The sequence below is a fragment of the Lissotriton helveticus genome, chromosome 9 (genome assembly GCF_964261635.1).
Source record: "Lissotriton helveticus chromosome 9, aLisHel1.1, whole genome shotgun sequence".
Lineage (NCBI taxonomy): Eukaryota > Metazoa > Chordata > Amphibia > Caudata > Salamandridae > Lissotriton > Lissotriton helveticus.
Window position 1 is genome coordinate 78586566 of NC_136070.1, and position 144179 is coordinate 78730744.

General features: G+C 46.4%; 2 protein-coding genes across 2 annotated transcripts; both read left to right on the top strand.

Moving 5' to 3' along the window:
* The first annotated feature begins 17303 nt into the window (after nucleotides 1-17303).
* On the top strand, nucleotides 17304-81911 carry LOC144783134 (uncharacterized). Its single transcript, XM_078662270.1, has 7 exons — nucleotides 17304-17458; nucleotides 23653-24090; nucleotides 24442-24657; nucleotides 26334-26522; nucleotides 77479-77538; nucleotides 77996-78165; nucleotides 81869-81911. Exons 2-7 carry the CDS (start codon nucleotides 23653-23655, stop codon nucleotides 81909-81911), a joined length of 1116 nt encoding a protein of 371 aa, XP_078518396.1. The 5' UTR covers nucleotides 17304-17458.
* A 51685-nt stretch (nucleotides 81912-133596) lies between these two features.
* On the top strand, nucleotides 133597-135819 carry SPAG16 (sperm associated antigen 16). The gene has a single exon (XM_078661989.1). The coding sequence runs from the start codon at nucleotides 133661-133663 to the stop codon at nucleotides 135488-135490; it is 1830 nt and encodes a 609-aa protein (XP_078518115.1). The 5' UTR covers nucleotides 133597-133660; the 3' UTR covers nucleotides 135491-135819.
* The last annotated feature ends 8360 nt before the right edge of the window (nucleotides 135820-144179 follow it).

Sequence of the window (144179 nt, forward strand, 5' to 3'; positions counted from 1 at the left end):
AATTAGTCTGTCCCTGGCCCAGTGCATCATGGGAACAGGGCAGACCAGACTACAAAAGCCAATTCTTACACTGGGAAGGAAACAAGCTTCCGGGGACCGGTTTCTGGCATTTCAGCCGTCTTCGGCCCGGCTTGCTTGAATCCTGATGGTGCAATGAGCAAGTGACTCACATCTGAGTATACCCTTTCACGCCTAGGGTGGACAAAATTATTTACAACAAGGGGTGGTGATGGACAGAGTCTCTGAATTAAGCAGAGTACTCTCACCCAGTCAAGAGATCAGGGCTAGATCCAACACCGTTTTTTAGCTCATTGCACCATCCCAGTTTCAGAACCTGGCTGTATGCAAATTAGTCTGTCCCTGGCCCAGTGCATCATGGGAACAGGGCAGACCAGACTACAAAAGCCAATTCTTACACTGGGAAGGAAACAAGCTTCCGGGGACCGGTTTCTGGCATTTCAGCCGTCTTCGGCCCGGCTTGCTTGAATCCTGATGGTGCAATGAGCAAGGGACTCACATCTGAGTATACCCTTCCACGCCTAGGGTGGACAAAATTATTTACAACAAGGGGTGGTGATGGACAGAGTCTCTGAATTAAGCAGAGTACTCTCACCCAGTCAAGAGATCAGGGCTAGATCCAACACCGTTTTTTAGCTCATTGCACCATCCCAGTTTCAGAACCTGGCTGTATGTAAATTAGTCTGTCCCTGACCCAGTGCATCATGGGAACAGGGCAGACCAGACTACAAAAGCCAATTCTTACACTGGGAAGGAAACAAGCTTCCGGGGACCGGCTTCTGGCATTTCAGCCGTCTTTGGCCCGGCTTGCTTGAATCCTGATGGTGCAATGAGCAAGGGACTCACATCTGAGTATACCCTTCCACGCCTAGGGTGGACAAAATTATTTACAACAAGGGGTGGTGATGGACAGAGTCTCTGAATTAAGCAGAGTACTCTCACCCAGTCAAGAGATCAGGGCTAGATCCAACACCGTTTTTTAGCTCATTGCACCATCCCAGTTTCAGAACCTGGCTGTATGCAAATTAGTCTGTCCCTGGCCCAGTGCATCATGGGAACAGGGCAGACCAGACTACAAAAGCCAATTCTTACACTGGGAAGGAAACAAGCTTCCGGGGACCGGTTTCTGGCATTTCAGCCGTCTTCGGCCCGGCTTGCTTGAATCCTGATGGTGCAATGAGCAAGGGACTCACATCTGAGTATACCCTTCCACGCCTAGGGTGGACAAAATTATTTACAACAAGGGGTGGTGAGGGACAGAGTCTCTGAATTAAGCAGAGTACTCTCACCCAGTCAAGAGATCAGGGCTAGATCCAACACCGTTTTTTAGCTCATTGCACCATCCCAGTTTCAGAACCTGGCTGTATGCAAATTAGTCTGTCCCTGGCCCAGTGCATCATGGGAACAGGGCAGACCAGACTACAAAAGCCAATTCTTACACTGGGAAGAAAACAAGCTTCCGGGGACCGGTTTCTGGCATTTCAGCCGTCTTCGGCCCAGCTTGCTTGAATCCTGATGGTGCAATGAGCAAGGGACTCACATCTGAGTATACCCTTCCACGCCTAGGGTGGACAAAATGATTTACAACAAGGGGTGGTGATGGACAGAGTCTCGGAATTAAGCAGAGTACTCTCACCCAGTCAAGAGATCAGGGCTAGATCCAACACCGTTTTTTAGCTCATTGCACCATCCCAGTTTCAGAACCTGGCTGTATGCAAATTAGTCTGTCCCTGGCCCAGTGCATCATGGGAACAGGGCAGACCAGACTACGAAAGCCAATTCTTACACTGGGAAGGAAACAAGCTTCCGGGGACCGGTTTCTGGCATTTCAGCCGTCTTCGGCCCGGCTTGCTTGAATCCTGATGGTGCAATGAGCAAGGGACTCACATCTGAGTATACCCTTCCACGCCTAGGGTGGACAAAATTATTTACAACAAGGGGTGGTGATGGACAGAGTCTCTGAATTAAGCAGAGTACTCTCACCCAGTCAAGAGATCAGGGCTAGATCCAACACCGTTTTTTTAGCTCATTGCACCATCCCAGTTTCAGAACCTGGCTGTATGCAAATTAGTCTGTCCCTGGCCCAGTGCATCATGGGAACAGGATTCAAGCAAGCCGGGCCGAAGACGGCTGTAATGCCAGAAACCGGTCCCCGGAAGCTTGTTTCCTTCCCAGTGAAGAATTGGCTTTTGTAGTCTGGTCTGCCCTGTTCCCATGATGCACTGGGCCAGGGACAGACTAATTTGCATATAGCCAGGTTCTGAACTGGGATGGTGCAGTGAGCTAAAAAACGGTGATGGATCAAGCCCTGATCTGTTGACTGGGTAGGAGTGTTCTGATTAACTCAGATACTCTGTCCATCACCACCCCCTTTTTGTAATTATTTTGGCCACCATGAGTGTGGAAGGGTATGCTCAGACATGAGTCCCTTGCTCATTGCACCATCAGGATTCAAGCAAGCCGGGCCGAAGACGGCTGTAATGCCAGAAACCGGTCCCCGGAAGCTTGTTTCCTTTCCAGTGAAGAATTGGCTTGGTAGTTTGGTCTGCCCTGTTCCCATGATGCACTGGGCCAGGGACAGACTAATTTGCATATAGCCAGGTTCTGAACTGGGACGGCGCAGTGAGCTAAAAAACGTTGATGGATCAAGCCCTGATCTGTTGACTGGGTAGGAGTGTTCTGATTAACTCAGATACTCTGTCCATCACCACCCCCTTTTTAGGTCTCGCCTGTCGATGCGCATGCGCATCGAGCTTGCGAGCCTATTGCGGCTTAAACAAGCTTTAACTAGGAAGCAAGGAATCCTGGCGATTCCTTGCAGTGCCCGTGACTTTTAAGCTCAATGCGCATGTGCATTGAGCTTAAAAGCTCGTGCACATCAGTTCCCTCAGCCGCAATCGCCGTCTGTTCCCTCTGCCGCATTCCTCCGACACCTTTTGAAGTGAAGCTTAGCTCTACCAAAGGCCCGGCTTCTTCACACCCACATGCCGCTCTCCCCGCTCCGCCCCCTCCCCTGCCCGCCATGTGCATTTCTCCTACACCCCCTCCCCAGAGCAATGCCCTCCGTCTGTTTTACAATTTGAAGAGGTGCCTCCTCACATTTCACTTCACTGCCTTCCAACCTCATGGTTGAAACTTTAGTCACCATCTCCTGTTTGTCGTACACAAATCTCGCAGATACCCCAAGCAGCGGTGCACGCACTACAAATCCTTCTGTTATGCCACATCTCGCAGCTTAGATACATTCCCTCTTTCTTTTAACTCTCCACGTTTCTGCCTGTTTCACTCTCTCTTCCAACTCTCACCCCCCTCTCCATTTACTTACACAAATCTCGCAGATACCCCAAGCAGCGGTGCACGCACTACCAATCCTTCTGTTATGCCACATCTCGCAGCTTAGATTCATTCCCTCTTTCTTTTAACTCTCCACGTTTCTGCCTGGTTCACTCTCTCTTCCAACTCTCACCCCCCTCTCCATTTACTTACACAAATCTCGCAGATACCCCAAGCAGCGGTGCACGCACTACCAATCCTTCTGTTATGCCACATCTCGCAGCTTAGATTCATTCCCTCTTTCTTTTAACTCTCCACGTTTCTGCCTGTTTCACTCTCTCTTCCAACTCTCACCCCCTCTCCATTTACTTACACAAATCTTGCAGATACCCCAAGCAGCGTTGCACGCACTACCAATCCTTCTGTTATGCCACATCTCGCAGCTTAGATTCATTCCCTCTTTCTTTTAACTCTCCACGTTTCTGCCTTCCAACCTCATTGTTGAAACTTTAGTCACCATCTCCTGTTTGTCGTACCCCAAGCAGCGGTGCACGCACTACAAATCCTTCTGTTATGCCACATCTCGCAGCTTAGATTCATTCCCTCTTTCTTTTAACTCTCCACGTTTCTGCCTGGTTCACTCTCTCTTCCAACTTTAGTCACCATCTCCTGTTTGTCGTACCCCAAGCAGCGGTGCACGCACTACCAATCCTTCTGTTATGCCACATCTCGCAGCTTAGATTCATTCCCTCTTTCTTTTAACTCTCCACGTTTCTGCCTGGTTCACTCTCTCTTCCAACTCTCACCCCCCTCTCCATTTACTTACACAAATCTTGCAGATACCCCAAGCAGCGGTGCACGCACTACCAATCCTTCTGTTATGCCACATCTCGCAGCTTAGATTCATTCCCTCTTTCTTTTAACTCTCCACGTTTCTGCCTGTTTCACTCTCTCTTCCAACTCTCACCCCCTCTCCATTTACTTACACAAATCTTGCAGATACCCCAAGCAGCGTTGCACGCACTACCAATCCTTCTGTTATGCCACATCTCGCAGCTTAGATTCATTCCCTCTTTCTTTTAACTCTCCACGTTTCTGCCTTCCAACCTCATTGTTGAAACTTTAGTCACCATCTCCTGTTTGTCGTACCCCAAGCAGCGGTGCACGCACTACAAATCCTTCTGTTATGCCACATCTCGCAGCTTAGATTCATTCCCTCTTTCTTTTAACTCTCCACGTTTCTGCCTGGTTCACTCTCTCTTCCAACTTTAGTCACCATCTCCTGTTTGTCGTACCCCAAGCAGCGGTGCACGCACTACAAATCCTTCTGTTATGCCACATCTCGCAGCTTAGATTCATTCCCTCTTTCTTTTAACTCTCCACGTTTCTGCCTGGTTCACTCTCTCTTCCAACTCTCACCCCCCTCTCCATTTACTTACACAAATCTCGCAGATACCCCAAGCAGCGGTGCACGCACTACCAATCCTTCTGTTATGCCACATCTCGCAGCTTAGATTCATTCCCTCTTTCTTTTAACTCTCCACGTTTCTGCCTGGTTCACTCTCTCTTCCAACTCTCACCCCCCTCTCCATTTACTTACACAAATCTTGCAGATACCCCAAGCAGCGTTGCACGCACTACCAATCCTTCTGTTATGCCACATCTCGCAGCTTAGATTAATTCCCTCTTTCTTTTAACTCTCCACTTTTCTGCCTTCCAACCTCATTGTTGAAACTTTAGTCACCATCTCCTGTTTGTCGTACCCCAAGCAGCGGTGCACGCACTACAAATCCTTCTGTTATGCCACATCTCGCAGCTTAGATACATTCCCTCTTTCTTTTAACTCTCCACGTTTCTGCCTGTTTCACTCTCTCTTCCAACTCTCACCCCCCTCTCCATTTACTTACACAAATCTTGCAGATACCCCAAGCAGCGGTGCACGCACTACCAATCCTTCTGTTATGCCACATCTCGCAGCTTAGATTAATTCCCTCTTTCTTTTAACTCTCCACGTTTCACATAGATCAGGTACAGCACAGGCGGCAGCAGTGCAAGCTTCCATCACACACGGAGCAGGTACAGCACAGGCAACGGCAATGCAAGCTTCACTCAAACACGGAGCAGGTACAGCACAGCCAACACCAGTGCAAGCTTCCCTTACACATGGAACAGGTACATCACCGACAGCAGCAGTGCAAGCTTCCCTCACACATAGATCAGGTACAGCACAGGTGGCAGCAGTGCAAGCTTCCCTCACACACGGAGCAGGTACAGCACAGGCAACGGCAATGCAAGCTTCACTCAAACACGGAACAGGTACAGCACAGCCAACAGCAGTGCAATCTTCCCTCACACATAGATCAGGTACAGCACAGGCGGCAGCAGTGCAAGCTTCCCTTACACATGGAACAGGTACACCACCGACAGCAGCAGTGCAAGCTTCCCTCACACACCGTCACACACCCTCAGCTTCACACACCCTCACTCACCCTCACACACACACACACACACACATACAACAACAAAAAGAAGACTAGAAATAAACTATCCTAATCCACACTCTAACTCCTAGATTTAAATCCTGAGTCCTAATTCACCATAATAAACTAACAGCCTAATTCACCCTACAAATACACCCTCAAGATACGCAACAGAAAGACATCCTAGAAAATAACAACCTAAGTAAAAATACGCGCAATGATGTTTTTCAAGCTTCAGGTCACCAAACTAACAATTATTAGGACAACTGAACACCAACAAAAGAACGAAGAAATCTCGGTCAGGATGCGAGGACGAGGATGTACAAACCCAAAAGTAAAACAGCCTATTTTTAACTTGGGTAATAAACAAGCACTATTCATCCGGTAAATGGGACGGATTAAACACAATTGTCACGAGTTACACACAAAGCCGTAGGCATATAACAATAGCAGTTCATCACACGGATTTACATCAAATATAGAAAACATATTACGCAAGTTGGATTCAGCGCTAACATCCCTCAGCCGCACTCCTCCCACACCCCCGCTACGCCCCCTCCCCTGCCTGCCGTGTCGAGTGGCTTCAGGTATCTTAGCCCCATTCCAGGCCCCTGCTGCTTTCACACCCTCATGCCGCTCTCCCAGCTCACCCCCTCCCCTGCCCGCCGTCTCAGTTATCTTAGCCCCACTCCAGGCCCCTGCTGCTTTCACACCCTCATGCCGCTCTCCCCGCTCACCCCCTCCCCTGCCCGCCGTCTCAGTTATCTTAGCCCCACTCCAGGCCCCTGCTGCTTTCACACCTTCATGCCGCTCTCCCCGCTCACCCCCTCCCCTGCCCGCCGGGTCACATTCATCCCCCCTCCCCTTCTCTGCCTTCCCTCGATTCACCCCAGCGCCACTTCTCCTCCCCCCTAATTACATGCCTTTCACGGCAGCTCTCTCGCACATCAAAGGCTGCCCCCCACTCCTCGCAACAGACTGCAACAGACTTCGTTGGCCCCGAGGCAACCAGTTCTGACACACACCAACTTACAGCTTGACTTGTACTGACCCTGCACCCCAGCAGACATGCAATCATCAGACATCCATTATCATCAGACATATATATTCACCCACTCTGCTTCAGTCACCCACTTACACAAATCGCGCCGATACCCCGAGCAGCAGTGCCCGCACTAGCGAGCGTTCTGTTATGCCACATCTCTCAGGTTACAGATCCCTTCTCTCTTTCTATTCCTCAACACGTTTCTGCCTCTTTCACTCTCTCTTCCAACTCTCTCCCCCCTCTCCATTTACTTAGACAAATCTTGGTGAGGCACAGGCAGCAACAGTCCAAGCTTCCCTCACACACAGAGCAGGTACAGCACAGGCAGCAACAGTGCAAGCTTCCATCACACACGGAGCAGGTACAGCACAGGCAACAGCAATGCAAGCTTCCCTCAAACACGGAGCAGGTACAGCACAGGCAGCAACAGTGCAAGCTTCCCTCACACACAGAGCAGGTACAGCACAGGCAGCAACAGTGCAACCTTCCCTCACACATAGATCAGGTACAGCACAGGCCGCAGCAGTGCAAGCTTCCCTCACACATACATCTGGTACAGCACATGCGGCAGCAGTGCAAGCTTCCCTTACACATGGAACAGGTACAGCACAGGCAGCAACAGTGCAACCTTCCCTCACACACAGAGCAGGTACAGCACAGGCAGCAACAGTGCAAGCTTCCATCACACACGGAGCAGGTACAGCACAGGCAACAGCAATGCAAGCTTCCCTCAAACACGGAGCAGGTACAGCACAGGCAACAGCAGTGCAAGCTTCCCTTACACATGGAACAGGTACAGCACCCACAGCAGCAGTGCAACCTTCCCTCACACATAGAGCAGGTACAGCACAGGCGGCAGCAGTGCAAGCTTCCATCACACACGGAACATGTACAGCACAGGCAACAGCAATGCAAGCTTCTCTCAAACACGGAGCAGGTACAGCACAGGCAACTGCAGTGCAAGCTTCCCTTACACATGGAGCCGGTACATCACAGGCAGCAGCATTGCAAGCTTCCCTCACACACGGAACAGGTACAGCACAGGCAGCAACAGTGCAACCTTCCCTCACACACAGAGCAGGTACAGCACAGGCAGCAACAGTGCAAGCTCCCATCACACACGGAGCAGGTACAGCACAGGCAACAGCAATGCAAGCTTCCCTCAAACACGGAGCAGGTACAGCACAGGCAACAGCAGTGCAAGCTTCCCTTACACATGGAACAGGTACAGCATCCACAGCAGCAGTGCAACCTTCCCTCACACATAGAGCAGGTACAGCACAGGCGGCAGCAGTGCAAGATTCCATCACACACGGAACATGTACAGCACAGGCAACAGCAATGCAAGCTTCTCTCAAACACGGAGCAGGTACAGCACAGGCAACAGCAGTGCAAGCTTCCCTTACACATGGAGCAGGTACAGCACAGGCAGCAGCATTGCAACCTTCCCTTACACACGGAACAGGTACAGCACAGGCAGCAACAGTGCAAGCTTCCATTACACACAGAGCAGGTACAGCACAGGCAACAACATTGCAAGCTTCCATCAAACACGGAGCAGGTACAGCACAGGCAACAGCAGTGCAAGCTTCCCTTACACATGGAACAGGAACAGCACCGACAGCAGCAGTGCAACCTTCCCTCACACATAGAGCAGGTACAGCACAGGCGGCAGCAGTGCAAGCTTCCATCACACACGGAACATGTACAGCACAGGCAACAGCAATGCAAGCTTCTCTCAAACATGCAGCAGGTACAGCACAGGCAACAGCAGTGCAAGCTTCCCTTACACATGGAACAGGTACAGCACCGACAGCAGCAGTGCGAACTTCCCTCACACATAGATCAGGTACAGCACAGGTGGCAGCAGTGCAATCTTCACTTACACATGGAACAGGTACAGCACCGACAGCAGCAGTGCAAGCTTCCCTCACACATAGATCAGGTACAGCACAGGCAGCAGCAGTGCAAGCTTCCCTCACACATAGATCAGGTACAGCACAGGTGGCAGCAGTGCAAGCTTCCCTCACACATAGATCAGGTACAGCACAGGTGGCAGCAGTGCAAGCTTCCCTCACACATACATCAGGTACAGCACAGGTGGCAGCAGTGCAAGCTTCCCTCACACATAGATCAGGTACAGCACAGGTGGCAGCAGTGCAAGCTTCCCTCACACATACATCAGGTACAGCACAGGCGGCAGCAGTGCAAGCTTCCCTTACACATGCAACAGGTACAGCACAGGCAACAGCAATGCAAGCTTCTCTCAAACACGGAGCAGTTACAGCACAGGCAGCAGCATTGCAAGCTTCCCTCACACACGGAACAGGTACAGCACAGGCAGCAACAGTGCAAGCTTCCCTTACACACAGACCAGGTACAGCACAGGCAAAAGCAGTGCAAGCTTCCCTTACACATGGAACAGGTACAGCACCGACAGAAGCAGTGCAAGCTTCCCTCACACATAGATCAGGTACAGCACAGGCGGCAGCAGTGCAAGCTTCCTTTACACATGCAACAGGTACAGCACAGGCAACAGCAATGCAAGCTTCCCTCAAACACGGAGCAGGTACAGCACAGGCAGCAGCATTGCAAGCTTTCCCTCACACACGGAACAGGTACAGCACAGGCAGCAACAGTGCAAGCTTCCCTTACACACACAGCACGTACAGCACAGGCAACAGCAGTGCAAGCTTCCATCACACACGGAGCAGGTACAGCACAGGCAACAGCAGTGCAAGCTTCCCTTACACATGGAACAGGTACAGCACCGACAGCAGCAGTGCAAGCTTCCCTCACACATAGATCAGGTACAGCACAGGCGGCAGCAGTGCAAGCTTCTCTTACACATGCAACAGGTACAGCACAGGCAACAGCAATGCAAGCTTCCCTAAAACACGGAGCAGGTACAGCACAGGCAGCAGCATTGCAAGCTTCCCTCACACACGGAACAGGTACAGCACAGGCAGCAACAGTGCAAGCTTTCCTTACACACAGAGCAGGTACAGCACAGGCAACAGCAGTGCAAGCTTCCCTTACACATGTAACAGGTACAGCACCGACAGAAGCAGTGCAAGCTTCCCTCACACATAGATCAGGTACAGCACAGGCGGCAGCAGTGCAAGCTTCCCTTACACATGCAACAGGTACAGCACAGGCAACAGCAATGCAAGCTTCCCTCAAACACGGAGCAGGTACAGCACAGGCAGCAACAGTGCAAGCTTCCATCACACACGGAGCAGGTACAGCACAGGCAACAGCATTGCAAGCTTCCCTTACACATGGAACATGTACATCACCGACAGCAGCAGTCCAAGCTTCACGCACACACGGAGCAGGTACAGCACAGGCAGCTCTGAACAATGTGCCTGACCTTATTGCAAGGTGAACTATCCCTTTCTTTCTATAAATTGAGATAAGCCTAGTAGTGGATTTGTTAGCTCCTAGTACTAGTTTCAGTGTCTATTGTCACATTTCATTTGAACTATACATTCCTAAAGCCATATGTGTGTGTTCCCATTAATCCCTGGTGCTGTACTTCACCGTCCCTCAACCCTTTTCTAGTGAAAAAAGGGGGAGGGGGATTGGCAACGCCTCACGGGAGCAACCACCATGGAGGATGTGTCAAACTGGTACTCGCTTGACTCCCCACTGTATCATCATCAGCAGTTGCCAACCGTAAAAGTAAAGGGGATCAAAACATTGTGCTAAAGAAAACAAAACTCCGTGTCGTGATGTGAATGACCCAACTACGTTATAGGGGCTACCCTCCCGCAGATACCCCGAGCAACAGTGCCCGCACTAGCGAGCGTTCTGTTATGCCACATCTCTCAGCTTACAGATCCCTTCTCTCTTTCTATTCCTCTACACATTTCTGCCTCTTTCACTCTCTCTTCCAACTCTCTCCCCCCTCTCCATTTACTTAGACAAATCTTGGTGAGGCACAGGCAGCAACAGTCCAAGCTTCCCTCACACACAGAGCAGGTACAGCACAGGCAGCAACAGTGCAAGCTTCCATCACACACGGAGCAGGTACAGCACAGGCGGCAGCAGTGCAAGCTTCCCTTACACATGCAACAGGTACAGCACAGGCAACAGCAATGCAAGCTTCCCTCAAACACGGAGCAGGTACAGCACAGGCAGCAACAGTGCAAGCTTCCATCACACACGGAGCAGGTACAGCACAGGCAACAGCATTGCAAGCTTCCCTTACACATGGAACATGTACATCACCGACAGCAGCAGTGCAAGCTTCACTCACACACGGAGCAGGTACAGCACAGGCAGCTCTGAACAATGTGCCTGACCTTATTGCAAGGTGAACTATCCCTTTCTTTCTATAAATTGAGATAAGCCTAGCAGTGGATTTGTTAGCTCCTAGTACTAGTTTCAGTGTCTATTGTCACATTTCATTTGAACTATACATTCCTAAAGCCATATGTGTGTGTTCCCATTAATCCCTGGTGCTGTACTTCACCGTCCCTCAACCCTTTTCTAGTGAAAAAAGGGGGAGGGGGATTGGCAACGCCTCACGGGAGCAACCACCATGGAGGATGTGTCAAACTGGTACTCGCTTGACTCCCCACTGTATCATCATCAGCAGTTGCCAACCGTAAAAGTAAAGGGGATCAAAACATTGTTCTAAAGAAAACAAAACTCCGTGTCGTGATGTGAATGACCCAACTACGTGATAGGGGCTACCCTCCCGCAGATACCCCGAGCAACAGTGCCCGCACTAGCGAGCGTTCTGTTATGCCACATCTCTCAGCTTACAGATCCCTTCTCTCTTTCTATTCCTCTACACATTTCTGCCTCTTTCACTCTCTCTTCCAACTCTCTCCCTCCCTCTCCAATTACTTACACAAATCTCGCAGATACCCCAAGCAGCAGTGCCCCCACTAACAAGCCTTCTGTTCTGCCACATCTCTCAGCTTACAGATTCCTTCTCTCTTTCTTTTACTCTCCACGTTTCTGCCTCTTTCACTCTCTCTTACAACTCTCTACCTCCATCTCCATTTACTTACACAAATCTTGGTGATGCACATGCAGCAACAGTCCAAGATTCCCTCACACACAGAGCAGGCACAGCACAGGCAGCAACAGTGCAAGCTTCCACCACACACGTAGCAGGTACAGCACAGGCAAATAGGCGTGCAAGCTTCCCTTACACATGGAACAGGTACATCACTGACAGCAGCAGTGCAAGCTTCCCTCAGTAACACGTACACACAGCAGCATTACCTATGCACTTCCTTAACAATCCGCAGCATGACATCTATCTTCCAATAAACAAATATAACACATCCAGTTTATGAACATTTTTACACACGCCACACACAACTGCAGCTCTTACTGCATGCCTCAACAACGCACATGCAAAGAACTGTTAATGCATACTTACAACACGTACACATACATCAACAACAACGATTCCAGTATTTAAAAGTAGCCACACACACATTAAGTTCCGCATCCGCTGCAATGTTCTCTATTTTCATAATAAAGTTAACCTCACAACTTTGAGGCAGAATATTACAAGAGTTTTAAGTTACAAAGGCCAACTTTGTATACTTTGGAACGCTTTATATATACCATTTGTACGGTTAACTTGCACCACACAGTTCAAGTCGAATTAGAGTAAGGGAAAAAAAAGGCTTTTGCTTTGTCAGTTGAGAGCGAACTCTTATGAGCCATTAAGGGAGTTGCCCAGGGAAGTCTACTGTCGCGCCAATGTCGAAACTCCATCTGCATACACATTCAAACATTCACACTTCCAAGTCGCACACATCATCTAGTGTGACTTTTCCTTGGGGCAAGGGAAGGACTAAAACCTTTGATCCTTTCTTAAAGTAAAAACCAAAAAAAAGGTTTTTTCAACGTTAGCCCCTATTTAAGCTGGGGGACGGATCACTTTGAATCAGACTCTATTTTTACCTGCGAGAACAGAACTCGGACTTACAGAAGGACGCTGTACTTCCTGATAACGACCAACAGCCACTGAAAAAATCTGCCATTCAATCTTCCAAAGTAAGTGCATGGAACTTTTATTTCAATACCCCTAAGGGACAGCATTGATACATTAACTTCAGTTTATTATAGCGTTTACTATCTCCACATTGCACCTGTGTCAAATTATTCTCCAACATGTTATTTTGGAACACTAAATGTTCGCTGTTAATATTTATCAAAGTAATACGTCATTTATCAAGCAGGTCATAGCTTTTGTTTGAACATACCGATACATATGGTTTTTTTTAATCGTTCTATCTTGTAGGTTATTCAGAAACATTCGACTTTTCATTGAAAGGGTAAAAGAAACGGCGCCCAAACATATATCATGTAAGTACATCCAACTGTTCACTCTGCTAACCGTTTTTGATTTCGTTCATAACACTTCAACTCACCACACAGAACATTTCTACCACTAATTAAATGCACAACATGACTTTCACACATCTCTCAGCTTACAGATTCCTTCGCTCTTTCTTTTCCTCTCAACGTTTCAGCCTCTTTCACTCTCTCTTCCAACTCTCTCCCTCCATCTCCATTTACTTACACAAAGCGCGCAGATACCCCGAGCAGCAGTGCCCGTACTAGCGAGCGTTCTGTTATGCCACATCTCGCAGCTTAGATTCCTTTTCTCTTTCTTTTCTTTTCCTATCAACGTTTCTGCCTCTTTCACTCTCTCTTCCAACTCTCTCCCCCCTCTCCATTTACTTACACAAATCTCGCATATACCCCAAGCAGCGGTGCACGCACTACCAATCCTTCTGTTATGCCACATCTCGCTGCTTAGATTCATTCCCTCTTTCTTTTAACTCTCCACCTTTCTGCCTGTTTCACTTTCTCTTCCAACTCTCACCCCCCTCTCCATTCACTTACACAAATATCGCATATACCCCAAGCAGCTGTGCCCGCACGACCAATCCTTCTGTTATGCCACATCTCGCAGCTTAGATTCCTTCGCTCTTTCTTTTACTCTCCACGTTTCTGCCTCTTTCACTCGCTCTTCCAACTCTATCCCCCCTCTCCATTTACTTAGACAAATCTCGCAGATACCCCGAGCAGCTGTGCACGCACTACCAATCCTTCTGTTATGCCACATCTCGCAGCTTAGATTCCTTCGCTCTTTCTTTTACTCTCCACGTTTTTGCCTCTTTCACTCTCTCTTCCAACTCTCTCCCCCCTCTCCATTTACTTAGACAAATCTCTCAGATACCCCGAGCAGCTGTGCACGCACTACCAATCCTTCTGTTATGCCACATCTAGCAGCTTACATTCCTTTGCTCTTTCTTTTACTCTCCATGTTTTTGCCTCTTTCACTCTCTTTCCAACTCTCTCCCCCCTCTCCATTTACTTACACAAATCTCGCAGATACCCCAAGCAGCGGTGCACGCACTAACAATCCTTCTGTTATGCCACATCTCCACCGCTGTTAATAAATACACAACACAGGTTCAAGGTCCACCGTGAGAGACCAAGGAGGTCTATATGTGGGTCTTCTTTAGACCACCAATGTCACATTACAGGACTATATGTAGTTGTGTCACCCAGTTGTTGTATGTTTGTGGACAGCCCTGTGCGTTTTTCCCCTGCGAGTTTAAAAACCATATGCCCCAATGGAAATGCCCCCGTTATATTGTATTTCTGTCCGTATCAGAATTAGGCTGTAAAGTTAAAGGGCACCCATAATGAACGTCATTTTGAGTTAGAGTTACAAATGCCCTCTTAACCAAGGCAAAGTGGTGACTGAGACCTTTGGCTGCGTGATTTCAGCCAGGGCCCTACGTTTTTTAGGTGTACCCCTTTAAAAAGACTGATGACTTACCACCTGTAAGCGGGTTGTGCAGTCACCATTGCTGCTGAGCTCCTTTGCCTTCTACATTGTAAATGGACTGGTGAGTGCTGCACACAATAGAGTGTATGCTGCACAAAATAGAGGGCTCCTTTTTGCTGCCTCTTTCACTCTCTCTTCCAACTCTCTCCCCCCTCTCTATTTACTTACACAAATCTCGCAGACACCCCGAGCAGCTGTGCCCGCACTACCAATCCTTCTGTTATGCCACATCTCGCAGCTTAGATTCCTTCGCTCTTTCTTTTAACTCTCCACCTTTCTGTCTGTTTCACTCTCTCTTCAAACTCTCTCCCCCCTCTCCATTTACTTACACAAATCTCGCAGATACCCCAAGCAGCGCTGCACGTACTACCAATCCTTCTGTTATGCCACATCTCGCAGCTTAGATTCCTTCGCTCTTTCTTTTACTCTCCACGTTTCTGCCTCTTTCACTCTCTCTTCCAACTCTCTCCCCCCTCTCCATTTACTTAGACAAATCTCGCAGATACCCCAAGCAGCTGTGCATGCACTACCAATCCTTCTGTTATGCCAAATCTCGCAGCTTACATTCCTTCGCTCTTTCTTTTACTCTCCACGTTTTTGCCTCTTTCACTCTCTTTCCAACTCTCTCCCCCCTCTCCATTTACTTACACAAATCTCGCAGATACCCCGAGCAGCTGTGCACGCACTACCAATCCTTCTGTTATGCCACATCTCGCCGCTTAGATTCCTTCGCTCTTTCTTTTACTCTCCACTTTTTTGCCTCTTTCACTCTCTCTTCCAACTCTCTCCCCCCTCTCCATTAACTCTGACAAATCTCGCAGATACCCCAAGCAGCTGTGCACGCACTACCAATCCTTCTGTTAGGCCAAATCTCGCAGCTTACATTCCTTCGCTCTTTCTTTTACTCTCCACGTTTTTGCCTCTTTCACTCTCTCTTCCAACTCTCTCCACCCTATCTATTTACTTACACAAATCTCGCAGATACCCCAAGCAGCGGTGCACGCACTAACAATCCTTCTGTTATGCCACATCTCCACCGCTGTTAATAAATACACAACACAGGTTCAAGGTCCACCGTGAGAGACCAAGGAGGTCTATATGTGGGTCTTCTTTAGACCACCAATGTCACATTACAGGACTATATGTAGTTGTGTCACCCAGTTGTTGTATGTTTGTGGACAGCCCTGTGCGTTTTTCCCCTGCGAGTTTAAAAACCATATGCCCCAATGGAAATGCCCCCGTTATATTGTATTTCTGTCCGTATCAGAATTAGGCTGTAAAGTTAAAGGGCACCCATAATGAACGTCATTTTCAGTTAGAGTTACAAATGCCCTCTTAACCAAGGCAAAGTGGTGACTGAGACCTTTGGCTGCGTGATTTCAGCCAGGGCCCTACGTTTTTTAGGTGTACCCCTTTAAAAAGACTGATGACTTACCACCTGTAAGCGGGTTGTGCAGTCACCATTGCTGCTGAGCTCCTTTGCCTTCTACATTGTAAATGGACTGGTGAGTGCTGCACACAATAGAGTGTATGCTGCACAAAATAGAGGGCTCCTTTTTGCTGCCTCTTTCACTCTCTCTTCCAACTCTCTCCCCCCTCTCCATTTACTTACACAAATCTCGCAGACACCCCGAGCAGCTGTGCCCGCACTACCAATCCTTCCGTTATGCCACATCTCGCAGCTTAGATTCCTTCGCTCTTTCTTTTACTCTCCACGTTTTTGCCTCTTTCACCTCTCTCTTCCAACTCTCTCCCCCCTCTCCATTTACTTAGACAAATCTCGCAGATACCCCGAGCAGCTGTGCACGCACTACCAATCCTTCTGTTATGCCACATCTCGCAGCTTAGATTCCTTCGCTCTTTCTTTTACTCTCCACGATTTTGCCTCTTTCACTCTCTCTTACAACTCTCTCCCCCCTCTCCTTTTACTTAGACAAATCTCGCAGATACCCCAAGCATCTGTGCACGCACTAACAATCCTTCGGTTAGGCCACATCTCGCAGCTTAGATTCCTTTGCTCTTTCTTTTACTCTCCACGTTTTTGCCTCTTTCACTCTCTTTTCCAAGTCTCTCCCCCCTCTCCATTTACTTACACAAATCTCGCAGATACCCCGAGCAGCTGTGCACGCTCTACTAATCCTTCTGTTATGCCACATCTCGCACCTCTGATTCCTTCGCTTTTTCTTTTACTCTCCACGTTTTTACCTCTTTCACTCTCTCTTCCAACTCTATCCCCCCTCTCCATTTACTTAGACAAATCTCGCATATACCCCAAGCAGCTGTGCACGCACTACCAATCCTTCTGTTATGCCACACCTCGCAGCTTACATTCCTTTGCTCTTTCTTTTCTTTTCCTATCAACGTTTCTGCCTCTTTCACTCACTCCTCCAACTCTCTCCCCCCCTCTCCATTTACTTACACAAATCTCGCATATACCCCAAGCAGCTGTGCCCGCACTACCAATCCTTCTGTTATGCCACATTTCTCAGCTTACAGATCCCTTCGCTCTTTCTTTTCCTCTCCACGTTTCTGCCTCTTACACTATCTCTTCCAACTCTCTCCCTCCCTCTCCATCTACTTACACAAATCTCACAGATACCCCGAGCAGCAGTGACAGCACTTCCAAGCGTTCTGTTATGCCACATCTCTCAGTTTACAGATTCCTTTGCTCTTTCTTTTAAAAGAATTGCATTAACAAAATGTTAAGTACTTCACGTGAAGACTTACAAAAGATATATTATAACCAACATTTCTTTCTTCTCCTTTCAGATTATTCAAACAACAACGAAAGAAACACAAGTTAAGGTAAATACTACTTTGCCAGTTAGGGCAAAGATTGTCAAAAGTTTATACCTTACAGTCCCCCCAATAAATTAGGTACTCGGAAAAGGTTTTTAATTTAAAATCGGTGCAAACATACTTTTATTATAACATCTAAGATGCATAGATGTTTGAAAGCAAGTTACCATCAAGGGAATAGAAAATTTAATAGCAAATCACAAGGTAAGCAATGCTTACCAAATAGTGTTTTTGCTGTCTTGCACAATTTATGCAAACCAGTAACTACTTGGAACTCTAATGATCTGCATTATATCATGGACCGTGGGGACGCTTTATATCTACAAATGCATTCTATTAACAAAGAAACACTTATGCATCCAGATGACTTGCCAAGGTATATAGACCACAATCAAGAGATATATTCACTCACGCTACGAAACGCTTACTACGGTGATGTCCTTAAACGTTTTGATAAAGCGTACCCAGATATTAGCACAGCATTAAATGTAACTCTTAATAAGCATTGTGGTGTTATACTTTGTATGGATGTATATGTTATAGCAATTTTCAAACATATGCAAACATACTTTGTATTTGATTCACATAGCAGGGACGATGAAGGCATGCCTCATTCTAATGGAACATGTGTTACAATTGCATTTCATTCTTTTGAAGGGCTGATTCAATATGTTGTGAAACTAGCATATCAGTTTACACATCAGGCTGATCAATGTGTCCAATTTGAATTAACACCAATAGATATAAAAATCATTCAGAGGAAATCTTTTACTAAAGCACTTACTGTGCACAATAAAAATAGGCACCTACCGCAAGAAAGAAACATTTGGGTACATACTACTGAATGTACTCCTAATCAGACTATAACATCAACTACAATGTCTTCATATAATGTACAGAATCAAAGTAAGCCAGGGAATAGCAATTTATCACAATTACCAGGAAATAGTAAATCTATACAGGGAACAAAGAAATGTTCTCCGAAAAGAAAAAGGGATTCAAGTACATGTCCACAAAAAGTGGTAAAAAGGAAAAAAAATTATGCAGCTGAAGAAGACAATTCCAACTGTCAACAAATTGGTATTGCTCAAAAAAGACCAAAATTAAAGAAGTGTCAAAGGCAGAAACGAGGTAAACAAATACATACAATTATTAGGAAATTCCACCGTGAAATATTGCATGGGCCAGAGTACATTTGTACTCTTTGCAATCAATTGTGGCATAAACCAACGGTGAGAAATACAGGCAGTGTTAGCCAATCCGAAATTTTCAGAAAGTGTAACATTAGTACGAAGAAAACAAATTTAATTTGTATCACTTGCTATTATTACATTCGCAAAGATAAAATACCACCATGTTCAATTCTAAATGGCATGGGCTTCCCAAATGTACCAGCTGAATTAGAATTATATGATTTAGAAGAACGATTACTTTCACCTAGGATACCATTCTTACAAATTCGGACTCTGCCACGCGGTTTTCAAAAATCGTTATCAGGTGCAGTAGTTAATGTACCTGCAGATGTTATGACAACTGTTACCATTTTACCAAGGCAAATTAATGACGCCATGACAATCCCAGTGAAATTAAAAAGGAAATTAGTCTATAAATCATATACACATTATGAAAATATTAGACCAAATACTGTAAAAAAGGCAGCTACATGGCTAGCTAAAAATAGTACAATGTTTAATGAATATGGTGTTACTATTAACCCTGACTGGGAGTATATACCTCCAGAAATAGAATATCACAATGAGACTTCGGAGACAAACAATTCATCTGATAGTTCAGACAACATAGAAGCTGGAAATTTGGATACTATGTTAACAAATGAAACTATTACTACAAATTCGGTGAATGTGTTAAGTTTAGCTCCAGCTGAACATAACACGCCAAGAGGTTTATATGAGGATAAAGATTCTGAGTTTTTGGCTTTCCCTACTATTTTTTGTGGTGAACGAAGGCCAAACAATAAGGAAAGGCACATACCGGTACATTATAGTACTATTTGCCAAACAGAGTTAAGAAGTTATGATAGAAGAGTCGCTAAATCTATTAGTAATGTCTTTTTTAAACTGAAGAAATTACATATTAAGCAGATCCACGGTAAAATCAACATTTCCATCAGGAAAAAATTTACAGATGGAAATAAAATAACTGCTAAAGACATAAAATATAATATAGAGAATGTTTTACAGTTTAATGAGGGTTACAAAGTATTAAAAACTATACGCAGTTCACCTCCATATTGGGAAAGTTGCAAAAAAGATATTTTTGCAATGATAAGGCAACTTGGCATACCTACTTTCTTTTTGACTTTATCTGCTGCCGAAACTAAATGGCACCATTTAATAAATATACTATTGAGAGTTAGAAACTTAAAGGAATGCACAGAGGAAGAATTTTTAAACATGTCTTGGGAAACTAAAAGTAAATTAATACAAGAAGATCCGATAACATGTGCAAGACAGTTTGACTATCAAGTTAGGAAATTCTTTAATTGTGTTTTGATGAATGGCACTAATCCTATTGGGGAAATAGTAGACTACTTTTACAGAGTTGAATTCCAACAAAGAGGTTCTCCACATATACATGCATTACTCTGGGTAAACAAAGCACCACTGTATGGTGTTTCACCAGTGGAAGAAGTCAATAGCTTCATTGACAAATATATCACTTGTCATAAGTCTGAGAACCCTACTTTACAACCGTTAATAAATTTACAAAGGCATGGTCATACCAAAAATTGCAGGCGTAAACATCAAAGGACATGCAAATATCAATATCCTAAATACCCAATGTCAACAACGCTTATATTAGAGCCATTAACACTTGAGGGGACAAATAAGCAATGGCAAGATAATATTAAAAGAATACATGAAGCTATGAATAGTACTACTTTTAATACACTTTCTTTTGCCGAATTTTTAGACTTCATTAAAATGGATGATAACGAATATATTACTTCAATACAAACTAGCTTACAAAAAACAACGATTTTTTTTAAACGAACACCAGCCGAATGCTTCATCAATAACTACAATAGTATTCTTTTAGAAGCTTGGCGAGCAAACATAGACTTGCAGTTTATACTGGACCCTTATGCTTGTGCTGTCTACATTATCTCATATATCAGTAAATCTCAAAGAGGAATTAGCAAACTTCTAGCGCAAGCTGCTAAAGAGGTACCAAGCAATAGTAATGTCAAAGATCAACTTAAACACATAGGAAACAAATTCCTCAACTGCACAGAAATTAGTGCTCAAGAAGCAGCATATCTCATTCTTCAAATACCATTAAGGAAAAGCTCACGATCATTTGTATTTATTAATACTATCCGTCCAGAAAAAAGAACTTATTTAATGCGTGATATGGAAACAATTAATAACTTGCCTGAAAATTCAACTGACATTCAATGTGAAAATATTATTATAAAGTACTGCAAACGCCCACAATCATTAGAGATGTGCACGTTAGCAGACTATGCAGCTAATTTTAACTATGTGAAGAAAAAAACACATGGCAGAGAAATCAATGATAGCGAAGATTTACTTGCAGAACAAAACTTTTACAGCTCAGATGAGGAAGAATTAGAAATAGCATGTAGTCACGGGAATAAAGAACAACAGAAACAGAATTATGATTATGCTTTAAATAAGCGCACACAAGGGAAAATTATACGCTTTTGCAGATTTAACAAAAATAATGAACCAGAAGAGTATTATAGAGAGATATTAATGTTGCACTATCCATGGAGGGAAGAACATAAAATCCAAATAAACAAGGCAACTTACTATGACAGGTATCTGGAAGTTAAAACATTTGTTGACGCACAACTAAAAATCTATAACAAACAGCATGGAGAAGTTACAAACATTCTTCATGAACAGTGTCTTGAAAATGTAATTTCAGCTCCTCTATCACCAACAGTAAATATACAGAGAGAAGACGAAAATAATGAAATAAATAATATATATGATTTGGCGCTAGATTTAGGAATTAGAACTACCACCAATGAACAAACTTCAACTAACTTTTTCTTACCCAATGAGAAATACCAACAACTTATGCAAAACTTAACGGAAGAACAACTACAATTTGTTTACCATCACTTGCATTGGTTTAAAACTACAAGCACTCCATGCTATACTTTTTGCACCGGAGGGGCAGGTGTTGGGAAAAGTTTTGTAATATCTGCACTATATCAAACTTTACTACGTTACTATAACACAAAGGCAGGTGAAAACCCAGACAATGTTTATATCTTACTTACTGCTCCAACTGGAAAGGCTGCCCATAATATTAATGGCAAAACACTGCATAGCACTTTCAAAATACCTGTGTCGCAAAGTTTGACTTATAAACAACTGAGTCATGAACATAGAACTGCTCTACAAATGGAAATGATGCATGTTAGAGTTGTTATTATAGATGAAATTTCAATGGTAGGGCACAATATGTTAAATTTTATACATAACAGGCTACAAGAAATAAAATCATCTAATGAACCATTTGGAGGCATTTCTATTTTAGCCATTGGTGACTTTTACCAATTAAAACCTGTATTTGACAGATACATTTTTCAGGATTCTACACAGTTGTATGGTCCTTTAAGTGCAAACTTATGGAAAGAACATTTTAAAATTTTTGAATTAACAAAAATTATGCGCCAAAAAGAAGATCTTCAATTTGCTCAACTACTAAACCGGTTGAGAGAAGGCAAGCATACTGAAGAAGATATTTCACAAATTAAGCTAAGGGAAATACAACCTGATGAGAGTCTATTAGAAACAATACCATATATCATGTCAACTAATAGAGAAGTTAATGATATTAACCAAAATGTTTTGGAAAAACATTGCAAACATTATCCAGTCTACATAACAGTAGCAAGCGATACCGTAAGTTCTGATTTGTCAGAAAATGTGAAAAAAACAATTCTGAAGCAACTGCCCAAAGATCCACAGAAAACAATGGGCCTTTCACATACATTACACATAGCCTTACAACTTCGTTATGATTTAAGTTGCAATGTGGATGTAAATGATGGTTTAACAAATGGCGCAACTGGTGTTGTACAATTAGTTGAATTGATTAACAATACACCTATTATTGTTTGGTTGTTATTTGAGAATCAGAGTATAGGACAAACAACCAGACAACAATATAAACACTTATATCATTCACAAATTCAAAACACATGGACACCAATACATGCTATATCTAGACATTTTCAATATACTAAGAAATTTATTACCATTATACGGAAGCAATTTCCTTTACGCCAAGCCTCAGCACGGACTATACATCGCACACAAGGTGCAACTATCGAACCACTTTATATACACTTTAATAACAGCAAAATTCATCATTTGCATTATGTTGCTATTAGCAGGGCAAAATCAATACAAAATGTATATGTACAGAATTTTGATGAACGTAAAATATTAGTACATCCACAAGTTAATGATGAAATGCACAGATTAAGGACAGAAATGCCACTTGAAATACATATCCCACAGTTACATACATACACTGCACATTTCAATATAATTGCACACAATATAAGATCACTACAGAAACATTTTACTTCTATGATAGCCGATAGTAATATATTGCAAGCAGACATTATATGCTTAACTGAGATCAACACTACAAGGAAGGCTACAGATAGTGATTTTACGATACAACAATACCAACACATTATATTTGATAAATTTCATACATACAACACTAACCATGGAATGATCATGTACTACAAATTTTTTTTATTTATATTGCCTATTTATGAGACACATGAAGGGATAGACATTTTACATTTTACTGTACATATTCAGAACACGGATTACCTTATTATTATTGTATACAAACCACCACAAAAAAGTATAACTTCTCTTTTGGATTTTATCAAAAATATTACTGATTTTTACCCCACACACAAATTTATCATTATAGGGGATTTTAATGTGGATCTATCTCAACAAAATTCATACACTAAGCAATTAATTGAATTCTTTGAAGCTAAATTACAATGTAATCAACTCATTTCCAGTTACACAACTAACTACCAATCCATTTTAGATCATATATATACAAATGGAAACCTGCACAACTATGGTACATTAGAATGCTATTACAGTGATCATAAAGCAATATGGGTTTGTATTTAACATCTTATAACGCTTTTTCTATTTCAGATGATGTCTATTGAAGAAATCATTAACATTAATACCAATGACAACAAACCATATCAGAAACCCATACGAGTTAATGTAATCAACTGCTCTGGAAAAACTACTTACAAAAATGCAAAACAAGAACAAAAAATTCTATTTCATTTGGCTCTAGCAGATAAAACTGGTACTATGAAATGTACTTGTTATCAAGAAGAATTATACGAGCAAACTCAAAGTAACTGTGGACTACTGATACGCAACTTCATCATCAAAAACAAAACAATTCTAATTACTAAGCAAACAAAAGTTACAAAATTTCCGGCAATGAAAATTGAGGAGGGCCTTATCCAACAAGCGAAGAACATTTTGCATCCGCCTGCACCATCTGCTTCTCCCATTAAGGATATAAAACGTGCAACTCTAAAAAGTCTTATGACCGTTTCTGGGACAATATGTGGCGTAAGTATCCACGCAAATATGTCATCATGTCACAACTAAAAATGCCTAGTTAGCTTACACACACATTACACCTTTGCTAACTTCACTAACAAGCTAAATACACATAGCATTATACAGTCTGTCACACTATGTAGAAAGCACGAACTTTAACGATAATATGCCAGAGTTTCTCTGTCTACTATAAATACAAGCACTCTCTACAAATCCATTTTTGGAAATAAACAATGCTACCTTTTCTAAAGGAGGTTCTGTTGGGTCCTTAAATATGACACCTTAGATTGCCATTCATACAACGCACTATTACTAAGTGTTTTTTCTTTCCGAATTTAATACAATGTTTCTTTGGTGTAGGAAGAGGACGTAAAGACTGTCTTTATCAATGGAGAAGATACTCCACTGAAATCGATTACTTTAAAAGATGCAACAGATGACATCAAAGTGACACTGTGGAGAGAAGCTACACTATTTAACATACATCTTGGAGATTATGTTACGCTAACTCATGTAACTGTCCATGAATTTAATGCACAGAAAATTTTGAATACAACGAGGCACAGCAAAATAGAGGTAAGCAGACAACTCTGGCTCTTTCAGACACTCTGGCTCTTTCAGACACTCTGGCTCTTTCAGACACTCTGGCTCTTTCAGACACTCTGGCTCTTTCAGACACTCTGGCTCTTTCAGACACTCTGGCTCTTTCAGACACTCTGGCTCTTTCAGACACTCTGGCTCTTTCAGACACTCTGGCTCTTTTCAGACACTCTGGCTCTTTTCAGACACTCTGGCTCTTTCAGACACTCTGGCTCTTTCAGACACTCTGGCTCTTTCAGACACTCTGGCTCTTTCAGACACTCTGGCTCTTTCAGACACTCTGGCTCTTTCAGACACTCTGGCTCTTTCAGACACTCTGGCTCTTTCAGACACACTGGCTCTTTCAGACACTCTGGCTCTTTCAGACACTCTGGCTCTTTCAGACACTCTGGCTCTTTCGGACACTCTGGCTCTTTGAGACACTCTGGCTCTTTGAGACACTCTGGCTCTTTCAGACACTCTGGCTCTTTCAGACACTCTGGCTCTTTCAGACACTCTGGCTCTTTCAGACACTCTGGCTCTTTTCAGACCTTTCGCACACTCTGTACCTTTCGCCCACTCTGTACCTTTCGCCCACTCTGTAACTTTTTCCCACTCTGTACCTTTCGCCCACTCTGTACCTTTCGACCACTCTGTACCTTTCGCCCACTCTGTACCTTTCGCCCACTCTGTACCTTTCGCCCACTCTGTACCTTTCGCCCACTCTGTACCTTTCGCCCACTCTGTACCTTTCGCCCACTCTGTACCTTTCGACCACTCTGTACCTTTCGCCCACTCTGTACCTTTCGCCCACCCTGTACCTTTCGCACACTCTGTACCTTTCGCCCACTCTGTACCTTTCGCCCACTCTGTACCTTTCGCCCACTCTGTACCTTTCGCCCACTCTGTACCTTTCGCCCACTCTGTACCTTTCGCACACTCTGTACCTTTCGCCCACTCTGTACCTTTCGCCCACTCTGTACCTTTCGCACACTCTGTACCTTTCGCACACTCTGTACCTTTCGCACACTCTGTACCTTTCGCACACTCTGTACCTTTCGCCCACTCTGTACCTTTCGCCCACTCTGTACCTTTCGCCCACTCTGTACCTTTCGCCCACTCTGTACCTTTCGCCCACTCTGTACCTTTCGCCCACTCTGTACGTTTCGCCCACTCTCTACCTTTCGCCCACTCTCTACCTTTCGCCCACTCTGAACCTTTCGCACACTCTGTACCTTTCGCCCACTCTGTACCTTTCGCCCACTCTGTACCTTTCGCCCACTCTGTACCTTTCGCCCACTCTGTACGTTTCGCCCACTCTCTACCTTTCGCCCACTCTCTACCTTTCGCCCACTCTGAACCTTTCGCACACTTTGAACCTTTCGCCCACTCTGTACCTTTCGCCCACTCTGAACCTTTCGCCCACTCTGAACCTTTCGCCCACTCTGAACCTTTCGCCCACTCTGTACCTTTCGCCCACTCTGTAGCTTTCGCCCACTCTGTACCTTTCACACACTCTGTACCTTTCGCCCACTCTGTACCTTTCATGCACTCTCTATCACACACACACACTCTTGCTCTCAAACTAAAAATCTCTCTTTCAGACTGGACTTACAAACAAATAAAGTATAAGAATCTAAGGACTAATTGTTGCATTTCTTTTGTCTCAACAGGTAACAGCCCCACCACAGGAAAATATTGACATTCAAATTTATGGCGTCGAAAGCACCAAAGATGAAACCAGTATGATAACTATTAGGGTGACAAACACAGACGTTTATCAATCGATGCCAATTCAAAATGACATACTAATTAAATGGTTTATGTTGGATGATGAGGTGGACAACATTGGAAATGCACTTGTACATTATTTGCCACAAACTTGTGAAGTGGTGTTTTGTAATGGGAAAATCATAAACATTCTAAAAGAGAAAGACGATGAATACATATGTTCAGAGTAAATATCTCATGTTGCCCTTATCTCTCATTTTTGTATAAAAATTCAAAGTAATTATTATTGTTTTTAATAAAAATTAAAAGGTGTGAAATAAAAACTTTGAACTTCTTTGATCTGGTTTTGGGAAAGGAAGGATACATACAACTACAACTACACTCAACTAATACAACATAGTCACACACATAGAACTATCATGCAATAACACACACACTCTGTACCTTGCGCGAACTCCGATGCTTTAAGCCACTCTGCATCCTTCCGCCACTCTGCGTCATTCAGCCACTCTGCATCATTCAGCCACTCTGCTTCATTCACCCACTCTGCTTCATTCACCCACTCTGCTTCATTCACCCACTCTTCTTCATTCACCCACTCTGCTTCATTCACCCACTCTGCTTCATTCAGCCACTCTGCTTCATTCTCCCACTCTGCTTCATTCACCCACTCTGCTTCAGTGAGCCACTCGGCTTCAGTCACCCAGTCTGCTTCAGTCACCCACTGTGCATCTTTCACCCACTCTGCATCTTTCACCCACTCTGCATCTTTCACCCACTCTGCATCTTGCACCCACACTCTGCATCTTGCACCCACACTCTGCATCTTGCACCCACACTCCGCATCTTGCACCCATTCTGGTACAGCACAGGCAACAGCAGTGCAAGCTTCCCTTACACATGGAACAGGTACATCACCGACAGCAGCAGTGCAAGCTTCCCTCACACACGGAGCAGGTACAGCACAGGCAGCTATGAACAATGTGCCTGACCTTAGTGCAAGGTGAACTATCCCTTTCTTTCTATAAATTGCGATAAGCCTAGTACTGGATGTGTTAACTCCTACTACTAGTTTCAGTGTCTATTGTCACATTTAGTTTGAACTATACATTCCTAAAGCCATATGTGTGTGTGCCCATTAATCCCTGGTGCTGTACTTCACCGTCCATCAAAACTTTTCGAGTGCACAAAAGGGGGAGGGGTATTGGCAACGCCTCACGGGAGCAACCAACATGGAGGATGTGTCAAACTGGTACTCGCTTTACTCCCCACTGTATCATCATCAGCAGTTGCCAACAGTAAAAGTAAAGGGGATCAAAACATTGTGCTAAAGAAAAAAAAACTCCGTGTAGTGATGTGAATGGCCCAACAACGTGATAGATCCCGCAGATACATCAAGCAGCATCTCGCAGCTTACATTCATTCGCTCTTTCTTTTACTCTCCACATTTTTACCTCTTTCACTCTCTCTTCCAAATCTCTCCTCCCTCTCCATTTACTTACACAAATCTCGCAGATACCCCAAGCAGCGTTGCAAGCACTACCAATCCTTCTGTTATGCCACATCTCGCAGCTTACATATTCCTTCGCTCTTTCTTTTACTCTCCACTTTTCTGCCTATTTCACTATCTCTTCAAACTCTCTCCCCCCTCTCCATTTACTTACACAAATATCGCAGATACCCCAAACATCTGTGCCCGCACTACCAATCCTTCTGTTATGCCACTTCTCGCAGCTTAGATTCCTTCGCTATTTCTTTTCTTTTCATATCAACGTTTCTGCCTCTTTCACTCTCTCTTCCAACTCTCTCCCCCCTCTCCATTTACTTACACAAATGTCGCAGATACCCCAAGCAGCAGTGCCCGCACTACCAATCCTTCTGTTATGCCACATCTCTCAGCTTACAGATTCCTTCGCTCTGTCTTTTACTCTCCACGTTTCAGCCTCATTCGCTCTCTCTTCCAAATCTCTCCCCCCTCTCCATTTACTTACACTAATCTCGCAGATACCCCAAGCAGCAGTGCCCGCACTACCGATCCTTTTGTTAAGCCACATCTTTCATCTTACATATTCCTTCGCTCTTTCTTTTACTCTCCACCTTTCGGCCTCTTTCACTCTCTCTTCCAACTCTCTCCCCCTCTCCATTTACTTACACAAATCGCGCTGAAACACTAAGCAGCAGTGCCCGCACTACCAATCCTTCTGTTATGCCACATCTCTCAGCTTACATATTCCTTCGCTCTTTCTTTTACTCTCCACCTTTCTGCCTCTTTCACTCTCTCTTCCAACTCTCTCCCTCCTCTCCAATTACTTACACAGAGCAGGTACACCACAGGCATCAACAGTGCAAGCTTACCTCACACACAGAGCAGGTACAGCACAGGCAGCAACAGTGCAAGCTTCCATCACACACGGAGCAGGTACAGCACAGGCAACAGCAATGTAAGATTCCCTCAAACACGGAGCAGGTACAGCACAGCCAACAGCAGTGCAAGCTTCCCTTACACATGGAACAGGTACAGCACCGACAGCAGCAGTGCAAGCTTCCCTCACACACAGACCAGGTACAGCACAGGCAGCAGCAGTGCAAGCTTCCCTCACACATAGATCAGGTACAGCACAGGTGGCAGCAGTGCAAGCTTCCCTCACACATACATCAGGTACAGCACAGGCGGCAGCAGTGCAAGCTTCCCTTACACATGGAACAGGTACAGCACCGACAGCAGCAGTGCAAGCTTCCCTCACACATAGATCAGGTACAGCACAGGCGGCAGCAGTGCAAGCTTCCCTCACACATAGATCAGGTACAGCACAGGCGGCAGCAGTGCAAGCTTCCCTCACACATACATCAGGTACAGCACAGGCGGCAGCAGTGCAAGCTTCCCTTACACATGGAACAGGTACAGCACCGACAGCAGCAGTGCAAGCTTCCCTCACACATAGATCAGGTACAGCACAGGCGGCAGCAGTGCAAGCTTCCCTCAAACATAGATCAGGTACAGCACAGGCGGCAGCAGTGCAAGCTTCCCTCACACATACATCAGGTACAGCACAGGCGGCAGCAGTGCAATCTTCACTTACACATGGAACAGGTACAGCACCGACAGCAGCAGTGCAAGCTTCCCTCAGACATAGATCAGGTACAGCACAGGCAGCAGCAGTGCAAGCTTCCCTCACACATAGATCAGGTACAGCATAGTCGGCAGCAGTGCAATCTTCCCTCACACATAGATCAGGTACAGCACAGGCGGCAGCTGTGTAAGCTTCCCTTACACATGGAACAGGTACAGCACCGACAGCAGCAGTGCAAGCTTCCCTCAGACATAGATCAGGTACAGCACAGGCGGCAGCAGTGCAAGCTTCCCTCAAACATAGATCACGTACAGCACAGGCGGCAGCAGTGCAAGCTTCCCTCACACATACATCAGGTACAGCACAGGCGGCAGCAGTGCAAGCTTCACTTACACATGGAACAGGTACAGCACCGACAGCAGCAGTGCAAGCTTCCCTCAGACATAGATCAGGTACAGCACAGGCAGCAGCAGTGCAAGCTTCCCTCACACATAGATCAGGTACAGCACAGGCGGGAGCAGTGCAAGCTTCCCTCACACATACATCAGGTACAGCACAGGCGGCAGCAGTGCAAGCTTCACTTACACATGGAACAGGTACAGCACCGACAGCAGCAGTGCAAGCTTCCCTCAGACATAGATCAGGTACAGCACAGGCAGCAGCAGTGCAAGCTTCCCTCACACATAGATCAGGTACAGCACAGGCGGCAGCAGTGCAAGCTTCCCTCACACATAGATCAGGTACAGCAAAGGCGGCAGCAGTGCTTGCTTCCCTCACACACGGAGCAGGTACAGCACAGGCAACAGCAGTGCAAGCTTCCCTTACACATGGAACAGGTACAGCACCGACAGCAGCAGTGCAAGCTTCCCTCACACACCGTCACACACCCTCAGCTTCACACACCCTCACTCACCCTCACACACACACACATACAACAACAAAAGGAATAATTGAAATAAACTATCCTAATCCACACTCTAACTCCAAGATAGAAATCCTGAGTCCTAATTCACCCTAATAAACTAACAGCCTAATTTACCCTACAAATACATACTCAAGATACGCAACAGAAAGACATCCTAGAAAATAACAACCAAAGTAAAAATACGCGCAATGATGTTTATCAAGCTTCAGGTCACCAAACCAACAATTATTAGGACAAAATAACACCAACAAAAGACCGAAGAATTATCAGTCAGGATGCGAGGACTAGGATGTACTAACACAAAAGTAAAACAGCCTATTTTTAACTTGGGTAATAAACAAGCACTATTCATCCCGTAAATCGGACGGATTAAACACAATTGTCATGAGTTACACAAAAAGCCGTAGGCATATAACAATAGCACTTCATCACACGGAATTACATCAAGTATTAAAAACATATTACGCAACTTGGATTCAGCGCAAAAAATAATCAATAAACATTACATATGTCTCTTAGCTTCACAAAAGAAATCGTTATACAATTAATACATTTTAAGTGTACAATATTCATGGCGAAAAGAGTACTTAGAAACTCAATGAACAGCTCTTGTACGTCAAATTACAAACAACTGCTAATAATACATTACATAACACTTTAAGAAAATTAATACATTACATATCGATTAATAAAAACAAGACTTTAATTACACCACATAATAATCATTTCGAAATATTACAAACAAAAAAATACAATGTCAACAGTATTAAAAATACACTCCTATTCATTCGTTAACTTAAATATACTATATGTAGTAAATAAAACACCTAATTGCATATAAATTACATAAATAACTAAAATAATTACAATCGCTAACAAAAAATGTCACTATTTATATAAATACACTCGTAATTATTAACTATTTTATGCATACTATCAATACTACTTTACATTATATTAAAAAAACACGTCGAGGGAATCTCGAGGGAATCTCTTACCTATCCTACGACGCACCAACAGCACACGTACAGGAACACGCCTTCCGCATCCGGCTATTCTCCATGTTCTGGAGAATTCCACCGATTACGTATGCTAATCGGAACGCGACGTCAAAAACGTCGCGCTCCGATTGGCTAAAATAAATGTCCATCAAAAAAAAAACGTAACGGTAGGGAAAAGAAAAAACTAGAACGCTAACCTGGTAAATGTAGGTAGCGTTCAGGTGGCGATTTCCGTCAGACATTTTATTAACAAAATGTTTTTACAACATCAACCCCTCACCCTCTATAACTCTCTATCACCCTCAACACATCACCATCACTCACCCTCACTCACCCTCAATCACCCTCACTCACCCTCACCCTCACTTACCCACACTCACCCTCACCCTCACTCACCCTCACTCACCCTCAATCACCCTCACCCTCACTCACCCTCAATCACCCTCACTCACCCTCACTCACCCTCATTCACACTCACTCACCCTCACTCACCCTCAAGCCCTCACCCTCACTCACCCTCACTCACTCTCACTCACCCTCAACACCTCACCCTCACTCACACTCAACCACTCACCCTCACCCTCACTCAGCCTCAAACCCTTACCCTCAATCACCCTCACCCTCACTCAGCCTCAACCCCCCACTCACCCTCAAATCCTCATCCTCAATCACTCTCAACCCTTCACCCTCACTCACCCTCAACCCCTCACCCTCACTCACCCTCACTCACCCTCACTCACCCTCACTCACCCTCACTCACCCTCACTCACCCTCACCCACCCTCACTCACCCTCACTCACCCTCACCCACACTCACCCTCACTCACCCTCAACGCCTCCCCCTCACTCACTCTCAACCCCTCACCCTCACTCACCCTCAACACTTCACCCTCACCCTCACTCACCCTCAACCGTTCACCCTCAACCCCTCACTCACCCTCACTCTCACTCACCCTCACTTACCCTCAACGCCTCACCCTCACTCACTCTCAACCCCTCACCCTCACTCACCCTCAACACTTCACCCTCACCCTCACTCACCCTCAACCGTTCACCCTCAACCCCTCACTCACCCTCACTCTCACTCACCCTCACTTACCCTCACCCCCTCTGCCTCACCATCACTCACCCTCACTTACCCTCAACCGCTCAGCCTCACCCTCACCCTCACTCACCCTCAACCCCTCACCCTCACTCACCCTCACCCTCACTCAGCCTCAACCCCCCACTCACCCTCAAATCTTCATCCTCAATCACCCTCAACCCCTCACCCTCACTCACCCTCACTCACCCTCACTCACCCTCACTCACCCTCACTCACCCTCACCCACCCTCACTCACCCTCACTCACCCTCACTCACCCTCACCCACACTCACCCTCACTCACCCTCAACGCCTCCCCCTCACTCACTCTCAACCCCTCACCCTCACTCACCCTCAACACTTCACCCTCACCCTCACTCACCCTCAACCGTTCACCCTCAACCCCTCACTCACCCTCACTCTCACTCACCCTCACTTACCCTCAACGCCTCACCCTCACTCACTCTCAACCCCTCACCCTCACTCACCCTCAACACTTCACCCTCACCCTCACTCACCCTCAACCGTTCACCCTCAACCCCTCACTCACCCTCACTCTCACTCACCCTCACTTACCCTCACCCCCTCTGCCTCACCATCACTCACCCTCACTTACCCTCAACCGCTCAGCCTCACCCTCACCCTCACTCACCCTCAACCCCTCACCCTCACTCACCCTCACCCTCACTCAGCCTCAACCCCCCACTCACCCTCAAATCCTCATCCTCAATCACTCTCAACCCTTCACCCTCACTCACCCTCAACCCCTCACCCTCACTCACCCTCACTCACCCTCACTCACCCTCATCCACCCTCACTCACCCTCACCCACACTCACCCTCACCCTCACTCACCCTCAACGCCTCACCCTCACTCACTCTCAACCCCTCACCCTCACTCACCCTCAACACTTCACCCTCACCCTCACTCACCCTCAACCGTTCACCCTCAACCCCTCACTCACCCTCACTCTCACTCACCCTCACTTACCCTCAACGCCTCACCCTCACTCACTCTCAACCCCTCACCCTCACTCACCCTCAACACTTCACCCTCACCCTCACTCACCCTCAACCGTTCACCCTCAACCCCTCACTCACCCTCACTCTCACTCACCCTCACTTACCCTCACCCCCTCTGTCTCACCATCACTCACCCTCACTTACCCTCAACCTCTCAGCCTCACCCTCACCCTCACTCACCCTCAACCCCTCACACTCACTCACCCTCACTCACACTCACACTCAACCCCTCACACTCACTAACCCTCACCCTCAACTCCTCACCCTCACTCACCCTCAACACCTCACCCTCACCCTCACTCACCCTCACCCTCCCTCAACACCTCACACTCAATCACTCTCACCCTCACTCACACTCAACTCCTCACCCTTACCCTCACTCACCCTCAACCCCTCACCCACCCACAACACCTCTCCCTCACTCACCCTCCCTCACACTCACTCACCCTCACTCACCCCCACTCAACACCTCACCCTCACTCACCCTAAACCCCTCACCCTCACCCCCTTACCCTCAATCACCCTCACCCCCTTACCCTCAAACACCCTCACCCTCACCAATAACTACAACTTTTCTAATGCTATACTTATTGCATTCCAACCCCACTCATCCACGCAACGCCACTCACACACGCAACGCCACTCACACACGCAACGCCACTCACACACGCAACGCCACTCACACACGCTACGCCACTCACACACGCTACGCCACTCACACACGCTACGCCACTCACACACGCAACGCCACTCACACACGCAACGCCACTCACACACGCCACTCATCCACGCAACGCCACTCATCCACGCAACGCCACTCATCCATGCAACGCCACTCATCCACGCAACGCCACTCATCCACGCAACGCCACTCTTCCATTTGCAAAAAGAAAAAAGTCTAACTATTCTATTGCCAGACCTATTGCATTTCCAATGCTTGTTGTAATTATTTTGGCCACCATGAGTGTGGAAGGGTATGCTCAGACATGAGTCCCTTGCTCATTGCACCATCAGGATTCAAGCAAGCCGGGCCAAAGACGGCTGTAATGCCAGAAACCGGTCCCCGGAAGCTTGTTTCCTTTCCAGTGAAGAATTGGCTTGGTAGTTTGGTCTGCCCTGTTCCCATGATGCACTGGGCCAGTGACAGACTAATTTGCATATAGCCAGGTTCTGAACTGGGATGGTGCAGTGAGCTAAAAAATGGTGATGGATCAAGCCCTGATCTGTTGACTGGGTAGGAGTGTTCTGATTAACTCAGATACTCTGTCCATCACCACCCCCTTTTTGTAATTATTTTGGCCACCATGAGTGTGGAAGGGTATGCTCAGACATGAGTCCCTTGCTCATTGCACCATCAGGATTCAAGCAAGCCGGGCCGAAGACGGCTGTAATGCCAGGAACCGGTCCCCGGAAGCTTGTTTCCTTTCCAGTGAAGAATTGGCTTGGTAGTTTGGTCTGCCCTGTTCCCATGATGCACTGGGCCAGGGACAGACTAATTTGCATATAGCCAGGTTCTGAACTGGGATGGTGCAGTGAGCTAAAAAACGGTGATGGATCAAGCCCTGATCTGTTGACTGGGTAGGAGTGTTCTGATTAACTCAGATATTCTGTCCATCACCACCCCCTTTTTGTAATTATTTTGGCCACCATGAGTGTGGAAGGGTATGCTCAGACATGAGTCCCTTGCTCATTGCACCATCAGGATTCAAGCAAGCCGGGCCGAAGACGGCTGTAATGCCAGAAACCGGTCCCCGGAAGCTTGTTTCCTTTCCAGTGAAGAATTGGCTAGGTAGTTTGGTCTGCCCTGTTCCCATGATGCACTGGGCCAGGGACAGACTAATTTGCATATAGCCTGGTTCTGAACTGGAATGGTGCAGTGAGCTAAAAAACGGTGATGGATCAAGCCCTGATCTGTTGACTGGGTAGGAGTGTTCTGATTAACTCAGATACTCTGTCCATCACCACCCCCTTTTTGTAATTATTTTGGCCACCATGAGTGTGGAAGGGTATGCTCAGACATGAGTCCCTTGCTCATTGCACCATCAGGATTCAAGCAAGCCGGGCCGAAGACGGCTGTAATGCCAGAAACCGGTCCCCGGAAGCTTGTTTCCTTTCCAGTGAAGAATTGGCTTGGTAGTTTGGTCTGCCCTGTTCCCATGATGCACTGGGCCAGGGACAGACTAATTTGCATATAGCCAGGTTCTGAACTGGGATGGTGCAGTGAGCTAAAAAACGGTGATGGATCAAGCCCTGATCTGTTGACTGGGTAGGAGTGTTCTGATTAACTCAGATACTCTGTCCATCACCACCCCCTTTTTGTAATTATTTTGGCCACCATGAGTGTGGAAGGGTATGCTCAGACATGAGTCCCTTGCTCATTGCACCATCAGGATTCAAGCAAGCCGGGCCGAAGACGGCTGTAATGCCAGAAACTGGTCCCCGGAAGCTTGTTTCCTTTCCAGTGAAGAATTGGCTTGGTAGTTTGGTCTGCCCTGTTCCCATGATGCACTGGGCCAGGGACAGACTAATTTGCATATAGCCAGGTTCTGAACTGGGATGGTGCAGTGAGCTAAAAAACGGTGATGGATCAAGCCCTGATCTGTTGACTGGGTAGGAGTGTTCTGATTAACTCAGATACTCTGTCCATCACCACCCCCTTTTTGTAATTATTTTGGCCACCATGAGTGTGGAAGGGTATGCTCAGACATGAGTCCCTTGCTCATTGCACCATCAGGATTCAAGCAAGCCGGGCCGAAGACGGCTGTAATGCCAGAAACCGGTCCCCGGAAGCTTGTTTCCTTTCCAGTGAAGAATTGGCTTGGTAGTTTGGTCTGCCCTGTTCCCATGATGCACTGGGCCAGGGACAGACTAATTTGCATATAGCCAGGTTCTGAACTGGGATGGTGCAGTGAGCTAAAAAACGGTGATGGATCTAGCCCTGATCTGTTGACTGGGTAGGAGTGTTCTGATTAACTCAGATACTCTGTCCATCACCACCCCCTTTTTGTAATCATTTTGGCCCTAGACTCAAGGGCAGAGAACAGCCATATTACCAGTGACATTACATTCTTCAGATGGGGTGCTGGTCTAGAAGAATACATATTACAGTACACAGACAATATCTTGATATTCCTTAATAGCAAGGGCATAGGAGATACTACATTTCTGGGGGACATGCACAGCCTTAGGGAGAACCAAGCCAAGGTTTTAGCTGTGCTCTAGGAGCCGAAGTATAAACTATGCAATCAAATTTGGCAACAATTGCTATGAAAATATGACAAAGTCTTTAAAATGAAAAACATTTTGATGTCTCAAGTAAGCACATACAATTATATCACTTGATTGAGTGATCTTTATTGAAAGTAATATTTTTTCAACATGAAAAATTCAGGAATACCTCCAGGGCTTGGCTTTGTTGCTACAATTTACCCGAAATGCAAAATATGTGCGCTTGTCATGTTCTTTGCATACATAGGAATGTACACACGAAAGGGGGACAAGGAGCTGACAATGATCCAGTACCCACGCTCCTAAGTCATAATAAATAAATCTGAAAGATACTGTTCTTATAGAGAGAGGGAAAACAAGTGAGGTTGGAAGCAAATAGTTAAGTAGAATCCTTATGATTATTATTTAGTGCCCTCACACCCCCAAATGGATATCATGCTTATCAAAGCAAACACAAGGAGATGATGGACGGAGCACTAAAACTTTTCAGACACTCACCCCCAGTCACAGATCTGTGTTTAATCCATCATTGTTCTTTAGCTCACTTCACCACCCCAATTCAGACCCAGCCATATGCAAAGCAGTCTTGACCCTGTGCCTCATGGGAACAGTCCAGCCCGAACTGCCAAGCCAGGTCTTCCCTGGACTTGAAACAAGCATCCTAGGACCGGTTTCGGGGCTTCACCCCTCATCAACCAGGCTAGCTTGTATCCAGTGGCAAAGTGATCAAGGGACCCACATCTCGGCATACCCTACCAACTTAGGGCAGACAGAGCAAACACAAGGAGATGATGGACGGCGCGCTGAAACTTTTCAGACACTCACCCCAGTCACAGATCTGGGTTGATTCCATCATCGTTCTTTGGCTCTCTTCGCCACCCCAGTTCATTCCCAGCCATGTGCAAATCAGTCTTTACCCTGTTCCTCATAGGAACAGTCCAGCCCGAACTGCCAGGCCAAGTCTTCCCTGGACCAGAAACAAACATCCTGGGACCAATTTCAGGGGTGGTGACTGCGGATGAAAGTTTGACAATGTTCAACATTTCATCCATCATCTTTTGTGTTGCATTTTAACCTTAAGTGGGAAGGGTGTGCCCAGACGTGATTCCTGTGCTCGTTACGCCACTGCTTTAAAGTTAGCCTGGCTGATGAGGGATGATGCCCTGAAACCTGCTCCAGGATGCTTATTTTCCAGGCCAGCGCGGACCTGCCCTGGCAGTTCAGGATGGACTGTTTCAATGAGGAACAGGTTTAAGGCTGATTTGCATGCGGCTGGGTCCAAACTGGAATGGCATGGAGAGCAAAATAACAATGGATTAAACCCAGATCTGTGACTGGGGGTGAATGTTTGACAATGTTTAACAATTCGTTTATCATCTTCTTGTGTTGATGCTTCATCAGGGGGCCTGCTCCTCGTTGGGCTGGTGCTGCACTGCCCTACGGCCCCCCGAGGTCTGAGATCTTTTTAGTTTTTCTGCCGTAATGATGAAGGTGTGTGAGAGGGTAGGATATGTGTAGGGAGGACTGAGTACAAACGGAGTGCCAAGTGAAATAAAACTGTCTAAAACTGTCTAAGGGATACCAAATAAGTTTTAATGTAGTGGTTCCATTGGCAGGGATAAAAACAATAGAATAGGTGCTATCATGAGAGCTCAATGAACCAGAATAGCCTTAATGTGCTTTATGTGCGGTCAACATGATTCACACCTATTAGTACTAAATAATAATTTTAAGGATTCCCCTTGACTATTTGCTTCCAACCTTGCTTTTCTTTGCATACATAGTCTATTTTGTTTTTTGATGTGAAGCAAGGTTATTTCATGTTGCCCATATACAAGTTAGGTTTTTGTAGAGTACATATCCTGTACTGAAGTACTACAATGTTCTTCATGGTTAAGGAAAATGAAAGACAGTGAAGTAAAGCAATCTACATTGAATCACACAATGTGGTCAAATGGGGAAGCCAGGATTTAAGCCCAGGAATCCTGATTGAGTATTCTGAAGTTCAGAGACTGCTCAGAGACTGTAGTGTTTTAAATACACTTACTGCACCTCAAATCAATTCAGGTGCCTGAGTTGAAAGCTTTCTGAATGACTTAGGAACATATTCCAGCCTGAGGGTGAACTGAGTTGAATCAGATTTCTTCCAGTGGTGGGATAAGCAGATGTAGTATAATGTACATCAAGATAACAGTTGCCAAAAGCAATGGATGGCTTCTTTTAGCCAGGGATATGGACAGGCGTGGGAGGGAGAGTTAGCACCAATATTAGAAAGGATGAGGAAAGATATTCTTCATTGGCGCTCACTGCCTCTGTATTGGGATGGAATGTACCCTGCATGGTAAACACGTGTGTACCCCTGCCCTGAGTACTGAACTGCTTGTGAAACTGGTATCCTAACCTTTTATTTTGGTTCTGGCATCATTCTGCATATACACAGAAGTCTAGCCCCGCCACTGATAATGTAAGGTCCAGGACCAGTTCTGTGACATGGAGGGGGCACCAAGTGGGCTTTAGATTACCGTGCCAGCCCTGGGTGCATCGCCAAAAGCAATGGCTGCAGTGTACTGGGTTTTGTAAATCTTTAGTATGACCAGACCTTTTTATCTGTGTCAGAGAGAGTGTAGTCCACTGACTACTGTAATGTGAAGCTCTGCTGTTAAAAGAACAGTGCGGCATATTATCAAGGACCGGTGTTAAAATTATTGCAGTTTTATCGCAGGAAACTGCAGATAAAACGGGGATAATGGGCTTGATAATACGCCCTTGTTAATTTCCATTGAAGCCCATGTTCTTGTGTTAATATGGGCTTCTATGGGAATTAACAAGGGCGTATTATCAACCCCATTATCGCCTATTTATCGACAGTTTCCTGCCAATAAAACAGCGATAATTTTAACACCGGTCCTTGATAATATGCCCCCCTGATCCTTGTGTTGACGTTCCGTGTGGTTGTTTAGTGTGTATACTTGTAGTAAGTGTATAGTAGCTTCATGGTAGTAGTGTGTGTCTGAGTTTCATTACTTGGTATCAGTTTTGGATGCTCCTAGCACGGAACACGATGTGAGATGAATGCAGCTTCCCCAGACAGTGGAAATGTATTGCCTGCATTCCTGTGGTTGGACGGTGGAGGCTCAGATGTTGACATGAAGGACGATGGAGGCAGAGATTCTCTGAGAAATGCAATGAGAAACTTTTTTTAAAATGGCTGCTGATTAGTTCTTCTTGAACACTGCAATTTAGTAGATGGTAGGGGTAAGAGATAGGACTGAATTTTCTGTTGGTCAAAGGCAGGGCATGTCCTTATGTCTGTTCCTGATTACTGCTGCAGAATGGCTGATGACAGCCAAGTGAGGAGACCTAACACTTCTTTGCATCCTTGTTTTGGAGACTCCTGTTTGGATTCAGAGCCATTGTTACCTGCAGTGACACATATATTTCATCCCACCTTGAGATAAAGTAGGAGTGCATCATATCTATGAGTAGCCAGCACTCAAATGTATTTTGGGTGAATCATGTACTAATAGGTAAAGCTGGAGTACTGCTTATATAAAGTGCTTCACGTATAACAGATGCAGCTTATAAATGTGTGTTTTGAGTATGACTAATAGTTCAATCTAATGTTCTAATATAATAATGATTAGGAGAAATCTATAGACATGAGATGATTTACAGTGAAACTAATGAAATGAAATGTGCATACTAATGTTTGGGAGATTTAGGTGTAACTTGTCATCATCTTCAATTGAGAGTATTTTATTAATAATTCTGCATAGCTTTTATATTATTCATGTGTTATAACATTTCATTTGTGAAGCATTTGCATTTTGTGCATGTATTTGTAACCTAGTGCACTTGCTAAAGTTAGCTATTAATTTGAGGCCTACCATGTATTTTAGTTTAACCTCATGTTCTATTTCATTCTAGCCTATTGTTATGTTGCAGTGCAAGCTCAGGTTGCAGCCTCGCGTTCTGATTATGTTTAATCTTCACTGTGGAATGTTTTGCTGTATTTTGTTCCCACTACAGGCGTGAGCAAAGCCTCATTAGTTAGCATAAAGGAGTTTTGTTTTAATAGATAGCAAGGTATGAGAAGATGGAGTTGGCAGAGATTATCATAGTAATGAGTGAGGCGAGGAGTTCCCATGGAGGAGGAAAACGGCCAAGGACAAACAAAGTTGTAACTTATTGATGTGGGAAAGCAGGTGATAGTGTCCAATTTGTGCCGCAGGATTGGGAAATGTCCTGGGAAAGGAATCCTGTGGGACGGTCTACCTTGAATGCAATTTATATTATGCTGTGCTTAGTAAGGGAGAGAATTCATTCTTTCTTTTTCTCCCCCTAGGAGAGACATCTTGAGACTTCTTAGGGCGCAGACCTATGCTCTGCATATGTGGCTTTATGCTACGTGGCCCAATGCTTGGAGTGTTTCTACTGAAGACTCCAGCAGCTGACACCGTTCTTTTTTTATTTACATTTGAATTGACCAAATCCTTATTAGAATAGTAGTGCCCCATTAGGGTAGTATAGGGAAAGACAAGACTGCAGCTTTCTTTTGAAAATCAATTGAGGCAATTTAATTCACAGTTCTTTTTCCTAATTTTCGTTTCACGATTATTGAACTGGTAGTATTCTTTCTTCGGTATTGGGTAAATCTCTTCAGGAGATTTGATCATGTTTTGTGTGTTCTGTACTTCTATAGTCTTATGCCGAGATTAGCCTATGTAAACTTATTTCTGCATTTACGAGTAAAATCTCACTAATCCCATTTTAAGTTGTGGTTTGAAATATTGTGTGACCCATTGATTGAACTGACCTGGAACTTTCTGATGACTGATAGTGTTCTCCCATTACCTCTCATGCTTTCAATAAAAGGTCATTGCGTCTGGGTGAGAGTGCAAATGGGCCGGAGCTCTCACAACTGGTAACAGAGCTCCAACAGTAGGTAGCAGTGGGCGAGATCCAACACCCGCGGTGAGAGCCATCAGATTTGCTCAAAGGCTGGGCATGAAAAATCACCTGAAAATGACATTTGAAAGGGAAACAATCCAAACCAAGTCTAAAACCTGACACATGGGATCCACATCCCCTGTCTGGAAAATATGTCTAAAAATGAGATACTAACCGCCTACTCTGATCTATTTCCAAGTTATTTTTGAGAGAGTAAGAGAGTGCTCTGCGGAGTCAACAAAGAGCTACTGTGAACCCAGGTCTGGTGTCTGAATGACAGACAGTTTCCAGAGGTGACGGGATATCACCAGAAGCCACCACAACGGGTTGGGGAAGCTGAAGGTTTGCTTTACACTTATAAGCTTGCCACCCTGCTCAGAGAGGGAGGAGAGGGAGGAGAGAGCCAGGACCTGCAGGAGGAGACATTGTCCTGTAGGAGGTCAGCCACATTCTCTGCATGAGGAACACCCAGAGCTGCTGACTGCCCAGTGCTTAATTGGAGCCGGTGGTTTCCAGCGTTTGGCACCAGCACTTATTTGTCAACACTGGTGCTTATGACAGTCTGCCACAAGGGGGGGTTGTTTGTCTGTTTCAGGGATTTATAAAAGGCTAATACCTGCCGCCCAAGTTATACTTATAGCTTTGGGTACTGGAATAGTCTGGACTGTCACACTTATAGGAGTGTTATTGTTAATATCTGTGTTGATACTTTCCTTGGCAGCGCTGGCAGGGGTAAAGTGCGGTGCAAGCTGCAGTGGCCTCTTAAGAAGGGCCCTGGCATTTTTTGTTTTACAAATTAAGCACTGTGACTGCCCTTGGTGAAGCTGAAACTGCGTGTATTGTGAGGGTTCCCCCAGTCTCCAATCGTGGGATCCACAGTGGACCATGTATCGAAATCAAGCTAAGAAGTCATCCTGTGCTGTCTGGCACCCCTGTAATGGCCAAATGCTTGGGGCTGCTGCTTTTGATAGCCCCAGCGAATCCAGAGGAGGAGCGGCCATCATTGGTGAAACAGAAGTCGATGCAGGCATGGTGGCCAGTAGCGGTCGGCAGTAGGTGTTACTGCAGGGCGGTGACGTGGGCATGGGGAGGGGCAGGGTGGGGGGTAGTAATGTATGGATTACGGAGTTTTACAGGTAAGTAAACATTTAAATAAATAAAACGAATTTCGTTGCGCGCACTGCATCACCAAATGTGATGCAGTGCGTGCAACGAAATTTGTTTTATTTATTTAAATGTTTACTTACCTGTAAAACTCTGTAATCCATACATTACTACCCCCCACCCTGCCCCTCCCCCTGCCCACGTCACTGCCCTGCAGTAACTCCTACTGCCGACCGCTACTGATGGTGGCTGCAACTGCCTGAAGAAGCTCCCTCTGTGGATGTGACGCGGGGCCATGTGAGGTCTCATTGAAGCGGTTCAGCTGTACAAAGAATTGGGGTGTCATGGCTTTGATGAATGACATCAGGGTGATGCTGACTTTTCGGTGGATGGAGATATAATTCCATACCCGGGGTGCCTATACTGAGAAGAGCAAGTCTCCCCTAGTGGCAGAGGCAGATTTGGGTACAACCAGGGGTGGTGGTTGGGTAAGTGCAGTGGACTTCACGAAGTGTATTGCCAGGTCCTACTGTGATGGTATAGGAAAGCTTTCCCCGTTATGAATGCATGCATAAAGTTTAATGTTTGTAGATTTATACAGCGCTGCTTATCACCCGTGAGGGTATCCATGTGCTGTCCATGGGCACAGGGAGATTAGGTGATGTGCCCAGAATCACAGGATGTTGCGCCGATGCCGAGACTCGAACCCGGATCCCCAGCTCATGAGTCAGCAGCTCTGGCCACTGCGCCTTATCCTCTCCTGCTTTTGAGGTATAGTGTGTCAAGCCAAGGTTTGCTCGAGCCTGGCTTGCAGGGTCATCACAAGGGTAATGCACCAGGACTCTGCTCCGGACCGTGCATTTTGAGGTCTTGCTGTCATCTAATAACATGTTCATAAATACTAAAACACAAGGCCTGACACGTTCCTTATTGATGCATTTATTGTGGCACCACCAATAGATAGCACCAAATAACATAGCCCAACCCTCAACATTTGGGGGCAGATTTACAAGTTCCTTGCGCCGCTGGTGAGTCATGTTGCGTGACACACCGGCAGCGAAACCTGCTGCGATATATTTACAAGCACACGTAAAGCCACCCTGCATGGCCTTACCTGTGCTTGTAAATATCGCCCCTTTTCATGCAACACTTTGTGTGTTAGGGGAGTGACATGTGTGTTGCTGTGGGTGTTCCCACGCAACACCCATGTCCACTGATGCATTTCCAGATTTACGAGCAATCGTAAATCTGGAAATGCGTCAGAATGCTAAGTCACCCTAGGGGTGGCGTAGCGAGGTGCAACGAGGAGAAATATTTTCATTTCTCCTCGTTGTTTTCCTCTTTGATTGCGTGCTGCATTCTACAGCACGCATTGGAAGAGGAAATCACCTCAATAGGTTGTTTTTGTGCACGAAGGCGACCCTTCCTTGAAAAATAACAATCTCCCGACGACGCATGCATCCTTGCACCATGGTGCAAGTGTGCCTGCGCCGGTGCATGGCAGCAGTGTGTGTGCCAGCGCAGGCGGTAGCACAAAGATGCGGCATATTGTTGTTGTGAATATGTTGCATCCCTGTGCTTCGAAACTAACGCAGAGCAGCAAAATGACTTGATGAACCGCGCTGCGTTAGTTTCTTGTAAATCTGCCTCATAGTCTTAAGTACGAGCTCCTTCGTAAGAGAGGCACCGGAAAAAATTTCGCCTGTGCTTCAAAAGCTCTTCTGCGCCTGCCTGCTGCCGTGGGTCAAAGTTCTGACTTCTACCTGGCTCTGGGCCCTTTAACCCTGTTTATATGGCGTGACACTGCTGAGCACGGACGCTGCCCTCTGTCTTGCTTCCCCCACTACCCTTTTGTGAAGACAAAACGTAAAGTCTTCTGCTAAATTCACTGTTTTCTTCTATCCACCGAAATTGCAATTTCAAACAAATGTAGAAAGTGCAGATATGTGTAGGTACAATAGCCCAGCTGAAATTCACAGAACCGTCCCACTGAGAGCCTGTCACCCGAGAGTTGGGGCCACCTCACCTTCTGTGACCCTATTTTCCTGTTAATGTATATTATTGCTTCTATCCAGCTGCAGGGCTTCTGCTGAAATAGTTTTGTTTGCTGGGTCACGGGAGGTCAGTAATATTATCATATAAATAGAGATCTCTGCTTTCCTTACATTTAACTTAGGACTCCGGAGAACAACACAGATGCATTTTTGATGTGTTTAGTTTGCTGGACTGTACTAATTTGCCTCTTGTAAGAATACTATGTTGAAGTCAGCAAGTACAGTAAATTAGTAGTCAATATGTGATTAATCCTAGAACCTAGAACGTGAGTGGATCTTCCCCATTCCATGAAACTGTGTGATCCTGAGCCATCCTCCATACCTCGAGGTGTCTCATCTTCCAGAAAAGCCATGATTTTGGGAGCACTCGGAAATGATGCAGTTCTGAGGAGGTGATATCTAGAAACCCAAACATAAATGGTTTAAAAGGCTATGATGCTACTCCATATATAACAATATTACTGTGTTTTGAGTCACACCAGACCTCTGGCTTGAAATTCCCTGAAACACAAAGGAGCAAACTGGGGGCACATTTACACAACCATTACACTTTAGTAGTTGTTACCACCTCCTAAGGTTGACTAAATGAGAGGTATTCATTGTTGGTCCTGGAGGCCTTGATTCTTAGGATAACCAGATGTAGATGTATTGAATGCTATTTTACCATACTTATACATCCTGGAGATGTGGCATGGACCCAGCCCTCCAGAACTTACATTAGATACATCTGGGATTAGTGAGGCTTTACTGTCTGCTAGGGTCAGAGGCATCTCCACAAGCTTCCACTCAACACATTTTTATAATCCTCATCTTGCAGGGGCAGAAGGGCTTCTCATAAGGTGTGACTTTGCGGTGTGGTCTCAAGTAATACCATTGCAGTGACTGCCACAAATGCATGCACACCAATTTGCTAAACCACCAGGAGTAGAGGAAGTGACATCACACACCCTTTGATACACAATGACATCTCATATTTGACCCCTATTACTACACTTATCTTTCAATATTCTCTTATTTGGCTAGAAGCAAGCAAGGAGTCAAGTCAAGTCAAGTCAAGTCAAAGGATTTATATAGCGCGCTACATACCCAGAGGGTCTCAAGGCGCTTGAAGAAGGGTGGGGAGTTACTTGTCGAATATCCACGTTTTGAGTTGTTTTCTGAATGCTAGGTGGTTCTGAGTAAGGCGAAGGTCAGTGGGAAGTGAGTTCCAAGTTTTAGCTGCTAGGTAGGAGAAGGATCTACCTCCCATGGTGGTTTTGTTGATGCGGGGTACAGTGGCAAGGGCTTGGTTGGAGGATCGTAGCTGGCGGGAGGGGGTGTAGAAGGATAGTCGTGTGTTGAGGCATTCGGGTCCGATTTTGTAGAGTGCTTTGTGTGCGTGGGTTAGGAGCCGGAAAGTGATCCTCCTATTGACGGGGAGCCAGTGGAGGTTTTTCAGGTGCTCAGAGATGTGTTCTTTACGCGGGATGTCTAATATGAGCCTGGCTGAGGCGTTCTGGATGCGTTGTAGTTTTTTCTGGAGTTTTGTGGTGGTGCCGGCGTAGAGGGTGTTTCCGTAGTCCAGTCGGCTCGTGACCAGAGCGTGGGTGACTGTTTTTCTAGTTTCGGTAGGGATCCAGCGAAATGTTTTTTTGAGCATGCGAAGAATGTTGAAGCAAGATGAAGAAACGGCGTTGACTTGTCTGTTCATCGAGAGTGAGGAATCTAGGATGATGCCCAGGTTCCGTGCGTGGTCCGTCGGGATGGGTGCTTTTCCAAGGGCCTCTGGCCACCAAGAGTCGTCCCAGGCGGAGGGGGAGGAACCTAAGATGAGGACTTCTGTTTTGTCAGAGTTCAGTTTCAGACGGCTGTGCCTCATCCATTCGGCTACTTCTTTCATTCCTTCGTGTAGGTTGGTTTTGGCTGTGTTAGGGTCTCTGGTGAGTGATAGGATTAGTTGAGTGTCGTCGGCGTAGGAGATGATGTTGAGGTTATGTTGGCGTGCGATGGCCGCGAGGGGGCTCATGTAAACGTTGAAGAGGGTGGGACTGAGTGAGGACCCTTGAGGTACGCCGCAGATGACTTCAGTGGCCTCTGACTTGAATGGTGGAAGGCGGACTCTCTGGGTTCTTCCGGAGAGGAACGAGGTGATCCATTCCAGTGCTTTTCCTTGGATTCCGATGTTTTTGAGGCGCTGTAGAAGGGTGCTATGGCAGACTGTGTCGAAGGCTGCGGAGAGGTCGAGGAGGATGAGGGCGACTGTGTCTCCATTGTCCAGTAGAGTTCGAATGTCGTCTGTTGCTGCGATGAGGGCGGTTTCGGTGCTGTGCTTGGCTCGGAAGCCGGACTGTGAGGAGTCGAGGGATTTGTTGGTTTCGAGGAATGCGGCGAGCTGGTTGTTGACAGCTTTCTCGATGACTTTGGCCGGGAATGGAAGGAGTGAGATAGGGCGATAGTTTTTGAGTTCGGTGGGGTCAGCTGTGGGTTTCTTCAGGAGGGCGCTTAGTTCGGCATGTTTCCAGCTTTCCGGGAAGGTTGCGGAGTTGAGGGAGCAGTTGATGACGTCTCGGAGGTGCGGTGCAATAATGGCGTCAGCTTTGTTGAAGATGTGGTGAGGGCAAGGGTCAGTGGGGGATCCTGAGTGGATAGAGTTCATCAGACGGATGGTGTCCTCAGTGGAGATTGGCTTCCAGTCATTGAGGGTGTTCAAGGGGGGTGGGGTTCCTGCAGGGGATTGGGAGGGTTGGTCTCCAGGTTGGTTGTCGAAGCTGTTGTGGATGTCTGCAATTTTGTTGTGGAAGAATGAGGCTAGGGAGTCGCAGAGGGCTTGAGAGGGGGTGATGTCGTTGGAGTTGGCTGAGGGGTTGGTGAATTCCTTGACGATGTTGAATAATTCCTTGCTGTTGTGGGCGTTATTATCTAGACGGTCCTTGAAGGCTGCTTTCTTGGCATTTCGGATTAGTTGGTGGTGTATGCGGGTGGCGTTTTTGAAGGCGTCCTTGGTGCTGGTGTTAGGGTCTTTTTTCCAGGCCTTCTCAAGGGAGCGACAGAGTTTCTTAGATTTCTTAAGGTCATCGTTGAACCAGGAGGCCTTCTTGCTGCCTAGTTTGATTTGTCGTTTTTTCAGTGGTGCTAGGATGTCGGCGCTGTTGGATAACCATTGGGTGAGGTTGGTGGCTGCTTGGTCTGGGTTTGAGGAGTGGGCGGGGGGCTTTTGAAGAAGCGATGAGGAGATCTGGTCGATGGTGATTTTGTTCCAGTTTCTTTGCAGAGTGGGTTGGGGGTGGTTGTTGGATGTGGGCTTGTTGTAGGTGAAGTGAACGCAGCTGTGGTCAGTCCAAAGGAGAGCTGTGGTGTGGCTGAAGGAAACATGTTTGCTGGAGGTGAAGATAGGGTCGAGTGTGTGACCTGCGATGTGGGTGGAGGTAGTGACAAGTTGTTTAAGTCCGAGGTTTGCGAGGTTGTCCAAAAGGGTGGTGGTGTTGCGGTCGTTGTTCTTTTCAAGGTGAAAGTTGAGGTCTCCCAAAAGGATGTAGTCCTCGGAGGGGAGAGCGTGTGGAGTGATGAAGTCCGTGATGTCTTCACTAAATTGTGCGCGGGGTCCTGGTGGCCTGTAAAGGAGGGTGCCTCTGAGTGCGGTCTTGGGGTTGATGTAGATCTGGAAGTGAAGGTGTTCAGAGTTGGCGAGATTGATGTCTGAGCTGGTTGAGATGCGGATGGATTTCTTATGGACGATAGCGATGCCTCCTCCTGTGTGGCCGGTACGGTCCTTGCGAATGATCTTATAGCCTTCCGGGATGGCAATGGTGATGTCTGGGGCTGAAGTGGCGTTCATCCATGTTTCTGTTAGGAAGGCGATGTCCGGAGAGATGGTGTCGAGTAGATTCCATAGGTCAATGGCGTGCCTGTGGACCGATCGGGTGTTAAGCAGGATGCATTGTAGGTGGTTGGGGTCGGATATCTGTTGTGTGTTCGTAGATGAGGAGTAGTTCTTGGTGCCGTCGAACTTGCAGGAGTTGCAGGAAAAGGGTCCATGGGTGTGGCCAGGAGCAGCTTGGACGCAGTTGGGGGAGCGGCCGGGGTTAAGGGCTAGGAGGGTGGTGGCATCATAAGTAATGCGGGAGGGGTGGACTTCACGAGGACCAGGGGGTCTGGCGCTGGGCGCGGTCCAGGCGCGGAGGGGCGTAGACGGGCTTACCTTTGGCGCACCTTCGGCGTGGCCGTAGCGCGTGGACGCTGCGCGTGGAGGCATTGGCCATAAATGGTGAGAGGAGGGGGCGGAGCGTGGGAGGGTCAGCAGGGAGGCGGGGTCTGGGAGGAGACACGGGTGAAAACAACAAACAAGTCGAAATGGCCGCCTAGAGTGAAATCGAAAGTGGGGCACAGCCGAAGCTTCACTCAAACTATCTAGTTACTAAGTAACTAAGGAGACGCTTCGCCTACAAACACAATCGCCGCTTTAGACAATAGATTAAAATTCTAATGTAGCAATGCGCGCTCTAACGCTAACAAGCGCTCAAACGTGATGAAATAATTTCGGAACAGAAATGCGGGCAAAAACGATACCAAGCGCAGAGAGACGATGCATGCGCTGTAGCAGGACGGCAGTCAGCTGGAATTCTGGCAGGCAAGGCAGGCAGCTAGCACAGGGCTTCTGTGGAGCGAGAGGAGAGCTGGGGGAGCGACCGTGATGGATGGAATCCAGACGGTCACAGGAGTGGAAAATAGAGGAATTAAAAGGTGACTATTAGCCCTGTTTAATTACTCCTCATGTGGCTGTCTTGATGCCTAAGGACAAGGGTAGCAGGGTAGTACCAGGCGCTAACCATAGGGTACACCAGAGGCAGTAGGTGCTACCCAAGGATTTTATCAATTGACGTCTGAGTTCATAGTTGCTTTCCTTGGAATTCTCCAAACAGCTGCATCTGATGGTGGTTGGAACCGCCCTCTTGTATCTCATTCATAGAGCCACGCTAGCGGAGATCATGAGGGCTGACAAATTAGCAATAAATGTGGGAGGGCATTGGTGGTAAAATGGGGACTAATTACTACTAATTGGGTGTGGTTAGAGAAATTAAAGGCGGTGCTTGAGGGACATGCTAATACAAAACACACACCCACAAAAGGTCAAGACAAACCACTGATATTGCAACACAGGCCCTTAGAAATCAATAAAGGTGTGGGTGTAAAAGAAAACCCTATAGGAATTAATGTTAAATACATTTAAATTGGTGCAACATTTAACATTATATGTACATGAATATCTGTATATATGTGTGTGTGTAAGTATATTATAGTGAGAATATTATATTTAAAAATATCATTATACTTGATTTAGAAAAATGTAATTATACGTTAAACCTTTCTATAAAAAGTTAGCAAGATTTTAAATTAATCAGATAAGTCTTTTAACCAAGTTTTTGGAATACTAAATAAAAATAAAAATGCTAGTGAGAGCGAGTAATGTTTTTATTTTGGATTAAAAATCATTTCCAAATAGCATTAATATTTTTAAATTGTTAGAAATTAATACACATTTAATTTGATAAATTAATGTGTTCTACAATGTATTTCATTGTTTTCTGTTAAGTAACAAATATGTTTAGTTATTTTATATTCTATATTCTAAAGTAAAATTGTTTATAAAAAAATAACAATAATATACTTTATTAAATTCCCCTATTCTGTAACAAAGGGACATCTCCACCCCGTAGGTGGGGATCTTCTCCAGCACGTGAAAAGTTACTTATGTTAACCAAAGTTCCCTCTATTTCTTCCCCGCTGGCAAAGCACCTACTATTAATTCAGTGTGGTTCGAAATATCCAAATATTTTTTCTCATCTGATTTTAAACTCAACCTATCTTTGGAAACATGGGCTGGTTGTGTAGCACAACATGAATATCAGCAGAGGCAGACATGTCAACAGGGATCAAATTATATGTAACCTTACTGGTGACATCCGAAATATTTTATCATAGCGGGCATAAAAGTGACCTATCCACTATACCTATCTTGTCTTTTCTCTTCTGCAATGCTCTTCTTTCAGTTGTAGTGCTTTGTCTTCCGTTCCATTTCTTATTTCAATTCTGACTTTACCCTCTCTATATTATGTTGCTCCCTCTCACTTCACCCATTGTGCCTGTCTGTTCTCCGAAACCCTTGTATTTTCTTGTTCGTTCATCAATCACTTTTCCATCGGTTTTCTACTGTCATCTTGCACCTCCAACAAATCTCCACATCTTCTCAAGTTTTGACTCTTGTGCAGTGCTTAATTTGAGCCGGTGGTTTCCTGTGCTCGGCACCAGCACTTACTTGTCAACACCGGTGCTTGTGACAGTCTGCCATAAGGTGGCGCTGTCTGTTTAATTTAGAGAGGAACACAACAACAGTTCATTATTAATTCAATGTAGATTGTAAATGGCTATTATCTGCAACCCAAGCCAGTCTTATAGCTTTGGGGGCATGAAATAGTCCGAATTGTACACGTGTAGGAGTACGATGATTGTTAGATGTGTTGTTACTATCATTGGCAGCTCTGGCAGGGGCAATGAGTGGTGCAAGCTACAGTGGCCTCCTGACTAGAGCCCTGGCACTTATTATTTCACAAAATAAGCACTGCTCTTGTGCCATAACTTCTGCTCCCTTCCAACGTTTGTCACCTTTTTAAGTAACAACTAACTGCCTTCTTCTCCCACTTCCTTCCACCTCCATCTTCTCTCCTTCCTTCCCATTTGCACATCCAGTACTACCACACTCTGCTTTTTGTCTTATCCTCTACTGCCTTTCCTCCACTCAGGCTATATCCATCTTCATGCACCTTTCTCGTCCACTGCGACTCTTTCCTCCATAGTCTGCTCTCCCTCCGTGCACATTTTCCAGCGTATATTCTGCTGTGTTTCTGGAACATTACACTGTTTTTCTAAATTATGCAAATGCATGATGTACTTCTCCAATTTGTATTAGTTTAAGAATGTAATATATTTGTGCTGTGCGAGTTGTTTTATTAATAACCATATTATTAATATTTTTTCTCTGTAAATGGTGCAAGCAAACTAAATGTTTTGCATTCTTTCTCTCGTTTGTTTTACTTGCTGCAAAACACTTTCCTACTTCCTTGAAGCGTTTCTCTAGCAGCTCTTCTGTCCTGCTGCTGCAGGGGGTTTTCGACTCATTAACGTAATTGTCCATTTAGAGAGTCTGGAGGGATTTAAATAAACGCTCCTTGTACCTGCAAGTGAAAGAGAATTGCAGTGGTGGCTCCTCCGGAATGGCGGAGGAGCATCGCCTCCCCCTGCCTGGCACAGAGCAAGCAGAGGAAAAATAAAACGATGCTCTACCATCGTTTTATTTTTTGTTTGCCAGCTTGTGCATGAAGGGGCAGGGTATGGGAGGGGGAGGAGGAGCGCTGGTGCACTCCCTAGTCCCTGAGTGCTCATGTGTGTTGGATGGCCGTCTCAGGCTGACCAAATCACACATGCGCACTTAGGTTACTCCAGCCCGGCTGCTGAACAGACTCCCTGGTCTGAGCATCTTTTCTGCCTGCTCAGATTAATCCCTGCGCTGCTCTGCAGCACAGGGATTGGCTGGGGGTCTGCCCTAGGGGATGTTGGGACTCAGAAAACGGCCAGTAGGAGCAACAAGCCGCGGGAGGCGGCTGGCTGCGTCAGGTACGTTAAAAAAAAATATTATTCATCCCCCCTTTGCCCCATGTGCATACGTAGTCCCCTCCCCCGTGCTCCCCCCACGCGCCCCATCACCGTTACTGGATACCTCCACTGGAGAATTGCACCAAACAGAAGGACGTTTTTTTTCGCTGATCCCGTCTTTTGTTTTCTAGTTGCTCACGAGCAGTGCATGCTTTTATACAGAGCCACCTGGAGTCTGGGAGAAGGCAAGCTGCACAGGCCCATCCACCTTGAAAGCTAACAAGAACTGAGGTAGTAACTTTGCACTTGGAAATTCTGTTGTAGGAGTCTCCACTATCTCATTTAAGGGGGTGTAGACATGTTGAATAACAAAAAAAGTAGAGACTCCTAGGGGGTCATTATGATGGCGGGCAGATCGCCACCACCAGCCCGCCGTCACAACACAATATACCCCCGCCATATTACTATGGTGGGGGGTACCACGGCGGACGGAAAGTCTGTTCGCCACATTTCCGCTGTTTGGCAATCTTCATGATTGCCGGCCAGGTGCAAAAAGCCCACAATATGGTGGCAGTGCCTTACAGGAACCGCCATCCAAATTATGATGGTTGTGGTGGGTATGCTGTTCCATGGCGGAGACTCCGCTGGAAATGACTTTGGGGGCCGTAGCAGGCCCCCGGGACTGGGGGGGTTGGGGGCTGCACTGGGGGGGGGGGGTACCTATGGTACCCCTCGACATTGCCATGCATAAGGTGGCAATGCACAACTTGGGATTTTAACATAGCGTACAGTGCTGCAGCCAGCAGCACCGTCGGAATGTTAATGTACCAGGATGCGCCCGCCAGTGTGGCGGGTGCATCCTGATAGGGCGGGCGGAACCGGTGCACCTATGGCAGATGGTTTCAGCTCCGCAAGGATGGCGGGTGGACGAAAGTCCTCCCGCCATCCTAATAGGCCCCTTACTCCTCAGCGTAGGAGTAAATATACACAGGAGTTAACATGCATGTGTATAGTTCCCTTTGTCAATTGGAGTTAATATTTATCCACATCTTGTCAGTGGCATAACAAAGGCCCCCCGCAGCCCCCGCAGTGTGGGCGGCCCCTGAGCACTAGGGGACCCCCTCATCCCAGTGACATGGATTGAGAGCTACCGAGGGAGCCTGGAGGGGGCCCCTCCATGTACTTTGCAGTGGGGCCCCTTCAAGTTTCGTTACGCCGCTGCATCTTGTCCCTAGGCTGGTGGTCTACTTTGCTTTTTCATGATGCTGTGCGGGGTCATCGCCTCATTGGCAGTTTGTGATAATTACCTTAATTGTACTGCTTGTCTGCTGCACCGGAAGCATTAGTGCAGCATCTCCCCGCCCCCTCACTCCCCCGCTGCTTTTAGAGTTTTAAGGTTGCTGCAGGGCTGTAAGTGGGATGAAGAAACTGAGGGGGTCTCTCAAAGGGGCGAGCCCAATGTAATTAAGGGCGAGCTGATAAACACATAAGCTAAAAATCTGTGCTTGGCATAGTGTGTGCCATCCGACTGGTATTTTGTTACTTCTCTGACTGCACACAGTCATATAATACAGCAAGTATTATTGCACCTACAACAAACCAGGACTATTGACTTTGTCAATGGCTGTTAGTTGCATAAACTGAATAAGCAACAACTATGTCTTTGCTTATAAAATTAATAAAATACTTTGAAATAAAAAAAAAAGAAAATGCTTCAGTTCTGAAATTATGAGACTGTGAAAAAACTATTTTTTGAGGTTAAATCACAGTCACTGAAGGGTGCACTGCTGCAGAGGTAAAAATTTTTTGCACCCTGAGGATGAGGGTAAAAATGGAGAGCCCGGAAGGGACCCATCAGTAGTGTAGCTAGCCGTTGTGCCGCCCCTATCAATCCCGCAATGGCCGCCCCGCACCACCGCAGGCAAGAGGGGGGGAGGGAGGCCAATGCCCCCAAAACTCGTGCCACCTGCGGTGTACCAACCACAACCCACCCCCACCCCTTACTATGCCACTGGACCCGTCTCAGCACCTGCTTTTTAGAACTGTTGATGCTGAGCACTGGCAGGACCTGGCCCGCTTAAAGCCCTGGGTTGCTGTCTAGCGCAGTTTTTTCCCCTTTACCAAGTATCTGAAGTTCATTTGCATGACTTATCCAGGTGTAATAATCTCAAGTACACATTTACACAACGCACACTTTGCACTACAAAATGTCTGCATCAATAATCTTGGCATGCACGTGCTTCCGGCATACAATTATTTCAACAACTGCCAGCCAAGCTTTAGTCATTATGCCCACTCTATTTGTGTCCCTATGTTTGGCGACATGTCTTTTTGCCACATCTCTTCCTCCTCAGCCAGCCTCTCCTGCTGAGAGGCGCATAAAAGCACAAACTCACTATTTGTGCAAGCTTGAGTTGCTAGATAATATCTTAAGTAGGTGTTTATTTTTAAAGTTAATACTGGCACTGCTACCTGGTTTCAGTTTTAGATCTGGCCTGGCATCAGCCACAGCTGGGGTGGAAGCCAGAAGGTTGCACTTTCTCTGCATGATGTTCATATCTGCTCGATTTGCTGTAAGAAATAAGGAGAGTATTTGAAAACATCATACCATGGGAAAACAAAACTCTGTCCAAAAAGGACATGAGTCACTCTGTTTTATTTGGCTTTGCACAGGTGGTTCACCAGGCCCTCAGTTGACAGTCATTCAAAAGGCAAAAAAAATAGAATTTGGCAAATTCTCTTGACATTTATTATCTCGTGAAATGAGCTGTGTTTGTGGGCACAACGCTGATAAACACTAGCGGGGAGAATGTTATCTTTTAGAAAGGTGTTTTTCTTGGCAGGCATGGTGAGACAGATGGTGTGATTCCCTGGCTCTCAGCCCCCACATGTCCGCCTTTTCACTAGTCAGCAGAACAGTACCAGACTCCCTGCTAGACCACGGTTTGTGGACTTGTAGTTTGGTGGTTGGACGGAATTGAACTTCCAGATTTCTACCACTCCCTATCACAGTAAACAAGCATTGGCAAAGCCACTTGGTCTGGCCTTTTACCTAGCTACAGTAACTCAATCAATTACTAGATGTCCTTCTCGAGTCAGAAGAAACGGTGTGAAGTCTTTTACAAGACTGCAGCCCTTCAGAACTTTAGTGGATGTCCCTCTCAAAACTGAGAAGCAGCTGCATAACAAGTCGCTCACAAAGCAGCATTTACTCATGTTCTTACTAAATATGCCTCTTGAGTAAGATGCAGCTGCTTCAAATGTATTTGCAAAGTTGAGGGGTGTGTCTTCAACATAAAAATGTACATATCCGCTTTGCTACTCTAATAAATTGTGCTAGATTGTAATTGCATAAGTAAATATGCCAATGCTGGTATAAACTGCTGAATCAATATCACAAATTCCAATAAATGGCTTGACTAATATGGAACACTTGTAAAGGCAACCCAGTATATATATAGATAGATACAAGGAATCACTGGTCATGTCAAGTGGCTTCTTCCATATTGTTGGGAAACAGTTTTTTTGAGTGGCACTGTAGTTGTGTCCCAGTAAAATGGCCATTACCTTATGCTATCGGCTGTGTTAGGAACAAGCAAAATCCAAGTCAATAGATTACTTTTTATATATATATATATATATATATATATATATATATATATATATAGATACATATACATATATATATATATATATATATTGTTTTTTTGTTTTTTGTTTTTTTAAAACCTTTATTTATTAAGTTTTCCTTGGTGAACGCCACAAAGAAGAAACATCCACAGAGGTCACACATGTACATATCATAATCGTTTGATGGACGTATAAGCACTATACAAGGGCGTGTGGGCAGCCCGGGCATTCATCTGTCACATAGGAGTACTCATGCGGCATATCGGAGCAGACAATACATAACAATGAGCAGTTATGGACATTTACATAGATATGTAACATGGGTAATGGCATTTAGCAGTCATACTACTGATAACAGCAGTCCGAAGTCGTTTCAAGAAAACATATCCTCACGATATCAAGGCAGGAAGAGTGTAGCATGTGTAAAATCTTGCTTAAGTTACTATTCTGACTAATTACTGGGATGGGCCATGTATCCCCCACATTCTATCCCCTACAGCATCCCGTATCAGTGTGCTATGGTGTGCCTCCCAAAGTGTCCTCGATGAGGGTCACGTGTAGGTGACAGCTATAGCCTCAACAGTCAACTGTCGGCCTCTGAGTCTGTAGATGTTGCCGTGCTTCGTAGCAAATATATCTTCAGTGGTCCCCAAATATCCGTCGGCCTGCTCTGTACTGGCGTTAATTCGGTATAAATAGTATTCTGGTCCTGACAATAAACCAAGTCATCAAGCCATTCCTTAAATTTAGGAGCCCTACCCCGTCCCCAGCGGCAAGCAACTCTCCTCTTAGCTAGTAATAGTGCTACATCCGTGAACTTTCGAATAGACTTAGGTATATCTCGAGTGTATCCCAATAGCATAATCAGCGGGTCTCTGGCAATTGCCCCAGACGTCATAATCTGTAGTGCGGCCTGTACCTGCGTCCAATAGTCAAAGACCCCCGGGCATTCCCAAGCTAAATGGAAAAAACCCGCCCCCGCTGTATTACAGCGGTCGCATCTATCTGTACCTGCCAAATGAAAACGCAATTTTCTCACAGGTGTATAATAGAATCGTTGTAAAAATTTGAAATGAATGATCTTTAGTCTACAGCTAGACGCAATATTAGCCGTGATAGCACAACAGTAGCGCCATTGGTCGTCTGTAATATCCTGATCGAGGTCCACAGTCCAATACCGCCGCGCCGAGCTCTCTGGCCCTTGGCGCCCCGACCTAATGGCAGTATATAGTCGGGATACAAGATGGCGGCCGTCTGACAAAAACATAGTATGCAGAGGCAGGACCGCTTCTGGTTCCTCCGGAAAGTCGGGCAACACTGCCCTTAACCCCTGTCTAAGGCGGACATAGTAGAACACCTCCAGCGGTGTAGGTGTAACTGCATGAAACAGCTGTTCCTTGGTATGGAACCGTCCATCGATGAACAAGTCCCCCCATACGGAAATTTTCGTGTGCCTACACATCAATTGAAATCCCGTTTCCTGCAAGAGCGATATGCGAGGGTGGTACGAAAGAGGAAGCGCCGGAGAATATAATTGCGTGGCACCGACGTGCCGCGCTAACCTACTCCACGCGTCAATGGTGCAAGTGACCGTGGTAAACGGCGTGTCTATATCCTGAACCGTATCCAATAGGATACCATTAAGAGGAAGAGGACGCGCAATCCAATCCTCTGCAGCAATTTGCGGCATGCACGGTGTGGGTTTCACCCAATGATACGCGTATTGCGCTTGGGAAGCGATGTAATAAAGTTCAAAGTCCGGCACATCAAAACCTCCCGCCTCATACGGCTGGGTAATGATGTTCCAGCGCAGCCGAGGTTGTTTGCCGCCCCAAAAAAGACGTAGGAGCTCCGAGCGCAGTTGTTTAAAGAAAAAGACGCCAGGAAAATACGGTATATTTTGGAATAGATATAAGAATTGCGGCAGCACCACCATCTTAATAAGCGACGCCCTCCCTGCCATCGACAGTGGTAAGGCTTTCCACCGCGTTATCGTATCAGCCAATTTTGTGATGGCCACTCCATAGTTCGACCTAAGTGTCACGTCCTTGTCTAGAGATACTACTATACCCAAGTACCTAAGATCTGTATCGCACCATTCGAGCGGATAGTCCAGCTGGAATTTCGTGACGGCACTCGTGAGTGGGAAAAATTGGGACTTCCTCCAATTGACTTGAATTCCTGACAATCTTCCAAATATAATAAACTCTCGTAAAATAGGATTTGGGGTTGGTTTGGGGATGTTTCACATACAGCGTAATATCATCTGCATACAGCGATACTCCAATTTGGCGTTGAAAGCAGTGAAATGCACTGGCTCTGTGCAACTGACGGATTCGGCATGCCAAAGGCTCAATTGCCATCGCAAAGAGTAGAGGGGAGAGAGGGCACCCCTGCCTGGTGCCCCTCATTATTGGTATCGGGGCCGACAATAGTCCGTTAACGACCACTTTGGCAGCCGGTCTGGTACATAATAGCTCAATCCAATTAACAAACAATTTAGGGAACCCCATCCTATGTAAAATGGTAAATAGGTACGTCCATTCGACCGAATTGAACGCTTTCGTGGCGTCTATGAAAACAGCAGCGACAGGCAATTCCGGGGCAATCGTCTGAATCAATGAGAACAGTGTTCTCAGATTATGGGCAGTGGCACGGCCCGGCACAAATCCAGCTTGATCCGGCAAAACTATTTTAGACATAATCAACGATAGCCTTGTCGCCAGCACCTTGGCAAGGATCTTCGCATCACAATTGATGAGAGATAGCGGTCTATATGAGTCTGTGTCCGTCGGTTCCTTACCCGGTTTCAACAAGGAGGTAATAACCACCTCCCTCATCGATCCCGGGAGTTCCCCAACTTCCAGCGACTCCTCATAGACTTCTTTAAGAACCGGTGCCATGATATCGATGTAGCATTTATAAAACTCCGCGGGGAGTCCATCTGACCCCGTCGCCTTACCATTGGCAAGCGACATAATTGCATCTCGGATCTCATCAGTCTCCAACGGTGCACTAAGGAATTGCCTATGCACATCGCTGAGCCAACACAGCGCAATATCATCGAGAAAACTTCCCATATCTACCTCGGTAGTCTGTCGAGAAGTGTATAATTGCTTACAGTGTAAAAGAAAGTCCTCCTGAATCCCTCTCGTATCCTGACAACGTATGCCGTCGGACGTAACTATTTCTAATATGTTGGCACTAAAACGGGGCTTTCTCGTTATCACAGCCAGAACCTTGCCAGGCCGCTCCCCTTCGCAGTATCGCTGCGCTGTCCAATATTTTCCTTTAAACTTCACCTCTCTCGCCGCCTCCTCCTCAAACTCGGAAAGTTTTTCTCTAAATGTATTATGTAGGTCCGAGTCACCCCCCCTCGCCATCCCAAGTTCGAGCTCCTTAAGCTTGCGCTCTAACCTACCCTACGTCCTCTGAATGTCTTTAAGTATCATCCCGCCCTTTGAAATGCAAATTCCCCTGACCGTGACCTTGAATGCCTCCCACACCATCTCTACACTATCAACTGAATTCTTGTTCCTGGGGAAGAACTCTTCGATTTCGTCACCCAACTCTGTTCTAAAGACTGTGTCCAGCAGCATAGTAGGGAGCAATCTCCATGGAGGTTTCACTCTATCATGACCCGGAATCACCAGAGACAACAATACTGGGCAGTGGTCTGAATACGTCCTGGGTAGGTGCGTTACCTTATCTATTCCCGTACCCAGCCCCCTAGACACAAAGCAGTAATCCAATCTAGCCCACGTGTTAGTGTAAGACGTAAAGTGCATGCCCTCTCTATGTGCAGGATGTGCGTATCTCCAACTATCCACCAGCCCCGCCTCCTCTATGACGCCCAGTAGCACATCCCTCACCTGCCTGTTATATTGGCTACTACCATCTGATCTATCCATACCTGGTACTAGTGTAACATTAAAGTCCCCCCCCAAATAATATGTGTAGCACCCGCCACCAACACATGTCCCCAAATCGTGGTGAAAAATTCTGGCGTGTCGACATTCGGAGCATAACAATTCACTATAGCAACAGTATCTATGCCAAGTCTACCCCACAGTATCACATAGCGTCCATCAGGGTCAATAACCTCTCCCAACACCTGATAGGCAATTGATTTTTTGATTAGAACAGCAGTGCCCCAGGAGTACGAAGAGTATGAGGAGAACTTTCTGACCGAGGCCCATTTACTGGCATATTTAGGATCAGATCTAGGGCAGAAATGCGTCTCTTGTAACAAGGCTATATGCACATTATGCCTATCCAGGTAGGCAAGGATATTTCTACCTTTTCTAGAGTCATTAATACCTCGTACGTTCCAGGACAGTATCATCAGTTTGCTCCCTGCCATATCAGCCATCATCATTAGCAGCAGCCACAACAATACTACTCCCCACCCGCACTCCCCACCGCCCATACGCGCTAGTCCATATATTCCAAGTACTCTGCAATTTCGTGTGGATCCTCTGTACAATGCAACCAAACTCCCATGCTTCCCCCCCGCCCCCTGACCCCTCCCAACTCGCTCAGGCACACCCCAGACCAACTCTCCGTTCAACCCATGTGCCCATTGACGTCTCATGCATTCTATCATCTTCCGAGTATTCACCCCTGCAATCAACCAGACCCCATCCCACCCAGCCTCCTTAAGTCGGTGGGTCCTGCTCTTCGTAGTTTGTATCATCTGTATCCAACAAGTATTCCGGCCTGGCACAACCCCATACATACCCCCCCACCCACCTTGAAACTACCGACGTGCAACAATTCCAACTTTGTGCCCATCCCCCCCTCCACCCACTGAAGTGTCCCCAATTCTCCAGCATTCACAATCCCCCCCACCCATCACCGCTAGCAAACCCCCAACCAGCCGCAGTGTAACGAACAATGTCATAGGGGCACACCCTAGTAGGGTCATCTAAGGTACACACTTTAACACCCCCCGCTCCTCGTCCCCAAATCCGAAACCGCCCTTAGTGGGGCAATGCAAAGGGAGGGGGGTGTCGCCTGCCATACTTTACCACCCATAGTCCAATGCCGTCTTCATCACTCTTGATTGTCCATATTCGCAGTACCCCAGCAGAGTCTTGAGTGCGGTGTCATGTGAACAGCACGCACCCCGATCCTAAACTCAATCCACAGCAGGGCAGGAGAGTCCTCAGCAATTCGTACACACAGTTCAGTCTTCCTCATTCTCCACCTCCTCCTCCAAATGTCGATTCCCACGTTCGCGTCTCAATGTTTTGAGGAAATCCTCCACCTGCTGCGGGTTCAAGAAGAAGCACTGTTTTGCCTGATGCGTGATCCGAAGTTTAGCCGGGTACAGCAACGCATAATCTATTTGTAGATCCCTCAGTTTTTTCTTCACGCCCAGAAACTTTCTTCTTTGGTCCTGGACAATTGGCGTAAAGTCTGGGTACAGTGAGAAATTGACCCCTTCACATGTCAATTGTTTAGCAGTTCGTGCAGCACGGAGTGCAGTGTCCCTATCCCGATAATTTAGTAGTCGAGCAATTATCGGTCGAGGCGGGGCCCCTGGTTGGGGCTGAGGGCTTGATCAGTAGCTATATGATTAACTATATGGGTTACTGATTGATTGTCCAAGTATTTGTATGGGAGACTGAGTGTGTGTGTGGCTGGCTGGGAGGTGTGTGACTCTGTGCAGATCAATGTGTACTTGTATCAATGATTGTATAACAAGGTAAGTATGTGTTAGTATATGTTTGAAAATGTAAGGTGCTCTATGTTTAACTGTATAGACAAGAAAATGGAAGTGTCATTGATTCTTTACAGGACTGACTAGGTGTGTGAGTAACTCCATGGATGAGTGGGAGACTGTGAGTGTTTGTATAGGTGTATGAGTGCATATGATAGTGTTGTAAAGATGAGTGATTGTATGTATGAATGATTGTATGGGTGAATGAGTGAAGGTGTGTGTAGACGTAGGAATCAGTGAGTGCGTATGTAGTAACTAGTATTGGTGTGTCAATGGTTTCAAAAATTATATTCTGTATTTAACACTGGGTGAAACAGGTTATATTAAAATGTGAGGAGATGCATTGTATTGTCACATGAATGATATCATCAGTGATGTGGTCATTGATGTCAAATGAGATGTCATCAGTGATGTCATCAGTGATGTCATTTGAGATGTCATCAGTGATGTCATCAGTGATGTCACTGACCATGTCATGAATGATGTAATATGTGACATCATCAGCAGTGGATTGCGGGTGCGCGATATATAGTTAGTGCAACTAACTATATATGGAATTTCAATGGTTTTGTGTGAGTAAAATAAGGTTTTTTAAATGCTAATTCCTAACGATATATGGTCTATAACCTATGGTTTTTTCAGTGAATTTTCAAGGTTTTGTAAATGCTAATTCCTAACTATATATGGTCTATAACCTATGGTTTTTTCAGTGAATTTTCAAGGTTTTGTAAATGCTAATTCCTAACTATATATGGTCTATAACCTATGGTTTTTTCAGTGAATTTTCAAGGTTTTGTAAATGCTAATTCCTAACTATATATGGTCTATAACCTATGGTTTTTTCAGTGAATTTCAATGGTTTTTTAATAGCAAATATCATAAGCTGTCGAATGTCAAGTACGTGGTAAGTAAAAACATTTTCGTGTTTATGCACACTGATCTGCTTTGAATGCTGCCCCCCACCCCTCATTTCTATTAGGAGTACTCTCTCTTTGCAGATAGTGAAGGGTAGTTAACGCAGGCCTTTGCCCCCGTTGTAATCCGTCGTGCCTGCTTCTCTCTCCATTTGATTGATTGTTCTCTTTGGTTCATTCTCTATTTACAAACAAGCACAGAGTCGCAATACTCTGTTTAGTCTTTGCAGATAGCGAAAAATCGTGTAAAAAAACAAAAGGAATCGAGCAAAATCAGTAGGCCACTAATGGGATCTCTTTTTGACCTCGCTAAAATAGAAACATTAGGAACAACCTGTTGAAAATAGCAATGTGTATGTACATAAGCGGCGTTCATTTGTGTTCACAGTACCCCTTGTTGATTGTTTGAATCGAGCATTGAATTGTTCGAAGTTGGTTCTCTTAAGGATCTTCTCTGCCTGCAAACGAGGAAGAATAGGAATATTCTCTCTCCCTTTGCAGATAGTGAAGGGTAGGTAACGCAAGCCTTTAACACGTCGTACCTATTTCATTCCTCATTGATTGATTGATTGTCCGAACATTGACTGTTTGGGAATTAGTTCTTTTTTGAAGTATTCCCTGTTTGCAAATAAACGTAGGAAAATCTTTGCAAGTAGTGAAAGGGTACGTAATGCGGACCTTTCTCAACCGTTGTAATCTGTCATGCCTATCTACTCCCCACTGATTGATGCACCTGTTTCACCCGGACCATTTACTAGAGATAGGTCATCTGGCCCGACCAGAGAGCACCCCTAGTGAAAAGGACATATGCAATAATAACGAAGTGATCACTGTATCCTGTTAACAGAAACTTTAGGATGAAACAACCTGGAAAGAAAAGAATAGGAAAACGAAAATCAGTAGGCCACTTATGAACTTTTTATTAAATAACAAACAAAGAAACGATAACAATACGTAATGATAAAACCTATTATTGTCCTAGAAACAAGAAACGTTAGAAGTAAGCCCGTAATAAGAAACCTGAAAACATCGCCCCTCACTGCCCCAAAACGTGTCTGTCCCACCGCCTGCCACGGCCAAATAACGGCAAACTGGGAAAGATAGAAGTCAGCAGACATCCGCCCCATTCTAGAAACTTCCAAAGGGCAACAGGTTTTCGGCTACGCCCAGCCGGAAGCAACACATATAAGGCGGGTCCTGCTGCCACGCCTCGGCCAGGAGATCATCACGTAGGGTGTAGCCGGAGGAGAGGCCGAGGCCAGCGGGACCCGGCCAGGGGGATTGACAACACTGGAGAGTTTCAGGGGGGGGAATGTCCATGTCCTCGACCCTCCCCTCTCTCTCCCAGTCCGGCCGCGGTGGCCCTTGAGAGTTGCAGGTTATCCCTCGACACTCTCTCCCGGTCCGGCCACCAACGGCCGGGGGCTGGGGCCGACGGGATCCGGCTGCAGCCGATGAGCCAAGGAACCCGTTCATGGGGCCAGAGAAAAGGGCGTCCGGCCGCCATCCACCGGAGGTCCGGCCCAAAGACGGGCGGGACATTTCTTCTTTCTTGAATAATTGCTGCAACAACCCTGGGGGGGGGATGTCTTGCACATGCCTCCGACCCCCCCCCCTCTCGTCCTCATCGCCTGGTCCGGCCATAACAAATCTCAAGCGAGACGCCGTGGGGTGCACTGGGAGGGAGAGACGGTGCGAACAGGCCTCTCCCGCCTCCCCAGGTGGAGGCTTCCCAGCTGCACTCTCAGCGCTCCAGGCGCCCGGAAAAGGGTTCTTCCACTGTGGCGATGCTGCAACGTCTCGCCCGGCAGGGTGGAGCCCGTCCTCTCATTTGACCCCGCGATCGCCAGTAGCTACCGAACTCTCAAAATGGCGGTCGACCTGGCAAGAGCGGGCCCAGCATAAAGAAATGGCCCGGTCACTGGTTGACTCCACCACCGTAGTCCTCCACGACCTTGAAGATTCTAGAGGAGCCGCGGGAGTCCCCGACCCCCGCAGACACCCCCGATGGGGAATGACTGCCATGATCGCCCGTGGAGTGACGAAACTGTAGCCGCGGGACGTCGGCGCTCCCATGCTGGCGCCAGCCTCAGTTTGAATGACTAGAATCCTGCAGACCTCAGTTCCGGTGAAAGCACAGTGTGACCCGGTAGGAAAAATTGTTGCACCCCCTCCCCTTTTTGACTGATGGTTCAAACCACCGATCCTTTCCTTTGCCCTTTTAACGGAACTTTGGACTGCCTCCCCCCCACCCCCCCCGCGGCGCCCCACGCCGTTATTTGCTGGGCGGCAACTTACTAGACATCACCTTCGTGACATCCAGATTTCAGCGCGTTCTGCTGCCTTGGAACTATTCGCACAACAGACCGCTACTGACAACCCCGGGACGCCCCACGCCGGATACCCAAATCAGTGCGGCACCCAGGCAACATCTTCTGAATTTTCATAATTTGAAAGAACTAGTAACATGTCCTCATCAGGAATTTCCTCTTCAATCATCTCATCAGGAATTTCCTCATGAAAAGTCTGCAATGATGATTCTTGTAACTCTATGGTCTCCAAACATTCGATAAATTCGCCATCAAGACATTGATCAAAAAAATCATTCAAGTCATCTCCTCCTTGTGAGAATATTTCATTATTGGTGCTGTCAATTTCAATAAATGTAGTGGATAATTCAAAAGAAATTGCCACGGTCTCTTCGTTGTTTAAATGTTTTTACTGTTTTTGTTTTGTTGTATATATTTATAAGTTATTAAAGTTTTATATTCCTACTACTTTGTTGGAGTGCTATATATTTTTAATGTGACACATAATTGTAAAAACTTTGATGTACAAAGAGTCATCCCTGGAATCTTCCGCTTCAGGCTCGGTCCCCTCCCCAATCACAATACAGGATGGTTTTCAGATAGTATGAACACGTGTGGTGTGACGGATCTCATCGGGTGTGGGCCTTGATCTACTATAACTCCTTTGAAGAGGGGTGATTCTTTACAGCTGGGGCCATAAACTACATCTGCAGGGCTAGCTGATAGCCTAGGACCGGCCTGGACAATCGGACACAGAGGAAGAGGAGTGTCAGAGGGTGCGGTAGTGAATAGGGCGAAAGGGAGGTGTCGGGCGGGCACAGAGTGTGATTCTCAGGGAAGAGCAGCGCAGATGGGGGAGGTTTATTGCCCATGCATAAGACAGAGAGCGGGGGTGAGCAGTGCCTGGGGAAGATGCTTGCGAGGGTGGGGAGCCATGCTACGAATCGACAGCGTGCAGAGAGTGGGTCTGGTCAAGGCATCTAAAATGGCTGCCGTGCACAACAAAAGTGTGGCATTTCAAAAAAGGCAAGATGGCGCAGACAATGTTTTTCAACACTTCCTCATTTCCTTCGAATCGAACGTTAACAGACGTTGGTGCATATTGCCAAAGTTAAGCGATATTTATCGCTAACGATGCTTAGCAACGAATTTTTTACCGCTAAGCATCGTCAGAAATTATCGAAGATAAACCTTGCTATTATCAAGGTTTATCGCAAATGCGATAAAAAACGGCCGCAATGCATGAATATCGCTAAAAACTCAGCGATATTCATGCATTAACGAGCTAATGCTCTTAGCCATGTTATCCACCTCCCATTGGATAACATGGCTAAGAACTGCTCAGGGCAGGTGTTAGTTTTTGGAGATATTCGCGCTTAGCGCGAATATCTCCAAAAGTTGGTAATAGGAGATAGATATCTTGCATGTTGTAATGCAAGTTATTGTGGTATATGGAACTCATACCATAATCTCTCAGGAAAGCAGAAACTGATCCTTTTGGGACCGCCTGAGAAGGCCTAGGGGGTGAGGGGTACTCTACTTTGCCCCCTTTTCACGTTCCGAACTATTTTATTTTACTCTCTTCTGTAATTACACAAAATGGCAGCGATAAGATGCATCAGAGACAGACAGTGAGAGAAAGGAGGCCGGAGATGAAGAAGAGATGTCAAATACACATTGGAGATAATATAGTGGGAGAAGGGAAGTAAATATGAGTAAACTTACCATGTAACATAAAAATGTTCCACTCTATACTATAAGTCTCATTTTATACTACAATCACTTCGCTACAACCTCATAAATAAAAAATAAAAATGAATAATGTCTCAAACAATTTTTGTATTTCTAAATATAAATTTATTCTTCTGAATTTTCAAAATTTGAAAGAACTAGTAACATGTCCTCATCAGGAATTTCCTCTTCAATCATCTCATCTGGAATCTCCTCATGAAAAGTCTGCAATGATGATTCTTGTAACTCTATGGTCTCCAAACATTCGATACATTCGCCATCAAGAGATTGATCCAAAAAATCATTCAAGTCATCTCCTCCTTGTGAGAATACTTCATTATTGGTGCTGTCAATTTCAATAAATGTAGTGGATAATTCAAAAAAAATTGCCACGGTCTCTTCATTGTGAGCCATTTTATTTTGAAATTGCTTGCTGTAAATTGCAGAAAAAAATAATCACTTTCATTTATCGTTTTTAGTATTTAGTATAACAGAAGGACTGTAAATAAATAACAGAAAACATTTTTCAAATTATCTTAAAGTGTACAACATAGTTCCCCTTACAAATTAACAACTCACCTTTTTAAAAGTAGGAGAAGTGTTAGTACTGTGTAAACCAAACACCAGAAATTGAGCACCAAAAATTCCTCACAAATGTACCTCAGACAGTAGTATCACAAAATGGCTGTGGTTTCCTCTCATTTTAGATATATACATAACCAATTAACTTTCATCACACACAAATACAAAACCAAAGTAACATTTTAATTGGTTCTAAATTTCAACACTTTCAAATGTGTTTTCCCCATGCAATTTTCCATAGGACATTTAGATACGTCTACAGCCTGAATGGCTGAACGGAATTACACCAAACTTGGCAAAATGGTACATCAAACCTAAGAGGTCAGGGAGGATCTACTATGCCCCCTTATGGTCATTTGCCCCTTCGCTTTGGCCTCCTCTTGTCTCTCGATCCTACCGAGAGACAAGATGGCGGCCGCTACGGACTGTTTGGAATGTTTACAGACGCCGGAGAACCAATCACCTTCGCAAAGCTCCGTAACGCGAAAAGTACGCGAAGCGGAGCTCTGTTATATATCTTTTTTTGAACGTTAATTTCTCAAAATCCACTGGAGCACATATATTGAAACCTAGCAAAGGCACATCGGGCTACCAGTCCCTAATATTTTGCCAAGTTTCGTACAAATCCATTCAGCCGTTCGATTATTATTATTATTTTTTTTTTTTTGCCCCGCGGGGCCCTTTTAAAACCTCCACATCAAACCTAGGGGGTCAGCGAGGATCTACTATGCCCCCTTATGGTCATTTGCCCCTTCGCTTTGGCCTCCTCTTGTCTCTCGATCCTACCGAGAGACAAGATGGCGGCCGCTACGGACTGTTTGGAATGTTTACAGACGCCGGAGAACCAATCAGCTTCGCTTCACAAAGCTCCGTAACGCGAAAAGTACGCGAACTGGAGCGCTGCCCGGTCCGCTGTTACAGATATATATCTTTTTTTGAACGTTAATTTCTCAAAATCCACTGGAGCACATATATTGAGACCTAGCAAAGGCACATCGGGTTACCAGTCCCTACAATTTTGCCAGGTTTCGTGCAAATCCATTCAGCCGTTCGGGCTAAAAGTGAGGCCAACCGCCCTATGGAAAACTCAATGTTAAAAACACGTTTTGGGACCCCCCTTTTTTCTCGGCCCCCCCTTGACGAAACCCCCCCAAATTTTCAGGGGCTGCTCAGAAACAAAATGTTCCATTTTCCTGAAAATTTCAGCCAATTCCGTCCACAAACGCCAAAGTTATTAGACATAGAATTTTCAAAAATCCCATAGAGAAAAAATCCTAACTATATATACCTACTGGCGACCGCCAGTAGGTAATATATATATATATTCACTGAAAAAACCATAGGTTTCACACCAGTTATAGTTAGGAATTAGCATTTAAAAAACCTATTAAATTCACTGAAAAAACCATAGGTTTCACACCAGTTATAGTTAGGTGGAAATTTTACTCGCATAAAACCATTGAAATTCCCACGTTATAGTTAGTTGGACTCACTATAACTTGCGCGTGCAATGCACTGCTGATGACGTCACATATTACATCACTCATGACATGGTCAGTGACATCACTCATGACATCACTGATGACATCTCAAATGACATCACTGATGACATCATCCAGTGAATGTGTATCTTTCTGAAAAATAAATATTTTTTATATATGTATATCTAAAGGTTGATGGAAGAATAAATGGGTAAATAAATGTCTAAATGGATGTTTTTTTGTGTATAATTGATTGGTTAACTGACTTATTAAATGTATCTTAGTGAATACATATATTAGCGAGTAATGTTTACATATTTAAATATCTGTATCTGTGTCTCACTTTGTGTATAAGTGGCTGCATGGGTTGGTGAGTAGCTACATGAGTGTGTATATGGGTTATTAGTTGTTTTTTTGAGTATCAGTATCAGTGTCTGTATGGTTCGGTGGGGGATATTACTTAGAGCACAGATGCATGAATGAGTGACTCATTATTTGTATGTATTTTGAAGACAGCATGTGTGCAAGACTGTATGGGTGGATGATTGTGTGTATGGGTGGGTTAGTGAGTATATGTTTTTATAATTGATTGTTTAAGAGAGTAAATATGTTTCCGTTTCTGTAGAAGTATGTGTAGTGGTGTGTATATAGCAGTATAATCAAGTAAATGTTTTTTTGATAGTTTATTTGCATGTGTGAATTTGTGTGTGAGTAACTATATGGATGAGTATTAGTGTGTAACAGGATGTATAGGTGTATGAGTACATATGATGAGTAAGTACATGCATGAGTGACTATATAGAACTGTTGGTGAATGAGTGGATGTGTATGTAGATGTTGGAATTACCTAATAAGTTGTTGTAATTGGTATTGGTTTCTCCTTTTTTAAGAAAATGTTAGTTTCTATTTTTGAATGTGTGTGTCAAAGGTTATTTTATGCTGATAGGAGGTCTGCCACTTTGTCACAAGGATGTTGTCATCAGTACTGTCATTTGAGATGTCATCAGTGATGTCATGAGTGATGTCAGTGACCATGTCATGAGTGATGTAATATGTGACGTCATCAGCAGTGCATTGCACCTGCAAGTTATAGTGAGTCCAACTAACTATAACGTGGGAATTTCAATGGTTTTATGCGAGTAAAATTTCCACCTAACTAATTTGCAGCTTGATGCTTCCGTAAATAGGACGACAGCGACGTGTATGGGTCTGCTCCGCGCTCTACGGAAAATTCTGCCACTTCTTCCTCGGGGCTCCAGAGCTGAGGTAGTGCGTAGTTCCATTCTCAGTAGGATAGACTACTGTAACGCACTACTTCTGGGTGCCCCGAAGACTCTGGTCCTAAAGCTTCAAAGGATCCAGAATATGGCCGCCAAATTGGCCTTGTCTCGACCGCGGTCTGCCTCTTCATCGGCAGCCCTGGCCGATTTGCATTGGCTCCCAGTCCAGCAGAGAATCGCATTTAAAGCTCTATGCCTTGTTTTTAGGGCCCTGTATGGACTGGGATCAATACCTCTTCAGAACCTCTTTTTCTGGTATCAGGCAGCCAGACCTTTGAGATCGTCTTCGGCGTTCTTGGTAAAAGTCCCTAAAATAAACAGAGTGAGAATGGGTGGTCGTGCCTTTAGTTTTGCGGCCGCCAAGCTGTGGAATACCCTTCCTCTAGCACTGAGGAGTTGCCCTGATTTGCCTATTTTTAAAAAGAACCTTAAGACTTACTTGTTCCCCAGAGTAATGTAGCCTAGGTAACAGATGTATGGATAGGTCTCAGCGCCAGGATACCCTTTGGGTGACAGCCGCGCTCAATAAGAAATAAATACATACATATAACTGGTGTGAAACCTATGTTTTTTTCAGTGAATATATATATATATATATATATATATATGATTCTCCGACTTGTCTCCAATAGTGCTTCGTTGCACTGACAGGTTTGCAGACTACAAAATAACGCCAAGCCAGTCTTCAATTTTCAAAAACGATTTACTTCGTTGTGGTGCAAGCCATCAGACGCGTTTTGGACTTAACGTCCTTGCTCACTGATGGGGAGTGTATGTGCAACTGCCATTATATACAAATTATACATTCAAAAATGCGCGCCAATTGCTTGAGCCTTGCAACAACACAAACATAGGACTGTGCTACCGCACAAGGCCCATTGAATGATGTTCATCTGTGCGCCATCTTGAGACATGTTATTACACTAAATCACATAGTGTCAAGTTTCAGCTCTTAATTTAAACACATGGTTAGTTTATATTGCATGTTCTTTTAGAAACAATTGTGTCATTTGTATTGATAAATTTGTCGTGAATGCCTTATACGTTGCTCTAATGCAAAAGTTGCCTATAGGACTACGAATTCCTAACACGTATAAATTTGTACATTGCTTCCAACATAAAATATATATATGAGACAACTCATTCCAAACAAACATGCCCTGAAAATGTGGTTTAAATGGGTATGGTGCATTGGGGTATATTTCCCGTTTGACCCTGAGAGGAGTGCAGTCTCTGGCGCATGTGAATCTGATGGCTCTGTATAGCTTAGTGATCACATGCCGCTGTTGGCCCCAGGTGAGCAGTTTGTGGGTTGTTCTGTCACTTCAGGTTCACCATCTGCATTTCCCCATGTAGCTTTCATTGCTTTTATAACTGCTGCATGTGTCAAGAATTGGACCAGGATGACCCCTGTTCATGTCCTCAAATGCGAATGCATTCCGGATGGAAACAGCTGGCAACTGTACTGAAGTCAGCTCTCCTCCATGAGGCCATTTCAGTGAAGCTGAATAGTCATTTAAATCTGCTCAGGGGATGCTCAAGAGCATAAGGCTTTCCCATGGATGGCCTCCTTATGTAGCAATTCCAGCTATACTTTGCTGCAAAAAAAAGAGTTGATTAAGGCAGCACCTGCAACTCAATGTTGAGGATGTACTTTTAGATGTTGAACTGGGGTTATTTGGTTCCTATCTATGTCGATTCTGGCGAGTTGTCCAGGCTGAACCATTGTACTAAATTTTGCAATTGTGCGCAATAGTGTTCAAAACTGGGAGTTCCCACGCCCCCATTAGTTGCAGGGAACTAAAGTGTTTTCAGTGCTGTTCTGCACCTCCCTGCTCCCCATATCAACTGAACCAATAGGGTGCTGGTTCCTGGAAGGCGGTCCTCTTAACTGCTTCTCTGTGTCGGACAGCCTACGGCCGTCTGACGTTACGGTGGGCGTGTGCAGAGGACGGCCAGGGGCCGTCCGAACCGCGCACGTGTGGAATTCTCCAGCACAGCAGGGGAATTCCGGCCGCAGCGAAGCAGTTAAGTATCAAAGGAATGTTTGCAAAGAAGTAATGTAGTTGGAGTAGCAGTATCATTTCCATTCTTTTATAGTCATTTTCCCCAGAAGGTCGCCTGGGACTGAGCTGTGGCTACTGCTCTGCCAAGATTTCCAATAATAAAATACTCTTGGCTTCTGTAAATCCTAAACATGCATCTTTCTAGGGTTGAACCTTGAAAAATGTTTAGGTCAAATTCCCTCCCACTCAGTTCCGAAAGAGGAAAGAGATATGATTTATCTTTGTTTACTACCATGCAGGAGACTCTGCTGAACCTATGTAGTTCATGATATAAGCAATACATTGTCAGCATTTAGCGAGGTGACGTGTATAGTTATTTACGGTTATGCTGACCTCATCACCTAAACTATGCAAGTGATGTGCTACGGGTTCCATGGCTAGCGCAAACAGCAGCAGCATTAAGGGAACACCCTGCCTGGTACCACGTTGAACATGCCAGGCTTCTCCCATAATTCCAGTCAAGTGTATGAAAAGATCTTTTTCTACATCAATGGAAGCTGCAGTCGCTCCTGATGACTGTGTGGCACTGATAACTTGGAATAGTCTATGGACAATGGAGGTGGTGTTTCTACTCGGTGTAAAGCCACTCTGGTTCGAGTGGATCAGGCTGGGGAGAACCCTCAATAGTCTTAGCTAACAGTTTACCCAAGGTCCTACAATCAAGGTTTAACATAGAGAGTGGTCAGGATGATTCTGCATCTAATGGAATATAACTGTGCACGTTCTACATCAGCACACAACTTGAGGATACTTCTAGGTAATCTAAAATGTTCCCAGAACAAATCAATATGTATTCAATCACTCAATCAACCAATCAGGGCATTTGTTAAGCACGCTACATACCTGTGAGGGTCTCAAGGCGCTGGGTGGGGGGGGGTTGCTGCTACTGATCGAAGAGCCAGGTCTTGAGGAGTCTTCTGAAGGCCAGTAGGTCTTGGGTCTGCCGTAAGTTGGTGTGGAGGGTGTTCCAGGTCTTGGCGGCGAGGTGGGAGAAGGATCTGCCGCCGGCGTTCGTTCTTCGGATGCGGGGGACTGTGGCGACGGCGAGGCCCAGAAGCTCAGTCGTCTGTTGAGGTACGCTGGGCCGGTGTTGTGGAGGACCTTGTGTGCGTGGATGAGAAGCTTGAAGGTTATATCCTTGTTGACGGGGAGCCAGTGTAAGTCTCTTAAGTGGGGTGTTATGTGGCTGCGGCGGGGGATGTCGAGGATCAGTTGTGCCGAGGCATTCTGGATGCGTTGCAGCCGTCTCAGGAGCTTGGTTGATGTTCCTGCATAGAGGGCGTTTCTGTAGTCCAGCCTGCTGGATACGAGGGCCTGGGTGACTGTTCTCATTTCGGTGGGGATCCACTTGAAGATCCTGCGGAGCATTCGTAGGGTGTTGAAGCAGGATGAGGAGGCGGCGTTGACCTGTTTAGTCATGGAGAGGGTGGAGTCGAGGATGACCCCCAGGTTGCGTGCGGGGTCATTGGGTGTAGGGGCTGTTCCCAGTGAAGTCGGCCACCAGGAGTCGTCCCAAGCTGAAGGGGTGGAGCCGAGGATGACGACCTCCGTCTTGTCTGAGTTCAGCTTCAGTCAGCTGTTCCTCATCCATTCGGCGACGGCCTTCAGTCCTTCGTGGAGGTAAGTTTTGGCGCTGTGAGGGTCTTTGGTGAGGGAGATGATCAACTGAGTGTCATCGGCGTAGGAGATGATGTTGAGGTCGTGCTGTCGGGCGACGTGGGTGAGGGGTGCCATGTAGATGTTGAACAGCGTTGGGCTGAGGGAAGATCCCTAGGGTACACCGCAGATGATCTCTGTGGCGGTGGAGCGGAAGGGTGGGAGGCAGACGCTCTGAGTTCTGCCGGAGATGAAGGATGTGGTCCAGTCCAGGGCCTTCTCTTGGATCCCGGCGTTGTGTAGGCGTGTTCGTAGTGAGTGGTGGCAGACCGTGTCGAAGGCGGCTGACAGGTCCAGGAGGATGAGGGCCGCTGTTTCTCCATTGTCGAGCAGGGTCCTGATGTCGTCTGTGGCGGCGATGAGGGTGGTTTTGGTGCTGTGGTTGCTGCGGAAGCCAGACTGGGATGGGTCCAGGATGTAGCGGGTCAGTTGTTTGTTGACGATTTTCTCGGTGACCTTCGCTGGTAACGGGAGCAGGGAGATGGAACGGAGGTTTTTGAGGTCCTTGGGGTCCGCCTTGGGCTTCTTGAGTAGGGCGTTGATCTCGGCATGCTTCCAGCTCTCCGGGAAGGATGCTGTCTTGAACGAGATGTTGATAGTTTTCTGGAGGTGGGGGGCGATGATTGTGCTGGCTTTGTTGAAGATGTGGTGTGGGCACGGGTCAGACGGGGATCCAGAGTGGATGGAGTTCATGATTTTGATGGTATCATCGTCGTTGACGTTTGACCATGCGATCAGGCGTCTGGTGGGCGCGGGGGTGGAGTTCTCAGTAGTTGGTGGGGCGGTCGTGGCGTTGAAGCTGTCGTGGATGTCTGTGATCTTGCGGTGGAAGTAGGTGGCCAGTGAGTAGCATAGGTCCTGCGAAGGGGGGATGTCATTGGTGTTGGAGCTGGGGTTGGAGAGTTCCTTCACGATACTGAAGAGTTCTTTGCTGTTGTGTGCGTTGTTATCCAGGAGGTCCTTGAATGTGGTCCTCTTGGTGGTTCTGATGAGTTGATGGTGTCTGCGGGTGGCGTTCTTGAGGGCCGTGTAGTTGTCTGGTGATCGGTCGCGGAGCCAGTTCTTCTCCAGTTTCCGGCATGCATGCTTGGACGCCTGGAGGTTTTCAGTGAACCAGGAGGCTTTCTTGCTGGTGTGGCTGTTGGATGGTGTCTTGAGCGGGACGAGAGTGTTGGTGCCGTCGTCGATCCACTGTCGGAAGTTGAGGGCGGCGGTTTCGGGTTCGGTGGGGTCGGCTGGTGGGTTTTGGGCGAGGGTGGCAGCTAGCTGTTCTTCGGTGACTTTGCCCCAGCAGCGACGAGGCATCTGTTGGGTGCGGTGGTGTGTGGTGGGCTTCCTGAAGGTGAAATGGACACAGCGGTGGTCGGTCCAGTGCGTTTTGGTGGTGTGGTTGAAGAAGACCTGGGGGCTTTCGGAGAAGATGGGGTCTAACGTGTGACCGGCGGCGTGAGTGGGTGTTGTCACAAGCTGTCTGAGTCTGATGTTGGCGAGGTTGTCGATCAGGGTGGTGGAGTTGACATTGTTGTTGTTCTCGAGGTGGAAGTTCAGGTCCCCGAGGAGGATGTAGTCTGTGGAGGCGAGGGTGTGGATGCTGATGAGGTCGGGGATGGAGTTGCTGAACTGTAGTCTGGGTCCGGGGGGTCTGTAGATTAGGGTTCCTCTGAGGGTGGTGTTGGGGTCTGTGTGAATCTGGAAGTGCAGGTGTTCGGCGGTGCTGAGGGTGTCATCGGTGATGGTCAAGACGCTGAGGGTGTTCTTGTGGACGTTGGCAATTCCACCTCCTGTTCCGTTGGTGTGGTCTCTGTGGGCGATGTTATAGCCTTCCGGGATGGCTATGGCGATGTCGGGTGCTGGGGCGGGGTTCAGCCAGGTTTCTGTCAGGAAGGCGACGTCTGGGCTGCTGAGTCGAGGAGGTCCCAGATTTCGACTGCGTGTTTGCGGGCAGAGCGATTGTTGAGGAGGATACACCTTAGGTGGTTGGGTTCGTTGGTTGGTGGTTTTGCAGGTCGGATGCTGGAGAAGCTGCAGTTCCGGCAGGTGAAGGGCCCTTGGGTGCGCTTCAGGGTGGCCCGGTAGAAGGTGTGTTCTCATCCGGGGTTGAGTGCGTGGAGGGTGCTGGCGTCATAGTGCAGCCGGGTGTCGTGGTGTCTTTGGGGTCCAGGGGTTCTGGCGCTGGGCGCGGTCCAGGCACGGGCGGGTGCAGACGGACTTGCCTTAGGCGTGCCCGCTGCGCACGGCCACATAGCGGCCGCCATAAGAGGGGAAGGTGGGAGGGAGGAGCAGCTGGGTGGGGGGAGCAGACCAGTGGGAGTGGGGGGTGGGGCCGTAGGGGACACAGTGGTGGGAAACACGGAGGGAGGATGGCGAGGGTACAGAGGTGGAAAAAAGGGCACAGAGATGCGAATACAATACAGTACAAAAGGCACAGAGATGCAATTCACAATAATATACAACCAGCAAGGTACGCTAGATACGGGGGGGGCGGGGCCGCAGGGGACGCAGCGGCGGGATCGGCAAGGGAGGGGAACAAGCACAGGCAAAGGCAACAGAGCGACAAGTCAGCAAGAAACAAGGCAGCAAGCAATAAGGCAACAAGCAGGGGAAAAATGGCAGTCACAGAACCAGTAATGCGGAAGACAAACCTAAGGGCCTACCACTGGCCACCAGGGATGAGGCGCAGGTGGTAGAGGGCCTCGAACTCAGCAACAGCTGGGTCAGGGACACGGCGCAGTAAGGTGGAGCTACGCGGTGTGGGGAGCGACCTCCCTTCAACAGGGTCAAAGGTCACTTGAAATCTGGTGTGCATGTTGTGAGATCCTAGGGCAGCAACATTGTAACATGATTACCAAGCAAAGCACTCTGTGAACTGTAAAGACGCAATCCAAAGAGTTGAAGTGAAACAGGAATCTTTATTCCAGCAGTAAAAGTACAGGTCAGACAAGCCCAGTGGATCAGCATCAACTGAAGTTGATGTTCTAAGCCATTGTATCCACACATTTTAATACAGTATAATACTAAGCAGAGGGAAGGAACAATCCCAACATTCCATACCACAAGTAATGCAATAGGAGAGCACAAAAGAGCGTATACTGTAATACATAGAACACCAGATGAACCATGTGGAATATTTTACCTGAAGATCCAAGATGGCTACCATCTCTCTACACTTTTAAGAGTCTGTGTCCTGCTAGGAATGATATATCCCTGCCTGTGCACTGTCGCACAGAGCATCCTCTGAGCATGCACATTCTGACTTAGCGCTCTCTGTTGACTGCCAGCCTTTACTTCTCTGAAAGGAATTCAGTGTGGGTGGCTTTCTGGTACTGATTCTCTGAACACAGATCAGACTAAGCTGTAAGCAGTACCTCCAACCCTTCTTCCTGACACTTACTTAGTCAAACAAAAAAAAAGCAAAGTGTACTTGGGAGAGCCATTTAAAGATCTGCAAATGTGCACCTGCTATATTTATTTATATATGCAAAAATGATTTATACATGAAAGACTCCGCTTTCTAGAAATAATTCTGGAATTTCCTGTGAATCAAAGAAAATGCAAAACATTTACTCCAAACAAAGGTATAAGCATACAGTAGTACATTTCTCAGTTTTTATGGTGTAAATTACCTGTTTTCAGTCTTTTTATATGATTAGATTCTACTTGGTCTTTTGAAAGAAGTTGTCATCAAGACGGCATTCAGGATATACAGCCAGGTAATCTCTCAAAATAGGCCTAATGAATTGAAAATCTGCTGTTTGTTACACTGAACGAATTGTATTAACATATATTCTGACCGACCCAGTTACTAAGCGCGGCTTTATCTTCACCTCCATTTAGACGTACATGATTATGAGCAGAATATAACCTAATTTTGAAAACGATATAGCACCTCTTACTTGACCCAATGATTCACTAATCAAAGCTATTATTCAGCCTTGTATTGGCTTTACAATGATTTTAATCCCCCATTTTCTTCTTCAGGAAAAAAAATGTGGAGCACTGCTTCAATATCTCTTGATTTGGTCAAATGGATGAAAATATTGCAACCTGAGATATTTATTTTCCAGGAAAGTGTACAATTGATAATGGGTCAAGTTGTCTATCTCGCTAGGGCATAAACATGTTCGCATATTCCTGTTATTTCTCAGAAGTAATAACTTCTGCTTTCAGTTGTTTCACCATTGCGGCTCATTTTCAACTCAGAAAGCACTAAACTTGCATTCTGGATCCAATGGGAGTGATATGCGCTCTTCCAAGCTTCACCACATTTACTGTCAACTTCACACGGTTAGAATTTTATTTGTGAAGCTAATAGTGAAAATAGTGAAAAAGGAAATGAGGTAAGGTAATGGATATCACAACTCTCACTTGTCACTGTGGAAGGCACTGACATCTGCAGGTCAAGGTGGCTATCCAAAGACAAATGAGGTAGTTTTTATACTCTGCCATTTAAGTGGAGCATCTAATCCTAACAGTAGACAGAATATACCTTAAGCGTATCTTTTTAGAACCATCTCTCTTTGTTCTTGAATGAAGCTGATATTTCTGAAACTGAAGCATAACAAGATTCAGTACATCATCACTGTTAAACAGCCCCCCCCCTATATTGATACCACCTTCTACTTCATAAGGATGCTCCTTCTAGAGATGACAGGTTTCGATTTTAACTGGTAGCACTGTGCAGCTGAAAAGGAATTAGCATTTATCAATATTCCTATATCTAGATACAAAGAAATGTATCACTTGCCAGACATACCCTCTAGAGAGAGAGAGAGAGAGAGAGAGAGAGAGTGAGAGAGAGAGAGAAAGAGAGAGAGAGTGTGTGAGAGAGAGAGAGTGTGTACATGTGTGTGTGTGTGTGAAAATTGTTCAGAAGTTCTTTGAGCAATTATGCTCAATTAGGACAAGTAACCCAGAGTGCTTAGAAGAAAGTATCTGTAAGCTCCCAGAATTTGGTGGTCATTAGTTTTTTGCTTTTTAGTAACACACTCCCCCTCATTCCCTGCCCACCAGACCTTGAGTACATTGAAACGAGTGTCTTATGGTTACTCTAAACCACATTAGGGAGCAAAAAAAGAAAGAATGGCCTCACTTAGGACATTAAAGAAAGCCCTCACTCACCACCTGGTGATGACATGCTTCATCATTGGGCTCCACCAAAGAGACCGAGTGTCTCTTTGGTGTGCTACAACGCCAGGACTACTGCGGAGCAGGTTAGTGAGATTTAGGACGTGTTTGTGAAAACTAAACTAATGGGTGGTGAGGGTATTAAAAATTGTCTGTAGTGTATCAAAAAGGAACTTTATTCTATGATCACTAAAGACATTATATTAAAATCTATGTGTATGGAAGCAGTCCACATTTAGTTGAGTGGTAGATTCCTAGATATCAGTCGACATGTTTCTTGCCACGAAACGGTGTAATTTTACCAGGCAATTCTTCAGGACAAAAAGTGTGTTTTAAACCCTGGCGGTATGGACGCGCTAAGGCCCACCCTTACCTAGGGACGTGAAAGTGAAAATAAGGAAAACAGTGAAAAAGTGCAAAAAATATTAGGAAGAAAGGATTGTCTCCCTAATCACTCCTGGTTTAGGAGGCTTCAACTTTACGGTTTCTGCACCTGTAAATAAAGGGGACATGGACATACATGTAGAACAGGACATACATTTAGTATTTGTTCTGATGGTTACCATAAATCTATGGTGCTCCAAATGTGGTTCAGAGACAGTAGTGGGAAATATAACATATAGTTATCACCACCTTAGCCCCTGGGTTTTTAGCTGCTAATCAGAAGGAAGTGCTACGTGCTATGCGTGGTACGAGCTAGGTGTGTAGGTAAAGTAAAAACGGAAGCTTAACTTCCGATTTGCGATCAAATTAATAGTGCAGATCGATCGCGTAAAATAAATAAGTTAAAATGTCTCACTTTGTTGGTGTTAAGGAGGAACACCATGGGTCACAGGAGGGGGTGAGAACGTAATTGGCACACCCTGCACGTTTGTCAAATAAAAGGTAAAGAGACATAGAGTGAGTCATTGGCATTAGAATCGGTACTTAGCTTAGCAGTGAGCCGATCGTTGAATCACAGGTACTACTCACGCCCTCGACGCTCGGCACCCTCAGTGTACCTGCATCACCCTCTACTGGACCCCGAAGATGTGGAAGCGGGGTCAGGACGCCGTATATGTTTAAACAGCAACGAGGCGGGGATCGTTTCCGGGATAGGCGTGGTCAGAGGAGGGGCAGGAGGTAACGCCCTTGAGTGAGCCAATCACCGTGAAGTGACGGTGTAGTCACATGATCGGCATATCGTTGCTCAGCAACCGGGAGCGTCTGGATGCGTTACCAGCTCGGCGGGCGCTTCAGAGTTTGTGAGAGACGCTAAGGCTGGAACCCAGAGTTTGATACCGGTTGGGAAAAGCTGGGGCGTGATGATTGTGCTTAGGCAAATTAAAATGGTTCTCGATGATATGCCAACACATCTACTGTTCCATCCTTAGAAATTGTGTGCATTTTGCTCAGGTTTGAGCGCATGTTTTCATTTTGCGAACTGGCCCCTGTGTAAGCAACTGTTTACTAATCCCCTACTAGTTCATTCCGATGTCTGTTTGCTACGCAGCCTCTGTTATGGTGTGATTTCGAAATCTTCATTTTCAGTGTATTAGAGGATGGATAGCAGGTAACAGCGAGCAATGTTAAGGATATTGGAAATACAGCCCCCTTCGTGCTAAGGGAATCTAGCTACTTCTTTATGAAATTCTATTACCATAATATTTGAAACAATGTTTAGCGTGATACTGTGAATTACTCCTCACTGATAGATGCTCACAGTGATGCTCATTCCCTGGTGGAGGAGCCCCGACCTTCTAGTCCCTCGACCCAACAGGTGATAAACATCTCAGGGCAGCTCGGTGCACAACTATCTAGACCGGTCTTTCTGTTCTCCGCATGGAGAACTCACCCAGTTCCCTATTTTCATTGCCCCAGCAATTGAGGGACTTTTCGAGTCCTCTCGGCACACAGTCACCTAGTCTGACCCCTTATGCTCCGCGCGCAGAGAGATCCCCAGGTGACGGTGTATCTTTGTCTTCTTCAATTGAACACTCTCCCCTCATCCCTCCCCCTACGCCACATATTATGTGGGTGATGGGACAAATGCCCTACTCTGACCATGATGTGTCATACCCTCGATCCCCGGGAGGTCCTACTCAGGACCCTCAGAGATATGATCATACCACTGTCGCTAACTCTACATCTTTGACTCCAGACCATGATTTGTCATACCCTCGATCCCCAGTAGGAACTGCTCAGGACACTCAGAGATATGGTCAGACCCCTGTCGCTAATGCTACTTCCTTGACCCCCGATCATGATCTGTCACACCTTCGATCTCCGGTAGGAACTGCTCAGGACCCTCAGAGACTGTTGCTAATGATACATCTCTGTTTCCCAAGGTTCACCGTACCCCACTAGTCCCACACGTTCCACTCCCTCCCCAGGAACAAATATCCACCATCTTAGGGCACAAAGGCTTACACGTAGACTCCCCTTCTCTATCAATACATCCTATGCCCCTTCAGACTTAGGTGCGCGCCTGGATGATATATTTCTCCAGCTGCACCTTCTCACTACCCAACTACATGACCTAAAAGTCCTTTTAAAGGATTTTTTCCCAATGATCAGTTCCTTACTCACCTCTGTGAATCTGCCTAGAACGTCCCCTAGTGATAGTGATTGCTTGGGCCAGTTGGTAACTTCCGCCGTGGTGCAAACCATTACCTTAGCTAACGCGCCCACACAGCCCAGAATAGCAGAGACCTTAGCGTCCAATGATCTTAATGACCTTCATAATTCCTATTCGACTAAGTCCAACCCCAACTTGGCCCCGCCGAAGCAAATACAAACCGTACATCCGACCCTGCATAGAGAACCTCCTCATAATCATAGAGCCATCAATAAAGACAATCTCAAGAGGGTGAATGTCACCCAGACTCCCTCAGCCACAAATCCTCCACATTTGAAATGTGTTCTACTCAATTGCAGGTCAGCCAGCAAACATGCCTCTGAAATATTCGACCTAAATTAACACAATGATCTTGACATCATCATCCTTACTGAATCCTGGCTTAATCCAGCCTCCACTCCTATTTTAGACCTCCTTGTACCTCCTACTCACGACATAATTGGGTTAGACAGAGTCATGAAGCTTGGAGGGGGCCTAGCTTGCATTCACAGAAACACACTCTCGATATCCCACATAGAGTCCTCGCCGCCCTCTGCTTGTGAATATCTATGTCGCAACATCGCAAGTAACAACTGGCCGGTCTGCAAACTTCACACCTTCTACCACCCTCCAGGAGACAACCTCCCCTTCATTGAACAACTGATGGAGATCATCTCGAGTAATATCGACTCAGCCATGTCCCAAATCTTTCTTGGCGATTTCAATCTCCACTGGTCTAATCCTAATGACCAAGCAGTTACTTGCTTTAAAGACTTTTTGAAGGATCATGAACTTAAGCAGCACTGTGACCAACCAACACACAACACAGGTGAAACCTTAGACCTAATTATCTCAAAAGGACAGTCCATCACACTTAAATCCATTACCCCTTGCAATTGGTCAGACCACCACTGCATTCTCTTCTATATCAACATGGAGGTGAAGCTGAGGAAGGCTCATCCAACGAAATCTAAGATCTGGAAAAGGGATTTGAGCTCAATTAACCCAGTTGAATTAGCTGACCACTGTAAAACTGCCCTCTACTCCCAAGCTGACTTGATTGAGGTGCAGTTTCTCACTGACGCCTACAACTCAACCATCTCTAACATCCTGGATGATATTGCACCACTTCAACTAAAAAATACCTCAACAAAAACATCCAAACCATGGTACAACGACAATCTAAACACGGAACGACGCAAACTTAGGACAGCTGAACGATCCTGGAAGTCCAATCCCTCCCGGGAACTGTCATGATTGCTTCGCCGGGGTGCCGTCACCACAAGAGGCGGGGCTGGCTGGGAGTTAAAAATCTGCTTCCGGACGGGAGGAGCGCTTCGCGTTCTAGTTGTTTTCTGTTTCCTCCCGATCACTTCCGGAATCGTCTCTGCCGTTGCCGCTGCCACAAGTTGTCGACTCTGTCTTCTTCCCCAGAGTTTTTGCCATCCCTCCTCACAGCTACAGGGCGTTCCCTCCTTGGATTTCGCCACACCACAGTTTGTGAGACCTCCGCTTCCCTTCATATCGGGTTTGGCATAGCGGGGAGCACCAGGCACAAATGCGGTAACGCGCTTAGCGCTTGAATGTATGCTGTCACCTGTATGAGTGTGTTTTTTTCCGCAAAGCACTGTCCCACAAGAAGGGAATCGATATTGGAGCATCTGCATTTCTATTTGTTCATTTATATTTGTTTCACGCTGATTCGCAGACCCACTTAGGGGCCCATGTGTACTGAGCCTCCCTGAAATGCACAAAGCTCATGTTGTGAATGAGTTCTACTCTCCCATTGGCTACTACACAGCTAGCAGTTTGTAATCATCCCGAGATGATGGATGATTAAGTTGAGCCCGCATTCTTTTTTCCTTATTTTCTTTTTGGTTCATTGTGACCCGATCTATCTACGGACCGCTGGTCATTACTATTTATGGGCTATTCTTTTATTGTTGTTACACCACATCACTGGTGGTACCACTTATGTATCCCGTATTTACGCAATTAGTGGACACCAGCGGAAGAGGGGAAAACAACAGGTATTAGCTCAGCGATAGCCTATGTCTTACACATTAGTTCAGATTGGTATTAGTTTTGGAGTCATCGTACACAGGAGGTTAATGCTGTTTCTGTTCACAGGATTTTGACGTCTTCAGTGACGGATTGCTGCTGCCCAGGGCGTACCAAGGATTCCTTTTCGGGAGGTCGCAGTCAAGGTCAAGACGAGGGTTCTACTGCAGTTGTCTTCCTCCCTTGTTTCCCCTCTTCCCCCCGCTTACTGGTTCATACCTTTGACACAGTTGGGCAGACCAGTGGTAGCGGGAAGTTGGGACCTGTGCATCGACTTCCTGCCTCTCGTTCCCGTGGAAACTCCAGGTGAGCCTTGACAGGAACACCTAGAATTCCTTAGAGATGTCAGGAGTATTTACAACAAGCAAATCAAGTGCGCTAAGGCAGAGTACCTCAGACAACAACTTGATCAAGCCGCTAATCGCCCCAAGAAACTCTTCGAACTGGTCAAACAACAATCAACTGCGGGTACAAATCACTCTGTCTCCAATGTCACCCCACTGTCTGGCGATGAATTTTCTGCTTTCTTCATTGAGAAATCACGACTTATCTCCAGTGAACTTGCCTCCAAGAAGGTTCTAATACCAGCTTCTGGGCCCGCACCACCTGTTGTAATAGAAAAGCCCATTCCCACTAGCCTGATCATCAAGACCAAGGCATCATGGAGCACCTTTACCCCTTTCAGTGAAAAATACATCTACAGGATTCTCCAGAACATCAATTCATCCAACCACTACAGTGACCCACTGCCCGCGACCATCTTCAAAGAGATCAAGAACGCTCTCATCCCCACATGGACAGGATAGTAAACGCTTCTCTATCCCAAGGCGCGAACCCAGAATGTTCAGAAGCAGCACAGGTATCACCCATACTAAAAAAAACTACAGCAGAGAAATCTGACCTCAATAATTTCAGCCCCATATCTAACATCCCCACTCTAGCTAAACTTCTCGAAAAATGTGTACAATCCCAACTTTGTACTCACATGGAGAATGTCCAACTCCTTAATCAACATCAATCAGGCTTTTGGAAGGGGCATAGCACAGAATCGGCACTCACGCACGTTATGGACGACATATTAAATATACTCCACCTAAATGACTCCTGCCTCCTGATCCTCCTTGACCTTTCTTTCGCATTCGACACGGTTAATCATGATAACCTCTTTTCCACTATGAAGAACAGGATGGTATTCTTGGGTGTGATGCTACAATGGTTCTCCTCCTTCCTCCATCAAAGAACACAAAGAGTTAAGGCAAACTACTCCCTCTCCCAGCCCTCTCCAGTACTCATGGGTGTCTCCCAAGGTTCCGCCCTCTCTCCTATCCTTTCCAACCTCTTTTTAGAACCTCTTGCTAATTCTCTAAATGACAAGAACATTCCCTTCCATATATACGCTGACGACACACAACTTTACCTGAAAATTTCATCCCTGGATAACATCATAACACTCAACTCTACCCTAACGTCTACTCAAAATTGGTTAACTGAGAACCACCTCCTGCTCAACACCTCCAAAACTGAATTCCTTCTCATCTCTCCTCCGAACCACCCCTTCAAGTTAGACCTTTGGCTGACTCACCTCACTGCTTTCAATTGCACCCCTCTCATCATAGACTGTCAAATCCCTTAGAATCACCTTGGACAAGCACCTAAATATGAAAAATCATATCAGCAATGTATGTAAGGGAGCTAACCACCTGATGAGGACACTTAGAAATATCAAGCCCTTCCTTCCACAAAATGACCTCAAACAAGCGGTCCAAGCACTGGTCTTGCCGAGGCTAGATTATGGCAGCGCTACGCTCTGTGGCCTTCCCACATACACTCTGGCTCCACTAAGGTCAGCACTGAACTTTGCGGCCAGACTAATTATTGGTACTAAGCATGGGCGGATTTTGCGGATCCACGATTCACGAATTTGCGGATTCACGGATCGTGGATCCGCAAAATCCGCGGATCTGCGGATTTGGGGGCGGGGCTTCCTCGAGTGTGTGGGCGGGGCCAAACGGACGGGGCTTCCATGCGAGCGCACATGCCTCTTGTGTGTATAAAAGGTCAGAGACCGATCAGAGCAGCAGATTAAGAGACAGAAGCCCCTGGTCACAGGAACAGCACGGGGATTGTGCTCTTAGAAGTCAAAGATGCAAATGCCACGATTTTTTTTGGGCTGATGAATGAGTCACCGCATTTGCGCTTCAACTAGTTCCAGCGACCAAGTGTGTGTTAATGCAATCGCGCCGAAGTGCGCAGGGGTCCCTTGAGTGAAATGTCCATCATAGTGGGTAAATGGCGGGAAGACGGTGCACACCTCGAGTGTGTGGGCGGGGCCAAACGGACGGGGCTTCAATGCGAGCGCACATGCCTCTTGTGTGTATAAAAGGTCAGAGACCAGCATCACAGCGGATTTCCGATGGTATATTTGGGAACAAGGCACACCTGCAAGTGTTTCCTGTTGAGGTTTATTTTTTGTGCCAGGACCGTCGTGCCAGAATGAACCCTGCCCTTCAAATTTATGCAAGAAGACACTGTAGATAATTTACGATGGCGCCGGCAAGCTGCCAGCGCCATCCTGCAAAAGTTACTTAATTAGCTTCAACAGGAAGCTCCAACTGATAAAATAAAGCAGGCGCTCGAGCCCCTGCTTTATCTTATCTGTTAGAGCTTCCTGTCGAAGCTAATTAAGTAACCATTTGAGGATGGCGCTGGCAGCTTGCCGGCGCCATCGTAAATGCATTAGGCTTGAACTTTTGACCGCAAAATCCGCTCCGATCGCGGATTGCGGATTCTCGGTAAATTCGCGAGAGTTCGCGGATCGCGGATTTACCGAAAATCCGCAAAATCCGCGATCGGAGCGGATTTTGCGCTCATGCTTAATTGGTACCAAACAAAATGAGCACATTTCACCAGTCCTAAAGTCTCTTAAATGGCTTCCCTATGAAGCTCAAATCCAGTTTAAGATTATCGTTCTAGCGCACAAAGCCCTGTACGACAGCAACCCAAGTTACCTAGCACAAAAGCTTGAATTATCATGTGGCAAGAGAGCTTCAAGAAGCGCTAACAACTTCCTTCTGAAACCACCTATCTTGAATAAAAAGAGAACTTGCCGTTGAGCCTTCTCAGGTGCTGCACCAAAGATCTGGAACTCTCTTCCACAAGAATTGCGCAGAATATCATCAATTACTGCTTTCAAATTTGAAGGTAAAAATGTCCTAATGAACAAATTTTTACCTTAATTTGGCACTACCACTCATCCTACGACAGGTGTTGAATGACCCTACATCCTTGTTACCATCCTGTGTTTTTTTGTGTTTTTTTTTGCTCTCTGCTCCTCTCTGACGTAAGGTGTGCCCCCTGTAACAGCCTGTTATTGACCTGTTAATCACATTACTTGTTGTGTATCATTTGTTTATGATTGTTGTGACTACAACTGTTTGGCATTCTTACTTGATATTGTTACTGGAGTATTACTCTCCCTTTCATCCTTCTGTAAAGCGCTCTGATATCCCTCGGGATCTGGTTTGCGCTATAGAAAAGTTTATAACATAAAATAAAATAAAAATAAATAAATAAAATGCTGGTATACCCAGGGATCCTTTTTGTGCAAAAAATTTGCATCAGTGTTTTCGCACCCAAAATAAACAATGTGGCGGCATACATAGCTACCATTGGCACAGCAGGTGCACTGGAGCCCAGAACATGGGCGGAGGGGGCTTCAACCCTGCTAATTGCTATATTTTACTATCCCAACAACTGTCTAAGGGACCATTTTCCTTGTTTGCGCTAGTGCCCAGTGCATTCTTGCTAGGCTACTGTGTGGCACGTATTGGAATTATCGGCTAACCTTTTCCAATGAACAGATTAGTGTTCATTTTTTTGCTTGTTAACCACCCATAGACTTTTGGGGGCACTGAGGGAGAATCGGGGTATGGTGTTTTTGCACCGCTTGCAATCTGTATACTGCTGTACCTCCTGTAAGCGGAGACATACTGATTAAAAGGAAACATGTAATTGGACTCTAAACCTCTTATTTTGTCTTGGTATTAATGCACTCAGCGCACGGAGCAAAACTAGGAGAAGCAATGTTTTAAAGTAGATATGTATTTTTATGTTGCTCTCTGCAAAATTGATTATAAATACATGAATGACCCTTCATTTAGGGTGGAGCAGAACTCAACAGAATTCCACAGAGTTTTTATGCAACTGTGCAGAATTCCGCGTAGTGTAACTCAGTGAACTCCGCCCACCCCTAGACTCCTTTTTTCAGCATAACCATTACTGTGGACAGAAGGACTTAGGCATGGTGCTGTCTGTCTTAACAGACTGACTAACTTATGTCTTGTTTCAGTTCATAACGTGGTTTGTTTGGGTCTGACCTTGAATGGGGACTGCATTCATTTTTATTGAGTTATATTGCTCCTTTGCTTCTTTCAGGCTTCTGCAATTCTTCAAATTGTGGCATTCTGATGTCCCATGCCTTCTTTCATTTGGACTGTTCCCTTTTCTGAGGGGTACTGGTCTTTCCGACCAAGCAGCTTCGCTCTGAGTTCTCCGGATGATGGATGCCCTGAACTTGTGGGCTATTCTAGGTTTTTTCCTATGTCTTGATGTCTCCTCCTATTTCTTTTGGGTCCTTCTGGACCTTCTATTATGCATTGGGAGAGGGCAGCACAATTCATTTCCCATTGCTGTCTCTCCTTGTGGCTCTTTATAATACACATATTTTCAAACATACATTTTGTGAGATGAAAGATTATTTGGTCAGCTGTTTAAAGCCGAGCTTGAAAAGCATTCGTCTTTGAGCTCATGGTTTTCAGAATAAAGGCTTGGAAGACCTGGTAGTCTGTGAGAGTCTTCTTGTTACAGTGTGTGACGGGGCAGGAAAAACGCCCCCGGGACAATCAGACAACACGAACTGGTGGACACATACCCCGTTACCCACTTCTGTCCCTTCTCTGCAGCAGCACGACTGGCCCGAAGAAGAAGAAGACAGACACCGGTGGGACACCGAGGAACACAAACTGTATCCCTTTAAGGGGGAGGAGCCCCAAACCCACGTGACGTCCCGAACCCCGTCAAGGAGAGGAGGAACCCAGGCAGCGAGGAACGGCGTTTCCGAGGAGGACGAGAGAGGAGTGTGACCGGAACGAGGAGGACGAGCGAAGACGTGGAGAAACCTGAGGCAGCAGAAACAGACGAGGAAGAACCGGAGAAGCCAGGAGGCCACCGACATCACGAGCCGCCCTGCCACGCTCCCACGGGAGGGGCGTGGCTCCAACAGGTACGGGGCAAAGTAGCGGGCTGGGTGGGACGGCGTGCCCGACCTGTTGAGTTAACCTGTATATAGTGTAACGAGCCGTGTACATAGATCCTGATACCCCTCCCTCCTCACGAGCACTGTTTACGCACTACGATTGAGGGCGACTGGCACATGTACACGTGGTTTTCTTTCTCCTCACTCCCGGCACTGTATCTGTCCTTGCGAAACCCGTCCCTAACCCGTTCCTATTCTCTGCTTCCTTTCCGGTTGCGGTGCCTGGAGGGAGAGTGTCCATCCGAATGACGGAATCCTGGAGCCATTACGGAAGCCCCTAACAGACCCGGCAGCATTTGCTCGTGAGCGGATAACAAGCAGGAAGCGGAGATCTTCTATAAAAATAAAGCCCTCTTTACGATCATTATTGAAAGCCTCTGACTCAGTCACTTCAGCGCCAGCCACCCCGGTACACAGTGCAACTAGTTGTTGCTGGTAGTTTGCACTTATCACTAGTAGTTTGGCCATTAACGTTGGAGCTGTAGCGCAAAGATCCTGTCGTGAGCGGGCAGGCGAGCAACAAGGTTTTTGCACCGATTGGCCCGTTTGCAGTTGCAAAGAGCTCAAAACTTCAATTCAGCCCTCTGAGGCCACACCAAATGTCCAGGACCTGAGGGGCACCTATTGGGTGTCAGGGGCTTGCTCCAACGAGATCTGGGTGATGGTTCAGGTGGTTGGGAGCCTGTTATGTCCCTGTGGCTCTGAACAGGAGGTCTGCAGACTAGCCCTTTAAGTCACTTTGGGAGTCCTGGGTTCAGGTGCAGGTCCATTCCCTGTGACTCAGGCAGGAGGGCAGCAGAGCACCAATCCAGCAAGGCAGTAGTCCAGCAGGACAGCTGTCTAGTGGAGTGGCAGCCCTTTCAGCAGCATAGCAGTCCTTCCTAACAAAGTCTCCACAGGTCCAGAAGACAGGTTCTGAGGAGCTGGTGTTGAGATCCAATATTTCTAACAGATGCCTCAGTTGAATTGGGAGAATCTTCTAGAGGTTTCCCTTTGAAGTACACAGGTTTTGTATCTCCCCTGCCCTGCCTCCAGACTAACTACTGGGAGTATGTAGCCTTTGCGTGGAGGTAGGACATAGCCTATTCAAGTGTATGTAAACGTTCAAAAATGAGTACGCTTTGTCTGGGTTCTTACACGGCCTACTATGCATCACCATTGAGAAGCTTGCATGAAATAGCAGGGGAGAACGTGCAGGGTAAGACAGCACTCGAGTTTTCGTTCATGTCGTGAAACTTGAGGAAATGAATATTGGTGATTCATGTTTCTGAAACTATGTTGGCACGAGGTGCTTGAGGTGCATGAGGATCACCCAACAGTGTCACATATGCCATTTGGTTGTCTTTAATTATTAGAAATTCTTTACATACTTTTAACTCACTTATGGGTATGCTTTGATGGCGGGACACGGAATTGCAGTGTGTTCAAACATTATAGATTCACCTTGCAAGGAATGTACCGATATGGGCACATTGAGGTTGTCGTTGACTATATATTTATATATGCGTAGCTCTCTTGACTTGATATTCTTAACATTTGATTTTTAAGCATAGGTGCCCCTGATGAAGGATCCATGACCCAAAATGCATTGGCCAGGATTTGAACATTTGGATTTCAATGAGGAAAGTTAAATAGTCATTGGAAACTTTGATGGGAATGACCACAAAGGTTTGATAGCTTATGAAGAAGTGTGAATAAACATGGATATCAATAAGGAAAACTCATAGTGTAAAGTTTTAATTTGAAGAGAAATTCATGAAGTTATGGTGAACAAAACCTTGCAGTTTTGAAGTGAAGTGTGCTCAGGAGCAGAAAGTGGGATTCCACTTCCAGCACACAGTTCTATCTTTGCCAGAATGCCATAAATGGCACACATAGAACATTTACGACAATTCTAACTGGTGGCACAAGCCCTAAACATAGAACTGAAGGAAATTGGGAAAATATGAGAACGTTTGGCAAGGGAGAGCAAGAGGAAAAAAGAAAGAAATAGAAATTCAGATAAAGGCAAATCAAATAGAGACTCAGGGATCTTGAACACATCTCACCATCTCAGAAAATAATAGGATAAGAACAACTTACAGCCACGAACATCTGAACCATTTTAGTCCTATATCTGCGCAACCTAACTTGTATATATCAGCATCGAAGATATTTGGAGACCTTTCTGAAACATAGTCATTAAAGTTAACCATACTTGCACTTAAAGCACTTACCATCCTGTGTAACAACAGTCCTTTGGTTAGCTATGATCACCCTTAATGGTTTGCCGTGAAGTGAACTACAAGTATCGCTGTTTTACCCAGACTTCATCCTTTACGTAAATCTACATGTCGCAACTTTGTTTAGACCCTATTTGTTTGGACACTTTGTTAGCTAGGTTTCATTTGTCCACACTTGATGCCCCATAGTCTGTGGAAAGTCATTTCACTAACCATTATCTTTGTACATGGGATCTGGGCAACCTACCCCATAGCAACTCACAAGGGCTAATAATAATAGTCTTCAATGTCCTTAAATATGTGGAACCCTGCTCTTTGGAACACAAATGATGCTGAAGAGAGAGCGAAATACAGAGTAGTTCACTCAGAGTATTAAATGCCATAAATACTCTTGATTCTGATGCTAATGGACGTTGGTGATATACAGTTCTAAAGTCAGGGGTCGAGAAAAATGTCCCTGACCTCGACACCTTGCATGCAGAGAAAATGTCCTACATTTTTGGTGGTGGGTGTACATTGATGACAATGCAAGCATTTAGTGCTCTCAGGTATACACACAAATCAAACCTGCCATTGGCGAAGAAGTGCTGATGGACAGAAATGAAAGAATTATCTCTTGATCCCTATGAAAGGATGATTTTGCCCTAGAGTGAAAATTAGGACCAGGGCCATCGAATTAAGGGCCATATGTATCAAGCTAATTAGCATTCGCAAAGGCCGAAATTCTGCGAATTTCGGCCTTTGCGAATGCTAATTAGATAAATGGTATGTATCAAACATGTTTGATGCAAAATAAGGAATTGCAAAATTTGCTATTCCTTATTTTGCGATTGCACTTAAGGAATCGCAAATTTTGCGATTCCTTAAATGCAATGTATCAAACAAAAAATATTCAAAAATTGCCATTAAGGATTCGCAAAGTTGCGAATTCTTTTCAAAAAGCTTTTTTACAAAAAAACAAAGGTGCCATATGTGCGCCATATGTCCCCAAATGTCTTTTTTAGGGGTGCAGCAGGGTGTTCTTGAGACACCCCTGCACCCTTGAAAAAATTCCTAATTTGCGATTAGCAAATTGCTAATCGCAAATTGCACTTTCATTCCTATGGGCCTCCTGGCCCATGGAAATGAATGGGTAATTTGCGATTAGCAATTTGCTAATCGCAATTTAGGAATGCTAAGGAATCGCTATTGAAAAGCGATTTTGTACATACATACCGTTTTGCGAATTCCAAATAGCGATTCCTTAAAATTCGCTATTTGGAATTCGCTAAACGGAAGTATGATACATATGGCCCTTAGGGAAGAATCAGAGTAATAAAGATTACCAGTAAGTAATCCAAGCGTTATTTTCAGTGTCTTCTGTTTACCTATCTGTGATTCTCGAACTTTTACCAGAAAGGACATCCATATTACATCCTAATGGAATTGTATTTTAATGTAACATGGTGAGCTGGAAGTCTGGATTGCTGCAGGTGGCGGCGGGAAGTCCCGCCTTAAATCCTAGTGCTTCCAGGTACCAACAAGAAGTGTTTTCAAGTGTAAGATTCTTTTCAGCACTACCTCTCCAACAAATAAAATAAAAGCTCTCCTGTTTAAAACAATTTCCCTGGAGTTTCCAGGTGAGCCATTTCTTCCCCATCTTGCTTAAGTGGTAATAGCCGCATCATGTTTACTTTACACGTCTGGATCATTGAGCACCACCCGAGCTTGGGTTATGCGGTTCAGCACACAGGCATGGCAGCGCCGCGCGCGCGCTGCTGTTGAGAGCACATGCCCCATCGCATAACATCACTGGCCTCCGGGAAGGTGGCTTTTATCGCACGCTTCATCGGGTGGGATGGAGAAGACGGAGAAACAAACAAGAACGTGTGTGATTGAAAGTGACATATTCAAGCCCTGGTGTTTATTTTCATCAAGAAGACAGCATGAACAGAAACGCACACAGACAGAATCTGACTGCAGGAAAGGGTCGCAGAGCTTAGTTGGCCTGTTTATGTTATGTGCTTACAGATGTTTTGAGGACCCTATTAGCCCATCATTTAGAGACATTTGGAGAGTGTAACAAGGTGTTTTAATTGTGCAGTAAGTTGATTACTATTAATTAATGATGTTTGCCATGTCATCGGGTTTTAAGGCATTACAAATGCAATAATACCACTACCATGCAGCAAAGAGCTTGATAGTTCCTTAAAGTGTGAAATACATGCAAAAGTGCTGATTCTGCATGTTAATGTCCTGAATACTTACTGGTAATCTTCATTACTCTTAGTCCAAGTCTTCCTTGTCAGAGTCAAGAATGAGGTTGTAACAAGCACTGCTCAGACCGCAGCCGTCACAGTAGAATCTTAAATAAACAAGCATTTGCAATGCAATAGGTCTCGCATTAATTAAGTTTGAGCTATTGGCATTGCTAAATATTGCAACACCATTTGCAACAAAAGCATGCCATAATTATGAGGTGCCGTTAGAAGGGAGTTTCAAAAACTGTGTGCATGTTTGGGGTAGCGACGATAGTTGTCAGCTGTGCCAAAAGATAGCGCTACCCCTGTGCTTCAGTGTCACTTCCTTTCACAAACCTAAAAGGTCACTGCGTCCAGGAATCACAGCCTTGGAAGGTATTATCGAAATGCACCCCCCCCCCCGCTACACATGGTTTTATGGCTTTTGTTGTGAAAAAAATCATGAGGGCAACAATTCCAAGTGGGCACAGAAACTCAAAAAAGTGGGAATATTAAGAAAAGTAGTGGATTCTGCAAAAGCAATGATACCGAAGCAGCAAGTCATCAGAAGTTAGGAATGGTCAAAAAAAATGTTTTCACAAACTCACTGCATTTTTAAAAAAAATGATAACATTGTGAAGGCTGCTAAGCTCTACACAACTCTGCTTCGTGAGAAAATCGGAACTTCTGCTGCAATTTAAATATTAATGCAACGAACTGTAAGCGCCACTTGCATTTCTGACCAAAATCTGTATACACGTTTGCCAAATTGAACACACCCACGCTACGTATGTTATATGAATGCTCCTGCATTATATGAAAATGTATGCATAAGCACTCCTACACCAATAGTTATTTTAATGCTGTGCATAAAACTTTAGAGCCATTCAATAAAAAAATGGGCAGCAGAACAGATGGAACTTTGTGAAACTGCAAAGTGCAACAGCACACTTTTGACTCTCAGTACCCACATTTGATTCGGCATACTGAGGCTATTGAGGTTTTGCAGGAGTCGTGGGCAGATAAAGACGACTGTGAACGATAAACACAGAAAGCCATCCATTTTCGGGTCTTTTAAGGTTTGTGACAATAAGACATCTATATGGTTTGTACACACTCTTGGCAGACATTTTGTATCTTCCTGGCAGCTGCATTTATTTATTAATCCGTTTTTTTTTTCTCAAACCACTAGCATCTTGCCTTGCAGCACATTTGCTCACCTATTTCCTCAGATTTTCTGGACCCTTTTGTATGTTCCCCTTCGTTTTATATCTTGTTGTTGTCAGTAGACACGATCACTATTTCTCCATCTGTACCTTTTAGAGGCTTCCGTATGTCACTGAAAACAGCGTTACTTCAATTACCCTGTTCTTCTCAGACATTGTAAACGACAACAGTTTGGCTTAAAAAATAAAACGAAAACGCCACTTGCCAATGGTTAAGCCGGTGTCTGCGTGCTGTCCCTGCTGAATATGTCGGGTGCTTTCCTCGCAGTTACTATACAACTGGGTGACTATGGTAGACTGAACCAGCTATGTGAAGCTTTTGCAAGGATCTGAATTACGCTCTACGAGCTGGAGAGTCATTATTTATAACTTGCCTCCAAATTAACACTTGACAACGATTTCAGTTGAAACGCGGACACTTATGAAGCTGCCGGTTGGTGGTGGGGGGGGGGGGGGGTGCTGGAGAAAGTCAGCGGGAGTAAAAACAGTTGTTTTTGATTTAGGCAGGAAGTAAAAAAACACACATCTCAACACGCAGTTGAAACGCGGACACTTACAAAGCTGCTGGTTGGGGGGTTGGGGGGGTGTTGCCCTCTCTTGCTTGGCCTATGACAGTCAGTGACCAGTGTGCTTGGTCAGACGTCTCCCTTACCTCCTCTCTCGGCATTTACTACAGACTCCACAGAATCCACACAAACCTCCATAAGAAAGCCATTAACCTCCGAGGCTGACCAGGAGGTGAGCCGTGGTGCGATCCTGACGAGGCTGTCCAGGCGTCCTCGCTCGCAAAAGTGAAAGTTGAAGCGCGGGTAGCGCAAAAAGAGACGGGCGCGTTCACAGCGCATGTCTCTTAAAGCCGCTTGCGAAAGCCAAAGATAAAGAGCGGGGAAGCGCGAGAAGAGACGCGCGCATTCACAGCGCATGTCTCCAAAAGCGTGCGGTCACAGCCATTGTCTTCAATGTCTTTTACAAGCTTGTACACCTCTGCTGTCCCACTTCGCTAAGCTACCCGGCGACAATAAGTCTCGCTTACGCGTGCGACGCATGGTGCTGCATCAGTAGGCGAGACCTAATGAATGCCCGACGCATATTCTTCCACAGTGAAAAACACTTGAAAGTTGAAACATTCAGGGCATCTGTACTTGTAACAGCTCAATGCAAAGAATACATTTAATTACTTACAATCTGTTACAGGTCATTCATGTAAGGGTTATATTTTGAGCGCATCGGGAATTGTGACCTAATTTGTGCAAAGAGGGAACAAGCCACACTTTCAAAACAATTGTATATTTTTCAGAGTTTATACTTTTGAATGTGGGTACCCTTTAAAAGTGGACTTATTTTCCTATCCAACTCCCCTTCCTATCCTCCTTCTGAGCCCTAAGCCCTCATTGTGTTCGTAATATTATGGAGGAGAGTTTATGTCGCCGTCAGTAGGCGCAGCGTTGTTGTTCTGTGAGTGATACCCATCTGACAATATGCAATAATTGCATTTCCCTGCCCCAGGGTCAGTGTTTACAAATTAGACTCAACCACCTAATCGATAACCTCTCATCACGGTTGCGCATGTATTCGCAAAACAGACTGAAAGCACAGGCCATGCTCACTGAGGAAAGCATATTGGTAAATGAGAGATTTGAGCAAAAACACCGAAATACAACGTTCTTTATATAAAATTAATAGCGTTTAATTTAATATAGCCTATTTATGGGCTGCAATTTACACAATCTGTGACCCGTAGATTATGTAATGCCCTAAGCAACGGGTGTATTAGCCAATTACGTCATAACATACCCGTGATTAGAAGTGGTTGTGGCACACAGTTTTCCACGCACACCTCTCAACTGATCCGAACGGAAGTATGCGCCTCCACACATTGCACAAAGATCACTGCTGCATGAGCTTTACACAACTGAGATACCTTGATGAATGTTAGTGGGGGTCGGGACAAGCGACTTGCAGATTGAACACAGACCTAAGGCGCTGGTGTTGTAGTCTACTGAGCAACAGTATTGATAACAAACCATGTGGTTTGCAATTTACACACTGACCTCTTGCACTGGACAGGTTATGGTCTGTGAAATGAGGAACTGTATAGTTTAATTAAACAGCTTACACCCAGTGAATCGTAGAAATGAAAAAAGACCACAATGCATGCGTGACGATGCACCTTCTCTGTTGCGGGGATGCTCACACTGCAGTCTATGCATTCATTCACCACACACTTAAATGAGCAGTCACCGTCTCGGAGTCGTACCTGTTATGCTGCTGCTACACCCGTGGTCTCAAGGCATATCTCCTCCACGGCCGGGCATGGGCAGAACCTCGTCTCTCTTCCCGGCTCCCATTCACGGTTACTCTGCACCTGCCGCAGCTCCCAGGCACTCGGAATATGACGAGAGGAGGCAGGGACGGCGCTTCAGGCAGAGGGTGTGGACGAGCAGGAAGGAAGCGGCTCCGCGAACCGAGCCAAGAGAGCGAATCGCATGGGGCAGCGCGTGGCCTGGGGCGGTGCGGGCCTAAGGCTGTCCAGGCGCCCTCGCTCGCGAAAGTTAAAGCGTGGGGGAGAGCGAGAAGAGATGCGCGCCTTCACAGCGCATGTCTCCAAAAGCGTGCGGTCACAACCATTGTCTTCAATGTGTTTTGCAGGCTCGTGCACCTCTCCTGTCCCACTTCGCTAAGCTATCTGGCGACAATAAGTCTCGCTTACGCGAGCACCGCATGGCGCTGCATCGGTAGGCGAGACCTAAAGAGAGACCCCAAAAAAGAAGAGAGTTCCTTAACCACAGACCTAGACATCATCTCCCCCAGCTGCATCCAAGTGATGGAATTGACAGCAAAGGAATTCACAGGGCATGAAACATCATACAGGATATATACAGAGATTGAAATATGAGAACTAACTTCAGGGCCGGACTGGGAACCAAAACTGGCCCTGACAAAGTGCTCGGCTGGCCCCCGGGTCGTTGGGGGTGCGGCCGAGCTGTTTGCCAGGGCCGGCTTCGGACGATTTTGTTACAGGGGCCGATTTTGCAGCTATGTTGCAAAAATGGCCCCTGTATCAAAAACGGGCCCCAGGCGCCCCAAAATCGGCCCCCACCCTGGCGACCCACTGGGAAACACCTGGTGCTCGCTATGGCCAGTCCGACCATGCTGAACTTGACTTACTGGGTAATACGGTTCACGAAAACCAACTATCCACACAACAGATTTAGCCTGGGAGAGCAAGAAAGAAGTGCTGACTGTCTGTGCCCAAAAAAATACTTATTCACAAAAGATCAGGAAGAGGCATGGAGGTCCTTTGAAAGAAAACCAGACCATTCCTACAGACACCACTGAAGATCCATTGTAGGTATAAATGTTCTGAACGCAGTTTTTTGAGCGTGTGGATGTTGAGGCCAATCTCTCCCTCTCCTCCCTAGAGGTCAACCCAACTCTTTGCACCAGATGTTAATGAAGACCCAGACATAGAGGAAAAAGGGGTAACGAGGGGGCGAGAGAGAAAGAAGCTCCTGCAGACTGCTATTCGGGGAAACCCGGACTGGATTGTCTCTCAACACCAAACTATAAATGTCAAGGTCTTCACCTATGAGTGAGAGAACACAAAAACTACAAGTTTGAGACAGTAGTATAGGAATTAGTCTTAAGGGCAGCTGGTGCAATTAGAGAGGGCGCCATAACTATCCCCCAGTATACTGCAAACCTCACTCAGGAGCCAAAAAAGAATGACTATGCTACACCGGGAGAGAGAGGTGGCCTGGACAAGGAGTGAAAATAACAAAAGGGTAACAAAGCAGGCAACCAAAGCAGCAAGTAAAGAAACTAGAGGACCAAAGAGAAGCAAACAGGGAAGAAAACATCGAGGAAAAGGGATTGAACAAGTCTAATGTGAACTGAAATGAGTCACACATAAAAACAAAGCACTCTCAAGCGTATTTGAACAGGAACTGTAATGGTCAGACAATTTGGACTTTTTAACACTCATAATTCCTTATTTATTTTAATACCTATGTAATATGGAGATACGACTATAGTAAGGAGCACAAATTGGTATACAACTTAGCTCTGGAACAATACAAGGAGACCATTATAAAAGCCAAAATGGACTACTTTACAAGTGAGGAGGCGAAAAACTTGTCTAAGGAGCTTTTTAAATCAGTCCCAGCCCTACCTAAGCCGCAGCAGGCCAATCAGTTCAGGCCTGACCAAGCCTTCTGTAATAAGATGGGTAACTTCTTTCAAACGACGGTGCAACTAGTGTACGATTACCTCCTCCACACAACTCTTGTTGCTGCCTTACCTAATAGGCTGCCCGCCGAGGAGAATACCACTCAGAGCCAATTAACGAGTTTTTTTACCCTTACACAAGAGAAAGTGAATAACCTCCTCTTAACAACCAAGTCAGGATCACCCAAATACCCCTGTCCCCCCCCGCCATTTTACACCTAGTCTCATAAACAATCAGCTCCCATTTAACTCCCCTCCTAAACAAGGTAGTTGAGTCGGGGGTTTTCCCATTACCTGGAAAAAAGCTTGAATCAGGCCGATCATCATAAAGCCTGCCCAGGACCCGACTGAGGTCAAAAATGATCGACCGATTTCTTGCTTGCCAATAGCAGCCAAAATTCTCGAAAAATCAGTAAACAGGGAGTTAACTCAATATCTTGACACCGTGAATCACAAGGTGTTAGTGCGGCGGCTGAAGGCTGTTGGGATTGGGGGAACGGCCCTGCCCTCCTCTCCTTCTTTCTAGCTTGTAGGGAACAGAGCATACACTGGGGCAATCTGCAATCTGACACTTTCCATCTTTCGCATGGAGTGCCGCAGGGATCGGCCCTATCACCGACTCTAATCAACATCTATGTCACTCCACTGGCCAGAATAATCAGAAAGCATGGTTTCACTATGTTCTCATATGCAGATGATTCTCAGATTATTATATCGGTATGTAAATATCCGGAGGCTACTGCCATCAGCTTCCACCGGTCTGACCGAAATCATGAATCTTGGTTGCATGATGCTTCAAATCCCGATCTTGTCACCGCTCTCCCCCCTGATTATACCATCCTCAGGCGAGACAGACCCATTGGTCGGGGAGGCGGATTGGCCATTATTATAAAAAAAGCACTTAAGTGCCACACTTTTGATCTGGTCTCCTTCAAGGACTGTGAATCCCTGGGATTTGTTATCCAAACCAGTTTCTCCTCCGCCTTTTCAGGAGCACTTGTCTATCGCCCCCCCGGAAATGCCACTACATTCTTGGACTCCCTTGATGAAACTCTGGCAGCTTTTCTTATCCATTACCCCACCTTCACTCTTTTTGGAGACTTCAATCTTCATCTGGAATCTGATACTGACCCCCACACTCTCAATTTCCGCCATTCACTGGAGATTTTTGGTCTTTCCCAATTAGTCTCCCTTCCTACCCATTGTGCCGGGCACACCTTGGACGGCATTTGTACAAACCTGATTTCCTTAGATGCCGCTACCCCCGTGCCACAAATATGGACAGATCACTGTCTCATTCCCTTCTCCATCAATAACAAAACCTTGCCCCCTCCTCCCATTAAACTCTCTCACACCCCCTTCCCTGTTAATTGGAAAAAGGTAGCTGAGTACATCAAACTCAATCCACAACCGGCAGTACCCCCCCCCTTCCATCATGGGTGGCGCCTCATTAGATTCTACAAACTTCCACCTGTGGATTGAGAGAGTAATCTCTGTCAATGCAAAATCCGTCAGCCAAAAACCCGTCCGAGGAAAAAAGAAACCCAATGCCCCCTGGTATACTCCGGCCCTCGCTGACTGCCACCTCAAGTGTAGGCTTTTGGAGAGAGAATGGAGGAAAACCTACAATTCAACGTCCAGATCCACTTATATTCTCCAGAGAAAGCAATATCTTTCCGATATAAAAAAAGCAAAAAAGGCATTCTTCACTTTAGCAATAGATTCAGCTAAACAGAAACAACAAACGATTTTCAATATCGTAAAATCTTTTACTCATCCCAAAGCACTGGCACTTGAAATCCCCCCCTCACAAGCCCTCTGTGATCAAATTGCTGATTTCTTTGAGGAGAAAATTAATAATATCCATAAGGACTTCCCCCCTGCTCCTATTCCAATCCAAGAGTCTGACACATCTATTCCCTCACTAAACCAATTCACAGCAGTCTCCCTATTGCAAACGCACAAAGCCATACTAGCCTGCAAATCAGGTGCACCCACAGATTCCTGCCCCCCAGTCATCTTGCACCACCTTATTGAGTCCGTCAACCCTCTAATCAATGCGATTGTGAACGAATCCCTTGACATTGATATTGTTCCTATTGAGTGGAAGAAGGCCACAGTCAAGCCCCTCATGAAAAAGCAAAATAAATCCCCTACTGATTTGTCCAACATGCGCCCAATCTCACTTCTCCCTGCGCTAGGCAAAATCACCGAGCAACTAGTCCATGAGGAATTAAAGAATTTTGTGGAAAATCAATGTATCTTGCACCCACAGCAATCCGGTTTCCGCTCCGGCCACTCCACAGAGACCGCTTTGATTGAGTTGTCAGACACCATCAAGTTCTTGCAGGATGAGGGCAGGCAGGCCGTCCTCATCCTGCTCGACCTAACCGCAGCCTTCGACACCATCTCGCACACTATTCTAATCAATAGGATGCGTGAGATTGGTGTCTCGGGCTCCGCACTTGCTTGGATTACATCATTTCTGTCCAATCGCTCTCAAACGATCTCCTTAGGCCCCTTTATTTCCGGTGAACGATCCATCAGCTCAGGGGTACCCCAGGGTTCCATCCTGAGCCCCCTCTTTTTTAATGTGTATATGGCCCCCCTTCTCACGTTGATTGAATCATATGGGATTCTCGTGACATCCTACGCTGATGACACCCAGCTTGTCGTCACTATCGATAAAAGACTTCCGGATGCCGCCATCAAATTCCAAAACTGTCTGTCAGAAGTCTTTTCTTGGCTCAACCTGCACCATTTAAAATGCAACAGCGCCAAAACAGAAATAATTCCCCTCGGTAAAGGCACATTCTTTTCCCCCAAAGACTGGTGGCCTCATAACTCCGAAGCACCACCTAGCGCGGTTGCCTCAGCCCGCAACTTGGGTGTTCAATTTGATGCTTCCCTCAGCTTCGATGAACATGTGCGCATTACCGCAGGGCGCTGTTTCAGTTTGATCAGGCAATTAAAGAAATTTTTTAATTTTTTGCCTATCATTGCCAGGAAATCAGTTGCGGTGGCGCTTATCCTCTCCCGGCTGGATTATTGTAACGGCCTCTTAGCAGGTATCAAGAAGTCCTCTCTGAAAAAACTACAAACTGTCCAACATGCAGCAGCCAGGCTTGTTTTGAAACTCCCCCGCAGGTCCTCGGCTTCTGCAGCCCTCAACGCCCTCCACTGGCTGCCCCTCCACAAGAGAATCCTATTCAAGCTCTTAGTTACTGTATTTAAAGCTAACAGGTGCATGGGTCCATCCTACCTGATTAAGCGCTTCCAGCGTTACAATCCAACTCGCTGTTTGAGGTCATCTGGCGCCAACTTCATCTCTGAACCCCGTATAAAATTAAAATCCAAGGGTGGAAAGACCTTTTCTTTTCTGGCGGCCAAGGCATGGAACCGCCTCCCCCCCAGCCTTAGGCACGCCCCCTCTGAAAGCCTATTTAGGAAATCCTTGAAAACCTGGATTTATTCTCAGTCCGACTCTTCAGTTCTCGCAGCTATTTGATCCATGCCCCCCATAGACGACCTTCTGTGTGCTCAGCGCCAAGATGCTCCCTCCGGAGCGAAAGTTAGCGCTTTATAAATGATAATAAATATCAAAATATCAAATGAGCTGGAATAGCCAAAACTTTCTTAAAATTAACACAGAGAAAACGGAGGTTATGGAATTTGGCAAGGGCCTTACCCTGTGGAATCAAACATGGGGGGGCCAACAGAGGCGGGTGAGTGTCCCCATCTGACAACTAAGGTCAGGAATCTAGGAGTGATCTTTGACAACCAACTAAATTTTGCAGGCCAGATAAACCGCTTAACGTCCTCCTGCTTCTTTCTACTGAAAATCTTATGTAAGATTTTCCCCTTTATTCCTCAGGAACTCAGGAAAACTGTGGTAGTAGCTCTTATCCTCTCTAAAATAGACTACTGCAATGCACTCTTTATGGGCATTGACAAGGCCCAGATGACTAAATTGCAGTCCTGACAAAATGCAGCTGCTCGATTGCTATTATACATCCCTAAAGGCCATTCTACCTCTGCTGGTATAAGATCATTACATCCAGCAGAGAGTGGAATTCAAGTCCCTCTGTCTGGTTCATAAGGCACTGTATGGGAGGAGGTGCTGGTGACATCCCAAAATTGTTCTCATGGTACTCGCCCACGAGAAATCTAACATCCACAAACGCTGGTCTCATACAAATATCAAAAATCCGCAGAGCAAGATGGGGAGGCAGGAGTCTATACCACTGTGCAGCTACACTGTTGAACAAGATGCCAATTGCAATGAGGCTGCAGCCAAATAGGCAACATTTTAGGAAATCGCTTAAAACCTGGTTGTTCCCTCCCAACTAAGTTGCAGGAACTAATAGAGCAGCTCCTCCTTACACTCTCCAGCGCCAAGATGCCATGGTAATCGAGCGCTTTATAAACCTATTTTATCTTTTTATCTTAAAGATGTAGTTAACGGACACATGTGGTTATTACATATGGTAAGTAGACTTGTAATCTTCAGAAGAAACACAGCCAACATGTGTTTTGTCACCTCATGACTTTTTCAAGGCTCGAAAAAGAGTGTAAAGATATCAGGATTTAATATATCTGCCACAGCACGCTACAATAATAATTTCTGTCAGAAAGTTTTTTCGAAGGACAAAGAGCTGCATCTAGGTGTCAGATTGTGAGTGATGGTATCCAGTAATAAATGTCAGAACCACTTTTAGTATGATCACTCACTTGTACCACACCCGGAAAGGTCAAAGCCGTCTTGGTCACACTGCTTTAGCAGCTTCCCAAAATATTGGGATAGCACAATTTCGTAAGGCAAACAATCTGTGTGAAGCCTTAGCTGGTTAGGCTAGTAGGGAGTCCATAGTAAGCTCCACGCTGAGTCTTAGAGGGCGCCGAGTATCCATGCTACCCTTCTTCTTTGCGTGTGGACCCATACTAAATGTGGTTCTAACATTTATTACTGGATACCATCACTCGGAATCTGATAACTAGACGCAGTTCTTTGTCATTCAAAAAGACACTCCTACAGGAATTATTGTTGTATTGAGAGTGCTTTGGTTTTATGTGTGACTTATGCTTTACACAGTGATTCTCTGTCAGTGTGTCTCTGCACCTTTGGTAGTAGGGTGCTCTAACCATTACAGCACCTCCATTATACTTGGCTTTTCTCCCAGCCAATAAGTTCCCATAATTTACTTTGTTGCTTTCATATGAGGTGCAATAACTGTTACCACTACTACTCAATGTTCAATTGTGTGAACTGAAATCAATAGCGAACAGACACAACAACCCCTTTTGCTATACAAGGGAACTCTATGCAGGTGAGGTTTAAATACCTGTCCTACCACTACTTACCTGGAAGTGTGCCTGATTGTGCTGGTGATATAGTGGTTGGTGTCATGCACATGTGTTATATCCTAGGTTTTTACCTTACATCTTCCCTGTTTCTCTGCCTCTGCTGTTCAGACAGTGTGAGTGGAATGTTAGAGTGAATGTGATGTCATTGGAATGTTTGGTATGCTGTGAGTAGACTGTCAGTTGGATCCTGGGCTGAGCAGCAGAGAGGATGCTCCTGGTGGGGTTTTGATTACTTATATACTGGAAAACCTATCTATCCATCTAAGAAGAATAAACTTATCATCTGTAACCTATCCAAGTCTTCTGGAATTCCTTACCAGGATGTAACATAAATTTGGCGATGAGGTGGATCAAAACTACCTGTGAGGACCTTCTTCAAGCTTCTTAAGGACCTTCAACAAGCTTTTTAAAGGTACTTTTATTCATGACTTTACTCAAAACGAACCTACTTAAGGATTTTACGCCCTCCCGCCCCCCCAGTGTCCATATTTCACCGGACAGCCCATGGACAAGGCGTAGACTTCCTGTAACCTGCTTCTTTCTGCCTGATTCCTGCTGCCATTGACAGAGTATAAGCTTCCTGAAATTACAGAGATTCTCTTCATGTTATGCTGGTTCAAGTTTGCAACCTGTTTCACTTTCATTTTTAGCTCCTATATGTACTATATTTTCTTATGCTTTTTAACACTGTTGTAATTATACAATGGGTTGATGCTCACCTTATTTTACTGTAGTACTACCATTTTATTCTGAGGCCTTTATTAATGTATTTTGTTTGGCATGCAGGTTTTCTACATTTTCTACTCTGTATTTTGATGTGGTGCATTTCTCCTTTTTCCTTGGGTGTGTACATGATTTTTACTTACAGTGCCTTTATTGTTTTGTGCGCACGTTTTGTATGTGGTCTAACTTGAGATGTGACTGGATTTTCTTTGCTGTGTAGTTCAGTTCACGCAGATCGCACTTTTCCTGTAGCAATTTTTCTTGTACTTCTGATGTTTTCATGATGATATTTACAGTGCATTTTTTCCATTTAGTGCGCAGGTTTTCATACATGGTCTAACTTGAGGCGTGACTGAATTTCTTTGCAGTGCAGTTCAGTTTACCCAGATCGTATTTTTCCTGCAGTTTCATATGTGGTCTAACTTGAAGCGTGAATGAACTTCTTTGATGTGTAGTTCTGTTTACCCAGATCGCATTTTTCTGGAGCATTTTTTGTTCCTCTGATTCCTGACTTGAGTACTTGATATTTACTGTTTAATTATTATTTTGAACGCTGGTTTACTTATGTGGTCTAATTTAAGGTGTTACTGAATTTTCTTTGCTGTCTAGTTCAGTTTCCCAGATCGCACTTTCCCTGCAATTTTCACTTGTGGTCTAATTTGAGGTGTGACTGTACTCTTATCTTCGGTGTGGTATAGTTTACGCAGATCGCAGACCATTTCTACATGTCTTCCTCTTTGGTTGATGTGTTAGGTGTACGTCACCTGTTTTCTTTACTTTCATTTATTTCTTTCTTTCCTTCTTCCTGTTGATGTGTTCAGTCATTCCATACTTCTCACTAGCCTGGCCAGTTGGTGTAGTTGTGGTGGTCACACTCGTTTACTACTTCTTGTTAGTTTTCGTGGTATTATTACTTCTTGCTAATGTATTTTCTCAGTTTGCTTTCCGTTCTTTTACTCTTTCCTTCCTTTTGAAACTTCTTGTATCTCTGATGTTTTGAAACTTCTTACTTCAATTTTCTGCTAAGGAAGGAGATGTGTGTCTGTTCTATTTTTGTATTACTTTCATGATGTTTTAATTGTCATACTGTTCTCACTTTATACTTTATTACATGTTTTCCTTCATTGCTTACTTTTACGTCACATTTCACCTTGCTTATGTTTAGTATGTTTTTCATACTTATGTGCTTTTGCAATCTTTCTACTGCAATTTTTATTGATTATACTGTGATGTTATTGCAATGTTGGTATTTACATTTGCTTTCTCTTTGTTCAATTTATAAAGAGGGAAGGTGTGTTATATCCTAGGTTTTTACCTTACATCTTCCCTGTTTCTCTGCCTCTGCTGTTCAGCCAGTGTGAGTGGAATGTTAGAGTGAATGTGATGTCATTGGAATGTTTGGTATGCTGTGAGTAGATTGTCAGTTGGATCCTGGGCTGAGCAGCAGAGAGGATGCTCCTGGTGGGGTTTTGATTAATTATATACTGGAAAACCTATCTAACCATCTAAGAAGAATAAACTTATCATCTGTAACCTATCCAAGTCTTCTGGAATTCCTTACCAGGATGTAACAACATGAGACTGGTAAATTTCGTTTTTACAGGTACTGATGCACATTTTCCATTGTTATGTGTGCTATCTCTGCTAAGTTCCAGTCTTCTACGTCCTAACGTGTCTTGTAACCTCCCCAAATGACCCCACCCTGATTATGAGGTTTGGATGGGAATTTCTTAAGAAATTCTTAGAGCAGTTTAGAGGCATGGACAAAGGAAGGTTGTTCCCATGAAATATCAGATACTTCATACCTTTTCCAAGCTACAAAATATTACAGCTGACCTCTGCCCCGTCAAGAGTCAAAAAGGGCCTCTATCTCGTATTCATGTGTCCTGTCAATCAGAGTGTTGTGAGCACGTATATGAGTTGTTAAATGAGCTTTTTGACGCAAGACATATGGAACACCAAATGAATCTCCCATTGACTAGGAAAAGCTAACCTGAGTGCTGCTGTACTATTAAAATTAAGGATCAAAAAGGGACATGCAAACTTGGGAACAAACTAAGAATGTATACTCAGAATGGAAAGGTAATCTATGGATAGTCATACTTTTCCTACAACTGCATAGTTTGGACATGTGTGTGATGTCTTTCAGCAAACTTTTATTATTTTGCTTTAACAATTCTTATATGTTTCAAAGCAGCCCTTTCTAATTCTTTTATCTCCTGTAGGGGGGTATGCACTGCTGGGACTGTAGAAGGGAAAACATTTGGTAGCCATGTGTACGGGTGTAATCCAAGGTAACATATAAAGGAGAATGCCCTACTTATGTGTGCAGTGTCTTATTGTATGAAAAATGGGCTATTGGTATCCTTTGTGCCTATTGATTCATCAATTATCAGGAAGCATCTCTAATAGCACCAGGAATGCCTATCAGTTATAATAACATAAGGTAATCCATTCAACAATAATATTTCCCTCAGAAAACGTATGCCTAGGCAGACGCTGTGTGTATATTATCAAGGATAATGCCACTTTGGTAAAGTATCCAACTACAATTAGAAGCAAAATGTTCCTTTCTGGTTGAGGTAAATCCATGATAAAATCTATGGAAATTTGGAACCAAGGTTGTTGGGGGCAGGAAGTGTCTATGACAGTCCCCTAGGTTTTCTTACGGGAAGTTTTTCTTCTGCATATACTGAAAAACTGTTTAACATAGTAGTCTGTGTCCTTTCTTAAAGATGATTGTTAGAAAGGATGGGTGATCAAGTCTCAAGCATTTCTCATGACTGAATGTCCTGCTGTAGGATAATCATGTCCTCTTTTTCAAATCTTTTGTTGAAGATCATTTTGCTTGCAAACTGTGTGACAACTAGAGCAGTCTAATTTTGAATCCATACTAAGATATGACAGGAGTGCGTCATAATCATGAGTAGTCAGCACTCAAATATATTCTGTGCGAATCAAGTTTCAACTTATCGATGTAGAGAATGTGTAGCAAGTATACAATTTGTGCTGGAATCAAAGAATAATATTGGAGAGAGTCATGTGGGATTGTCTACCTTGAATGCAACTAATATATTATGCAGTAACTTAGTGAGGGTCATGAGAGACATTTTAGGATTTCATGAGGTACAAACCTCTGCTTTTGCTTCTGCTTTGAGTGGCTTCATGCTACTTGACCCTTGATTGGAGTTTCTGACAGCTGGCACCTTTCTAATTCTCATCTTTATGCAAAGCTTTTAGTTTAGGATTGTACCTTTTATGGCAGTGTAGGGAAAGATAGCTTGTTCATGCTTACTTTTGAGAATCATTTGATAAAATGTAACCCTCAATTCTTTTTCCTGAGTGCTCGCATTGTTATTATAGAACTAGTTGCCTGCTTTCTGTTACATAGGGTAAATCTCTTTAGGAGACTTGGACACATTTTGTTAGTTCTGTATTTCTATACTATTATGTTGAGATTGGTGCATGTAAACCTATTTTTGAATTTATAATTAATCCCTACTGTTGGACTTGGCCCTTTTTGCAGGGTCATCCCATGATTTACTGCCTTCCTCTTATATTTTTTCTGACCTGTTTTTGGTGGCTTTAGAACTCTGTGCACTTTACCACTGCTGACCAGTGCTAAAGTGCATATGCTCTCCCTGTATATTGTTGTTATGGATTGGTGTTTCAATGATTGGCTGATTTGATGCACTAGTCAGTCCCTAGTACAGTGCACCGTGTATGCCCAAGGCCTGTTCACCAAATGCTGCTAGTGGGCTTGCAACACTGATTGTGCCACCCACATGAGCAGCCTGTAGATGTAGATGTAACTCAGACCCACCATTGCAGTGCCTGTGTGCAGTCTAGTACTGCCATGTTGACTTAGCAAGTGCACCACTTGCCAAGCCCTAATCTTCCCTTTTCTTACATGTTAGTCACCCCTAAGGTAGGACCAAGGTACCCTTGTGGCAGGGTGCAGTGTATGTGAAAGGTAGGACATGCCCTGGTATGTGTGGGATGTCTTGATAGTGAAATACTGCCAATTAAGTTTTTCACTATTGCAAGGCTGTCTGTTCCCGTAGGATAGAATGGGGAGTTTGATTATAATATCTTATAAACATAACTACCCCTGGGAACAAGATAGGAAAATGAAGTTTGATATGCCTGAACTCAGAATGTTAAGATGCATCTTTTAGTGAGAGTGATTTTTACATTCTGTGTTTGGAAATACCACTTTTAGAAAGTAGGTATTCTCTTGCTTAGCCATCCAATGCGCCTCTGCCAGGATGTGTATTAACTGACCGGCTTTGGTGTGACAGGGGCTGGGGATGTGCGATGGCTGCAGAGAGTCTGGATGAGTCAGTGCTAGGCTGAATGGGCCTTTGGAGAGGTGGGAGGAGTAGTACCAGCACCTGAATAGGGCTGTGTCAGCCTTCTACAATGATGGCTCCGCCCCCCTGTGGGGTGTCTAGAGCCAGGGATTCACTAACAATGGAGGTTGTTGTGCACTTGCCAAGTGCCCCCCAGAACTGGTTTGGACTGGGTTAAAATCCCTGTGCCAGGAGAGAACAAAGAGACGTACTGTATAAAAAGAGGGGCCCAGACTTTTAGATCACTGCTGAACTAAGGAACCTGCCAGAAAGAAGGACGGGGAAAGCTGGAGGAGGAGTACTGCCCCTGTGCTGTTTGCTGTTGTGGTTGGCCTGCAGTGGTTGCTTCTGTCTTGGGCAGGGAAAGGATTGGACTGTGTTTTCATCATCCTGCTGTTAGAGTTTTCTCCAAGGGCCTGAAGTAGAGCTTGCCTCTTTTTTGAAGTCTCAGCGATAGAAAAGACTCCAAAGATTACTTCTGGGAAAACAAGAGGAACCTTTGCCAATGAGAAGAGCTGGATAAACGGAGGAGGAATACTGTCCCTGTGCTGTTTGCTATCTGGGGTTGGCCAGCAGGGGCTACTTTCTGCCAAGGAAAGGACTTTACTGTTTGCTGTGTCCCCTGCTTGAGGAAGATCTCCAAGGGCTTTGAAGAAGAGCTTGCCTCCTGTTCTGAAGTCTCAGGGACACAAAGACTTTACCCCCAGCTCCCCAGAACTTACTTGCTGGGGGTTCTGACCTGCCAAGTGGTGACTGTAACTGTTCTGGACCTCTGGAAGTTGTTCTGGCTGTTGGGAGCTGGAAAAGCAACCCAAGCCCTGCTGTGCAGCTGCAAGAACTCACGCATCGCCCCGGATCATCGCATCACATAGAGGAGCCAGGTCTGTTGCATCGTTGGGGGACGCAGTAAGAAACCAACGCATCACTTCCTCTCCGGTAAGGAACCGACGCATCACCTCCCCTGTGCAGTAGTAAGGAACCGACGCATCACCTCCCCCGGAGCAAGGAACCAATGCATCACCTTCCCTTAGGCCCTATTTGTTTGTGTGTGCGACACATCCAAAGTACTTTGCGTGAAAAGTGTTGCATCTGCAATTTGCTTTGAACTGAACTATTTCTACCATTTGAAAGTCATATTTGTATTACTGTATTGTGGATTTTTGCCGTTTGGTTTAGATAAAGATTACTTATTTTTCTAAACTGGTGTGGTGTCCATTTGGGAGGTTTTCACTGTATTACTATATGTGCCAAGCTACTAAGGGAGTTAGCAGGGGTTATTTTATAAGTGTATCCCCCTTACCCTGAAAAGGGTCTCTACTTGGACAAAGGTACCTACCTCTGCCAACTAGAGACCCCCATTTCTAACACCTACTAATCTAAAACTCAGTTGTGGACTGGATTACTTGAGTGACTAAATTGGTTACTCTGTATTGAAAAAATAAATTGTGATTGAGTTTGCCCTCTTACCTCTCATACAGCTACAAAACTCATTGATTTGAGGATAAATGTTTAGATGGGCCCAAGCACTCTCAGACCTAAGTAAAAAATAGCATGAGAAACTGTACCTCAGTACACATGACATATTTTTCTAATGTTGTATTACATGGAGTAACATGCTACCGCCGGCAAAATTCTTCAGTGTCTTGAAAGAGGTGGAAAGGTTATATGAATTGAATACAATACAAAATGAGACTGATAATTACCTGAGCACCGGAGATCAACAGAAGCTGTGTGTTTTCTGTGAAAAATCTATGCACACTTCCCTTCCAAGAAGTACAAGATTAGGACAGCAAGGCTCAGAAACAGATGTAGCTAGCATCATTCATACTCTATTTGAGAGAGTAGATTTTTAAAACATAGCTGTTTCCTCACGTTTTAAGATTCTGCAAAAGCCAGGACACGATATTAAAATATAACTTTGTATACAATAGTCTGTAATCATTTTAACATGGCCGTTCTGCCAATGTTTACTTTAATTATCAGTCAGGAATCATTAAGGCAGCTCTTGAACACATTTTAAAGCCTCACTTCTTCTATTTACTGTTTAAAGTATGCAATGATAAAGGTTAAAATACCTGCATTAGGTGATTTTTCTAATTTTTGTTCCAGATGGGATATTATAATACTGGTTATGCCATTAAAAAAACGACCAGGTGGAAGCCCTAGTCTGCTTTTCACCTTTTTCAACGTTTGTTTTGTTTTGTCATGGTTTTTGTAAAACCTTATTTTTGGGGATGCTGCTGGGCCCTCATTAATGTAAAGATATGGCTAAAAGCAAAAATACATTTTGGACTCAAAAAGAAAACATTGCCAGAATAGCCCTTGGAAACACTTTATGTGTGGATATACTCCTTGTGAATGGACAGTGTCATCACATATAGTAAAGTTACATACATGACAACATTTTAGAACAATAAAGTGGGAGATTTTGAAAAAGAAATGTGAAAATGTATTTCTCCTATGGACATATATATTGAAGCAGCGGCAATTTCAGAAGGGAGACAGCTAAAAAAAATGCATTTTTTGGCATTAAAAATTGGGACTATCCCTCCTGGTCTACGGGCATGTATGAAGATAGCCAATGGCTACAGTGGGCTGACCCACTACCCCATGCTGCAGTGGGCAGAATTAAAATGTGAAGCAATAACAGTTCAATGGTTAAAGGGCTTTAAGTGGGCCGGGTCCTGCCAGTGCTCAGCACCGACAGTTCTAAGTAGGTGTTGAAACGGGTCCCTACCGGGCTCTCCATTTTTGCCCTAACTCTCGGTGAAAAAAAATCTTAACTCTGCTGTAGTACCTTCCTTCACTGCCTTTGGGGTAGCTTCAAAAAGACTCTTCACTTCTTTCACAGCCTCATCATTTAAAAACTGAAGCATTTTTAATATTCTATACAACGAACCCACAGTTGTTGCTTTTTTATCATATGCAACTAACATGAATAATGAAGAATGAGGGGGTATTTATAAAGTGCACAGCTACTCAGAAAGAGTGTCCCGGTGCTAGAGAACCTCAGAACTAGTCTGCAGCTAACCCGAGAGGGAGGGGGAGACTTAAGGTAAGTGTTGGAAGAGCCAGGTTTTAAGCAGCTTTCTAAAGGTAAATAGGTTTGTCACTTGTCTGAGTGCCACCGGCAGGAGGTTCCAGACGCGTGCGACCTACACTTTGAAAGAGCGACCTCCTTTACGGGTGTGGAAAATCATGGGGCCTGCTGCCAGATGCAGATGGATGACCTCAGGGTTCTGCTGGGGGCATAGTGTGTGACTCTCCTTTGGAGATAATATGTGCCTGTACCCTGTAGAGCCTTAAAAGCCAAGACATATGCCTTAAAGCAAATTATTTTCCTCACGGAAAGCCAGTGCAAAGCTTTCATGTGCAGCGAGATCGGGATTCTAGGTTTGAGCAGGAGGACCGCCATGGTGACCGCATTCTGGACCATCTGTAATCTATTCAGTAGGTACTCCGAAAGGCCTAGGTTAAAGGACATTAACACAGTCCAGTCTCGAGATAATAAGAGCCTGGGCAACGGTCTTCATGTGGGCAAGAGGCAGGAGGGGTAGAAATTTCCTGAGCATCCGCAGGAGGCCAAAACAGGATCATGCGACTGACTGGATTAGGGCGTTCATAGACAGAGTATCATACAGCTTGGCACCCAGGTTCTTAACCGTGCTAACTGAGAAGAGGGGAGGCGACATGATTTCTCTGGGTTGCATTTGAGCTGGTTCTCCCTCAGCCAGGCAAAAACCCCAATCAGGCAATGGTTGATCTTTTCCCCAGCAAAGTCCTCACTGTTGTCACAGGCGAACAGAAGCTGCATGTCAATCAATCAATAAATACACTTGTAGACCCGTGAGGGTCTCAAGGTGCTGGGGGGGGGGCAGTGCCGCTACTGCTCGAAGAGCCAGGTCTTCAGGTGTTTCCTGAATGTGAGGTGGTCCTGGGTCAGTCGTAGGTGGGTGGGGAGGGAGTTCCATGTCTTGGCCGCCAGGTAGGAGAATGATCTTCCTCCGGCGGTAGTTCTGCGGATCTGTGGGAAGGTGGCGAGGGCGAGGCTGGCGGAGCGGAGTTTGCGTGTTGGAGTGTAGAACGTGAGGCGGTTGTTGAGGTATTCGGGATCTATGTCATGGAGCGCTTTGTGTGCATGGGTGAGGAGCCTGAACGTGATCCTTTTGTTGATGGGGAGCAAGTGCAGGTCTCTCAGGTGGGCTGATATGTGCCTGTGGCGGCGGATGTCCAGGATGAGTCGTGCGGATGCGTTCTGTATGCGTTGGAGTCTTGTCTGAAGTTTGACTGGTTCCTGCGTAAAGGGTGTTCCCGTAGTCTAGTCGGATGGTGATGAGGGCCTGGGTGACTGTCTTTCTTGTTCCGGTAGGGATCCACCGGAAGATCCTACGAAGCATGCGCAGGGTGTTGAAACATGAAGATGAGATGGCGTTGACTTGCTTGGTCATCGTGAGAGAGGAGTCCAGGATGAATCCCAGGTTGCGTGCGTGGTCAGTGTGTGGGGTGCGGTGCCCAGTTCTGTGGGCCACCAGGGGTCATCCCAGGTGGATGGGGATGGTCCGAGGATGAGGACTTCCGTCTTGTCTGAGTTCAGTTTCAGACGGCTGAGTTTCATCCATTCAGCGATGTTTTTCATTCCTTCCTGGAGGTTGAGCTTGGTGGTGGCTGGGTCTTTGGTGAGGGAGAGTATCAGCTGGGTGTCGTCGGCATATGAGATGATGTTGAGGTTGTGTTTGCGTGCGATGGTGGCGAGGGGGCTCATGTAGATATTGAAGAGGGTTGGGCTGAGCGACGAGCCTTGGGGTACGCCGCAGATGATTTCGGTGGCCACGGAGCGGAAGGGAGGGAGGCGAACTCTCTGGGTTCTGTCGGAGAGGAACGAGGTGATTGAGTCCAGGGCTTTACCTTGGATCCCGGTGTTGTGGAGGCGGGTTATTAGGGTGCGGTCGTAGACTGTATCAAAGGCGGCTGAGAGGTCTAGGAGGATGAGGGCGGTGTCGAGTAGGGTCCTGATGTTTTCAGTGGCAGCGATGAGGGCGGTCTTGGTGCTGTGGTTGGCTCGAAATCCGTACTGGGATGGTTCGAGGGATCCATTGGCCTCAAGGAATGCGGTCAGCTGTTTATTGGCGATCTTCTCGATCACTTTCGCCGGGAAGGGAAGAAGAGAGATGGGGCGGAAGTTTTTGAGTTCTTTAGTGTCCGCTGTGGGTTTCTTCAGTAGGCCGTTGATCTCTGCGTGCTTCCAGCTCTCTGGGAAGGTGGCAGACACGAGGGAGTTGTTTATGACGTTCCGTAGGTGGGGAGCGATGATGATGTTGGCTTTGTTGAAGATGTGGTGAGGGCATGGGTCGGAAGGAGAGCCAGAGTGGATGGTGTTCATAGCGTGGGCGGTGTCTTCAGTGCTGATGGGAGTCCAAGCGCTGAGGGTGGTTGTAGAGGGCATTGGTTCGGTGGCTGGGGGCGGAGTCTGGGTGCCGAAGCTGTCGTCAGCATAGGAAATTATTGTAACACAACAAGCTTCTACCAAGGGAGCAAGGGGAGACATATAAAGGTTGAAAAGTGTGGGGCTAAGGATTGAGCCCTGAGGGACACCCACTTTCATAGAAGGATTGGGAGTGGCAAAAGGGGATACCAGACCTCTTGGAATCTATCCTCCAAAAAGGAGGAGAACCACTTTAGAACCGTGCCACCTAGGCCGCACTCCTGCAATCTATGTAGGAGTCAGTAATGTGGCACGGTGTTGAAAGCCGTGGAGAGGTCCAGCAAAATCAACACAGCTTTACTCCCCTTATCCAACTTCTCCTTGATGGACTCTGAGATTTCGTCCATCATTCATGAACAAAGCCAATTGGCTTGTTGTAGGTATAATGTTACTTGTATTATATATCTGGATGCAATGACAGGAGCAGCAACATACCAGTCGTCAGCACACTATGCCAAGCACAGATTTTTAACGTCTGTTTTTAAGCCACGCCCAATTGCATTGGCCAAGCCCCTTCGGGAGATCCCCCAGTTTTTTATCCCACTTAAAGCCTTGTTGAAGACGGTCTGAAAGACCCTATGGCATCTCCAAAGCGCAACACCTCATAATACTTACCATCATAAAATACAAACATATGCCCACCTTTCAAACCACACAAAGGAACAAACTCCAATGCCAAGCTTTCACTCTTCCACTACACCTAACACAGTTACAGCAATACAGCACCTCTCTTCTAACCGCCTCTCATCCATTGGACAATTTAGAACACTACTACATGACCCACATGCTGCACCACCTCCCCTGACTCATACACCTTCTGCCTTAAACACACACAAAAAATATAAGCAACATTCCACACCTCACAACTTTGCTTCCCCATGTCTACTTCACAACAATGTTACACCACAAAAGCAACACAGCACTCCAACTCACTCTCAAACACCATCTCCAACTCATACACACACAGACCCATCAAAATGCCTTCTTAGCAGGCTGGATGAGGAACACGATACAGAACAGCTACATGATTGCTATGCTAATACAGCTAATACCAGCACTAAAAACACACCTGCTACAAACCACACAATACTGATCACTCTTCTACAAAACAATGTCCCACTATCACTAAAGGCCACTCACTAAACTGTCTACTAATAAATGCTTGATCCCGCTCTAAAAACAAGCATCACATCTACCACCTTCTCACCAATGCAAAACCAGACATACTATTCATAACCGAATCATGGTTGGGAGAGGATATGGCTCCAGTCCTGCATGAAGCCATTCCTCTAGACTATCAAATAATCACCCAAAATCATATAGCCAAAAAAGGAGGTGGTCTAGCTGTTGTATTCAGGCAAACAATAAAAATCACTAAAATTGACAACATCTCCATAAAGAATTGTGAGGCTCTTCTAACAAGATGCAATCCTACACCGTCTTCCTCCTGTAACTTCGTGCTCCTTTACATACCTCCATCTAGCAAGGCAACATTCCCAGAAGCACTTCTAGACACATTCTCAAACCTGATAACAATACACTCCAACCTATGCGATCTGGGTGACCTTAACATTTGGGGCCATATGTAGGTAAATTGCCAATACCGAATCCTTAATACCGATTCATACCGAATCGGTATTAAGAATGAGGTAAACGTGATGTAGGTAAAAAATCGTTAAACATTACCGAATCGTTGCAAATCGGTATTAAATACCGATTGTGAACTGATCGGTAATAAAAATACATACCGAAAGGCCATTACCGAATCGGTGTTACCGAATCCACACCCAAAACGGAATTACCGAATCGGTAATTCAAAAAATAGCGTTTTGGTGAATCAGCCAATCCTGATACACCCATTAACTTCCCAAACAGGAAGTTGCCACACCCAGCCAGGTGCACAGGGCCTGGAGCACACTGTGAGGCAGGCAGGCAGGCAGGAGAGCTGAGGAGCCAGCAGCAACACAGCCAAGAAAAAAAAACAACAACCACTGAACAAGCATTGCAATGGCAAGCCAGGACAAGGAGAAGGAGGCAGGTGAAAGAAAAAGAAAACTCAAGTTCAGCGACAAGGAGCTTGAGATCCTGATCGAGGATGTCACCCAAGAGTACCACAAGCTGTTTGGAGCCCAGTCCCAACAAGTGCCAGACGCACAGAAGAGGCAAATATGGAGTGGCATTCGGGACAAGATCAATGCCATAGGTGTGACCCTGCGCACCATAGAGGACATCAGAAAGAGGTGGTACGACCTCAGAAAAACAGCAAAACAGAGGATGGCAGAGAGACATAGGCTGGCTGGGAAAACTGGAGGAGGAAAAAATCGTGCCCCAGTGCCAACACCACTGGAACAGATGGTAGAGTCCACCATCCAGCGGGAGAGTGTGAGTGGCATAGGAGACGCCGACAGCTCCGCCAGAGCAGCTAGAAAACAAGGTAAGAAGCATGCCCAGCATGCTGCCCTACCCCCTCCCCAACTCCAACCCCCATAGTGGTAAATGTGCTCCCACTCCACACCATGTCTTACTGCTTACCTGCAATGCATTCTGGGTGATGTAGTCAGTGTGAAATCATGATCAGGACTGTCAGGGCAGCTAACACAATAGCATGGTAATTGAATTGGACAGGTCAGGATAACCACTGTGCACTGTTGGCATGTACTTTAATGCAATGGCATTGCAGACAGAGCATTGAGAATATTTACATTTGTGTCATTTCAGGCGAGTCATCTCGCAGTGCAGCTGAGGGCAGCAGAGGCAGGTCAGCCAGGCCAGAGGGGAGTGGACAGGATGAAGACAGCATGCCTGCAGGGAACACCAGCTCTGCGCCATCGCAGCCAGCCAATCCTCCACCACAGCCATCACCACAGCGCCAGGGAGGTCCGCAATCCCCTCTCACTCAGTCACCACTGCGACGTTCACCAACACCACCACCACCACCACCACAGTCAGGCAGGAGGCATGCCGTGAACACCCTCCAGCAGATGGAGGCGTCGGAGGAGGAGGGCAGCCAGCGCGCACACAGTCCTATCGTAGAGAGATCCAACAGGGAGCGGGCTGGTTCTGCATCTGAGGGTGCGAACATCTCATCACGACGCCGCAGGGCAAGGCCAGACAGTCCAGTGGCAGTTGAGCAGGGTGACAGTGTGTTTGATGGACTGGAAGGCAACATGCTGAAGGTCCAGCGCCTGCAATGGAGGGAGATGAAGTCATTACACAGGGAGGTGGCAAACATTAACAGACATATGCACAAGATGGAGAAGGGTATCAGTGCCATGGGGGAGAATATGTCTGCAGGGATGGAGAGGGTAGCAACCTCGGTGGACAACCTCTGCAGCCAGCTGGAGCAGGACCGTGTTGGCATGCGCCGGGAGAGACAGAGACTCCAGGACTATACCAAGTCGGTGAACCGGCTGGCCACTACGACATCACTGATGTGTCGCCGGTCCATCGCCATGCAGGAGGAGATGGCGCATTGCAGCAGGGATGTGGCCAGGGGGATGGTGTCCATGACCTCAGTGCTAGAGCTCATGCAGAATACTAAGGCCTCAAATATGGAAGGGGGGGGGGGACAGTGAGGAGGCTACCAGCCGTGGTAGCATTACACCCTCACCCACCGAGTGCAGGAGGCGTAGTGGACGTAATGTCCCAGCACAGGAACGGTCCGACTCACCAGTCTGTGTCGATGGGGAACATGCACGTGCAGCACGGGGACGCAAGAAGTGAAGGACACTGGCTGTCCACATGCATGTGATGGGTGATGTAACCCATGTCCAATTGGACTATGCTCACAATGCTGGAGGTGTGCCAAATAAACACCTCTACATGTAATTTGAAATGCCTCAGTGTCGTTACTCACTCAGAAATAGTGTGATGTAATCTCTGCCCGTCTATGTCTCCCATCATGTTCAATAGCAGCACCAGCCGCGCTGGGCTCTGGCTGAGGGTTGTCCTCGTCCTCGTCCTCTGACTCAGTTAGTTCCACTGCTGTTCCTTTTTTAGTGGCCAGATTGTGTAGCATTGCACACGTAGCAATGATCTTGCAACATTTGATGGGGCTGTAAAGACGCGCACCTCCTGTTTTGTGGAGGCAACGGAATCTGCTTTTGAGCAAACCAAAAGTGCGCTCCACCACGTTGCGTGTGCTCCTATGTGCCACATTGTATCTCCTCTCCCTTCGGGTGGTTGGGTTCAGATATGGTGTGAGGAGAAAAGGCCGGAGGGCATATGCGCTGTCACCTATGATGAGAAGTAAGTTGCATTGATTTGTGTGACCAACAGCTTGTGCCAGGGTGTACATCAGGGTGTGTAACATTTACTTACCAAGTATGTATCCGTCGGCAAATTCACCAGCAAGCAGACGTGTATGTATGCCACTGTTCCTGAAGATGTAAGCATCGTGGGTACTCCCGGGGTATTTTGCCACGATGTCTGTTATTATGTGTTTAGCATTGCAGATCACCTGCACATTGATTGAGTGGGTGGATTTGCGGTTCCTGTAAATATATTCACTTGCTGCAGGTGGGCAGATGGGAATGTGGGTCCCATCGATGCAGCCGATCACGTGGGGGAAGTGGGCAAGTTGATAGAACTCCAGCTTGGTTCTCTGCAGCTCCGCTTGCGTACTGGGGAAGGATATGTAATGTTCCATTCTGTCCATCATGGCGTCTAGGAAGGTGTTGAAGAACCGGGATAGGCAGCTCTGTGATACTCCACCCACTGCTGCTATGACACCCTGGAAACTTCCTGATGCAAGGAGGTGCAGGCAGCAGAGTACCTGGACATGGGTGGGGATTGCGTGGGCCCTTGGCGTCTGATGCTCCAGATAGGGTCTTAGGTCCCGTATTAGCTCCAGGATGGTTTGTGGGTGCAATCTGTATCTCTCGTGTATTTCTGCATCTGTCAACTGGAACAGAGTGATGCGTACTCTGTACACATGCTCCTCACGTCTCCAGATCCTCATTCCTGCTGCTCTCAGGCGTAGCCGCCTTGCTATGAGATAGAGGCCTGCCATTGTGTTCACACTGATGCATTTTGGGTCTGTTTATATAGACTCCTCCTGATTACCACATGCTCCTGAAACGTGGTATTTAACGATTCGTTATTACCGATTTTGGCCAAAATCGGTATTACCGGGGTTTGCTACATAGCATATTTGGGGTTTTTACCGAATCGTTTATACCGATTCGGTATTCATTGTTTCGGTAATTCCTAGTCGGTAACTTACTGTTTTTACCGATTCGTTATTATCGACTCTATTCGGTATTACCTACATCTCACATGGCTAACTTTTTGTCGGTAACACCGAAAATGACCCTTTTTCGGTTTTACCGATCGGTATTTGGCCACCTACATATGGCCCTTGGTTTGATAAACCCAATATGACCCATCCAAAAACACTAATCACCAGACTAGACGCATTGAACCTGCATCAGATTGTCCACAATCCAGCACACACCGCTGGACATATCCTAGATGTCGTTTTTGCTAATACTGAACTAGTTACCTTTCAAACTATAACTTCAGTCACATGGTCAGACCACCACTTGCTTGCTTTCCAACATAAAACAATGCTAAGCGACTCACCTAAAACTACCTTACATCCATCCACCTATCGCCGTGGAACAAACTCAATTTGGAACACTTGGAAACACAACTACATCCAGTACAAATCTGGAAACCATACATTCTGTTCAAAATCTATATGAGTGGCTACAGGAAGCTTTTGACATACCGATACCACTCAAAACCACACAACAGAACAGAAGAAAAAAAGCGCCTTGGAGAAACATAGAAATAAAAGATATAAAACAAAAAATTAGAAAGCTGCAACGTACCTGGCTCAAAACAAACGCCAAACAAGACAAACTTCACCTACAGAAAATGAACAGATTTTACAAGTCGGCTATCAAAAAAGCTAAGAAAAGGTACTATTCAGACAGAATTCAAAACGCTAAATGTGCAAATAAAGAATTCTATAAAATCCTCAATGAATTTCGCAAACCAAATTGCCTAGAAAGAACTCATCCTGTCACTCAAGATTTCACAGACAGGGGCGTGGCCAGCTGCATGGCCGGATAGACGTGCCTTACTGCAGCTTCGGCCGAGCTGCATCAAAATCCGACTTTTGACTTGCCCCTGGAGCCAGAAACGACACCGGAGGACAGACGGAACACGCTGGCAGCGGAAGGGAGAGCTGCAGTGGCGGTGGCACTTGAAATCACCAGGGAACACAAGTGAACAAATCGACGCGGCGATTCCCTGGGAACCCAAGATGGCGATCGCGAAACCGGACGGGCTGTGGAGACCCTAGGGGCCCGCTCACGGCCAGCAGAAGCGCTTCCAGCCAACGGAGGCATCGGGACCCACCCGCCGGTCAGGAGGTACTGTGGGGCAGCGGCTGGGACACTGGTGAAGAGGTCGGGACATAGCCGGTGTCCGCCCGCCTTTACCAAGATGGCGGCCGGCGGAGCCGCTCGAGATCAATGACGAGAGGCCACCTCTACGGACTTCCCCGCATTACTGTGGGACGCAGGAGGGGGTGCGGCGCTGTGTGGAGGCGGAGCCCGAGTAATGCGGGCAGCCGGGATGGCTGCAGTACTATACCGCGCTTCACCAATGTGGCGGCGGGAGGCCAGGGACGCCCAGTGCAACTGACGACATCAGACCTGGTCTGGAAAGTGCAAAGCTGGGGTCTGGATAGCGGAGGAACGGCCCTGCGGTGCTGTGCACACCTACAGTAGTAACTACTGGACTGCCCACACCACACTTTGGTAGGGCATCGCATCCCCTGCTGTGTGGGGCGCCGGCCCCCCTCTAAACAAGGAGTGGACTGAGGAGGCGAGAGCCAGGAACGGTAGGGTGACGAGGAACCCCACGGAGGAGCGCTGGGGAAAATATTGCCCAGAGCCTCTGCATAGGGTGACCAGACTTTCGAACCCAAAACTGGGAGCTTGCACAAAAGAGAGGAAGGACTACAATTTACCTCAAGCAATGACAGCGCTCCCTCGCAGAGAATTGCAGAACAGGCAGTGAGAACATACATACATTGGAACTTTCACACCCTGTAGCTTCCCTATTAGTTCAACTCCGTTCTTGGGACAGCTGCGGGCTCTCCCTGCTTGTACATCATAGACAGCACCCCCCACCGCTTTTCAGTCGGCCCTCTCTACAACCGGTACGGGGGCAATGTTTCTTGAACTTTGCTGAGGCAGCTGATTAAACCAAGGTCCGTCCTGGCAAGAAAGGGGGACCCTTGGCCACCCTACCCCTGCACCTGACCACAGAGAACGCTTGCCTACCCCACTGCCGCGGAGAAAGGTGATCCTCCAATACGAGAGACAAACAGCCATGGGGAAAAGGGACCCGGTGCCCAGATCTGCAAAGCAGGGTCCTATGGACAACTTCGCGGCACCGTGACAGGTGGCGGAGCAGTAGTCCGTGCCGCCAGGATCAAGGACGGATATGGATATGCTAATGGAGGCCATCCAGGCTTCCAGGACGGACATACTGGCATCGCGAACAGCCCTAGAGATGAAAATTGGAGAGGTGGGCTCTGAGGTAACGTTGCTGCGGCAGGATTTTCGGAACCTAGCAGAAAGAGTGACGGCGACGGAGACTAGAATAACAGACAATGAGGAATCGATCGCGTCGCTGAAGAAAGACATGGCAGAACTGCAGGCGTCCCACCGGCAGCTGCTCTGGAAGGTGGACGACGCGGAAAATAGATCAAGGCGCAACAACCTTCGCTTTGTAGGTTTTAGGGAAGGAAATGAGGGAAAGAACATGTCCGCCTTCCTCCTCACCTGGCTGAAAACTACCTTCCCAGCGGCGCAGTTCTCCTCGTGCTTCATCATCGAGAGGGCTCACAGGGCCCTTCTGGCCAAACCACCGGAGGGAGCAAGGCCGAGACCGGTTATAGCACGCTTCTTAAACTTCGCAGACAGAGACTTGATATTGCGAGGAGCCAGGAAAATGGGGGAGATCCGCCTGGAGAATTCCATCATTATGATTTTCCCGGACTACAGCCAGGAAGTATCGAAGCAGCGCCGCTCGTTCGACTCCGTGAAGGCAAAACTGAGGTCCTTGAACATAACGTACATGCTCCTTTTCCCTGCTAAACTCAAGGTGATATACAAGGACAAATCCTTCTTCTTCACACACCCGGAGGATGCTTGGCTGTGGCTGGAGGAACGCCCCATCTTAAATAGTAGAGAAGCGGCGGGTCGAGAAGCACTAGACAGAACGATAAGGGACAGACCGCGCTGGGAGTGGTCGAAACCACAGCGGCGGAAAACTCGGAGAGTGACACAGAAATCCCCGACGACATCATGCCGAACTCGAGGCACGGAGGTCAGGAGAGGAGGCAGATCGGCCTCCCCTGGCACCGATTCAGTGGCAGGCTCTAGGTTCAGCTGCCTGCGCAATGGAATCCGCTCGGAGGGTGAAGAAGTGGAGGACTCAGAGGACAGCGCGTCCGGAGGAGAGGAGGAGGTCGAAATGGGCGAGTCGATTCACCCTCTGGTCAGGGAGATCCAGCAGTTGGAACAGGGCTCCTCGGAACAGGAACCGACCATGGAAACACAGGACTCGCACTCCTGAACATTGGTGGACAGGGCTCGGGGAGATTGCAGCTCGGCAACACGGAGCACGCAAGTTGACACACCCCCTACTGTTAATTGAGTTTTTCTTTTTGAGCTTCTTCGAACTACTTATTATTTAGTGTGGGGAGGGAGGTGTGGGAGGGCGACAGACCTGCTCCCGTTGATAGTTTGGTCCCAGTTTGGGACGCAGCTGGAAGGGGAGGGAGGTGGGGAGGTGGGTGCGGGGGGGAGTTGGTTCTGGTATTACCTCATGTTGGGGTTCCGGGGAAAGGGGGAAAGGGGAGTTGGGGGGGGATTCTAGTTGAGAAACAGCGACTACATGCCACTACGCACCTTATACCACATCACCTCGGGAGCCCTGCCTGGAAAAATGAAAAGAACACACAATGGCAGATCCACTAGATCACACTCCCGCGGGTGCCTCAGGCGTCACAATATTATCTTGGAATGTAAATGGCCTTGGGTCAAAAATCAAACGGGGCCTAGTCAATGCGTATCTGAAAAGACTGGCGCCAGACATTATATTACTCCAGGAAACACACCTACGAGGCACGCAGTGCGCCTTTATAGCAAGAGGCAGGCACGTGGTGCTTGCGCACTCAGGCTACACGGCGGACTCCAGGGGGGCGGCAATCCTAGTTAAAAAATCTATACCGTTCACAGTCACTCGTACATGGTTAGACCCTCTGGGGACGTATGCAGGGGTGCAGGGCACATGTAAGAGGCGCAGGTACACAATCGTCTCAGTTTATGCCCCCCCAAGGCACGCACCCTCACGGCAGTTACTGCCATCCTTCTAGACACGGCAGATACGATCCAGATAGTGGGGGGGGGACTTCAATGATGTAATGTGCACCACCAGGGACAGATCGGGGACCACACGTACAGCGGGGCACACCACGGCATTGGCTCGACAGATGCACACTTTGGGCCTAACAGATGTCTGGAGATGGCTCCACCCCACACAGGAGGCCTACTCCTTCTACTCAGGGGCACACAAGGTCTTTTCCAGGCTGGATTATATCTTTACCTCCAGGCAGGAAATTACGGTCAATGACTTAGCGGAATATAAAGCACGGGGAATCTCGGACCACTCCCCCCTATCTGTACACTTGAGAAGAGGGAGGAGGGAGAGGGCTGTGGAATGGCACCTTGCGGCTTGGGACCTACAAACACCAGATCTATTGAAGGGAATTAGAGCAGACATAAAGGTGTACGTGGCTGAGAATGAGGGATCAGTAGAATCAGGGATCACACTCTGGGAAGCACTTAAGCCAGTCCTTAGGGATCGTATAAACAGCAGACGGGGGGCAGCCAGGAGGGAGTTACAACAGATGGTTACGACTGAGGAGGTCTCGATCTTAGCCCTCGAGGCAGAATATCACCATGGAAAGGAATAAAAAATACTTAGGAAATTGCTAGACACACAAAGACACTATAGAGAACTTGTCACTGGGGAAGCACGCACACAGGCACTGGCGACACTCCACCGCCTATACGACGTGGGCGATAAATCTGGTAAACTTCTGGCGTGGCTGAGCAAGAGGGAAAGGGCGGCACGATGGGTAGATAGGGTTGAAGTGCCGGGGAATGGGTCAGCCTGTACGAATGAGACCATAGCAGAGGCCTTTGCTACGTATTATGAAGACTTTTACAGGGCTAGAGACTTGGGGGACGAGGTTGATGCCAGCCACTATCTGGGCGACATGGAGGTCCCGACGCTGTCCCTGGAGGACGCCACGGACCTGGAAGCAGAGATTACACTGGAGGAATAACGGAAGCAATAGCGTCCCTGAAGCCGGGGAAGACGCCGGGACCCAACAGTTTCCCAGCGGAATTCTTCAAACGTACGGCGGACCTGTTGCAACGACATATTAAAAAGCTCTTCGTTGAGGCACTCCAAACGGCGAGCCTACCACCGGATCTGGCCACGGCCACTATGGTCCCTATACACAAGGAGGGTAAACCCAGAGACATATGTGCCTCCTACCGCCCGATCTCTCTCCTCAATATGGAGACGAAGATTCTGGCTACTGTCCTTGCTAGGCGCCTACGGAGGGTAATTTCTGATTTAGTGCATGCGGATCAGTCCGGGTTCCTCCCAGACAGGGCAACCAAATTAAACCTCCGCCGCACACATAACTGGCTGCAGGAAGTCCGAGAGAGGAGCGAGCCCCATTGGTTCCTCTCATTAGATGCAGAAAAGGCCTTCGATGCAGTTCACTGGCCCTTCCTATTTGAGACGCGACGGAGGTTCGGCTTTGGCCCTAAGTTCTTACAATGGATAAGACTCCTGTACTCTGCCCCAAAGGCACGAGTGAGGGTGAATGGAAGAATGTCACGCGAATTCCACATTCACAGAGGAACGCGCCAAGGGTGCCCACTGTCCCCCCTTCTGTTCACACTGACGATAGAAATACTAGCAATCCGGATCCGACAGAATCGGGGTATTAGGGGGTTCACTTGGGGAGACTCGGAGGCTACCCAGGAAAAAATTTCACTATATGCGGACGATGTCCTGCTGTTTGTGACGGAACCGGATGCCACGATCCCGGTCCTGTTCAAAGAGTTGGATGACTTCGGAGCGAGAGCTGGCCATACTATTAATTGGCATAAATCGATTCTATATGACCCGCAGGGCCGAGAGCGGAGGGATTGCCTACCGGATCTGCTCATTCACACCACAGAGGGATTCCAGTACCTGGGGATATTCATAACACTAGACGAGACACTTTCCCTTACTAAAAATGTGACCCGCATCATGACTAGTGCGACATTAGAAATGGACCGGTGAATTGGGGGGAGGAGCCAAGATGGCGATCGGAACAGTCGCATGAACGCTTAGCTCCGAGATCCTTTCCTCCCCGCTTCGATATCCTGTTCGAGGCCTGCTGTCTCTGCTACTAGAGAAAATTGCTCACTTACCGTCTGATTTTGGTGCTCCAGCGTGCGGTGGTCCCCGCGATCTGCCTCCGTCTGCGGGTCGGCCTTCCTGGCCCTGACGCCGGGACCTCGAGTGCTGCGTCTGCCCGGCGGTGTTCGGAGTGTTGGTAGCACTGGTCCGGGAGAGAAGCCTGTTGTGGGAACCTGAGAGCCGGGTGAGAGGGTGCGGACCCGCCCCCAATACCGGGTCGCCCCGTATTCCCGAGTGGTCGGTGAGCCGGAGAGAGGCCGTGTGGTCCGGTCCCCCTTGGGGGGGACGTTCGCTCCTGTTCGTGGTCCCGTCTGGGAACCGGTGCCCGGCTCCCGGAGTGCTGCTGGGAGCGCGCCCGGCCTTCTGGTGACTCTCCCTTCTTCGCCGAGCGCCGCCCGACACCGATCGGCTGTTGGTCCTGTTGCCTCTGGCGGTCAGGGTGGACCTGGAGGTGGAGGGGGCAATGGCGGCGAATGATGTCCTCAAGATGGCGGACGGCCCTTTGAAGTGCGTACCTCCCGGAGTTGGTGACATTGCTACGTTTAAGACCCCCGGTCCACGGTTACTTGGGGCGGCGCCTACACGAAGTCATGTGCTGTTTGCGCTGGAGACTCTGCGGTCCGACCTGCGCTGGAGGTCCCGGGACTTGGAGTTGCGGATCGCTGCCATTGTTGATCCGCCATCTTGTGGCGCAGTACGCTCTCCCCGAGTTGATCTCGTTGACTCTCGGACTTTGGGGGAACAGATGGACCTGGCGCCGGTGCTGCACCGTTTCCCATATCCTGTGATCTCCACTCCGTGCTAAGCAGACCTGACTTTGGATTTTGCCGCGTTGGTGCTTGGCGTATTGTTGCATGCTGGCAGCTGCCATGTATCGTTGACCACCTCTTGGTGGCTGGGGCGATGTTGCATGAAGATACCGCCTGCCCTATCTAACTGGTGTGGACTACTTGTGTTGTACTGTCTCCTGATTGCCCGGATGCTTGGCGGTTCTACTATTCACAGAAGTGGCCAGGGGTGACCTTGCTTAGGTCCTGGCGGGACTTTCTCTTAGTTAATGACGTATCCTGGACTAGTCTTGTGGACTTGTGAGTTGGTTGTTCTCTGTATCCTTTCTGGCCTTGATCTGTAAGCCTGTTGCGGGGAGGGGGGAACCGAGTGTTTCCGTCGCCGGCTCCTCTCCTCATTCTTTCTTTTTCTTTCTTTCTTAAATTGCCTTCTTCTTTCTTACATTCCTTCCTGTTTGGTGTTTCTGGGGCGACAGACACGCTGTTAGTGGGGTAGGCCATAGCCATTACAGTGATGTAGGGTGGTGGGTGAGGGGGGGGGGGTTTATTTTAATTTGTTTTGTTCTATGGTCCCTTTTTCTCTCCTTTCAAGGGGGTGGGCTATGTCTTCTTTCTTTTCCTTTACTTCCCCGGTGTCTGCACTTGTCTTTCTTCTTATTGTTTTGGGCGGGTGGGTTTTTTGCACGACGTCTTATTACATTGGTTTTTGTGGCTTGTTCTATCCTTTTGGCTCGCCTTCGGTGGGCTTAGGGTGTATTTTGTTACATTACTCCTTATTGCATTTCGTTTGTGTGGGAGGATATTCCCTTCCCGTCTCCCTTTCTTCGATTATGTTGCATGACGCCTTGGTTGATGTAGCCACTGCCTCCTCTTAAAATCATAAAATGAAACCTCTTTTATCCTCGCGCCTTCCTGTATAACGATCACAATTTGCGACTGTACTGTACTTGACTTCTATTGTATACGTATAAATTGCTTCATCTTCTTGATCTCCTGATTTTGCGGCCGGCCCTTGTGGCTGTAGGCCTGCGCTTGTATTGATCGGCTTCTACTAATAAAGGTTTAAAAAAAAAAAAAAGAAATGGACCGGTGGAGGCAGCTCCCGCTCACCCTATTGGGGCGCGCAGCGCTATATAAAATGGTTTTGCTGCCAAAATTCCTTTATGCACTCCAAAATGAATATTACCCGCTCCCTCCTATAACCTTGCCTAAAATCCACGCGGACCTGCGAGATTTCTTATGGCTGGGGAAACACCCGAGAATAGCCTTGGCCACACTACAACGCCACCAGTACGGTGGTGGGATCTCCCTTCCCAACCTAGAGGCATACTATTGGGCGGAACACCTTACCCCGATAAATGACTGGTTGCATGCGGCAATAGATCATCCTACTTATGCTCTAGAAAGAACCAAATGGTCTCACACAAACAGCTTGCACTACCTATACGGAGCTCCAAGGGGGAACCACCTTCTGCCGGCTACTAAGATCACGTTGACTGCATGGAATAGGGCGACCAAATGCATGGGTTGGGACAAACGGCCCACCCGACAGACGCCACTATGGCACTGTAAGTGGCTAGATGAACTTAACAAACTGACAGGCTTTAGGCAGTGGGATGACATCGGCATTTCGACCATAGGGGACGTAATTGCTAGAGGAGAACTGAAAACATTCCACGCATTACAGGAGGAATTTGGCCTACATAACACTCAGTATTACAGATACACACGGCTAAGGCACGCCTGGAGGGCGCAGAACATAGTTCTGGCAGACATCCCTGAGTACGCCCCGTTGGAGGGTAGGTTGCTGCAGGAACAAATAGGGAGGGGTGCGGTGTCCCTCACGTACAGAACACTGACCAACAATACCCTGGGTACCCTACAGGATCTGAGAAACAAATGGGAAACAGACACGGGGGAGATGGAAGACCTAGACTGGGAGATGGTTCTTATGCACCCTCGTGAGGTAGCGATTAAGTCCAGACTCCGTCTCATACAGCTGAAGGTGTTGCACAGAGCCTACTACAATAGGGTGCGACCCTACAAAATGGGGAAGGTCATGGATACTGCATGCCTTAGGTGCCATCAACCAGAGGGGAATTTCTACCACATACTTTGGGGCTGTGAAATCATACAGAAATACTGGGAGAACATATTTGGGGAATTGGATGAGGTCCTGGGAACACCTCTACCACGTGATCCAAAGCTAGCTCTGTTGGGGTTGATGACTGAAGTCGACTTGGCCCGCCCCTTGATCATATTCTTGGTGCTGGCATTGGTGGTGGCCAAGAGAGACATTGCCAGGCGATGGGGAGCGGCCGAACCGCCAGACTTAGAGGAATGGAGGAGAGGGCTTGACCTCTATATGGCGGCTGAGAGAGTGACATATAAGGCCAGAGGTTGCCCAAAAAAGTTCCGGAGAGTATGGACTAAGTGGAGGCAATATCACGGACTAGAGTGAATTCACAGGGGCTCTGATGGGGAATTTTGTCATACTTGAGGTTTGGTGCACGCCTAAAGGTGGAGACGGAGAATGGTCCAGTTAAATGTCTTACTGAAGAACCCGGTTCTCGCCAGGTGGATGTAACTCTATCGGCAAAGGGTAGACGGACTTCGGGGTGGGGGAGGTGGGCGGGCATGGTAGGAGCTGTTTTTAGGGGTTGTTTTTCTCGTTTTTTGCATGTGTAACCAAACTTGGTTAAACTGTACTGTTATTCTTGATATGTGATTAAGCCTAATGAGCAAAAGAAAAGTTGCGGAACTGACGGATACTGGCTGAATGTTGAAGCCAGCCCGTGTCCTTATATATTTCCAGATGATACGCCCAGAGCAACAATAAATTTTTTTATTTAACTTAAAATAAGATTTCACAGACAAACTGGCAAATCATTAAACGGATAAAGCAGGCACGTTGAACTTGTACTATAAAAATAAATAAAATAGAAACAAAGCACCAGCACTAACCCTTGTACAAAACAACAATCCAAGAATGTTCTAATCAAGCCTCTCCGTTCCTTCCAACACATCTCTCACGATGAATTTATGGACCTGGTCAAAGCAAGCAGGCCTGCCAGCAGCCCTTCTGGCCCCTGTCCACACAAACTTTCAAGACAATTCTTTTAACAACCTCTGCTGCCACTCCAGTAAGAAGAATCATCAACGATTCCTTAACTACCGGAATATTTAATAGAAGAACTCAAAAAGTCATACATATGCCCTTTACTGAAGAAAACATACATGGACCCGCTGGACCCTGATAACTTCAGACCCATTACAAATGGACCTTTCCTGGGCAAAATGATAGAAACAGCAGTGTTCACCCAGATGTCACAATTTATTGAAGAGAATGACATACTTTCAGACTTCCAAACAGGATTCCGTCCGGGAAGAGGCACTGAATCTGCCCTCCTTGCCATCTGGGATGACCCAAAGAATTCAGTTGACCGCAACGGGGTTGCTGCGCTACTTCTCTTGGACCACTCAGCTGCCTTTGACCCGGTTGACCATGACACTCTGAAACAAAGACTTTATGAAGCCGGCATAGAGGGAACTGCTCTAGACATGGATTGCGTCCTACCTTCAAAACAGAACTAATGTCATCCATACCCCACCTTTCTCGTCCAAACTGTACTCCACAAAAGCACGGGTCCCTCAAGGTTCTATCATCTCGCCCATGCTTTTCAACATCTACATGAAGTCATTACCAGTACTGATCAATAAATGTCACCGCACGTGCAATTAAATATGCAGATGACACGCAAATACTCCTTCAACTGGAATGCCCCAAAGACATTGGTAAATCACCAATTTTCAGCTGTCTTAGAGCCGTGGATCAGTGGATGACTTGGAGCCATCTCAAATTGAATGCTTCAAAAACTGAAATACTCACGTGTGGTGATTGGAAACATTACAACCCGCTTGTCGCATGGCCTGATGAACTGGGATCACTCCCTAAAGTATCAAAGGAAGTCAGAAACCTCAGAATGACCATGGACTCCAAGCTGTCAATGAATTCCCAAGTGGATAAACTGGCAAGATCAAGCTTTGCTACTATAAAAATGCTGCAACAAATTTTCCCTCATTTGGGATTCCCACACAAGGTCCAAGCTACCATCTCCCTCGTTCTGTCCCAACTCGATTACGCCAATAGCCTCTACCACGGATCACCTTTAACGACCATGAAAAGACTACAACGGATTCAGAACTCGGCTCCCAGACTACTCTTGCATAGCAAACCGCGAGACCACATCTCCCCTGACTTGAAAGCCCTGCATTGGTTACCGGTTGCCAGAAGATCCACGCTCAAGCTGCTTTGTATCACCCACAAAGCAATACATGGAATGGGACCGCTCTTCATCAGGAATAAAATCACCAAACACATTCAACAAAGGAACCTCCGCTCTAATGGAGCATCTCGCCTCAAAATCCCACCATACAAGAAAAAAATCATGGGTGGCACATCCTTCTCTGTTCAAGCAGCCAAACTATGGAACTCTTTACCCCCAACATAAGGTCCGCCGACAACTACCTTATCTTCAGAAAACTACTCAAGATTTGGCTCTTCCACCACATAAGCACCATACGCAAACAGAAATTTACAGCATATCCCTCTGTACATAAGCATTTGTTTTCACTATAGATATGTACCTATCTTTGTGTATTACTTTGTATAAACATGTAAAATAATATTATGTTAAGAGAAAAAATAATAATAAATAAATAAAAATCATCTTTGGTCTACATGTACATACTTCCATTGTGCATCTATGTACCTTCCATGTACTTGGATCTGTGTGTCTGTTACTTTTCTCCTGAAAAAGCATATCCAATGCACTACCCTATTTCTCATCCTGTGCCTCTATCAATATCTTTAATCTACATATACTTACCTCCTTTATGTATCTATATACTTTCAATGTACTTATGGATCTATATATTTATCACTTTCTTCTAATTTAGCATTTCCAATGCACTACCCTATTTCTCAGCCTACACTTCGCTCAATATATTTTCTAGCACAACCTTTTGACTCACCTCAAACTTCTTCCTACTACTCCTTCCAATGCACTACCCTATCTCTCATCCTATACATCTATCAATAATTCCGCTACATCCACTCTCTCGTTTATCCCAAACCCCATACCACTACTATGATCACCAAAATAACCCTTTCTAAACTCTCTCCTACTCTACCCCTCCTTGCATCATCTGTCACCTCTTTTTACTATACCGATCCCCTAAAACAAACCTTTCTAAACTCTTCCCTCTGACTCCTCCACTCCAAAACTCCTTTTTACTCATCCAAAAGCCTCCTCCTACTGCTAAAACCTTAAAAAAAATCCTTCACTCTTTTATCCCTCCACTATCCTTTTCAATCAAAATTAACAAACTAACATGTTCACTTCTCAAATACCATATTCAACTATACTAATATACTACCCAAATAACTGAATAACATATCCACTACGCAGATTACTTCATATTTATACTATACTAATTTTCAACACTAATCCTTTATGGGTTCCGGAGTGGCGTGCTACTCGCCAGAAAAGAGCTTCAACACCCATCAGGGGAACAGGTGCTATATGAATGCAAATCTTTCTTCCCCTTTTATCCCTCTGCTATTCTCCTCACTCCAAGTAACTGACTAATATCCACCAATGAAATTACTTCATATTTCACCATATTAATTCACCACTAATCCTTTATAGGCTTCCTGAATAGCGTGCGTCAACAAGCGCTATATAAATACAAACCTTTGTCCTCCTCTATCCTTCTGCTAACATTCCAAATCTAAATAACTGACTAACCTATCCACCACTTAAAATGTACTTGCATGTTTCACTATACTAATTCAACACTAATCTTCTATGGGTCCCAGAGTAGCGTGGTAGTCGCCGAAAAAGAGCTTTGACGCCTCGTCAGGGGTAGTAAGCGCTATATAAATGCAATTACAATACAATACATTGCAAATTTGGGAAGAGTAAAGTGGGTGGTTTCAAAAAATTAATTTGGAGAATGTATTTCTCCCATTGAGTAATATTGACAATTTCAGGTTGGAGACAGCCAAACTAAAACCATTTTTTGCTTAAAAATCGGGAGACTCCCTCCTGAACCGGGGCTATTGGCATGTATTCTATAGGTATGTATTTTATACATATTTACTGGGGGGAAAATCAATATTGTTTTTTAACGCCAGAACTACGAATATAATTTTAGTAAAATCAAAAGGTATTTCCTGGCGCCAGGCACAAGATGCGAGAAGAGGTCTTCTCTCTGTCTCGGCTTTTGCAGTTTAAAATTGCACCTTTTTTTTAGACACAAATTACTTAATTCTTAATAATAATATTATCCAGTTTTTATAAATTGAACTAATTTAGCAATTTTCACTGAGAGAAGGGGTTTCGCTCTCAGTTCAAGTTTAATACTACATTCTAACATGGCCGCCAGCTGTCACGACGCATTCTTTTTCTGTGTTCACGTCGTTGCCATGGAGTCAAACACGCTCTGACCAATCATAATCTGCTCCGTGGTTGCTGCGGGCAACAGAGGACGCTACAACGCGGAGTAGTGTGAAGAAGCCTTCCTCGCTCGAAAAGCTGGGCGATTGAGCCGAAGCCATGTCTGGGGACACAGAGACTTTCTACCTGGATACTGTCTCCATCACAGAGGGATCTGAAGAAGATTACCAATATGAGGAGATCCCGGCCGACGATGATGCCAGCATAGTCGAAGGCGACGAGGATTTGGCGAGGGCTGTGCAGACCGTGCAGGGGCAGGTCCAAGATGCCCAGCTACAGTCCCAAAGGCCCGCCGTCACGCCCAAGCTCCCCTTGTGGCAGCGGCCTGAAGTAGTCGACGACTTCCTGCGTAATTTCCTGGTCAGGATGGGCATGACCCGGACCCTGGACTGTTTTCAAGGGGAATGGTACGAAATGGTACAGAAAGGCGTGTTACAACCCGACAATGCTGGGTTTGTCCCAGATGTGTACACCCACAACCAGAACCTAGACACAGAGGTGAAGAGTTTAAAGAAGGACCTGGCAGGGTATAAGGAAGCCGCCAACAGAGCTAAGGAGGCCATGATCAAGCTTCAAAAGGAGCGCGACTTCCACCGGATGCATCACAAGCGGGTGGCCCAGGAGAAGAACAAGCTTATCAACGACATCAAGAGGCTGAAGGCTCATTATGCCTCCTACGAGCCCCTCATGAGACAGCTGCACGAGAAATATCAGACCGTGCTGCGCCAGAAGATGCTGAGCACCCTGGAGCGGGACCGAGCAGTCGGAGAGGTCACTGGCCTGCAAGCTACTTTACAGAACTTAGAAGCAGGACGTGGCCTTCAACTTCCTGTTTCCACGGGAGCAAAACACAGAAAAAGGGCATCACGCGAGGAACCCACTCAGAAATGCCTTCAAGAATCCAGGGAGAAGTCACTGCTTCAAGAACCTTTCGATCCAACAAAGCAGACCACCAAAAGACACCCCAAGGATTCTGACTTCCCCCCAGATTCCAGAGTGAATCCCCGGCTTGCTTACGCCCGGGGGGCTAGCGCACATCTGCTGACGATTGGAGGCTACCATTTGAGTAACACCCTGAAAGGACACGAAATGGCAGTGAGCTGCATGGCCTTGCATCCGAGGAAGGCGATCCTGGTGACGGGAAGTGATGACCGCCTCTGGAAGATGTGGTCCATCCCAAGCGGAGACATAATCATGACCGGTGAAGGGCACACAGATTGGCTTTCTGGCTGCAGCTTCCACCCAAGTGGCAGCAAGTTAGCCACAGTGGGCGGAGACTGCTCGGCGCGCATCTGGGACTTCGCAATAGGGGAGTGCATCCTGGCATTGGAAGGGCACTTACATGCCATATGGGCCTGCTCCTGGCATAGCTGTGGTGACTTCCTGGCGACCAGCTCCATGGACACAACGAGTAAAGTGTGGGACATCAACAGTGAGCGCTGCAGATACACCATGCGTGGACACATGGACTCAGTAAACAGCATTGAGTTTCTTCCTTTCTCCAACACGCTTCTCACCAGCTCTGCAGACAAAACACTTTCCCTTTGGGATGCCAGACAAGGTCTGTGTGCTCAGACATTCTTTGGACACATGCACTCCTGTAACCATGCTACCTTTAATTTGAAGGGTGATACCATCGCCTCCTGTGATTCCTATGGAGTAGTGAAACTCTGGGATGTTCGAAAAGTGTCACCCATGCTATCTGTTGATGCTGGGCCACATCCTGGCAACCAACTTGCCTTTGACCCAACTGGTCAGTTGGTTGCGGTGGCGAGCAACGATGGAACTGTGAAGATCTTAGATTTGACATCAGGTCATCTGGCCAGCCTCAAGGGCCATGAGGATGATGTGCAGTGTCTCCTGTTCGACCATAAGGGCCAATACCTGATTTCTGGGGGGTCTGATGGAACAATACGTCTATGGTCCTGAGAATTCAAACCAACTTTTTTGCTTCTTCCAAAAATCTAGTTAAGATGGCTAGTTCATCTGCATTTCTTAACGTCCAAATATGAGATTACAATGCTTCAGACTGAAATTTAACCAGTGTGGTCGATATTATTTGAATGTCTGCATCCCTGGAAATAGTTGGGAAAATGTGTCTTGTGTTTGTCTGTCCGAAATATCACTGGTGGCCATTGATTTATGTCTGAATCTTTTCTCAGTAACTTTCTGCAATAAAGGTCAGCTTGCTTTTTTGAATCACTGGAGTATGCTGACGCCTACTGCTGCACTTAATTAAAGATCAATTCCTGAAAATATAGATAATAGTGTTCTCATTTGTTAAATTCTTTCTTACCCACTCAGTGTTTCTAGACAAAATATAGATGGAGTGAAATGATTCCTTAGGGATATGTCGTAGCTGTCTTGTAGTGTAGTAGTCATTTTGATCAAGATGCTCTTAAATCACAAATAATCTATCCAGCAACTCTAGTATTATACTCAACCAAGATTACATTCAAGTTAAACTGTGTTACACTACCAAGGTGAGAGATATCTATTGCGGTATCTCTGAAAACAGGTTAAGTCACTGATTTAGAATTTAGAGGGCAGATAGCTATCCATCAAACCGATGGTCCACCTGCTTTAGAGTTTCCTCTGGTGGTGCCCCCCACTAATTCCGCCGGTGGAGACCTTACACAGACTTGGGTATATTGGTGTAAGTCCATCAGACTGTCTGCCCTATTTGCAGGGCCACTGGAATTATGTGGCAGGACAGGGCCAAATCATGCAGTAGGATTGAGTAAATTATGTGGTAATAAAAGAAAAATTAAGCAGCATAATGCGCATTGTCTGTAATATTATTACATCATCATTTCATCATTTTTAAACTTAGTAAAACTGTATGGTGTTTGGTTTCACCTCGTTAGTACCAATTTAACACCCAAACATAACAATAAGCAACAGAAAGGTGGCTAGTCCAGCTTTGCAAAGGGCCTTCCACTGCACATCAATGCGTGTGGCTGCGTTTCTTGTTATTTTTTAACATTATGCAGCAGATGTTGGATTATGTGGCTAATGTGGCAAATCTATAATTACGCGAAAATCACTGTGGCTGAACAATTGCATAATTGCATAGCCCTCCCTATTTGTGATGTGAAGTGAGAAGAATGTTGATAGTGAGGTTTGATGGTTGTTCCAGGCAACGAAGCGTGGATTGACGTAAGGTACCCCATATGTTTTGAAGATGGTATGAAGTGCATTACTGACTGAGAGTGTAGGTCTGCAGAATTGTTACTAAAGATGCATTGCTTCTGTCAACACTTTTAATTAATAAATCAAAATGTTTTAGATGCAGGATTTTGGCTGTGTGAGTCTCATAAGGTGATGGCTCCTGTGCAAGTAAAAAAGAGAAACCTGTTATATCTAAGGTTTTTATACCATGCATCTTCCTTGTTTCTCTTCACAGGACAACATTGAAAGTCAAAACCATAAAAGATTATTAAAAATTTTAAAATCATTAAAGAAGGCAAAAAAGTTAGATAATTCAAATCAACATCAAATACAACTGCAAGAGGATCAAACTACAAAACAAATAAATAGCCAGAACCCAAGTATCGTTCAATAAGAGGACTAACATAGAAAATGCTCAGTTCACAGTCAAGAAACGGTTAAGTAGCAACAGAATAACGTGGAGTCTGCCTCTGTTGGAGTAAATAAAAAGTCTGACACCTCCCAAAAGGGCACATTTATAGGTTTCAAGCAGGGAAAGCCATATATTCGACATGGTGAGATCTGACATAATAGGGCTCTACTAAAATGTTATTTGCACATAAAACAATAGCTTTTCAAAAGTTTTAATTAATCAAATAAGAAACATAAACACATGCTTTTTTGCATTATTATATTGTAGCGCTCAGATCAAATGAAGGAAATAGCATGTAATTTGTGGTACGAATAAAAACATCAGACAGTGCAACTGATGAACAATTCTTAGAGCAGATTCAGGTAAATAACTTTTAATTTGTTACAAATGATTAATTATTCTGTATGTGGCTTCCTTCTCGAGAAACACAAAGTCATACATTTAAGCTTAAGTAAACAGTACAGTGAAATGAAATCTATTTTGCTTAATTTCTGAAATGGTAGGCGCAAAAGAGAAACATGTACAATGGAAACTCGTTCACATAATTTAATAGCACAGTTGTTTCTCTTACTGTAAAATGAATGTCAATGCACGCTGACTAGGCCTATTGATGTCACCTGAAGCCTCAGTAAGCTAACTGGAAGACATTTAAAACAAGGATTATGTTTTAATAAATAAGAACCAGCCACACTTCCATCTTAGTTAAATAGTTAGTTCACCACGATGGCTGAACTGTCCAACCTAGTATTGAAATCAATGACAGTGATTATATTTTAGGAACTGAGGCTGGATTGTTGGGATAGTGAAAAGGGGGCACTAATGTAATAAATCCAAAGAAGAATGCTTTTAAGTTGCAGGATAGGTTTCTTCCAATATGAAGCGGAAAGCACAGGAGTGCGCCCTTCCTCAACGAAGATCAGAGTGCATCTGGCTGCAGTTGCATTCTGAACTCATTGAGAATGAACTGTCCCACCAGTCATACATTTAATTACAAGTGGGGCTTGGGGGGCAGCCGAGCCCGCAAGGTCAGCCTCCCGGGCAGTTTGGGAGGGGGAGGGGCGGCCGGCAGCAGCCATTTTTTGTTAATATTTTGGGCTCCGTGGGTATAGCCCAAATGTAGCCCAATTGATTTTTTAGCCCAAAGGCTATAAGGGGTTTGCCCTCCCTCTCCCAGCGACCATTTTAGGTTTGGTGACCTGGTGGCTCGGAGAGTAGCTGTAATTAGATTTTGTAGTATTTAGTGAGGATAGGGTAGCGTTTTTTGTGCAGTTTTTTAGTGAGTTGTGGGCCGATTTAAAATGTCTGGCGAGGACTGGAGAGTAGTAGAGGCAGTCCGGCTGCTTGGTGAGGACAGCCAGCTTGAGGTGATTCGGTCTGTGGAGCCGGAAGTGGCGCACCCAGCAAGGTGCGCGTCCGCGGGGGTGGCGGCCGCCTTCGCGGCCTGCTCACCCCCCAAGAGGGTGAAGAAGGGGCAGGTAAGTGACCTGGGCCGCAAGAAATGTGTGCAGGCAGCCCGGGGTGTGGGCACAGAGCCGCTGCCTCAGGTAACTGTTGAGGCTGCGGTGAAGGCGGGTAGGGGTGGGGCTCGCAGACGGAGCGCATCGTGAGCCTCCCCGGCTGGTTTGGAAGAGGTGCAGGCCGCTCTGATACCAGGAGAGCGACCCCAGTGGAGAGGAATGGTTCTGAGGCGGTGCGGGCCACTCTTATAACAGGAGAGCGGCCCCGGTAGGGAGGAATGCTCCGGAGCCCCTCGTAGCTGTGGAGGCTCTGGCGACACTGGAGGTGGGCGGGGCCCGCAGGAGGAAAGGGCAGCGTGTTTCCCTGGCCCGGGCTCGGAATGGTAATGCGCTAGATGGGTTGGGGGTGGGTGGGGATAGAGGCACAAGGCCTGTTTTGTGGAGCGGGGAGGGGGTAAGAGGACTCTGTGCCCACCGGCAGGGAGGTACATCCCATAGGGTGTCTGCCGAGTGGTGGGGAAACAAAGGTCCTGGTTGGGAAGTGTGCAGGTGGAGTTGAAGGGGGTTATCAGCGGGGCACTATTCAAGCCAGGTGGAACTTAGAGCAGGATGTAGTCGAGGGAGAGGTTGGGGGTTCTGTGGAGCAGTGGGGGGGTATGAGAGGAGGGAGGTGGGGTCAGGGGCGAGGAAGAGGGTGACGTCTGGGAGGAGATGGGGTCGGAAGGGGGGGAGGGACTGTGGGGGCTTCGATATTTTTACGTCATGGCATGAGGAAGTTTGGGGCTTGTCTCGGAGGGAGCAGATCGACGCCTATATGGTGCACGGGGGTCGCTCGGTTTATCAGCTAGGGGGAGGACCCGGCAGGCGTGGGGTCAGGTGTGGGGGGGCGTAGGAGGGGTGTGGGCCTCGGCTCTTCGGGGATGGGGTCGAGCTGGTGCGGGAGTCTGGCGAAGTTGGAATGGAGCGACGGCGAGGAGGGGACGGGCTTGAACGGGTTGCAGGGGACCTTGATAGAGTGGGCGCCATTGGACGGCTACTACTCTGGGAGTAGATAAGACGAGGATGGGGTGTGGAAGGACAGGGAATTTAGGCCCAGCACACCAGACCATTCCTTTTTGTTCCAGGCGGGGGAGCAGCGGCGGGTTCCAGACTTGGCAGAGCTGGGCACAGCTCATTGGCGCCAAGGTGAAGGGAGGGTGGAGTCTCGCGCGGCGTACCCAGTACTGGTGGGGGAGCCCATAACGGCCAGCATAAGTAGGCCCCGAACGGTCTCGCTGGCCCCAACACCCGAGGGCCCTCAATGGGGCACGGGACATCGAGGACGCAGGACCAGGCATGAATTTCTTAGCAGGAACCTCCGGAGAGGGCAGTCAGCGCCCCCCGTGGACAGGAGTTGGGGGCTGTTGGAGCCTGAAGAGTTAGCCTATGAGGGGGATAGTCTTGAGGAGAGTGAATTGATGGAATGCGACAACGGGGTTGCGGGGGGCTGAATAATGTTGTTTGTAGTACCTTGCAGATGTCACAACACCAGGCACAGCCCACGTGTCGGACAGCGGGGTTGGCAGCAGCAACGGCTCCTGTGGCAAGGCAGGCAGCAGTGAGAAGGGCGCCCTCGTTAGAACCAGGTAAAACGAATGACAGAGAGGTGAGACCTGTGATGGTTTTCGTGGGGGCAGGAGGGGAGGAAGGGGTGGGTGGGAGGGGGAGATTAAGCAGGGGTAAATATGTGGTGGATGTGGGAGTAGGCACGGAGGACACAGACAAGATGGCAGTAGGCATAGGGGACGGCGCTAGAGTAAAGACAGTAGATGACGCTGGGACTGCAGTGACAGGAGAATCAGGCGTAAAGTTGGAGAGTAAGGATTTGAAAATCAAGAAGCTACCCTATATGGGAGTGATGAAGCCATTGGGCGCACACCTGATGTTTGCCACTAAGGAGTGTATATGGAAGGGAGAGTATGTGGAAATGCTCAAGCTGCTGCACAGAGAGGTGTGAGCTAAAGAAGGGTCAAAGTAGGAAGAATACGAATTGGCAAAGCGGCCAAGTGTGCCTCTCACTAAAGAAGACTGGACGGCAGCATTTCTAATATATGCCAGCGTGTACTGCGAGAAATACCCGGAGAGGTCCGTGGCCCTCTTCAAGTATATGGACGTCATTAGGAAGGCCCAGATCATGGGGGAGGGTTAAGCTTCAGCCCAGAACGACGAAGAGCTTAGAGCTCATATGGCAGGGGATACGGAAGCCAAATGGGGGGAGTTGGATACGGACCTGTGGCACGATGGGGTCTGCCAGGGCGGGGAAGACTGTATTCACAGCCAGCGGGCTCCCGTTTCTTTATCGGCCTTCTCAAGGGCAGCCCACTTGGGGAGGGGAGTACAGGCGGGGGGCAGACAGGCTCAGTGGGAGCCTGCTGGGAGTTCAATAAGGGACTGTGCACTAGGGATTTTTGTAAGTTCCGGCATGACTGATTGAAATGTGGCGGCAGGCACGCCTTGGTGAATTGCTTTGGGGGGGGGGAGCGGGACCGCAGGCAGGGGGACAGCAGTCGCAACAAGGGGGTTTTCAGGCGGGGGTCAGCAGCAGCAACCTTTCGGGGGGAGGGGTGCTAGAGGGGCGGGGCCCAGAGGCTCGTATGCTAATTAGGGTGGTAAAAGTCTGGGGGCAGTCTTAAACGGTTGGAACAAACCAGAAGTCTGCGTGGGCGCTACAGGCAGATTTATGATCAGTTTTCTTTGGGTCTGAGAGGCCCTTGGGGTGGGAGGGGGACGAACAGACAGTTTCGGACAGCAGGGGAATACTCAGAGAGATGCACAATAAGTAGGTCAAAGAAGGGCACAAGGTTTGCATGACGTGGCCAAGTCACTGGGAGTGACCACGGGCGTCATAGTAGTCGTTGACGTGGCCATGTCACTGGTAAGTGACCACAGGTGCAACTTGGACAGGATAGGATATGACATACAGTCAGCTTTCCGAAGGCTTCCAGTTCACGCAGAGGATGGGGACCTCCTGAGCATCCATTTCGGAAGTGAATGGTACGTGGGCAAAGCATTATCGATGGGCGGCTTATGTCTGGTGCATCCCTTGAATTTCTTCCGAATCATTCTTCCAGGTGACCGATTCACGTCGGCACTGAGATCGTGGTGTCTGATAAGCTGTGTGACGTGGCCAAGTCACTGGGAGTGACCACAGGTGTTATAGTAGTTGGTTGACGTGGCCATGTCACTGGTAAGTAACTACGGCCGCAACTTGGACAGGATAGGATGCAACATACTGTCAGCTTTCCGCAGGCTTCCAGCTCACCCGGAGGATGGGGACCTCCTGGGCATCCATTTCGGTAGTGAATGGTACGTGGGCAAATCATTATCGATGGGCGGCTTATGTCTGGCGCATCCCTCGAATTTCTTCCAAATCATTCTTCCAGGGGACCGATTCAGTGACGGCACTGTGATCGTGGTGTCTGATTAGCTGGTTGACGTGGCCAAGTCACTGGGAGTGACCACTGGTGTCGTAGTAGTTGGTTGACGTGGCCATGTCACTGGTAAGAGACCACAGGTGCAACTTGGACATGAGAGGATGCAACATACTGTCAGCTTTCCAAAGGCTTCTAGCCCACCTGGAGGATGGAGACCTCCTGGGCATCCATTTCGGTAGTGAATGGTATGTGGGCAAAGCATTATCGATGGGCGGCTTATGTCTGGCACATCCCTCAAATTTCTTCCAAATCATTCTTCCAGTAGTTAGTTTCTGGGCACACGAGTCACCAGTGGTTCTGTATTACCTGGATGACTTCCTCTATGACGACACATCAAGCTCCACAGAATGCCAGGCAGCACTGGACAGTTCAAAGAGAGTTCATGAGGGGTATGGAAGGCCTTTAACAGGAGTCAACCGATGGGCCGAGCACGGCTGGAATTTTGGGCCTTCAATGGACAAGTCTGTGTGAGGGAGATCGTCTGCTGATGGGTGTGCAGTAGGGGAGGCAGGACGGACTTGGGGGGACGACGGGGGGTGTTGACAGGCTGGAGACCTCAGCTTCTCGGGTGAACGTACGGGGGAACAAAGGGGGTGGATGTGGGAGGGGCAACAAAGATGATGTCAAATGGGGATGAGAGCTATGCTAGCTGCGTGCAGGAGGTTTATAGCGCGGTTATGCTTGTTTTCATCTGCTCACATAGTTTTCTATTTCAAGTTCTGGTGTGGTCCCCCTCGCCATGGACAGGATTATATGGATACTGGGGGGTTCTTTCGTGAAGCGGGCCCAGGTAAGGGAACGATCCTGCGTTTTTGGAGCAAATTCGGTTTAATAAAGTTTTCTTCAAGATTTTGTTAAAAGGATGGGGGATCAGGAGGTGGAAGGAATTATGCATTCATTGTATGGTATGTTGGTAGCTGGTAAGTGCCACGCCATGTTGTAGATTCACATGGGGCGGAGTTGGAGGAACACTGGAAGGGTACATTATTGCAGAGTTTTGGGGGTGTTTGCACAGGGGAAGATTCAGTTGATGCGGGGGACTTTCAAGAGGGGAGGGGATACACTTGTCATGTGGGGACATGGGACCGGGAGTTATTAGAGATTATAGACGTTTGGATAGGGGTCAAAAGGTACAGAACCTCTATGATAATACTCCTAGTAGGGCAGGTAGAAAAAAGGGGAGGCGGATTCACTCCTAATATCCCTCTTTTTCCTGGGTGGCGGAGTTGTTCTAAAGTTGGCCAGATTGGCAGAAGTTTGGAGTTACATTTTGGGAAGTTTTGGGGGCATGGCCAGGGAAAGGTTAGGCAGGTAGGATATGTTTACAATAGAGGTTAGGTAGTTACAGTTGCTGAAGGACAGATAGGGTTGTAGGTTTTATTAGATGGCAGGAGTTTGGAACTGCAATACTGTGGAATAGGATTGTTATGGAATGTTATGTAATGTATTGTTATCGGCAGGGTGGGGGATTTTATGTGGGGATCGTAGGAGTGGGGGTGGGAAAATGGAGGAGCAGTTTGTTTGATGTATAGTGAGGTATTAGTTTGTAAGGCAATGGCCTAGGTTGGACATTGTGCTATGCACCTGTTTTCAATAAAGCGTCCTTTTTCACACACCAGAATTGGGGCATGGTGTTGGCTGTCCCCCTCCCTCCCAAACATGGTATTATCGGCGCCCGCTACACACAAGAACTTGGGTAGAGAACAAGCATTGTTTTGCATGGAGGCGAACATATAAGAAATACTACAGATTATGTGTATGAAAGCAAAACTACAGAAAGAGTTAGGGAAGGCTTTAGGTAAGAAGGGCTTCAAATGGAAGAGGAGATGGCGGCAGGACAGATAGGATAATTTATAAGAGAAAGGAGGGATATAACCAAGTTAAGTCTGGCCTGGTTTGGTGGAGATGAGATATATCTGTGCTGTGTTTAGTGGATCCAAGGTGTCCAGTTAAATGTGTTATTCTTCATGTGTAAGCGTGGCATATATTGATGAAAAGTGCTGTTCAGAAGCACACGAAAGGTGGCTATATGCTGTGCCTGGATTATGTAGTTGCACAAAACTTGTACGAACAATGCAAAATAGTACTAACAATGCATATCTTAT

What these genes read in the sequence shown, in the direction of transcription:
- LOC144783134 (XM_078662270.1), top strand. Translation starts at nt 23,653, where the DNA reads ATGATGTCTATTGAAGAAATCATTAACATTAATACCAATGACAACAAA. An exon ending in ACAACATTGGAAATGCACTT is followed by an intron (nt 26,523 to 77,478) that starts GTACATTATTTG and finishes TTATATGATTAG; the next exon opens with ATTCTACTTGGTCTTTTGAA. An exon ending in ATAGTGAAAAAGGAAATGAG is followed by an intron (nt 78,166 to 81,868) that starts GTAAGGTAATGG and finishes ACTCAATTGCAG; the next exon opens with GTCAGCCAGCAAACATGCCT.
- SPAG16 (XM_078661989.1), top strand. Translation starts at nt 133,661, where the DNA reads ATGTCTGGGGACACAGAGACTTTCTACCTGGATACTGTCTCCATCACA.